A 144,179-nucleotide genomic window follows, 5' to 3' on the forward strand; every position below is an offset into this window, starting at 1 on the left:
AAATCAACTCAATGTAGGGACTGACATCTTTTGCAACAGATTTTTTTTTCTTTTCTTGTTCCCAACAGTAATATTCTAATAATATAGTGAATTGTTCTGACTTGATCTCCTGAGAGGTATAAAATGTTCTGTCAGAAAGTGTAGTGATATGGCATGGTTGGGCTTCCGTAACCGGGAGCAGGCTGACGTATATACAGTACACTGTAGGTCTTGTTATTGTTAAGTGAACATTGGCTAATAAAGCTGAGTTCAACAAGCTGCACAAGGGGAGTTTCTTCATAAAATATAGTCGTTCATGACAGAAAGAATCTGTTCTTGCCACAGATTTCTCTATAATTGAGGATGAGTTAAATTCCGATAAATGCATATGTACAAAAAAAATGCACTACTACATGCAAAAAGTATTAAACCTAGCCTTAAAAGTAGAAAGGGTTTAAGGGGTTTAGATTAAAACCTGAGGTTGGTTCCAAAAGCGAGAAGCCTGATAAATACTTGATTTGAACTGATATCTGTATCCCATTCTGTTAGAAAATCCTTGAAACCACCAATAAACCTGCAAATTGAGAATGAAATGTTATAGGAACATAAGGAAAAATCAGAGATATCATATAAAAAGAGATTTTTATGGCTTTATATGTGAGGAGTAGCATTTTATATTTTGGATTTAACAGGAAGCTAATATAACCATGTCAAAGCAGGAGAAACAATCTTTTATGAATTTTGGTCAGCAACTTTGCTGCAGGGTTTTAGATCAGCTAAAGGCTTTTAACCACAATTATGTGGACTTATAGTAAGCAACTACAATAGCCCAGCCATGAAGTAAAACATGCATGGGCTAGTTTTTAACCCAATTCCATGACAAGACATTTTTGAGTTTTGCAATATTCCTGAGATGAAACAATATCCTAGAAACCATCTTAATGTAGGATTTAAATGACAAGTCATGACCAATAAATTTCTTGTTTTCAATATATTTTAGCAAGGAAGTAAAACCTAACTGTATTGGTTCATGGCTATATTTTAGACCCAAGTGTTAAATTCATACACATGGTCAGAGATCTCCTTGGCCTGCATTTTTCTACCGTGTCGTTTCCTCGTTATCAAGGGTCTTCAATTTCAGTCCTCAAGGTCAGGTGATTCAGATGTGTCTCTGCTTCCACACACCTAGCCAAATTACCTCCTCACGATGGAGTCAAGTTCTTCAGTCCTGCTAAAGCCCCAGCTATTTGACTCAGGTGTGTTGAAGCAAATGCACATCTTAAATGTGCAGGGCATCGGATCTTGAGTGCTGGATGTTAAAGGACCCTGCTATACATGTTAGTGGCTCAGAGTGAGCAGGTCTTCCCCTCTATTAAGATGCACTTCTAGTTTTACTTCTTAGGACAACATCATGGGTTGTTTGACCACCCCAGAAATAAGAATGACTAGAAAATACTAACCTTTTAGAGATGGAAATAAATGTTGGTCTTAGTTCCTATGGTTCTTAAGATTTAATGAGAAATTCGAACAACCAGGGGAAAACATGCATTGAGAGACTAAGGGACAGGATCTTGTTGCATAAATAATTACACATTAAATACTAACATTTTATGGCTTTAAGGCCAAAAGCATCACTATATTGATACAACATGCAAAGAACATGTAATTATTAATTTTAAAAAACAACTTAAAACTATACTGATAATGATCGTCATTATGTTCAATAATCTGATAAAATACACTCATGCAAGAATAACTATTAGGTGTATTTTCTTTTTTTTTAAATGCAGTCTATAAACTAAAAGAAAAAAGAAAAAATTAAACACAAGTACAGTAATTTTAATTTCAATATTTCAACAGTTTAACAAGTCCTGTTAATCACATTGATGCAAGTGATAATGTTTAAAGTATAAGTATCCATTTTCTTCCTGAAAGATCCATCATTTCTTTTTGTAAACAAAGCAAAACAACATTATACACTGTTATAACAATGATTAGAGAATACTGTTTTTTCCATCAGAATTCCTGCGGAAGAATGGATTCATGTTGAGAATATTAGAGATGAACAGCAGATAATTAGACCGGTTTCATTCAAGCACCTTTTAAATAGTACAATTACAATCAGACATTTTGACAAAAAGCTGCTTCCTGCCTAAAATTGGATATATGTTGTTGAAAAATCCAAATTTAGTCAAGCACACTTCCCTCGAAGTAGGTACAAAAGTGAATGGCAGTTATTTCATTTCATACTTACTAAGAAAGCTACAAATAACCAAACCTACTCAGCTCTCCCATTGTGTCTTTGATGCACAAAATGGTTGCATTTGATAAATACAATGTTTTTCTGCATTAAAAAAACAATGAAATTAAAAGTCTCTATTAGAGAGAAATGCTATTCAAAAGTTATGACACCTCTGATGTTGCAGATAATCATTGACAGGGAAAACATAAACTTGATATTTGCATAAACTCAGATCAACCTCAATCAAACCTATAGTGCCTTGCAAAAGCAGTCAAAGCCTTAAAAGTACTATATTGAGATTAATGTAATCAATAAGGACAAAGTACCTGACGATTCCAAGAACAAAGACAAATGATACACCATCGTGTTAAGTTAATCATAGGGAATGAAAAAGAAAAAAAAAAGCATGATACTGTATGACTCTCAACCTAATCCGACAGAATGAGCAACGTAGGCATTAATCAGAGAAGCAGCCAGGAGGCCCACAGTAACCCTGGGGAAACTTCATAGATAGGTGGCAGATTTTGACAGGATAAATAATAGTTGCAGGCTACATGGTTGGTAATTTGGTTGCCTTGAAACAAGACTTTGGGCCTTTGAATCTTGTCCCAGGGTTCCCAGTGCTAGGTACTAAGTTTCCAACAGTCCTTTTAACTTCGTTGAAATTAAGCACAGAGTTTCACTAAATATTTTGCAAGAGTTAGAATGGGAGGATTTAGATAAAGGCATATTCATGTAGTGTGTCCTAGACAAAGTCCAGACCATTCAATTGAGAATATGTCAAATCCTGAAAACATGCTTATCAGTGCTTTTCATTCACTCACCCAGAATCAACATAAACGTTGGTCTATATATTTGCATACCTGGTAAAAGCACAGCAAAAGGCTTACAGCTGCAATTCCAGCAAAAAAGACACCGCCTTCTGTTTGTCTTGAAATTAATCTGCCAGGGATTTACAATAAGGCTACCCTGATAGATGGTTAATAGTTATAGATATGTTGCTTATTAACATCCCATTCTATGTTTAGTTTCCCTGTAAACATTTTAAAACTACATAGTGGTTAGTACAGTATACACTCAACAGTTAAAGCATACTAGAAAATCTAGTATTTAAATGCTTATTATGCATTTACATGTAATCTATATTGTAATGTTAAATGATTATATATGTATATATGGAATCACAACAATTATCAATGGAAATCAAATTTATTAACCAATGGAGGGCTGGATTCTAAGTCAAACTAAATTAAAGGGGAAAAACACACTACAGGCTGATCCAACTCTGATACGTCTTTAAAACTGGTCAAAAGGAGGTTCAATGTTGTGTGTGGCACTTGCCTATATTACATCCCTATGACTAGGCATGCTCTTGGGGAGGGGATGGATAGTCTCCCGAGTGATCTCCCCCCATGGACTAAAGCAGGCATGTCCAAAGTCAGTCCTTGAGGACCACTGTCCTCTTTCCTGATTTCCATTGATAGCTGATTAACAGGTTTTTGCTGAACTGCAATTACCTGTGTTGAAGCCAAGAAACATTGAAAACCTGTAGGACAACGGCCCTCAAGGACAGACTTTAGACATGTCTGGACTAAAGCATCCGCCAACTTCTGGACAGTCAGTGGTCCAACTGTGGTTAGTGGATGGATCGTAACACGATGTTCCAGATGTGCTCAGTCGGATTCGGGGTCTGGGGAGCTGGCAGTCCAGTCCATAGTTTCAATGCCCTCATCTTGCAGGAACGCAGACACACTCCAGCCACATGATGGCTAGCATTGTCCTGCATTGGGAGGAACCTAGGGCCAACCGCAGCAGCATAAGGTCTCACAAGGTGTCTGAGGGTCTCATCTCGGTACCTAATGGCACTCATGCTACCTCTGGCAAGCACATGGAAGCCTATGCAGCCCTCCAAAGAAATGTCACCCCACACCATTACTGACACACTGCCAATCCGGTCATGTTGAAGGATGTTGCAGGCAGCAGAACGTGGTCTGTCACATGCTCAGTGTGAACCAGCTTTCAGCTGTGAAGAGCACTCGGTGGCAGTGGCGAGTTTGCCAATCCTGGTGTTCTCTGGCAAATGCCAGGCATCCTGCACGGTATTGGGCTGTGAGCACAACCCCATTCTGTGGCAGTCAGGCCCTCATACCATCCTCATGGAGTCAGTTTCCAACCATTTTTGCTGACATGCACATTTGTGGCCTGCTGGAGGTCAGTTTTAAAGTCTCTTGCAGTGCTCCTCCTGTTCCTTTTTGCACAAGGGTGGAGGTAGCGGTCCTGCTGCTGGGTTGTTCGCCTCATACGGCCTTCTCCTGGTGTAAAGCCCTGTCTCCTGGTAGCGCCTCCAGCATATGGACACTATTGCTGACGGACACGGCAAACCTTCTTGCCACAGCTCGCATTGATGCGCCATCCTGGATGAGCTGCAATGCCTGAGCCCCTTGCGTGGGTTGTGAAACCCCCATCCACATTCAAAAGTGACCAAAACAATCGGCCAAAGCACAGGTACTGAAAAGTGGTCTGTGATCTCACCTGCAGAACCACTCCTTTATTGAGTGTGTCTTGCCAATTACCAATAATTTCCACCTGTTTTCTATACCATTTGCAGATCAGCATGTGACATTGATCATCAATCAGTGTTGCTTCATGAAGGGACAATTTCACAGAAGGTTGATTTATATTGTGTTGTTTACGTAACCTTTATTGTTTCGAGCAGTGTAAATATCTATATAAATATCTATATCTCTCTCTATATATAGATATATATACAGTTAAACAGCTCAAGCTCACAATTTGGCAAGAAACTGGTCAGCTTTTTTCTTGTTCTCTCCCTTAATAAATGCAAAAAACCCACTTTTGAATGAGTTATAAAATGTTTACAAATTAATTAACATCTGAAAAAACTATTTATTATCCATCTATTAAGGTGAGCCCTTTGTAAAGTAGTACCATTAATCCTTATAAAACACAATAAGGTTTGAGTCTGCAATGGACAAATAGAAGAAAAAGATATGAATGCTTGGCAAGGCACTGTCAACTGCAGGATGGCATGAAATTTAAAGAGGTAATGAATATTTAAAAAAGGAATACCTTCATTTCAACAGTGAATAACAAAAAAGTTTCTAGAAGGAAGAAACATGGAACCAATGTAAGGAAGGATTACAATCTCACCAAAATACAGTAGAAAAATAATGATTTTAGTGCATCTGGAATTCCTAATTATCACAAGTTAACCTCAAACTCTCAAGAAACAAACAGAATCCAAACCTTTGGCTTTGATTTTGTGTGTGTGTGTGTGTATATATATATAAACATACATACATACATACACAAACACACACACACATACATGAATAAAGTAACACAGCAGAAAACAATGATATGCTGATATGAGCCACAGCTGAATTAAGGTCTTATCTGTACTTTTCTGCACAACTTCACAGGTTTTATTCTTTAATCTCCTCCAAAGCAGCATTCTTGTTAAAGATTGCTGCTGCAGAAATGAGGATCTTTTAAAGGATGATCAAACTGTGAACCCAAAAACTTAATGCTGCACTTAAAGTTTTTATATCAAGCTTTACAGCATAAGCTTTAGTACAAGCACTGGTGTGCACATCGCATTACACTCAGCTTAACTTTTATTTGAACAGCACGACAGACTAGGAGCAGCAGCATTAAGCTATTCAAAGCTTGCCTATGGACCAGTGTACCTTGTGGTTTAAAGTCTTCTCCCTGCATTATACCATCAGCTTAATATACATTGATGTAATTTCCTTTTATTTAAATAATATTTGTTCCTATTTTGCAAAACATTAAGTCCATCACACCTTTTTTCACCAGTCCTCTCTCTGCTAACCATGCCTTTAATAAAATCTCCTCAACTATCTGGAATTGAATCTATTTAATTATTAAAAGTTTTGTAGCTCAGAAATGTTCTTGTAGAGGTCCAGAGAATCAGGGTTGGAGAAAGCTCCTCGCTGTGTAACCTCCCGACCTGCAATGATCTGCTTCACGGCGACCTCCACCTTCTTACCACTGATGGTGTACTGCGGAGAGATGAAACAAAGGCTCCAATTGGGATGTGGTATAGAATGATCAGGTTTATGCATATCTGAGTGATATTCACGCTTCTCTTACAGGAATGTCTTTTGTCTCCAGCAGCAAGGCAGGGACGTGTCGGGCAGACAAGGCTTTTCTGATGGCTCCTTTAATCCTTGTCACCAGCTCTGGACAGAACGGCTTCCCGGGAGCCATCTTTAAGAACAAAATAACCCTTTCCTCTCCATCTGCATTGTACTGTGGCACACAAAGACTGTCTGACACTTCCTCAAAAGCCTCCACTGCAAGAAAGGTAAACAAGGAAGATGAGAAGAGCAGATGAGAGGCTGAAGAGAAAAAGAGGTGGGAAGACTAAATAAAAAGCAACAAAAAAAGATTTTTTTTTTCCCTAAATGCCTTTCTGCTTTTTCTACTAACTGACAAAAAAGGCAGCATTTCAATTATTATCCAGACAATAATCTTGCCCTCCTCTTTAATTGATTTCCTTCATAGCACTCACCAATATTGTAGATCTCTGAGCTCCCAAAGCGAACTCCATTAGGGTTCAACGTCCCATCACTAGAGTTCAATCACAAGTTTAACATTTAAAACATGGGTGACCATCACTAGGAAACTTTCTTTCAAATAATCATATATAAAATAGAGAAAAGCAACAACAGTTCAAGACAGAGCAAAGAAAGCAAAACGTAAAGCTAAGAGGCAGTTTTTATCTTTCAGCTGGTCTATAGAATCAAAAAAAATGCATTCTACATTTGCATTTCTTTCCTAAAGAGCAATATTTCATCAATTCAGTCAGCAATGTGGACTACAAGGTTGTTTATCAGGGAAAACAATGATAAGAAGAATTGTGATCTATCAAGATTACAATACATTTAAATTACAGAATGTTTCCAACTTTTGCAGACTGATTTTTTTCTTTCACTTGTTCAATATTGATAAATTGTAATTGATTTGAAAATATGACTGAGTATCATTGGACAACTTAAGGTATAGTGGAGGATGTTAATTTTTCCTGGTGGATCATCTAAATTAGTGGTCCTCCTAATTGTCAATCATTCTGGTGATATATTTATGTAAGGCCGTCCTACATGCTCATCCACAGGTAGCTATCTTTTCAGATGTGGTGAACTACAGTTTCAGACAATCATTGAAGCTCGCCTTTTTCACTACCGTTCTTTGCAAAGGGCCGGATTAAGGTAAGAAGAAGAGAAAGGCCTCAGAAGAGAGAATTGCCTCGGTTGCAAAGTTTCTACTCGACAAGTAGAGTTTGGCTTGCTATTTGGAGAAATCTATTTAAAATCACTGCTAATAAACGTTATCTACCTCTAAATTGTAACATTCCAGGGTAGATAAGTTTATTTATTTTGTAATTTGCATCATTAGTAGTTATACAATGTCCACAAATCCTTATTTAACGCACAAACATGTCCAAATTTCCTCTGCAGCACACACAAACAAGCATGTCATGATTTTTGATTGTACCAGTAGTCTTATTTGCGGGGAAACTTTTTATATATAAATATGGGTGAGATGAGATCCATCTGAACGACCGTCTTATCATTGCCTCCCCACACCTTCGAGGAGAAATGGGCTTGTGCATGCTCTCGCACAAGCTCTCACGTTTAATACGTGTTCCCTTTCAGGGGCGGGTACAGGGTTGTGCATGTTATTTTTATTTTATTTTTTTAAGTGGAGAGGGTGGGTTTTATAAAAAAAAAAAATAGCTAAAATCCTCCACTATACCTTTAATTTAACATGTTTACATGATAATAGGTACGTTTATTTTAAGCAATAAGTTAAATACAAAGAGGGGTAATTATGTAACAGAAGCTTTGACCTCAATATATTTGAATATGTCCCAATTAGAATCCGCTTTTAGAATAATTACTAAAAATAAATCAGTTCAAACTCAAGTTATAGAAAATAAGTTTTTCAGTACTAATAATCTACAACATTCTGTGAGTAAAATGGTTAAATGACCGACCTTCTGCCAAGCATGATAATGCCGCCTGTCTTCGGATTTATTTTACAATAATCTCCATGGGCCCACACACCTAGAGCAGAAACAGGGCAAAAATTTTACTTTTTTTCCATCTAGATTCATAAAATGCAAACTGACTATCTGACGCTGCATTTTGGTTTGTATTTGTTCTTTGCTAGTTTATTGCGTATTTACCGGGAAACGTAGAGAAGTAAGCTTTGTGATATTTGCTCCCATTCTCATCATTCCAGAAGCGAGTTGGTTGGCAGGGGATCGGCTTCAGGCAGACAAGCTCTCCGCTCTCCCCCCAAACCGGCTTACCTGGTCATCACCAAGCACACAACCCACAATTACATTTTTAAGAACTAACAACATTTTAAAAGACGCACTATTGCATGAGCCAAATGTAAAATTAAATGAACACCAATGAACATTTCTCCAGAGCTACAGAATATACTAAACACTTTCAAAGAACACTGTGTGATTCTACACAGCCCTAGCCTCCCACAGGAAAGTGTTAAAGCCTTAAATACTGACTAAAATAATCCCAGGCTGAACTGCCTTCAAATGGTCCCTCAGTCCACTTTCCTTTGAGGTGGCAGAAACAGCCTGCAGAAGGGAGCAGGGGAATGATGGGCTAAAAATCAATGGAAAAATATATAAAGGGCTTTAAAAATTCTCAACAAACTAATAGTATTAAAAAAGCATCACTTTTTTAGCATTGCTATTAGAAATACAGTTTCCCAGTTGTTCTATTGTGGCAGAAAGTTGATTTCAAACTGATTATTTTATCTCTACTAATCAACTCTCACATTTTTTTTAATCCTCAGCATAAGCACATCATTTCTTCCCACAATAAACCCAGAATCACTTGGTTTCATCATGGGCCCCAGAAGCTGATTAAAAATTCAAGGGCATATCAGCTTTGGTAATAAATGTGTTTATAGTTCATTTTGATCATAATTGCAGCCTTCCTACAATTTAATAGCTCATAAACGGAGACTAAAGAGTAAAGATAGGGTAGAGAAAAAAAAGATTAAAAACCCTGAGAGATTCTCCAAAACAAAACACCCCGTCTCCCACATTGTCTTACCCTCAGTACTCCACGCTTCTATAGCCATGCCGAGGTTTCTGGACTGGATCTCCCCGCGATACACTGGAACTGTTGGATTTTGCCCCATGAAACACGAAACTATATCAGTGCCACCTGGGGATTTAGTGGAGATAGAGAAGCAAAGTTAGACAAGATGTTAATAAAGAGCAAACAAAAAAGCAACTTTTAAACAGAGCGTGCACATGGAGAAATTGGCTCCTGCATGCTCTCACACGTGTTGGTGTCCCCTCTCGGGAGCGGGTAAAGGTTTTGCATGTGCATTTTTTTTTATCTGGAGAGGGTGGGTCTCCACTAGGGGTGTAAATAATAATTGTTTTGTATCGATGCATCGATCTAACAGCCGACGATCCGATGCATCGATACGTCTGCAAGAGAATCGATTCATGTTTTTTTTTTTTCCTCCGGTCTATTTTATCCATTTGCTCCTGGATGTAATTCTCCCTCCCGTGCTGTGGTGGCGCTAAACCTATTTTGCCCTCCTACCTCGCTTCCTGGTTATACTCTTACAGCAGTGTGTTGCAGCAAGCTTGACACAGACCTTTTTAAATTATGCTCAATATTGAAGCGTGGTCTGTGCTAAACACTGTGGGTCTAGATACGGCCGAGGCAGCGAGGAAGTGGGGGCGAGTTTAGTCCGACGATGGAGGGACATGAGGGCCAAAAAGGGCGGAGATCCAGGTGGATTGCATTGCACTCATTGCACTGATTATGTGCAGTATTTTTGCAGTATTTTTTGATGCAACTTTTCTACTTCTGTTATTTGCTGTTGTTTCTTAAAAACAAAATGCATAACGATATTACAGCTTTCATTGATTTATTTCAAACTTGAAACTTTGTTTAGCCTGTAAGGTGTAAAAAAAAAAAAATAGATCAACCTATTAATCGAATCTAATCGTATCGTGGTGTATTCTTGAGTATCAAAAAATAATCAAATCGTTGGGTCAGGAAATCGATACTGTATCGAATCGCCATGATGGATGTGATTTACACCCCTAGTCTCCACTATACCTTTAAAAATACCGTATATGTCAGACACCCATATACATTCTGTCTGTTAATCATGAACTTTGCCTGTTGATTATTGTAGTAACTGCGTATTCTATCAATTATTCTCGTCATCACCCAGGTACATTAAACTGGATGATCTCAACATTTTATTTCATGAGTAATAGAAATAAGTGAAAAAGCCAATACATAAAATATAATATTCCTTTTTTTTTTAAATGGAACATGTCAACCCTTTTTGTTTGACCTGTTTCTATTCATGTCATGATTCCACAGACATGAAGATGTAGAAATACTTTGCGTTTTGCATGAGCCCTGTCATTTCTATGACATGTATAATACAGAAGTAATTATAACAAACTGATAGCAGCGGGTTAATTAAATGGGTTTACCATCATCAGCTGGTTTACAGATATTTTAACAGTTTTGAAACAGGTTTACATTAAAAAGAAAGGTGTTATTAAAGTTTTTCCAGTTTAAATTTTTCAGAAAATGTCAAAGAAAGCCAGATGGATTTTCCTTACAACCAGCTGACAATCAACATGCAACAGGAAGGGCAGTGCCCAGCCCAAAGCAGGTACACCAAAAACTGCGTACCCTCTCTAAACTGTACCAATATGGCACTTCATTTCAAGGACATTAGACCAAAGAAACAATATGAACTTAGTTTTGTTTGATTTGTACCACTCTAACTCAACTCTAACATTCATATTTTGGTATAACTTTGCACCACTGACCTCTCCACGCCACACATCAAGTTAGATAGGTCATGTTCTGTTTTTAAATTCTGCTCTTGTTTGCTGCTCTGCTGTACAAAGTCACTGTACCTATAATGTACAGTATGGCAGCTTCCAGCATTATCCCTGTATCTCCGGAGACCGCCGAACCGGGGACGTCACCTCAATTTGTCGCAGCATCTTTCTGAAACAGCTACCGCAAACTGGTGGTGTTAGTGCACTGCTCCACCTTCGCTGACCTATTTAGGAGTTCCCTTTTGCAAACACCTTCCTAAAACTGTCATGACGACGCACGAACCCACAGATATACACACACGTACCCATTTATCTTTTCACGCTCCGATCATCAACTATTCCTGACACATTCTATTCATCTCTCCTCTCATTGTTCACTCTCTACCTCCCCGTGTCGCTCCTCTCTGTATCACAGACTACACCCATCCATCTTGTACCCTCGCTTTCTGCCGTTCTACTGCTCATCCCTCTCTATCTCTTCCTTTTCTATCTATCTATCTATCTATCTATCTATTCTTTTCTGTGTCTGTCTGCCAGGTCCTTTATTGAGCTTTAATTGGCTCCCTGGAGAAAGAGGAAACATTGTCTTCTGATTACACACAAACACACTTATGGTGGGAAGATAGGCAATTATCTTATTGTTACTCTCATTTGCATAGATGGGCATACAGATACAGAGAAGTATATTTAAAATGAAAAGTTGCTCTGGCTTTCTTGGGATGCTTTCCATGCCACTCTGTGTGTATATAAACAAGAAGCTTACTCGTCACATTGATCTTCTGCTCCAAGCGGTGCTCTTCAGATGGTCTTTTTCACTATGGATGCAAGTGTGTGGAGGTGTAAAGGATTTGAACATCCTCCGGGACATTCTAGGGCCAGACAAAGCAGCCAACTTCCACAAACCTATCAACCGGCACATTTAATCTTTGGCTGCATTGATGTTACTATGTTACTATTTTTTTTTTTTTTTTTTTTTAATGGATTAAACCAAGGAGGCATATTGTAGAAGTCACACATTCAGGCACAAGTTGCAGAAACACAGTCCCAAAAGGAAATGGAGTAAAAAGGAGCAGAGAGGAGACATATGGGCAGTCAGACGGAGGCCCATTGGAATCGAGGAAATCCAGCAGTGACAGTGTTAAAACCACCTAGTGAGGAGAAGGCCAGATCCATGCTGGCAGGAATACAAACATCCAGACAAACTAAAAAAACCCTGCATCTTTTGGAAACCGCATCATCATGAAAGTTAAGAGTTCCCCATAAACGTAAACAACTGTCTAAAATATGTAACATATTCTTGAATGTATACATACACACACGCACACATAGTGGCCCAGGGTGAAATCCACACGGTGGCCCCTGGCATATGCCACTAGGCAGTGGTCACAGTGGCACATATGCTGCAAAAAATCTCACCACAAATGTGAAAACACGCACACACTAGAAGGGCTGTTGACCTCGGGGGTCAAGGTTATGGCGGTTTGCAGCCAACAGGGCTGAATCCTGCTGATGCCCTTGGCGGCAAGGGGACCGGCTCTTCTGATTAGCAAGCAGATTCACACACAGCAAATCTCACTCCAAATTATAAAAAATCCACCATAAAAAAATCCCAAATAAATCAACTTGATTCTGTAAAGACATAAAAACACATTGTCCACTCTGGTAAAAGTGGACGTTTAGTCAAGCAGATAATTTTTCTAAGAAATATTTATGTCTAAAGACTAAAATTCAGGCTATTTATTTCTTTTTCTCTGGTTTTCCCAAACAGACATTTCAGTAATAATAGTATACAGTACATAGCAACATTTCTTTTTCAATAGTATTATATGTTACAAGTTACATTTTTCTTTTGGATTTCAAGTAGTAGAGCAACAAAAAGCGGAAAGATCTTGGCGATTACAGATCCTAAAAATGAATGGATTCATCCTCCATTACTGCATTAACCCTACTACTATGCTATTTAACTATTAACAAAAAGAAAAAAAGACATGTCAGGATAAGAATCTGACATTTATATCAGTGTTAGTTATATCTTAAAACTACAAAAAATATCATGAGCTCTATACATATGTGAAAAGCCATGGAGAAACCATGGGCAATTCTAACCGGACTCGTTTTGAATTATTGTTATTGATGGCAAAGGTGTGGAAATCAAAATGAAGCTACATTGTGAACAAAGTTACATTCTTGGGTAAAAGCTTTGAACATCCCTCCATTTTCTATGGTTTACTGCAGGTGAAAGTGGATTGGTCGAGCTAGGACAAAAAAATGACGACCGATGGGGGCAAAGATTGTGATTACATTTTCCTTTATTTTTTTTTCTACTTTCTTTCTATAACCCAAATAAACTTTGTCAATGTTTTTAGGCAAGATCGTAACTTTGTTGAACTATAAAGATTTAATTCTTCTCAATTCAGTTTATTTATATAGCGGCAATTCACAGCACATGTCATCTCAAAGCACTTTACAGCTCACCAGATCATACAGTCAAATTGATTCAAAGTTTTCTATCAAAGGAAAACCAGTTGATTGCATCGACTCAGTGACTCAAATGCAATCCCTCACACTAAGCATGCTTGTAGCAACAGTGGAGAGGAAAAATTCCCTTTTAACAGGAAGAAATCTCCAGCAGAACCAAGCTGAATTTAACTGAATTTAGAAAAAGAGCTCATTTGTTTCCTAAGGCTAAGACCTAATGGGTTTATAACTACTGTAAGAGATGACATTTATTTTCTAATATAGAAGAATGTGACTCATGTCTTGTCAGTAAATATATTTGTAGAGGTATTATTGACATGACATGTTCACCAGTAGCAATCCATGCAATCCACACACAAAAAAATTAAACCATAGATGTCCAGAAATTACGTTATGTGTAATAATGTGGAATAGCAAAGGGAAAAAGTATTGAACACGTGAAGAAAGGGAGGTGCGAAAAGGAATGGAAAGCCAAGACGGCAGCCGAAATCTTTCAGTAATTAGAAAGCTATCCTGCCCCTTGTCAGTGCAAATTAATATCAGCTGGTTCAATCCCAAATCTCTCTTGTATCACAAGACACATCTCATAAAGGGTAAAAGCAAATAGCTTTCTCAAGACCTCTGCAACCTTATTGTTGCAACTCATAATGATGACAATGGTCACAGGAGACTTTCTAAACTTCTGAATGTTCCAGTGAACACTGATGGGGCCATAATCTGGAAGTGGAAAGAACATAACTTCAACATAAACCAACCAAGACCAGGTGCTCCTCACAAGATTACCGATTAAGATTGCTGAAGAAAAACCATGTTGAAGCTTTAGATAAGCCTGTGAAATACTGGGAGAATAAAGTCTGGTCACATGAGACCAAAATTTAACTCTTTGGATGCCATAACACACATTATGTTTGGGGGTCAAATGGCACTGACCCCACTCCCAAACACCATACCAACATACCAACAAAGGTTGGAGGGGGGAACATCATGGGGTGGGGCTGTGTTTCTGCCTATGGTAATGGCAGACTTCAAATAATTAAGGGAAGGATAATTGGAAAAATGTACAGACATTCTTGATAAAGATCAGCTGCCATCTACCAGTATGATGAAGATGAAATGTGGGTGGACATTTCAGTAAGACAATGACCCCAAACACAGCCAAGGAAACTCTCAATGGGTTTCAGGGAAAGAAAATAAAGCTGCTAGAATGGCCCAGCTATGGAAAGAACTAAAGATCAGAGTTCATTGAAGAGGTCCACAGAACTTTCAAGATTTAAAGATTGTCTGTGTGGAAGAATGGGCCAAAATCACACCTGAGCAAAGTATGTGACTAATTTCTTCATACAGGAGGCGCCTTGAAGCAGTCATTACCAACAAAGGCTTTTGGACAAAGTATTTAAAAAAATTCAGTAAGTGTATTCAATATTTTTTCCATTTTTCATTTCATTTATTACACATAACTTAATTTTTGGACATCTATGGTTTGATTTATTTGTATAAGTGGATTGCATGGATTGTTCCCAACGATGCAAGTTATCTGAAAAAATGTTAAGAGCACTGTTTCAAACCACTAAGAAATGGCTATTTACCTAAAATGAGAGCAACAAGAACTGTTAGCACAGAAAAGCAGATGAAAGATCGAGTGTAAATAGATGATCAGAAGCTGATCGCCTTATAAATCTGTACCTCAGTAAAGAGTGGTAAGATTACTTGGCAGCCTTTGAAATAGGCCATGTAGAGGATGGCAAACAAGGCTCTCTGTTAGATGAGAATAAAATGAGACTCTTTCCTTGCATGTCAAACAATAGGTGCTGCAGAAAAAGCCTTAACACAGAGTCCTGCAGGGATGCTTTTCTTTAAGCAGGACAGCACAGCTGTCCACTGAGACAAATGGGAACACATTTCAGCCTATAGCTGAGTTATGCTGGTACAGATACTAAATGCTCCAAAGGATGCACAGATGTTAATGCACGGAACCAGAGCTCTACAAAGTCTTGAGTAAGGTCAGGTGAATGCATGCACGCACCACACTTTTTAAAAACATATATTTTCCTGCTTCCCTTTCTCAAACATAAAGTACTTAAAAGGTGAGAAAATTTAGAATTAAGGAAATTTCTAACAATGCCTTTTAACATTACTATCACGAAAGAGAAAATTAGCAAAGAATATATAAATCTATACATTTTATTTTTTTGGCACAGTTAAAAATTTCTATTTATATTACTAACAGGGTGCTACAGACAGGATATAATGTTCTGCACAAGGGACAGCCATAAAACTCTGTGTTTTCCTAAAATACAATACAATACAATACATCAAAAAATAGCTAAGCACTCTTTGAACCACAAAATGCACAATAATCAAAGCATTTATACAGTTCCTGGATATTTTAAGGTATTTTTTTTTAAAGCGCTACAGAAACACGAAGAAAGCTATGCTAAATAAGTCAAGACATTCTTTTTGTACACAATGCTGCTCTGTCTTCCAACATCTCCGTTTAGTGATTGACATTCGGGACGACGCCCGTGTCCACTCTCTCGTCTTGCATGTCAACAGGGGCCTGTATGTTTATTTGGGTGTGTGTGTACTTCTGTGCGTAAGTGAGGGTGTATATGCATGGTGTGCATTAAACGTCAGTCACCCAGCCTCTGCTAAATGTTAAATGCTTCAGGGCTCACAGAAATAGACAGATAGCATTCTATTGACCTGTCAAAAATCACAAAAGAGGCTGAGAGGCCCTGTGTTTGAATTTTCTGTGCATGACTACGCTGTGACGAAAGCGGACAGTTATATATAAATTATCTTTCTGGAATTTTCTTTGTTTGTGCCAACCTTTTGTGTAGGTGTCACAAATGCTTTGTTGCTAATTCTGCATTACAAAAAGATTACTGAGCAGAGCTTCAAACCACCCTGTAGGTTTGAAACTGAGTTTATAATTGTGATTACTGAGCTTTTAAATATTTTGCAACTCAACTCGAAATAATAGGAAAAAGTGAAGAAGAGGTGTCTAGAGCTGGTATATAAATGTTGAGCCCGGATGGTTTGGATACCTCTATATTACTGCACATTAGAAATCTTACAATGGGAGGGTTTTATCTTATTAAGGATTTTTCTTATCTGAATATATCTACATTTCTATTTCTGATTAAATGTTGGCTTTAAGTCACTTCTTCTGTAAACTCTTCTCAGGCTCCTCATCTAAAGTCTGAATTCTTATTTTCTGCTCGACAAGACAATAAAAGAGGCGGAAAAGCAGTCAATTTGCGTAACATTTTCACCTGCACTAAATGTACTATATCTAAACCTTTGAATATTTGGATCTGGTTAATAAAACTTGATAACCATTTCTTTCGTAGACCTCCGAAAGCTAATTTCTCATTTTCTCTCTGAGTCTTACAAATTATTGCCTATTACTCTTGTCAAATTGTATTTCAATGCGTGTTTGTAATATAAATGACTGCTTAGAGATTCTGAAACAGCTGCAGATTTCATGAATATTTTTTCAACAAGTTTACATGTTGCTCATTATTAAGATCTACCCACATTCCTATATGGTATTTTACAGCTAAAATGTTTATAAACTTCATTATTTCTGGAATTTACTGCCATGTCACATGTTTCAGAATTTATTTGAGCTTCTTTGCAGGTCAGGTGATGTTTTTTGGACCCTTTTCATTTACCATGACCATGGAGAAGAAATAAAAAATAAAATAAAGGTCAGACCCAATCAGGGCAGAAATGAGAGAGATTTAGTGAGATGAGAGGTTAAAAAATAAAACAGATGAGAAAGAAAATACTTATTATTCTGTTTGTGAGGACCTTAAATGTCATTTATCTAATGAAAACAGTTTCTCTACCTGAGATTGAGCCCAGCAGCACGGTGCTCTTGATGCAGCGATACACGTAGTCGTAGCTCTGAGGTTTGAGTGGAGATCCAGTGGACAGGATGGTGTGTAGAGACTGAAGGTTGTGTGTTTCCGCTGGGAGAGAGAAGGAGGTTAAACAGAAAGTCAGACAACATAACAAAAGTCTCCAAAATAACAGACTCTTTGAAATTAACTTTAGATTTGAATAAGGTTTCTGAGTTTAACAGGATTCTGCTAAAAAAAAAAACATTTAGTTGCAAGGTTCAGAAATGGGCAAAACTTTTAAATAACACTTTATTTCCTTTGTACTTTTTTTCCAAAGATTCATACTTTTTTGTAACCTTTTAGAGCAGAGTTGATCAATAGATAGATACATTTCTAAAGGTCTTCTATAACTTTTTGAATTATCCTTCCACTCAGCCTTTGTACCTGCATTGTGCAGCATATACTCTGCCTCTCATTTTGCTGTTGATAAAGTGAAGTTTCTCCACTGTTTAAGAAAGTGTTCCATTGTATTGTATTCTATTAAAAAGTTAAGCAGACATCTGGGACATCAAGTACAAAAGAATGCACATGATGTTCAGAAGGAAAGAATTCGGAAATTTGCTGCAAATTCAGCTGTATGAAATCAGCCCAGTTTGCATGGGAATGACCGTAGCTGCATGTGGATTTCCCAGCCCTTTAATACCTAAACAAAACGGTTTAAAAACCGGGACGGTACACACCAAGAGTCCAAATAACCATGGCAATGGTGCTGTTTGGCTAGACCTTAACAACACATCTAAGGAATATTTGTTACAGCCAAAAAACTTTGAGTAACATCAATGAGCAGGCATTTAGAGAGGAATATTACATAGGTTGTATACCTAAGTGTATCACATCTTTAGGCTTTGTATGGCATAAGGGGTTCCTGGGATATCCTACCCTGGAAAATATTGAAATTTAGACTCTCTGAAATGCTATTTCCTGCCTTTTGAGGTGGAATGCGGCTAACTTTTTTTCTTGGTTACAACACTTCTATTGTCCTGATTATGGGAAGTATTTGCACTTGACTAGAGGTGGAAATTTCATAAGGAAGACATGAGATCATTTTTAGGTACATTATGTTTCATAGGTTGATAAAAAAAAAAATAATAATCAGAAAGTGTAATGCTACGTTCATGCCACGATTTGAGCCGCAAAAAAGCACCTGCTGCTTCATTTTTAGGCTTGTACACATTAAGGTCAGACGTAGCATCTTTGAGGCTCCTGAAGCGCGTCCAGTAAAATGTGAACAGATAGGTCTGATGTTTCTGCAGCTCCTGCTTTCAATGGCAGAGAGAGGCCTTGCTATATTTGCTGTCAAGTCGGTGAATAAGTAGGTTTTAATATTTAAATTTTAAGTGAGAAAGTCCACCTCAAAACATTGTCTGTGCAGTCAGTTTATTAAGATATGGGCTCAGATCCCCCACATACCGGCAGGGGGAAAATTAGGGCGTACCAAAGCTTTACATTCCTAAAACAAGGCGTACAATTTGTCATTTTATTAAAGAGCGTCCATACGCATTGCTAGCCTGTCAGCGACTCACTAAAAAAATTGTCTGGAAATAAAATCATAGACATAATAGAAGCTGAAAATATTTTTTTCTGCATTTATGATTTATATAATTCAGCTGTGTCTAACTGCAGCATTGAGCTCAGTTAAATCCATAACAACCATATCATTATAAATTACATGCATATTACCCCCATATTTCTACTAAGAATATGTCACCATACACACAATGTGAAGTAGAGTTAATGTTTAAAACCAGTCAGGGTGTCCCATAAAAACAAAGTAACAAAACAGAATCCAGCCATCATGCATGGAGCCTGCTTGAAGTCTGTTCTGTGACACATTTCAGGGGCACAGCTATTAGAATGTGTTCTATTCATGAGAGCAAATTCATTCACAGATGGTGTTCTTACAGCAGTATGATTACAGCCATAGCTCTGATTAGATTGGGAGCCGGCTCCTCATGTCATATTGCAATTTGATGTGTATCTATTCAGGCGTTGTTTAGGGAATCCATACCAATGAGGCTATTCCATATGGCTGCATAGAAGGGCTAAGGGATGACTGTGAAATATCGGACCTGCCAATCAGCTCCCTAAAACACTACGGCTGCAAAGAGCTGAGCACTTTAAGAACTTGAACCAGCACCCAGTGAGACAGAGGCTACGCTCATACTGCATCCTGAAGTGATGAGATTCAGTTGCAGCATTAAGATTTACCTCCTAAAAGCTGAAACATCAGGTTTAATGATCCTTTGATGTAAGAAAAACACTAAATCAATTCATTTTCAGTGTATTTAGGTGAGTTTTGTTATTCTATAGTATTCTATTTTCAGATTAAAGAGGTTTGGGTTGCTACCTCACATTTTCACAGCATGTCAAAAGTTGACATGAATTACTGCACATTCTGATGCCAAGTTGTGTGTAAAATAGTTACATTTTTTGTGTGCACAAACGTGCTTTGTACTTTGGGTCCCTGAAAGACAATAACAAAAAAGGTGAGACCTAAAAAAAAAAACTAATTTATCTACATCAGATAGAAATATCTTAGGTTCTTGACTGTGTCGGAAGGCTGACCTGAGAAATGCATCCCACTTCAGTTGGAAATCTTGTTGGAGATAAAACAATTGAACTGAAATGAAAATCTCTGTTTTTGCAGCTTTGCAGGCTTTGGTATTTATATAAATCTACCGAGTAACAAATTATTGAATAACAAACTTAGCTACAGAACTTAAACCCAACTACTAAAAGCATTTATACTTGTAAATCAGATCCAGGGAGAAAGAAAATCCTGATTCCATTGTTTTGACTATGATCAAACACCAAAGAAAATATATCAGCAACTAAAAAAGGACAAACTGCATTTATAAGATAATACTACAAATAATACTCCATTTCTGAAATACGCAAGTAAGGTTCTTATACCTTGTTAAGACCTGCTAACAATTACTTTATGCATTAAATCCTGGAATTTCCATCATTGAAGATATTCTCAAGCTAAAACAGAAAACACCGAAAAACAGTTATACACACAACAACTTTGTTCTAAATGGTCTAAAATCCAAACAGGTTTATGACAGATGCCAAATTCTATTAAAATGTCACTACAGCTTTTGTCTGTGTGCTGGTATTCCTGTATTCCTACAGGCAGCTCCATCAATTTTGTGAAAGATGGAAGGATTGGAAAGAAACAATTGTTCCATTAACATTTAAAAGCAGACTCTCCCACATGATTTTTTATTATGTCTCCATTTCAAGAAAGCAGAACATTAACAAGGTGTGTGAACACAAGAATGCAAAAAAGCTGGATGAAAGTTGCTTAATTGCATTATTAATTAAGGAATAAATTAGATTAAATACTTTGAAATATTATATTTATCTTTTCTGCAAAAAGTTGCAGTTTGTTTCTAACAAAGGGATTTATGTCTACTGAAAATGTGGGATCTCAACACCTGTTTTGATGATTTCACGTTTTCATTATTGTATAGACTCTCTTGATGCATTTAACATTAGTTACCACCTTTTCCTGAAATAACTCTTTGCTTTGTCCTGCTATCACTGCTAAAATGCACTTATCACAGTAGCAGCTGTATCAAAACCCAGATACAGTTGCAGGCAGCAATAATTTCAACCAAATTAGAAATCGACACACAAAAAAGCAGGCAAGCACCTGTGAACAGCTGTGGCTGCTGGCACTCTAACATGTTGTGTTATTGCAGTTTGCCACCCTGCTGTGACAAAGCCTACAACCCCCCATTTACTGTAACACACATACACACACACCCCCAAACACTTTAGGTGTCACTCCAGAGATCTATGCACATGCTCCATGTCACCCACAGATGCCCAAACCACATGCCAATAACACCCTGTGAACCGAGAGGCTTCCAGCAACCGACCCTCACCCTGGAAGCGCGCATACACACACACAGACGCAGTAGGAACTTCTGCAACCCCCCACCATGCCTCCAGGTGTCCAGCCCAATCCAGTCCAAATGTCAGCACTGAAAAAAGGGCTTCTCCACTGGGGCAGTCAGGGAAGAAGCTTCCTCTATCCTTCGCAGCCCGATCCCGCTTGCAAACACACACAATTTCTTAAAAGCACACAGCGAGAAACATCTCCTTTAGCCTCCCTAACAATGACAGATGGATGGGGTGGCATATAGACGGGCAGGTGACAAAAAAAAAACAACAACAAAAAACGGATAAGAAAATGGACAGATGTCTTGAGACTTTTACACTAAAGAGCAGTTCTGCTGCTCGTGACAAGAACTGATGCTCCCTGTGTTGTACTTCGATTTTCTTTGCTGGACTGAAGTGAAGGGAGACATTTTATTTACCCCCAATTATAGGCTGGGTCTCATTGATCAAAGAAAAACAAAGAAAAGGTCAGTAGCTCATGAATTTATTTCATTTACTGAACCAACTTATGTTGAATATACAGAAAAACATGAGCGTTAAACATCTGTATTTAAATGTTTATGCTAAATGCATATCAAGTTAAAGGGGAGATTGTGAATGCAATATAATAGTAGTCATCAACTAAATTACTGGTTTTATTAAAACACAGAGGAAATATTCTGTTTAATGAGCTCATAATCTTCTGTTGTTCTTTTAGATGTAAAACCTCCATGTTTTGGGAGGAATACATCCTACTCCTCATTAAAAGTGTTTCTTTTTTTGGTTAGTACTACCATAAAACTGGTAACTCAACATAATAACATTTCTAATTTAATATCGATATCCAGGAAAATATTCGATACAACTTACCTTTTCTAATCTCACAATAATTTCTCAACAGAATCATAGAAGGTAGCTATATACATGTGTAAAATAACCCAAAAGTCTCAAATTAATAACAGCAAAAATAGGCAGACAACACTTTAGTATCATTAGGATCAATAAAAAGCCAAATTAGTATTGTATCCAGATACAGCGTTTGAGTATTGATATTTTTGAGTGAGGTTTCTTCCTTTTAAGAAATTTAAAAATGTAATAAAATCACCTGCATTGTTATAAAGTCTCCTCTGTCTGCAATTACACTGCTCCCTGTTAAAAGAACAGCTCAGCTTCAGTAGGACTGGATTACAGGGTCTCAGAGGCATTACCACATGTTTCAAACTAGATTTAGATTTCAACTTGGGTTCATTCTAATACATGAACTAACTAGTTACTTGTCACATTTTTCAAAAACAAACTGAATTAGTAGCTTGGGTACTGCAAAATTAAATAGTTACTTGCAACTTAACCATGTATTTACTTTTTATGAACTAAAAATCCATAATTTGTATGACCTTCCTGATGTGGCTGAAGTCTTTGTTGGCAGATATAATGAGCAAATGACAGGAACAGTTAACCTTTGACCTGAAAAAACGCTAACCATATTCAATTCCAACAAGATACGCTGGAGTGTGTGGTTTTAATGAATGGCGAACTGCTTTAGTCCAACTGTTTTTAATGTTCTTTTTTGTTTCTGCATTTTTTATTCATTTTTTTCCCTACTTGATTTGTTTCTGTTTTTTTTCCTATATGTTAATCATGTAAAGCACTTTGTACTGAATTGTGCTTTACAAATAAATTTGCCTTGCCTTTGGTAGACAAAAATCTGAATTTTTATGTTTATTTTCAGCTGCGTTTACAAGATCAAGTGACGTTATGGGTAAAAACATTGCTCATTTTAGCAATCCAGATCTAATTTTCCAACAGTGCATTTTTCTAAGAAGCTCTTTGTTATATCCGATTTTACCCTTGAATGTTTTTGTATGTATGTGTGTGTTTGTTGTGAACTCTACCACAACTCACAAGGTTTGAGGTTCTTCTCCTGCAGCACAGACAGCCATTTAGCCCCAGTGCCAAAGATAGTGATTCTAGAAATGAGAAAAAATGAACACAGACATAAATTTTTATGGGGGGGGGATTAAATTAGTGGAAAATTCATCAATAAGTAAATTACAGTATAAGGTGAACACATTTGTGCCAGATCAAAAAAGTGCATTCGCCACAACTCAGACACAATCTAAACCTTATGTTAAGCTTCATTTAAACAAACACACAGTTGTTGTTGTTGTTTTTTTTTTTGGTTTTTTTAAATGAATAGATCTTAAAATTGCTCATCTCTGATGAAAACTCTTTGGTTACTAAAGGTTTGGTTGTACAAGGACTTCCTCTTTGTTCACCTCACTCCATGGTAATCTGGACAAAGAGCCTGGACCACTCAGTGTTTATGTCGTATAATGGATAATATGAAACAAAATTACAATGATGTTATAAAAAGCTTGAATCTATGATTTTAGATCACGCTCCCCTCCCTTCCTTCATCTCTACCTCCAATTGAACCCAATCACTACTGCCACTCACATCTTTGTGTTATCGTTATCCATTCTATCTAATTCTCTCTTATTTCAGTAACGAAGTTACTTCACCTAAAAATTAAAGCAGATCAATACTATAATTCAGTTATTCAAAGCACCTTTTCATGAGCTGCTTCCTGTTTTTAACACGGCAGGAGAGCAGGGGATGCTGAGGCAGAGGTATTTTAGATGCTAATTGGCTGAGGAAGAGTCAGGTGGGCTGGCGTTCACCATGTGTTAGGCACACAGGTCGAGACTAATACCCCAAGAGATGGAGGCTGATGGCAGCCAGCCCAGTAAAGGTAATGATAGCGTTGCTAAACTGAAAGCATAGACACCAAGTCAAAGACAAAATGTTAGCAGTGATGTGCACATTATCTGACAACAGAAACTGTTCCAAGCAATTTTAATATAATGAAGCACCCCGCATCCTTTCACTTTTCCACTACACTGACAAATGAATGACTCCGTTTTCCAAACCACTGCACTTTACTTCTTCAGGGTTATTGAAATCACTTGCAGGGTTTATGGTTATCGTTTACTTTACAAAGACAAAAATACTGTTCTGATTGTTCTCTGTAACCACTGTTTGATTCCAGAATTAAGATATAGATAGCATGGCAAGTCACACATTGAACCCCTTCACTCCCCCCTGAAACCCTATACCCTTATATACATATATGCATATATATCTGTATACATGTGCATAAACACATTCACCTTCAGACACACATGTATTCCTATACACACCTATATAAAAACAATAATAAGTATATAAAATAAAAAAAAATAAAAAATCAATAAATAAACTTGTAGCAAGTCAATCAAGACTTCTAAAGCATACGATTACCGGTAAATAAAATAAAATCCAATAAGGTAAATAAATGATTCTATATAATAAGTCCAAAGGTAGTATCCTAAATACATATTGTTCATCAGCACTTATGTTTTATTATGGTTCAACCATTTAATAGTCTATACGTGCTGTATTTAAATGCTCATTTAGACCACCCCCTATTCTGTCAAATTTGTCTGGTCTTTGATTTAGATTATTGATTATTTTCTCACTGGGGATAAAAGTGGTTAGTTCACTGAGCCAAAGAGAAGGTGGGGGCACGTTCTTATGTTTCCATTTGAAAGCTATGCATTTATTATGTTAACTTTAGAAAAGTAACTACCAAGTTACTAGCTAGTTTGATGGTGCAGTAGCTGAGTTACTAAGTCAGTCACTATTTCATGTAATATCCAACCTCTGACATATGAGGGTTAGAGGTGGAGTTAAAGCGATCGCCCATCCTTCTGTCAGAATCCCGTCTGGTATAATACAGCTGTCTGCTGTGTCTGCCTCTAAAAATGCATTTAATTCAGCAATACATATTTTTAGCCAAATAAATATATGTATTGTTTGCTATATTGTGAAGCAGACACCATCCTTTTGTGTCATGAAACATGCAGCTGGCCAAAAATCTTATTTCCCACCCTTACAATAATTACTAACCTGAACCCTTAAAATGGAGGAGGGAAAATGCTATTTATTTAGGATAATTAGTATGAAGAAGTTTTATCTGCATCATTCTGGTTATCACTTATTCAGTGCTCAAAAAATGTATATATCTAAATTTTTTCTGACAGCAAGGTGCTGTGAGAAGACCTGTTGTAAATTGGGGAAACATAAATAAACTAAACTGAAGTGAATTAAAAAAAAGGATGCTTATCCGCTGGAGTGACAGTGACATTGCTGCTTAGCAAGAACTGTGCTGTTGCTCCATTTATTGCTTCACTAAAATCTGAGCGGAATGTAAATAAAAGCCTAAAAGGGGCACAACTTACTGAGCAGCCTTTGCCCTTAATCCCATTTGCTCCAATGGAGCTGCTCCGTTGCCTGTTGTACTCGGAAGCTCCCATTGGAAAAGAATGAGTCACTGTGTAAATGTAAAGCAAGGTGATGCAGAAACACAGCCTGTGTGCTCAGTGTGCCTTCATGGAGGGATTAAAAAAAAATGAGGAAAAGGGTGACTGGGAATTGACTTTCACCTGAACAAACACAAAAAGACTCTCAGAGTATTGGGCAGACAAGGACGACAAAATGTCTCAATTTTAGATACAGGGCGAATAAAAGTATCGACAAAATGGTTGCAGTTAACAATCGTGAAATTGAATGATTTCAGAGGTTTCCTTTTCGGTGAATGAAAGTCACCCTGACAGCTGACAACAGTTGGACAACATGTGGAAGGCATGATGGGACATAACAACACTTTTTTCACTGCAGGCAAATGTAATTTAAAAATGGAGCAAAGGGCCTTTTAAACTCTCTCTCGCTGTGAATGCGAATATCTATGCACTCTCATCCTTTCATGTTTTTCCATGTTGACATCAAAATCAATCAATTCCCCTCTTATCATTGCAGTAGCCATTTCAATCAATCAACCCCCCCAAAAAAAACAAAAAAAAATATCTGTATGTGGAAGACACACAAACCTCTGGCGCCTTATTGATCAAATGGCCTTGATTCAGTTGGTGATGAAAGCTGTTATTTGTTCCATTTGTGGTAAAATACGTGGCTGATGGGGTGAATGACCAGGCTGGGGGTGAGGGGGTAGAGGTCCCAAGTAGAAACATGTAGGATGAAATGAAGCCAGTGATGCGTTCAGGGGATCCATTTAGCCCTTCTCCATGTTGCTTCAAACCCCAGAGTGTCATTAAGTGATAAGATGCAGTAAATATACGGTAAATAAAAACTGATGATGGCTCTGTATTCATAAAAGACTAATGTAGTAATTCTACATCTCAATTTGCATTTTAAACAATTTTTTTATTGTAGACATTTTATAGTGAAATATTCATTGTAAAAATAAACTAGCATGATATTTTTGCCATCTAAGCCACCCGTCTGACTAGCCATCTGATTCCACAGATGACCTCCAAATCTATTTATCATCTGCACACAAAGTCATTCTCCATTCTATCCATCATCCCTGACCCCCCATCTGCATCTGGATTTTGTCGTTGCTCGCTGTCATGGTAACGGCCTCTCCGCTCTGATTGGAGGCAGGTGGCCAGGTGTGGCTGCTAATTGGGTGTTTAGGATGGAGGGAGGAGGAGAAGCTGTGCGTCTTTGCCTGGGAGAGTTGTGTGACAGCATGACCGAAAGTGTGCGTTTCAAAGGGGACGTGTAACGGGAAGCTACTAAATCAATAAGAGATGCTCAAAAGCAATCAGACACAAGAGCACCTCAGAGCAATTATTGCATTATGCGTCTCCTCTCCATGTCGTGATGTGGCACCTAAGGCTCCACTTTTCATTGCATCTATTTTAGACAAGCCTTCTATTTGTTCTCCTGCAAGTACATTGCTGGGATGTAAATAAAAGCCTCTGCTCTCTTCTCAGGTGTCCCACAAAAGAAGGAAATGCTGCTCAAAAGAATACTTTCTAAAGATTTGCAAACATTTTTAAGCAGCTCTGTACTAAATGTGGACATTTTATTTATTTTAAGACATACTTTGCCAATAGGACTTTATGACGGATACATAAAAGAAATTGTAATGTTTGATTAAGAACTCATAATAAATTACAAGCCTCACTTCTAATTCTTATCCCTTTTTTCCGACAGGGGTATAACTGGTATCTAAAAATATGACACTATTTTAAATATACAGGTGCTGGTCATAAAATTAGAATATCATGAAAAAGTAGATTGATTTCAGTAATTCCATTTAAAAAGTGAAACTTGTATATTATATTCATACATTACATACAAACTCATATATTTCAGATGTTTATTTTGTTTAATTTTGATGATTACAAATGACAACAAATGAAAATCTCAAATTCATCATATCAGAAAATTAGAATATTGTGAAAAGGTTCAAAATTGATGGCCCCTGGTGCCACACTCTAATCAGCTAATTAACTCAAACCACCTGCAAAAGCCTTTAAATGGTCTTTCAGTCTAGTTCTATAGGCTACACAATCATGGGGAAGACTGCTGACTTGACAGTTGTCCAAAAGACGACCATCGACACCTTGCACAAGGAGGGCAAGACACAAAAGGTCATCGCTAAAGAGGCTGGCTGTTCACAGAGCTCAGTGTCCAAGCACATTAATAGAGAGGCGAAGGGAAGGAAAAGATGTGGTCGAAAAAAGTGTACAAGCAAGAGAGATAACCGCACCCTGGAGAGGATTGTGAAACAAAACCCATTCAAAAATGTGGGGGAGATTCACAAAGAGTGGACTGCAGCTGGAGTGAGTGCTTCAAGAACCACCACACACAGACGTATGAAAGACATGGGTTTCTGCTGTCGCATTCCTTGTGTCAAGCCACTCTTGAACCACAGACAGCGTCAGAAGCGTCTAAAGAGAAACAGGACTGGACTGCTGGTGAGTGGTCCAAAGTCATGTTCTCTGATGAAAGTAAATTTTGCATTTCCTTTGGAAATCAAGGTCCCAGAGTCTGGAGGAAAAGAAGAGAGGCACTTCATCCACGTTGCTTGAAGTCCAGTGTAAAGTTTCCACAGTCAGTGATGGTTTGGGGTGCCATGTCATCTGCTGGTGTTGGTCCATTGTGTTTTCTGAGGTCCAGGGTCAACGCAGCCACATACCAGGAAGTTTTAGAGCACTTCATGCTTCCTGCAGCTGACCAACTTTTTGGAGATGCAGATTTCATTTTCCAACAGGACTTGGCACCTGCACACAGTGCCAAAGCTACCAGTACCTGGTTGAAGGACCATGGTATCCCTGTTCTTAATTGGCCAGCAAACTCTCCTGACCTTAACCCCATAGAAAATCTATGGGGTATTGTGAAGAAGAAGATGCAATACACCAGACCCAACAATTCAGAAGAGCTAAAAGCCACTATTAGAGCAACCTGGGCTATCATAACACCTGAGCAGTGCCACAGACTGATCGACTCCATGCCACGCCGCATTGCTGCAGTAATACAGGCCAAAGGAGGCCCAACTAAATACTGAGTGCTGTACATGCTCATACTTTTCATGTTCATACTTTTCAGTTGGCCAACATTTCTATAAATCCTTTGTTTTTATTGGTCTTCAGTAATATTCTAATTTTCTGATATGATGAATTTGAGATTTTCATTTGTTGTCATTTGTAATCATCAAAATTAAACAAAATAAACATCTGAGATATATGAGTTTGTATGTAATGTATGAATATAATATACAAGTTTCACTTTTTAAATGGAATTACTGAAATCAATCTACTTTTTCATGATATTCTAATTTTATGACCAGCACCTGTAGTGCCTCACTTTGTTTTACAAAATTTGATACTGCATGAAAATGTATATATTTTAAACTAAAAGTAATCCTTAAACTGAGCTGTCATGATGCAACAAGTTGTGGGTACTGAAGAGCAATGTATACTGGGAACATATGAACAAAATAAAATTGCAGGTTTAATCTTGTTAAAAATAATCTCCTGAAACATCATGGCAGAACAAAATGGACCAGAGATTGAAAAGACAAGAAGATCCTCAGAGAACATGGGCGCATCAGAAGTCCCATTCACACATGGAGCCTGTCACAAATTGAATGTTGTAACCTTTTCCGTGCTCCACGCAGGAATACATTCAAATCTGTTTCTACTTTGTTCCTACGGGATTGGCTCCCTGAAATCTTTTATATGTACAGCTTCCTCATGGGAAGATGTCGGTGCATTCAGATGTTATGTGCTACACAGCTGATTACACTGCCTGAAGAGACTGCAGTCGCTGTCGGAGGATGCAGAGCTATTCAAAGATTTTTTAGCACAGGAGTGTAAACAACCATGAAAATACTTTTTCACTTAACTATTCCTAAAAATGTGAAAGACATGCTATTAAAGTGATGGCTTCTGATGTTCTTCAGGAAATGCTTCCAGCATCTTACCTGCTTATTTAAACCTCTCCCTATCTATGCGTAATTAAAGTGTAAAACAGCTGGATGTGACACAAGACTGAATGAAGCCCTGAATGTTGAGAGGAGGATGAGAGGGAAACGGCCAAAGCACGGCGTTAGAAAACTGCAGCACAGAGTGGTACCTTGGGTTATAGTCTCTATGACAACTGTTCAACATGGTAGATAGGATGCATGCCTCCTTTGTCCAACCAGAAACATGTGAACATAAGCAAAGCATTCACAGAACTTTTCTGGAGCCTTATGTTTTGGATATTTTTGTTTTGCCTTTTTTTTTTCTTTCAGCAACTGCGACCAACAAACAATGCGATTGGTTAAATTATGGACAATAAGGCCAATTAAAGATGCTTTGGCCATTAAAGGAGTCTGCAGGAATTTTTAACTGAAACACTTTGAGCATTTTCACAACCAAAACTCCAGGTGGTTGAGGAGAGTCATGGCAGAAGTGATGCTGTAGGGCCTTTTGGCATTATGAAACAATCAATTGGATTAATTGTGATTAAATGATTATTGAAATAATCATCAACTAATTTAGTAATCAATTAATCGGAATGTAGAGACTGTAAAACATGTTTTTAGCTGACAGAGCAACCCACCTTGAGCAGCAATTATACCAAAATTCCTCCCTCAATCACTATATAGAGCTTGGACTATATACCCTTGAAAAAGCGATCCATGCCGAGACTGGTCCGAGCTCGGATCAGTTAACCAGGCCGAGCTTGGTTCTGACGACCGTTTACACATCACGCTATCTCGGTTCCTCGACTCCTCGCCTCCTAGTGACGATCTGCGGTATTACTGCCAGTATTAAAGGAGGAAATCAAGCAGTTGGTGGTGGTAATGCACCAAATGTTGTTTGCCAACCGCCATAAAATAGAAGAAGAAGACGACGAAGGAGGGAATCAAGCAAATCAAAATGGTGGCGCCCGTCACATTCAGAAAGTTATGCTTGATTATTATTGCTGTACTTCGGTGTTATTATTTAAAATGCCTTTATTTAAAATGTTGCGTGGAGAAGATTTCGATTGTTATTTATAGTTGAAGAAGAAGTTGTTCTTCTTCTTCTGTTTCTGGAGGGGCATTACTGCCAACTACTGGAATGGAGTGTGAATCGGGATGTGCAGCCAGATGGAGATGACGTGTTCTGCTCATGCGCTCCTGTTATCAGAGAACCGAGCCAGGGAAAAACCGAGCCGAGCCCACCTCTGGAACTGGTCTGCAGTTAGCTCGGTTCGGTTGTGTCTAGCTCGGTTCAGTTCAGATTGCTTTTCATTTACACACGATAAGTTATCTTAGTTACTGAGCTCGGACCGGTCTCGGCACGGTTATCTCACCGTTTAAACAGATGATCACTGCTTTTTGCTACTAGATGCGTGTGCCATCTCTGTTATTAGTCGCTGCTGTCTGGTAGCGACAGCCTATGGTGACAGCGGGCCGCTGTGACAGAAAATCCCATAATGCTTTGCGAGGAGAGCTCTCTGCGTAAAGCATTCCATGATAGATCTGCCTCTTCTGAGGCCTTTCTTTTCTTGTCATGCGCTTCATAGACACTTCTCTTATGACACTCGGCCACTTTCAAAGAAGCGGGGTGAGAAAGGTTAGCTACAATGACTCTCTGAAACAGTATCTTACCACACATTTACGCCAGAAAGGGTGCATGCGCAGAATAAGATAGCTCACTGAACGAGCACGTAGGACGGCCTTACGTAAACATATCACCAGATTGATTGACAATTAGGAGGACCAGTTATTTAGATGATCCACCCGGAAATAAAAGAACGTCCTCTATACCTTTAATTTGACTTTATTATAAAGTAAAACTGTCCTAGAGACAGCACAGAAAAATCTAGAAAATACTAGAAACAATTCCTAATGATGATATGTCACTTTCATACAACCAACAACAACCAGAAGGACAGCAAATACACGTCTGTTTCGTTTTGTTAGTTTTTAAGACAAAGTTTTAAGCATACTGGTCTTAAAGTCTTTAGATATTATTCTTAGGCATAAAATCTCAAGAATGGCTAATTGATAAAGTCAATTTTTCATCTCAAATAATCTTTTACTAACACAAGTAAAACCCCAGGAATTATTTCCAGTTTTTACTTCAAAAATGTTACTCAAGTTCAGTTTAAAGCTCAACTAAATGAGGCAAGGGAGCAATGACATTATTACCATACATGGCGGACAAAATTGAAGGTGAAGAGCTAAGCCAAACAGTAGGTTTAACTTTTTCTAAGTCTCTGACAGCTTTGGATCTAATTAAAAAATCCAATAACACTTCAGAAGGACAAAAACTGTGAAAATTCATGGCTTTCCTCCCAGAGGGCTTTATTTTTCAGCCAGAAGCTTCAGGTCCTAAAGAATGCCTAAAGTGGCAATATCAGCATTTAATTGGTTCAGGTTTCTCACAGTTTAAGGTATTATTCATCTTTCTGTCATGAGTTGGATTTTTTTCAAACAAAGCTGCGTGGGAATTTCTGCTTACAATGTCTCAGTCCTGTTCTTCAAGTTTTCCATCACATGGAAATGTGAATGGCATGATATAATAAATGCTCAACTCACTAAGAACATTTAATCAGATCTCAGTAACTTTTGGGATCTACTCATAGTCCCTGTCAGACATTTCTGCAGGAGCAGTCTTTCTTTGCAGTTTTGCAACTTCCAGAGTGTCAAAATGTCTTCCCTATTATTCTCTTCCTTGCTGAAGGCAATGTGTCATCTGTAAAGAGGTTTCACACAGATATCACTGCGTTTAAGTCTCACTTTTGCTGACCCTGGTACTTTTTTGTAACATCTGCCTGACAGAGTGTGGAAAGTGATGCACCGTCACAGTCATGGGCTAAAATGGCCAAATTCTGAACCAATATATTTGCTGAAGGACACCACTAGTGCAGTAGGGAGTAATGGCTGACTAGGCTTCTCATAGGCCCCTACCAAATGTTTTTTATTCATTATTACAGATTTGATTTTGCTTCTATGTCTGCCAAGTTGTATTTTTAATCAATTTGTTGTAATGAATATTGAGTCCATATTAGTTATTTCACTCAGCTGAAGGAGCTGCTTTATATTGGGAATGTTTTCTCAGGTGGACTAGTTTAAACCACTTACAACTACTTTAAGTCATAATGGTTTCATTTCTTGACACCAAAAGCACTAGCTTGCTAAAATAAGGCACATTTATTGAACAGCTTTACTTTAACGTCACCTCAACATCAATTCTGATAAATCCTTGAACCTTTGCACATTAAAATTACAATCCTCAATGTTCTCTATTCTATCATGATTTATATATTTTCTGCATATATATATCTATATACATACTTGCAGTTGTAATGTGATGAGATGTAAGAACAGATCTAGGGGTATGGCCAGTTCTCTAAGGCACTTTACTCCAGCAGTTAACTGTGTTCCTAAGTAGCTTGAAGGGAAGGGATACAACATCATCAGGCAGACAATTTCACTAAATAAAAAAAACTACTTATAAAACTGCTTAGGGGCTTCATTTCACACAGACAATTAAGAACACTGCTGCTGAAAGTACAGGCATATTGTATTTTGGCAGCCTTCATCCACTTGTTTTATGCCTTACATAAACCTTTCTAAGGTTTTAATTGGAAATGCTCCGAATTTACTTCAACACCACAATTAAGAAAAAATTGAGGGCAAAAATACATCTATACCATTTTACTTAAATTAAACTCATTACAGCAGATTTGATTGCATGATCACAAACTTGAAACATCTCAGACGGATTAACAGGATTTAGAACATAGAGCGTTTATGGGATAGAAGGCGGGGCACTTCTATCTATTGCAAATACTGTACGAATAAAAATGGAAATGATAAGAAGGACAATAGAGTTTATAAAATGTTTTTGTACCAATTAGCAGCTGAAATTTAGAATCTAAACTCCGAGCCGAATTCAATCATTAGTCCAGTACATAAAGTACAGATTACATTAAGATGCATTTTTGATGTGACTGAAACGTTTCATGTGGAACAAGCAGCTTTTTAAAATAGATAAAAAGTGCATGAAATAAAATCAGCAACAAGTAACAACTGTTCTGTCCTGTTTTCAGATCATCCTGTTTTTTTTTTTGTTTTTTTTTAATCCTCTACATTTACAGCAGAATATGTATGATTCAGCATAGTGTAAACATCCACTTAAGTTGAAGTAATCCTTGCCTATTTTGCATACAAAAATGGAAAAGCGAATTACTGACGAACTGTAAGCAAAATTACATGCGATACATCATTTTAAGGCCATAACCTTCTAGTTCCTGAAAATATAAATGAAAATAGTGTGACTAAAACACAGCCTAAGCTACATCAGTTCAAACATGACTCAATGTTGTTTTTTCTATTCTCGAAAATAATAGGACTTTTTTGAAAAGCAGTAATAATGACATGCTTGAGAATAGGCACGTCTCATTGTATTACATTTGTTCTAAATCCTGTCAACCAAAAATGGAGAAAATTTCAGACCTCTAGCTGCAACACTTCCAGGGCTGTGGAGCTTTGAACTTTTGGTGTCACCAGCATCTCCAAACCTCTCCAAATGTGCCAGATTGTGCCATATGCTTTTACTCAACTATTTGACCCATGGAATAACACTGAAGCCTTTTTATGGTCACAAAACATTTATGAAGCAAGTATTTTTACACTTTTTTCCCGAATCAGTGTATATAACAAAATATAACATCTATAAACCTAAAATAACATAAAAATCTATTAAAAAAATTGTGAAACTGCTGCTTTTCGAGCTAAAATAAATCCCAGTGCCTTTTCTGAGCTGTATTTCATTTAATTTTTCAGCCTTAGGCATTGTAATAAAACAAAATCACCATCCAAACTTCAAAAATATCGGCGCGTTGTTAGTAATGTGCTTCGATCTGTGCGCACTGATCCAATCTTAGCAGTGTAATATGCAACCTAGCCATGTCTACCCTTGTTTGAAACCTTATTTCATTTGCTACAAAGCCAAACAGCCCATGTGGTCTTAACCAATAACAGCATGACTCTATGAGGTGTAATCTCGCTCTACTCTGTGTGTCATTGGCTGAAAGGCAAGGAGCACTTGTGGGACTTCTTCGGCTGTCCCTGACTCAAATAGCGTCATACAAAGATGCGGACAGTTTTGTCTTGCAGGTAAGAAAACGATGTAAGGAAACATACCAAACATCGCAGTCAAAGGTTTGAGGAAGCATTAGCTACCAGCTAACTTTTCTGATATTTAAAAAACGGATGTTGTGTGGCGATTTTCTCATCATAGAATATTTTTATTATGAATATTCTGGATTACTTTTAATCTGTGGACCCTTATGGACGAATGGTGTACAAATAATTGAAGACTGGGTTTATAAAACGGCTTCTAGATGCCTTCAAAGGTATGTTGTTGTGGCTGCTTTGTAATGTTTACATTTTGACATGCTGCTGTATCTGTGTTAGTTGTGCTTTGGTGCTCGCTGTGTGAAACTTGGTGGTAGAAATCCTTGGAAAGCTTAGATTCTCCACAATTCAAACATGTCTATATTGGTAAAAATGTTACTGTTGTAATTTTCACGCGTTCTGAGTTATTAGGTATAAACGGTTTGAAAACGGTCGCTCGAGATCGGGTGGGTTTTGAGGGTAGATATGCTTTGGTTACTCAAGTATAACTCCAGTTCAAAATTTTGTGGTTTCAAAATAAATTTATGAGACTGCAAATCGCATCACTGACATCCCACAGTTGTTTGCTGTTCAGCAATCTGAAAGACTGCTTTTAGATTTAACAGGAAAAAAATTAATTTGGCTTTTAGAAAGGATGAAGAGTTTGAAGTCTAAATACTAAAGGATCGACAGCGAGCATTGTAATAAAGGCACCTGTGGTTTAAAACTAGACTTAACAGGTGAAGTAGCAGACTGCCAGCTAGATTTCTCAGGATAAATAAATAAATCAAATAATATTTTCTTGCTATTGTGTCACTGTGGGAAAAACAAAAAGAACTGAAAAATGGGTTAAATATTTTGCACATTAAGCTCTAATAAAAACTACTACTAAATTTATCAGCTTTTTTGAAATTCTGAAATCCACAATTTTTAGTACATGTTTTTTTGTCTATCATTTTAGAAGTACATTTTACTCCTTAGTTTCAGATATAAAGAACTATAAAATCTGAAACCACTTTCTTTGTATTATTAGTGTCAAAATACATTTTCAACACTTTCTCTAGTTCCATGCTTTCCCTTTTAACTGTTGTGTAATAACCTTTTTTTTCTCCTCTTTCATCAATTTCAATACATAATAAATGAGTTAATGGAAAATATAAGCTTACTGAGAAATTTGGATCAGCCATCTAATTGCACATTAAACCCTGCACAAATCTTTATTCATGGCCATCCTCTTGCTTGCATGCATGTACAACTTCTCAATTAGAGAAGCGCTTAATTAATTCTGTTGGTTAAAGAAAAAACTAATCATTATTTAGATGTTTTTTTTTTTTCCTACAACCAAACCTAATTTGTATTTCCATCACTGTGCTGAACTTTCTCCGACATTGGGGAGAGGGGGGGGTTTAATTCATTCTAAGAAAATTTTATGATTACTTTTATTGGAAATGTGAAATCGAGCTTACAAATCATAATAATACATAAAGACTGAAATATGACCATATGATCATCGATGGAACATACAAGATTTTTGCTGCTGAATTACATTGATCTTAGAAATAGGTTATCAGAAGTTTTGCTTGGTTCACACACTGCCTGAATTAAATAGAAAAGGCTGTCATATACAATTAAAGAGCGGCCAAGTTGGAGAAATTAATCTCTGCTTAAAAGTACGTGGATAAAAAAAAAAAAAGATTTATTTCTGCTCTGATCAGATTAGGGAGGTGAAAAAGAAAGTCAGCTTCAAAATCTTTTAGTTTGATTCCTTTTTATACAAACTGGTGTTTAGGTTTAGTTCCAGTTATTTCATTTTAAAAATCTGTGTATTAATACTGTGTTTTGCAAACCTTTGAATAAATGTACTAAATTTAAAAGATGGATTTAATTGTCGTTTTTTTTTTTTTTTCTGTGACAGTTTCTTGAGGATATTTACACATTTTACCAGGGATGCTAATCATGTTCCCCAACAATTAATGGACAATTTCAAAGAAAACTTTCTTTCCTTCCAGCCTCATATTCCTCACTACCTCGGATGATCCTATTTGACCATACAGCAAAACAACATTCCTGCAACCTTGTTTTTCTTTGGCCCCAATCTTCAAGTTGTGTGTTTATTTTTGTGTATTTGTGTGCTGCTAACTCACCCCAGCTTGTCTGTCAGGTTCCACAGCACATTGGCTGTTGGCATTAGTGGTGAACCATCGTATAAAACCACTGAGGCCCCCACTGCCAGAGCAGACACCAGCCAGTTCCACATCATCCACCCGGTCTAAAAGAACACACATAGACAGAGATCCAACAACGGTGATAAGTTATCTGAAACAAACACTCCTTTTGTCATCATCATGGATAAAGCAGACGGTAGCAAAATGGACGGCTCCCGCAGACAGCGATTCACATGATTGCGTTTCTCATTTGGCAGCATGCTGCGGTAGGGTTTTGGCACTGTTCACCGTTGGTACTAATAATGCAAATATTGATTCCACTCCGTGAAAAGCATCTACTGGACTAAAACAGCAGCTTTAACAATACCAAGTGGTATATGAACTTTTGTTCAGACAGCTGATTACTTTGTTGAAAGAAGATCAATTGTCAACTGCAGCCAGAACCTCATATTTGCAGAGATTTGTGACGAGCAGCTGAACAGAATCGTTTCTTTAAAGCCTAAATATGCAGCATTTTAAATGAATAACTGGATTACATCACTTTTAATAGTAAAATAAAATGTTCAATTTAAAAAGTTAAAAGGAAGTGATATGTTTCTTTCACTATTAGTTGACCTGTTTGCCACATGTATATAAACATTTCTGCACATCAAATATTATTCCTTTTATTTGAACAAGCACCTTTCATTTTAAAGCTGCTGGTAATGATTTTCTGATGCTGCAGAGTCAGCTTCATATCGTCCGTCAGCAATGTACCTTTTTAATCAGGTTTCCTTGTGCAAAAAGAGGGGAAATAAAGAGGATTGATGTAGAAGGTAGAGTTTTAACAAGACATGGAGGTGAGCATAGTTGGGTTCTGAGTTTGATGAAAACCGGGTCAGATTTGTTCTCAGGGATTACGACTTGATTTTAAATGATCATAATAAAGCACTGTGTTATTACGTAGAAAAGCTTGTCAGCGTAATGAGTTTCATTTTATTGTTGGAATTTCTGCTGATGCAGGAAGAAAAACGTTATTTTCATAATTTCTAATAAACTACAGGTTTGGAAAAAAAAAAAAACTGGTTCAGCCAATGATGTAACTGTGCAAAAAAGCATGGCATAATTTATCTGCTGAAATTAAACCATGTTAAAAAAATTGTTTGTTTAAAAGTTTATTTAAAGCTGCAGTTTTAGTCATTAAATTCAATGGAAATCGTACATCTCTTTGATCATATTTTCTCCCTTGATATAAAAACCAGACTTTTTACATGTTCCATTTTAAACTTCCAGACTATTCAACACCGTTTCCTTGTTAACCACAAGCATCTTAATAGCAGTTCAGTCATCATCAGTCACCCCAGTCGGCCTCGGCAGATGGCCGCTCACACTGAGTCTGGTTCTGCTGGAGGTTTCTTCCTGTTAGAAGGGAGTTTTTCCTCTCCACTGTCGCTACAAGCACGATTAGTGTGAGGGATTGCATCAGAGTCAATGAGTCAATGCAATCAACTGGCTTTCCTTAGATAGAAAACTTTGAATCAATTTGACTGTGTGATCTGGTGAACTGTAAAGTGCCTTGAGATGACATGTGTTGTGAATTGCCGCTATATAAATAAACTGAATTGAATTATTCCTAATGACAGCTTCCATACTTTACAAAACAACTTGATACATTTTTTTTGCTCTTTTCGCACCACTTAAATCTTTTACTTCAAATAAAGACTTAAGATTATTGAACAATTGTGAATTTATTATAAGTTAGATTCTTTTATTCTGCTGGTATGATTTCTAAAAAAAAAAATCTGCTTTAGTGATTTTTTTTAGCGATCACTCACAATTTTCCAAAGTGTACAAATTTTACAGTATTTAAACAATACATAATAATTTGTTTTATATCATGGTTTATTTATTTTGAATATGCTTTAATCTAGAAGTTTGTAAGTAAATATTCAGCAACAAGTATTTTAACTCGCATATGTTCATAAGAGTAAGCATTTTAACCAATTCCAGTTTAAAATGTCACAGGTCCATTTCAACAAGATTTTAAAGCTTTCTTCATTCCAAACAGGGTTTAAATAGCTTTGCATTCAACGTTGAATTAATGCATGTAGTTACTACACCAAAAGCAGAACACTGAATGGTAAAATGTTAAAAGTGAGATGCTATCTGGCAGAGATAATGTAATGAAATATAACTTTTGTAAATATCATGACTATGTAAATGCAGTATTTATGCTGACCCATAGAAGATGGAGAGAAAGTCTAAAACAGACAAAACTTTTTGAACTTTCCCAGACCTGGAAAATATTACAAGCTAATTCCAAATTCTTTGACTTCTTCACACTTTAAGAACTCGCGGAGGCAAAGCTGACAATCACAGAAAAACGGATTGAACCATCAGCGTGTTTTCGTTTAACGCTCTCAGAGCCGGAGTTACCCTCAAAAACTAATTGACCCAGCTGTCGGACATTCTTCTATGAAAGTAGTCCAGTAAAACTGCTAGTGCTATCACGATACTATTATTGTGGTCCTCTGCCCATGAGCAATTCCACAGCTGTCTCCCTTGTCTTCGTCCTCATCGTCCCTTTATTTGAAGCAACAACATCCGCTTAGATCCCATTCACTGTTGAACAGATATCTGTCAGATTCTCCCGACATGATTCAGCTGTATGAAACAAATCGTGCAGTCTTGCATCTTCCATCACACGGTGTGACAGAAATATTTCATATCAAGACAGCACACTGGAGAAGATCCAGTACAATATTTTATTGAAGAGCAAACCAGGCGTTAGTTTTACGTTTTATCTCAGTTTGTAGGAGTGTTTGGATATTTAATGGTGTGTTTTCTGTTCCCTTTCTGTTGAAAACTGCAGTGAAGTTCCTTGTATATGAGAGAAAGAGATGAATGCACATTTGCTTTCAGAGCAGTGTGTCATCAATGACAGCTCACATCAGGATTCAAAGGCATGTACAGCATGAAAATAGGGTCATAAACCAGAGGAAATAACTTTCAGTCAATATCCAGTTATTTATGCTCATACTGTTTCTGTCTGTTTTATTCATTCAGCTGTTTCTATCTCATTGTTTTTGTGCTGATTTTTGTAGAGAATTTTAAACAAGCACGGTTAATTAACAATATCTGTGAGCGAAGTATTAAGCTGATGATATATATATATATATACACTATATTGCCAAAAGTATTTGCTCACCTGCCTTGACTCACATATGAGCTTAAGTGACATCCCGTTCCTAATCCATAGGGTTCAATATGACGTCGGTCCACCCTTTGCAGCTAGAACAGCTTCAACTCTTCTGGGAAGGCTGTCCACAAGGTTTAGGAGTGTGTTTATGGGAATTTTTGACCATTCTTCCAGAAGCGCATTTGTGAGGTCGCACACTGATGTTGGACGAGAAGGCCTGGCTCTCAGTCTCCGCTCTAATTCATCCCAAAGGTGTTCTATCGGGTTGAGGTCAGGACTCTGTGCAGGCCAGTCAAGTTCATCCACACCAGACTCTGTCATCCATGTCTTTATGGACCTTGCTTTGTGCACTGGTGCACAGTCATGTTGGAAGAGGAAGGGGCCAGCTCCAAACTGTTCCCACAAAGTTGGGAGCATGGAATTGTCCAAAATGTCTTGGGATGCTGAAGCATTCAGAGTTCCTTTCACTGGAACTAAGGGGCCAAGCCCAGCTCCTGAAAAACAACCCCACACCATAATCCCCCCTCCAACAAACTTTACACTTGGCACAATGCAGTCAGACAAGTACCGTTCTCCTGGCAACCGCCAAACCCAGACCCGTCCATCAGATTGCCAGATGGAGAAGCGCGATTCGTCACTCCAGAGAACGCGTCTCCACTGCTCTAGAGTCCAGTGGCGGCGTGCTTTACACCACCGCATCCGACGCTTTGCATTGCACTTGGTGATGTATGGCTTGGATGCAGCTGCTCGACCATGGAAACCCATTCCATGAAGCTCTCTGCGCACTGTTCTTGAGCTAATCTGAAGGCCACATGAAGTTTGGAGGTCTGTAGTGATTGACTCTGCAGAAAGTTGGCGACCTCTTCGCACTATGCGCGTCAGCATCCGCTGACCCCGCTCCGTCAGTTTACGTGGCCTACCACTTCGTGGCTGAGTTGCTGTCGTTCCCAAACACTTCCATTTTCTTATAATACAGCTGACAGTTGACTGTGGAATATTTAGGAGCGAGGAAATTTCACGACTGGATTTGTTGCACAGGTGGCATCCTATCACAGTTCCACGCTGGAATTCACTGAGCTCCTGAGAGCGACCCATTCTTTCACAAATGTTTGTAAAAACAGTCTGCATGCCTAGGTGCTTGAATTTATACACCTGTGGCCATGGAAGTGATTGGAACACCTGATTCCAATAATTTGGATGGGTGAGCAAATACTTTTGGCAATATAGTGTATATATATATATATATATATATATATATATATTTTTATTTTTTTTTATTTTTTTACCCATTTAAAAATAAGCTAAGAATTTAGCAACAACAACAAAACTTGGCCAACTCACTTATTTATCCTAGACAAATACATCAGTGCCTCCAAGTCTGCATTTTAGTTAATGTTGTGGCTCTTTTTACTATTAAATCAAACCAAAGGCAAATATTTTGCAGATAAAAGATAAATATTTGTCTAGTGCTTTATTTTTGTCCACTTTTAGAATATTTAATTTTATATTTATTGTTTTTTTAAGCTACAAATCAGAGAAAATTGCACCCTATCATTTTTTTTTAAATGTGCTCCAAAAAGCTGGTGAACCGAAATAAGTTATTCTTGAATTGTGATCAAGGGCCACTCAAAAACAAAGCTTTAATGATAAATCAGTTCTACATGTTTATTTTTTTAGACACAGCTGGATGTTTTCAGTCAAAATAAGGGGTAGATAAGGTCTTCCAGTGGAATTTGATGGCTCTCTACAGCATATCAAATCATCTGAACAACAGAGAAAAGAAATGTTTGCACATCATACCACAAAATCAATAGAAGAAGCTTTGCTCAACAACTAAATTTGATAAAGGAAACAAAAAAGCTCCAATTAGCAACAATTCTGGCAATAGAGTTTCTAGTTGTAGTTTTTTTTTTCCAGGCTTCATGTGAACACCTCTTTAAAAAAAAAAAAAAAAAAAAAAAAAAAAAAACGAAATGTGGAAATTACTGTGTGCTCTACCAGCATGAATCCTACTTCTGATCTGTTGCAGTGAAATGAAAAGGAAATGTGTTGAGATTGTGTAATAACATCAGCTTTTTATGGGCCACAAACTTTTAAAACCTTCAGAAAGAAACCGAAACAGAAAATTTGGTGCAACAAGCCTCAGAATAAATGTCTCCCAAGTTAAAATTTTGGGGGCTTCAAACACATTAATGGTAATGAAAAAAGAAGAGAACAATAACTCACGGTGGTGTAGTAAATGATGACATCGTTGGAGGTCATGTTGCCATGGAGAACGTGTTCCTTCAAGTGCTGGATGAGAGTGCCCTAAAGAGACGAGGAAGTGAGCGACTTCATTAGAGTGTATCGGCTTTTTTATGACCTTGATTTCCTGTTACCAGTTTATTTATAAGGCACTTTTGAACAATAAAGCTTGTTGCAGCAGCAAAGAGGAAACGATGCAGAAACACAGATCAGACTTAATGGCTTTACAAACACAAGTCTAAGATTAATATAAAGTAAGAGCATTGAAGGAATTTGCACTTTTTCACATAATGGCATCTTTAACAATACAGCTGATCTTATTTATGGTGAAGGTGGTTTTTTCAGTGTAATATTGTTATTTTCATGAAATTATGATCATTAATTTGGAAAGAAATAAGCAATGAAAGAATAAATTAAGTTCAATTGAATAAAACAGCTAAATATAGTTTTAACAATACCATCCGCCATTACTGGAACAAATTGCAAAGACGTGTAGATGAGCTTCTCTCAATAGCCAGAACAGAAACAGTGGGTCCTCTCCAGCCGTTTTGTCCATTTCACTTTAAATCAAACAATTGTGGTGAAACTTGTGACCGATTACATTTTTTTCTTAAGGTATACTGTTAGTCCAAACAGCACATCCTCTTTTCAAACCACAAAAATCCGTGCTCATAACCCCAGCCGACAGTCAATGCTTGTTAAACAAACCAAACTATTTTTGGAAAGGTTGGGGTCTGCAGCTCTTCACAGTTGGTAAGGTCATTATAGCTTGTGCAGAGTGAACTGTAGTAAGCATTTGTGTTCAGGTCTGCGCTCCCCTCGTTCTTTTTAAACAGGTGCTTCACCTGCATGTGTGTGAATACAATTTTGCACAGAAACTTAGTTGAGGCTCAGCTGCCACTCCCACCATAAGTTCTGTGCCATTTTGTCACTGGCAGGATGTTAACAGAGCTGTAACAAAGCAGAAGGCAGAACACTACTGCGGCTAATTGGCTGATGCACCTAGGACTGCCATTGTCACAATACGACATGTATTCCGGCAGTGCATTACGGCCCAATTATCGGCCGGATGCAAAGAGGGAGGAAGCACAAAGGAAAGAGATGGGAGAAGGGGACAAAGAGAGAGAGGAAAAATAGGAGGGAGAGAAGGTAAAATGTGTAGGTGGTAAAGGAGAAAAAAAAAACATCTCAAATTGAGGCAGTTTAGATTGAAAAACTCCAGCAAATGTTGAAAAATTGAGAATAAAATGATTTTTTTAACACTAAAATGTTTGAGTTGGAGTATTCAGAAGAAAATGTGGAAAGTGTTATTTTTCTACATATTAATTTTCTTCTAAACCACATTTATCTGACATGCCACCTCTAAGACTGAAATTTTAAATTCAAAAGGAACAAAAACCGCTGCTCCGATCATGGAGGTCTGCTGCCATCTTGTGGTGATGTAAGATACGACAGAAAAATGTTTCTGACTATAGCTGTTGTGTTGATACAAGGAGATATCATTGATTAAATATCGAGAAACTTAAAAGCTTATCTTGTGTAAATTTCTTCAAGAAACAGAAAGCTCTGTCTTAAAGACACAGATCCATTCTAGTATCATAAATACTAAAAGTCTTATGTTTAAACAAGTAACGCAGCCAATCAGTATGTGTTGTGCGTTCCGAGTTTTTCTCATTGTTAAAGCCTAATGCCAGATATCTCATATTTTCCTTAAGGGACTTTAAAGCATGTAACATCTTAATCTGTGTTGACACGTCTTGTGTAACCTATCTTAAAAAAAATAAAATTCAATAAGGTTAACAAAATAATTTATGCTTTGGTGGTTAAAAAAGTAGTATGAAGTGGTCTTAACATGTGTCCCCTTACAGATCTCTTTATTCCTTCTTCTGTTTTGTGTCACATGTATCAGATAAACCTAATTATCATGTCAGAAAAAACAGTCTGAGTGAATAAAAAAAACCTTTTAATTAAAATAAAATGGTGTTATCAAGCTTCCAAGCCAATTAGGCCCTATAGTAAAAAGTATGAAAACCTGAATGGTAATGGTTTTATATCAAGCTGAATGAATTTGGGTCCTCTCTTCTTCGCAGAATTACTTTTATTCATCAAATACTGAAGATTCCAGATCTGTGCCGAGACATTCAGTCCCTAAAATATGTTTTTTTTTTTCTCTCTTTTTTTTGAAAATGAAACAGATCTTTGTCCCACTGGATAGTTAACCTGAGCAAAAATGGGATTCTGGGAAGTTATTATCAGGAAGTATTTCTCCTATCTGTGTTAGAAAATTTAATTTAGCACCACAAGCTTGTGTTAAAAAAAAGTAAGCACATCACTGGAGTGGTGGAAGCTAGCCATAACTAAAAGGCTAGTCTGATGTACATCATCTTTTTTACCAGTTATTAAAAGGGAGATCTTTATAATTATGGGACTTTTTTTTAAATATTTAATGTCATTTTATCCGTCTTAAACCATCCCTGTGATTCTACCCAGTTAAATTTAATCGGGTCTGTATCAATTAGCCAGATCAGAGGCCCCTCACTAGTTCCCTCATGAGGAATCACAAAAAGCCCTGTCCTGCACTTTCCAGATTCCACACTTTAAAAATGATCCTTTAGGACCAACTGTTGATGATTTTTACCGTGACATGCTTTTTATTATCTAATGAGGCAGGATTTATCAAACCTGTATGTTAGCTTCAATGATTTATGTACTTTTCTAAAAAACTCAAAGTGCTCACATCTTCTAGCTACATCTAAGGCTGGACAATAATTCAATATCCATACATACTATAACATAATTTAATTCAATAAAAAGTGATGTAACATTTTGGATATTTCAATACACATTATAACCTGATATTACAGCATGTCTCAGTGACTGACGTTCTTGGTTTGTACAGTTTTTTTTAAACCTTACATCGGAGCAGCTTTATAAGTGTGCAGGCACTTGTTATTTCATTGTTGCCAATTGAAATGAAGAACTATACTGTGATATAAATGTATCATCTAGCTCTGAGTACAGGTAATGGAATCATTACAGAGAGAAACTTCAAACAAATTAACTTTAGATTCTAAAATTTAGGCCTTGAAAATCACTGATGGGATTTAGATGCAACTAAAAAAAACAAAAGCAGAGGAAATCTCTAAATGAACCATTTACTGAAGAGACACAGCTGTGAAGTAGCAATTTTAACAAACTTTTCTAAGTCCTTTTTTTTTTTTTTGTTGTTTGTTTTTGCTGTCAGGAGGCTTGTTGTCACCTGACCATAGGTAACGAAAATGAGGCACCATGCAAAGCCTTTTGCTAATTTCCCATCTCCAAGGGAGGTCGCTTGTCACTTGCATTAAAATTGGCTCAGGCGCTCAGTCTTTTGCATCACTGAATGCTGGTTTGTTTGCAAGATTAAGTCCGACCTTTAAAAAAAATAAATAAATAAACTCTACTGCAATTACAAGCAGCAGTAGATCAGTCGATGCATCGACGTGACAACAGTGAGTCGCTTCAGGGTCAGCGCTCGGCCATATTTGGTCAAGTTAAGGTAAGCAAACAAAGGGTTAATTAGAAAATTGGATCTGATGCTTGTAGATAAGAGCTGCTGGGATTTCACTCAAAACATGAGAATCTGCTGGTTATAAAACAAACTTCATTAAGTTAGTGAAACTGACAGATACAGCAACTGTAAAAGAGAAAACATTCAATTTTTTCAGGATTTCTGCAGCCATTATTAACATCATTGCATAAAGATAGAAAATCATGTTCAAACAAGTGAAATAAAATAAAAACAAATAAAAAATAAATAAAAAAAAGAGCCTTCAGGGGTTTCAACTGATACTCCGATGGCACATAAGGGTTTTCCCCCAGGAGAGCTCAGTCGCAGATGTGAATACAAGCTGCTTAATTCAGTCTGCGGAACAGCTGGGTCTAACTCTTCTAAAATATTCAAAATTATGAACTCCAAAGCACAACAGTTAGGCGGCACAAAAAGCAAATAATCGCACAGCATGAGACACCGACAGGTCAGGCACTGGAAAAGAAATGTTTTTTTCTTACCCCGGCTGAATGGACCATGCATTTAGGAGCTCCTGTCGTTCCCGACGAGTACATGATGAACAGAGGATGGTTGAACGGAAGCTGCTCAAACTCCAGCTGAGGGAACTGGTCTCCTTCGCCTCTTCCAGATGCCAAAAAGTCATCAAGAAACTCGCTGCATATAAAGAATAAAACATATTATATCAGAGATGAAAATTATACCAAACATATTGATTTACATGTGTTTTGTGACATTTGAAACTTAAACAACAAAACCCTATTAGCACAAACCTGTTGGGAATTTTGGAGAGGTTGGTCTCTTCCTTGGACAAAACGTAGGGAATCACGACTACTTTATTCAGGTCGGGTAAACCTGGAGGGAGGGGAAGAAACAGATTGTTTCTATTATCCATGTGCATTCATCTAGAAGCCAAAAAAATCTGACAGGATTAACAGAATGTAACTGATAATTGTTCCTCTTTCATATATTTTTAAAATCTTACTGTTGGAAGAACTCAATTACATAAATTAGCTATTCAGATCTGTTGGCAGTGTTTTGAATGCCAACAAAAAAAGAGAAATTCTAGTAGGTTTAACTCAAACTTAAAAAAATAAAAATTAGATCACATTAAAACTTATTTAACAACCCAACCTTTAACAACGTTTATCAGTTTTTCCATGTGGTCGTGCGTTTTCCCGTTGTAAACCACAGCAGCTACTGAGAAGATCAGTTTGGGCTGAATTTGAGAAAATCTGTCTAGAACACCCTGGAAGGAAGAAAAGAAAAAAAACTTTAATTAAGACCAGTCTGTGGGTAAAGACAAGTAATGCACTAAAATCCTTCAGGAAACAGGATGACACATTGGGCTGACAGATCACCTTAATGGTACATGGGCTCGTTTCATAAAACACCCTCCTAAAGTAAACCAAGAAAAACTGCATCATGAATCATGATCTCGCTACAACGGCTTGTTTACTGACTTTCTGGGTATTGTGATGAATCACAGTCTAGTTCAACTTTAAACAGAATAAATATGCAGAAAATGAAAACAAAATATATGTTTGACCAACGTTTTTAAGCCATACTATCGATATCAACACGGTAAACCAAAATCCCAGCTAAGGGCATGAAAGCAGCAGTTCTCATTAGGCTACTAGGATGCAATTCTCTACAGAGCCCCTCTGATGACATGGTCAAAAAAAATGTTTAATTGTGGCCACGAAGTAGTATTTCGAAGTACTACTTCGTGGCCACAATTAAAATTTTTTTTAGACCATGTCATCAGAGGGGCTCCGTAATTCTCAGATCATCCAGAGGGGGCAGTAACAACCTGATACAGAGAGTAGAAACTTCTTGACAGCAAAGTCTTAACATAAGAAGCTTTTGGGTAAAGTTTTTAAAAAAATGCAGACATCTTCTCAGTACCAAGAATTACTTTTGTGAAAAGAAAGAATAACAATATTTAAAAAATAATAAAACTAACTACTAAATTCCTCCAGCACTAATTATAGGACGGTATACCCAAAAGACTATTTTAACCTGATTTAGCACATTTTTGATTAAAATACATTAGAGATCAAAAGTCATAGTTTAGAAACAGACTCCAAGATATAGTTACTTACATTAACCCCAAAGTCGACCGATGTGGAGCTCCAAATGGCCCCGATGCTGGCTGCCGCCAACATGGCTTCTACTGCATGGATGCCATTGGGCAGGTAACCTGAGGGGCGAAAAAGAAGAAGAACAAAACTTAAAGACGTAAAAGAATTCCTTGCATCCAACATATTTTTAGTAGTGAATAAACAAAGGGGTGACGAATAAGTGTGATCCATCAATATTAATAAGATCAATATATAGAACATGTAAATACTCATTTTAATGACAAAAAGTAAATAAAATTAGTTATAATTAAAGAAGTATATCTGAAGAAAAAAAAAAGACCCTTTAATCAAGATCATACTGGAATATTTCTCATGCGTCAGTAACTGCAGAATATTGTCTTAGGATTACCAGAAACTACTGTAGAAATTAACCTATTTGTTAAATTTTGAACTTAAAGATGGTAAAAATGTAGTTTTTAATGGAGTATTGACTTGGAAAATGTTGCAGTAGCCTAAACTTCCTCTAAAAACAGAAGTTGTTCTGCAACGCCCTCATGCATCTCGATAATCCAGGTAGAAAGAGAATAAAAACTTTTGGATGGGCTCTTAATTGATGTAATGCTTCATCTCTAATAAACTTCTTCAGGCTGATGAGCTGCAGGTAAACTCAGCCGTATAAAGTGGTGAAAGGTGAAAAGGAGGAACCCAAACCCAGAACCAGATCAGTGGTCATTCCGAACGTTGCGGGAGTCTCATGGAAAGTCAAGCGTTTATTTTCCAAACATGACTCTCAAATAGTTGTTCAACCCCAAAAAAAACTTTACAGCCAAGAGTAGAGCCGCTTCTCTCCCCCATCAGGAGGAGTCAGCTGGGGAATCTGGAACATCTGTTTCAGATGCCCCCCTGGACGCCTCCCATGGAAGCTGTTCATGGCCTGTCCCACCAGGAGGAGGCGTTCAGGGGAAGACCCAGGACAAGCTGGAGAAATGATTTTTCTCGGCCGGCCCTGGAAGCAGTCAGGCTTCCTCTAAACCAGCTGGAGTAGCAGTCTAGGGAAAGGAAGGTCTGAGCGTCTCAGCAGAGACGGCGGCCCCACAACGCCGTTCCAGAGAACCCGCACGAGTATTAATGATCACTGATGATCAGAGAGCAGAAATATGGACGTTATGTGCAATAGCTTTCTTTCCTTTAGCCATTCCACACATATATACTCTAGATAAACACATCTTGTAATTAGTTGCATGTTTCATTTTGTTTTGTTTTTACCTTCTTGAAAAAAAAAGACTAAAATGATTTCCATCTTAAAAGGTATACTTTCACTTCATTAAAAAGGTTGATTGCCTCATATTATTACCTTTTGCAGTAAAAATATGGAAACACTGTCAACAAAGGTTGGAAATCTTTGTACCTTTCACTGTGAGATTATTTTTATTTACTCTGTAGCATCAGCAGCTCAAGACTTGTAGACAAACACAAGAAAAAATAAGAGGTAAAACAGATTAAAATATTACAACAAGTGGCTTCAAGGATGAGTACAGAGAAAATATGTCAAATTCATGTAATTTGTAATAATAGGGTTTATACAGGAATGAATAACTCTAATTTAATGCTTTTTAATGCTCTTAGAAATACTTTTAATGCAACCAACAGGTATCCATCAACAGGCTGCAGCCATGCCCCGAATTCCTCGTTTTCCAACCACTTTTCTTGAAATTGGCATTCTTCCCCATTCTCTAGCTTTTTCTCCGACTCAAGCTTCTTTTCCGAACATACATCTTTGCAATTAACCGGAAGCAGTTCCACGTAAATATATCATGATTTAATATGTCTGACGAAATTGTTTTTTTTAAATGCAACAATAAACACATTTAATGAATTTTAATGCCAATTAAGGCCTTAATAAAAAAAAAAACTATGTAATACCTTTAATGATTTTTAATGACCCGCAGAAACTCTGAATAAATTAAGTCAGAATCTCGATTAGAGAAAAAAAGAGATCGGTTTAGTTTTTTTATTTCAAACATATTTTAAAATAAAACTCAATAGCTTGTTCCTTTGATTAAAAAAGAGAAATAATGACCAGAGGAAATATTCAAATCGTTTCCTTGTTTATACAAGCAATAAGTTAACCGACAGCTGCCTAATGGAAAACAAAGACGACACTCAATCAAACATTCTTGCCATAATAAAAACCTGTGCAATTAAAGTTTATCTTTATCTCCCTACAGTTGGACCAAGTCTCTCCTAAATACTCTCCAACATTACATGTTTATCCAGGCTTTCACATTCTGATCTGCTTGAGGTTTTATTTCAGTGAATCCAAACCTTATCGCCTAATAAATGAGATTACTCATGCTCAACATGGAAGCTCTCACGCTACCTTTACACAGAGGGCTGTCTCACTGATAACAGACCTCTAATCTGATCAACTAAGAGTACAACACAGCCAGTAGTTCCAACCAAGTGATCCGAACGGTCAAAGGCAAACAGCAAATGAACGGCGACTTGTGATGAATCATGACTTATCAGCGCCGTCTGGTTGCTGCTGTAACCAGGAAGCTCATTACGGTAGGGATGACACGTTGGGCTGACGGATCACCGCCCTGCAACACCGGCTCCTGTCATATATTACCAGCATACAATAGACCAGGAAAAATTGCATCATGAATCATGATCTCGCTACAACAACTTATTTGATGGCTTCGTGGCTTTTTGTGATGAATCACCGTTTTGCTATGCTGCACGGGCGAGGCTTAATGGTTTAGCCACGCACACTTATTTAAAACATAAACACTTTAGATAACTATTAATATCTGTATTTATAGATGTAATATTATGGTGAGGGGGTTCTTAAAACAAACAAATATTTAATGTAGGGATGAAATCTGATCCAAACATAAAGTAAGGAAACTAAACTCTGTATGAATGAAAAATGCTCGCGGTCGGACGTGTTCTGTTGTAAAGCAAAGCTGATTTCATCAGCTAAGTGCTTATACAGCTTTTAGACTGCGGACATTGACAAAACATTTTAGATGCAATCTGAGGACAAGGACATCTCTGCGTCCAACATGCATTAAAGGGAGGACAATTATTGAGATGGAGGAAAACAAAGCATAAGCCAGGGTTTCTTTTCCTTTTTGGTCTGTTTTTTTTTTTCAGACCCTCTTTTCACACAAAGCTTCCCGTTTTATCTAATGAAATCTTTAGTGCTTTAGCTCTTGAATTCCCTTCGATGTCCATCTTAAAACTAAGCATAAAGTAAGAAGCTTTCATCCACTAAGCCGAACAAATGATTTGATAATAGCAGCTTGTTTTCAGCAGATTTTAAAGGACTACAACATCCACCATCACCTAAGAAGGCACATGAGTCAGCTAACTTCAGTAGAAAGGCATTTTTAAACCAGTATTACTAAAGCTCCAAACAAAACTCCTAAGACATGCTGCTGGTGTGTTTATTATCGGCTCCACCAAGGTTTGAAAACAGCTTTTGGAAAAAATATCTTGTTTTAGCTCTCTGCACAAGCTTGCAAAACGGTTCTTTGGGAACTCTGTGCGCATTAATTAGCAACATTACGAAAACCAGAGGGCAAAACATTAATAATAATGAAATTATTATTAATGTTTGGCCATTCATCCATGTTTTGTAATTGATAACTGGATATTCCTGGTTGACAGAGGTGCAATTATTTAACGTATACTCATGTCTGTAAAGTATATATATATAAAAAAAGAACTTTTTAAAATATTTTATTACTAGAGAAAAATGAGCACAAAAGAAAATGTGCAGACAGAAATAACTTTTACACATTTAAACATTTTAAAATTTGATGCAAAAAACCCCAAATCAATTGAAACTGCTGTTAATGGCCGGTTAGACAGGTTAAAGCACTAACTCTAACCCTATCCATCTCCAACATATGAAGGATCTCTGCAGACTCTTACATCTTACATCTCTTACATTATTACAAGTTGTGTAAAGTGTATTATTAGTGCAGACTTGTTAAACACTTCTTTAAATGGCTTATTTGTGAATCCATGAATAACTCTGTAATAATAAAACAGATTTCAGGAAAAAATTTTAGTCGGCTGGAGAACTGCATGCGAGAAATCAAGCTGAACTTCAGCTTTATGTAAAAGTTTGTACCACAGTGAGAGCAGACGCACCAGGGACTCACTATTAGGACTGAAAACCCCTGAAATGTAGCAAACTTTTTGCAACTGAAAGCTTCGACATCCATTTTAATCCTGAGGCATGCTGAAGTGTTCGACGTCCCTTTTATAAATGATTGGATCGGTATGAATATAAAACAACATGAGGTGCTGAGGAAAAATATGCAGCCTCAGCCGCCCCTCCTTATACAAATATCAACTTTGAATAAATAAACGGTGACATTCATGGAGAGCTGAAACTTGCGCCAAAAAACCTTCCCTCATTACCAGGGAATACACACAACCAACTCCTGCTGCAGCGTGCTGCAGAGAGAAAGGATATGAGAAGAGGTCAGAGTTGGTATAGAGGTATATCTAATTTAATTAGTAAAAGAAAACTAAAGAGTGATTGCAAGTTTGAATTTAACCCCCTGCTAATTGAATACTTTCCAAATCAATATTTTGCTGCAATTTCATCACGTCTTTGAAGGTATTTCTCCACCAGCTTTGCGCATCTAGGCATTAAAATGTCCAAATCTGTTGAGGGTTTTCTTTTGTACTAAAGCTCCGCCCCTCATTCCATCAACGCAGAAAAGCTTTATAATATGAATCTATGACGCAAAGCATGGAGAGGATGTACCCTTCTGTCTGCTGTGCAGAATATGTCTTCCACATGTTGCTGGGGTTCCTGTTCCACTAAAACTTACCTACAACCCTGTCTCCAGTCCGAATACCCATCTTCCTCATGGCTGCAGCAAACAACGCCACATCACGCCTCAGTTCCCCGAATGTCACCTTCCTGATCTCCTCGTTCCCTTCTCCTGGTGCACAGAGACACAAGGCAGAATCAGTACGGGAAACAGAACAGTGCACACATTTTTATTACAAATTTAATTGGAGTTTGTGAATAATTTACTGTTGAATATTGCTCCCCCGTAGGTCACATCTAAACTAACATCGACACGTGAAAACATGACAAACAAACTGCAGGCGACTGTTTAAGTTGTAAGAACATCAGAGCAGACAGTAGTCTGAGTGACACCTCCCTGACTTTCACAGAGGCTCCACAGCTTTCTGATCAATGGCTACTTCTACAATTACATTACAGTTCCCCAGGGATGCTGGCCTTAGGCAAGACACTCTCCAGAGAGCACACACACAAACAGACGCCAATAAAGGGCCTATCTATTAGTATATGACATTGACTAGCAGAGAAGGGAGCAGCAGATAATTCAATTACCAAGTGACGTCAGACACTCCCCACCCCATGACCCAAGTCTTCCTCTACACTCTCAATCTTTTTCCTGCTCATACGAGCAGCGTTCAGGAGTCCACTGGAAAAACGATCTAGAAATAAGCAAATTAAGTGTATTTACCCTTAATTCAGTGGTTCCCAAAGATTTTCTTCTGGGCCCCCCTTTGGATTACAATAAGATGTCCACGCCCCCCCCCCCCCCCCCCCCCCCCCCCCATAACCCCCCGACCCCAAAAAAAAAAAAAAAAAAGAATCAACTGGGCACACACATCGTTCAACCAGATATAATAAATCTATACACATATTTTGTTTTCAAACTCCACTGAAGTTTATTTCACACTTCAGGTTGCAACAAAACAAACTACACCATCTTTACAGTGGAACACTTTTGTGTAACTGTATTTTTTTCATAGTTCTATACTGTAGATTAGAAGAGGATTCTTTGTTGTCTGTGTTATTTTAAACATATATATTTTTTTTATTTGTAACAATATTTAACTTTGCTATAATCTATACATAAAAAAGCCTCTGTGCAAAATGGAGTGAAAACATTGAACAGCTCCCTGAGAGTTTTTTCTTTGTACTTTAATCCTCCCATCTTTTCAGTGGCTGTAATGAGCCTGCTTTTTGCTGTAGATCTTCTCAAATCTGGGTTGCAGTGTCACAACTGTCCATTATGCTCAGTCAAGCAAGCGCTGTTTTTTTTTTTTTTTTTTTTTTTTTTTCTTCACTCATACCGCTTCCCGCGCCCCCCCTGCAATGGCATTGCGCCCCCCCTAGGGGGCGCGCCCCACACTTTGGGAACCACTGCCTTAATTTGAGAAGGTAAATGAGATAGTTTGCCAATGAAATTAGTATTTTTAGTCTTAAAATAAGATAATTAGAAAATATGCACTACGACCATAAAGTCGTAGTGCATATTTATATCCATATAGATTTAAGTGGAATAATACAGCTCTGTACTAATTGTGGTTTCTGATTTACGGGTGTTTGAACCGAGCTAAAATGGAACCTGCTGAGTTTCGAACAGCGATCAGGATTTTGCATTCGAAAAGACGCACACCAAAAAACTTATGGTGATCGCCATAAGTTACTTTCGTTTTATTAAAAGTCTCCCGTGGTGTGCGTCCTTTGAAAGACAAAAACTCCACTCAGTTGAAACACCTGTAAATTAGAAACCACAATTAATTCAAAGCTGTAATTTGCCACTTAATCGACATAGATATAAATGATTGCACATCCACAATTTCAGCTAGATAAGACAACTGGAAGTGGGTCAGGGGTTACTTATTGAACACCCCTCGTATCATGTGACTAAAATAACCATCTACCATGAAACAGCATTTTCCATCTACCTACTTGCACAGTAAAGAGCCACTTTGTCCTGATCAGCGTGCTTAAGCAGGTTCTCGGCGTAGTTGAGTCGAGCTCCTTTAAACCACTCTGGAACATCTGAGATCCGCTTGGAAACGTCCACCACCTGGAAACCCCCCCAACGTGAAAGACACAAAGGAAAAGGAATCAAAAAGCGAATCATTTCAGTCTGTTCAGTTTTTCGTACTCAACAACTCCCCTTAAAATACAATATGTGGTTTGGCACGTTTAATATTTACCTATAAAACAGCTCAGTTTTTTAAAAGTCCAAACAAGCCGCCAGCGAGGAAGTAGCCCCGCCCACAGCGCACTACTGCTGGCCTGACTTAATCACTGTGTCCCACACACGTCTACGTGGTCAAGAAGACAGTGATAGACACGTGTATAAAAGAGGTGTGTCGATCAACACCTCATTTATTGCCTTAAGGAAGGGCATGCATCCTGAAACTTAGTTACACTAAAATCATTGGCAGCAATGGTGAAAAGAAGAATACTTTAAAATAAATTAGCTCTACCCTTAATTCATTTCAATGTTTTTATATAGTGTCAATTCAAAACATGTCATCTCAAGGCACTTTATAGTTCACCAGATCATACAGTCAAATTGATTCAAAGATTTCTACTCGAATGCAATCCCTCACTTGTAGCGACAGTGGAGAGGAAAAACTCCCTTTTAACAGGAAGAAACCTCCAGCAGAACCAGGCTCAGTGTGAGCAGCCATCTGCCGAGGCCGACTGGAGTTCAAGGAGACAGAAGCAGAGATACAAAAAGCAGCTGTAAAAGGCGTCCCCGTCCAGGAAACACAATGTCATTCTAGCTTGTCCATTTTTACAGGCTAGAATGAGTTAATACAGACAAAAATCTTTCCTTAAATCCAGGAATAAATGAATTGAAATTTATTACAGGAAAAAGATAAACTAACCTAACCCGATCGGTCAGCTAAAGGCATGTTTTAGAGTCTCTCTACCAAAGTTAACGATTAAGCGATTACTAAATTAATTTATTAATCACCATTTATCTTATTAAATGCTTCAGCCCTACAGAATATAGAAATGTTTAGCGCCCTAATACATGGATGGTACAAACCATCCACAGCTAGATTCCATCTGAATTACATTTTACGACAAAAAAATCTGTTAAATCTTGTTTTAAAGTATTGCAACAGATATTTTAGGGCAAAGCTTTATGACATGTTGTTTTTTCTGAACAAGGTAGAATCTGAAACATCTTGGATCGACTTCATATTTGATCGTCTTTTTCTGCTGCACTGACCTCCTCATATGGTTTGGAACTGACGAATCCACAGAAGCGCCACACCTCTGCCCAGAACTCTGGATAACAGTCCACAGACCACTGGTAAAGATCATTGTAGTTCGCTGAAAGAGAGAAAATGTTTACATATTAATATAAACCTGTCCTTTAGGGGTCAGCCTAGTTCAGCTCACACACTTTAAATAAACAGATTAAAGAATACTCTAATACTGTTTGTTTAGTACAATCCCCTGTATGACACGGATGGTAGGATCTGTGTTTACCTGGTGAAGTAATGGCGCAAGAATATAGCAAAGAAACCTTGCTGCTGCAATTCCTACTGATCCTTTTTAGATACATACAACTTACATATGTTATTTATTTACTGAAAACCTTTCCTGAAACAGTCCTCACTGACGTCACGTTTGAAACTCAAGGTTTAACAACAAATACATATCGATATATACCAATTAGATCAAGAATTTAATCACATTTATTCCCCCAAAACCCGCAAAATAAAAGGAACAATAAAAAAAATCTGATTTCCTTATTGTATTTCTATAATTTGATCAATGCAATAAAACCTAACACAATAATAATGTAATGGAGTTTAAACTTAAAGCACCAAATACCATACAGCCGAGTAGTCACATGATGTGACATTTGCTCCATGATAAACATTTAATCATTAATGCTTATTTAAGCCTTTATAGTCCTTTTTTATAGTGGGCTAACACACTCAGAGCGCATGTTGCAATACAAAGCTTATATAAGACTTTTACATTTTTGCAGCTCCAGACAGATTTGGATTTGTTGGTCCAATATGGCTCTTTGAAAAGCTAGGGTTCCTTATTTACATATAGACTTTTGGTACTCAATCTGTTGCTGGTTAAAGCATTTAGTAGGTAATTTATGTGTCTAATAGAAGTACATATTTTGTGATAAATATTTGTAAGGAAAATAAATCTCACTTACATCTGATCTACACTAACAGGAGAAAAAAAGAAGTTCCAAAGCCCCTTAAAAAGAAATATGATGACCAAAATTGAGAACTGCCTCCACAAACTGAAGCAAATGAACAGGAACCTTCTGACATCATGTCTCCTCTCATTGTAATGAGCATGAAAAAAACATTATTAAAACAAACTATCCAGGTTTCTCTCTGCATTTTCAACTTTAAAAAGCAACATGTTAACTAAAGGAAGCTGTGGATGTTTGTGTTTGCAGCTAAAACTTGAAGAGATGCAAATCTTTAGCAGTTCAATTAAAGAGTCAACAGGACCTAGCTTTATAGTGTGGTGCAGTTTTCAGCACTGCTGCCTTGTAGCAGAAGATCCTGGGTTCACATTCAAGTCGCAAGTTAATCTAAATGTAGTTTACACTGTCTCCGTGATCATGAGTGGGTTCTCTCTGGGTACTCTGCCCTCCTCACACAGTCAGAAATAGATTTTGCTTTAATCAGGTGCCTGCCTCTGTGTTGACCTGCACCCAATGTCCCTAAGGAGGTGGCCACTAGCAAACAGACAATCAATAGATGGATGGATGGATATATATATATATATATATATATATATATATATATACACTCACCGGCCACTTTATTAGGTACACCTGTCCAACTGCACGTTAACACTTAATTTCTAAGCAGCCAATCACATGGCAGCAACTCAGTGCATTTAAGCATGTAGACATGGTCAAGACAATCTCCTGCAGTTCAAACCGAGCATCAGTATGGGGAAGAAAGGTGATTTGAGTGACTTTGAACGTGGCATGATTGTTGGTGCCAGAAGGGCTGGTCTGAGTATTTCAGAAACTGCTGATCTACTGGGATTTTCACGCACAACCATCTCTAGGGTTTACAGAGAATGGTCCGAAAAAGAAAAACCATCCAGTGAGTGGCAGTTCTGTGGGCAGAAATGCCTTGTTGATGCCAGAGGTCAGAGGAGAATGGCCAGACTGGTTCGAGCTGATAGAAGGGCAACAGTGACTCCAATAACCACTCGTTACAACCAAGGTGGGCAGAAGAGCATCTCTGAATGCACAGTACATCGAACTTTGAGGCAGATGGGCTACAGCAGCAGAAGACCACACCGGGTGCCACTCCTTTCAGCTAAGAACAGGAAACTGAGGCTACAATTTGCACAAGCTCATGGAAATTGGACAATAGAAGATTGGGAAAACGTTGCCGGTCTGATGAGTCGATTTCTGCTGCGACATTCGGATGGTAGGGTCAGAATTTGGCGCCTACAACATGAAAGCATGGATCCATCCTGCCTTGTATCAACGGTTCAGGCTGGTGGTGGTGGTGTCATGGTGTGGGGAATATTTTCTTGGCACTCTTTGGGCCCCTTGGTACCAATTGAGCATCGTTGCAACGCCACAGCCTACCTGAGTATTGTTGCTGACCATGTCCATCCCTTTATGACCACAATGTACCCAACTTCTGATGGCTACTTTCAGCAGGATAATGCGCCATGTCATAAAGCTGGAATCATCTCAGACTGGCTTCTTGAACAAGATAATGAGTTCACTGTACTCAAATGGCCTCCACAGTCACCAGATCTCAATCCAGTAGAGCATCTTTGGGATGTGGTGGAATGGGAGATTCGCATCATGGATGTGCAGCCGACAAATCTGCGGCAACTGTGTGATGCCATCATGTCAATATGGACAAAACTCCCTGAGGAATGCTTCCAGCACCTTGTTGAATCTATGCCACGAAGAATTGAGGAAGTTCTGAAGGCAAAAGGGGGTCCAACCCGTTACTAGCATGGGGTACCTAATAAAGTGGCCGGTGAGTGTATATATATATATATATATATATATATATATATATATATATATGGTTATTTGATTTGATCACAAGGCTGGTAGGAAACATTTGAATTACCCCAATTTGAAACCAACTTCAGGCACATTTGCATGATTGACTGCTTCAAGCAAACATCCAGTGCCAATAGATAGGATTTAGTTTAGTCAATTCTTATATTTCACTAATGTATTTCTTATAAGTGGTTCTTAGAAATCATTAGGGAACTATTGGGTGTTTTCCATCCCCTTTGTACTCCACAGATGCAAACTTGGTGCAAAAGAACACAATAGAAAACCTAAATACCTATTTATAAAGTACAAAGCATTACCAATAACTGTGTCATGATTAGGTGCAGAGGCGGAGCTAGATGGGGGGCCAGGGCCACCCTTAGCCAATCATTGGCCACCCCTGTAGCCACCCCTACCATTTTTTTTCCCTCTAATACAGACGGTGGCAGCAGTAATACTCTCAAGTGGAATATTCCAAACATTTTAAATTTTCATACATTAGCAATTACTTGACAACAAAAACACTGTGGTTAATTATGCACATCAAAATACTAACATTAAAGATGAGAAATACAGATTTCATGCTCTTTTCAGAAATAGATTTTGTGTTATATGGGGTAAGAAGAAAATGATGTGTCATCTAAGAGTCTTCAGAGAAATCATAGATAAATAACTATTTAATAAAAACTTAGCAAATAATCAATTTATGTAGATATTAGTTGTTACTGCTCTCGAGATAATCAAGGCTCAATTTCGTTCTTTTGGTTTTTACAGCCATTTATTGTGGACACGTCTTATAAAGCCCCAAAAAATGCCGTCAAGGGAAACAGAAACCCAAATTAGCTCAAAACAAATATAAAGGTTTACACAAATAAATACAAGTTAAAAAAAAGTTGCACCTCATTGGCCGCATAAACTCCAAAGGAATAAAGATAACTTTTAAAGTTTTTCTCACAAAAACAGTCTTAATTGTGTGCATCAATCTTTCCCATGGTGAACAACACGACATGCGGAACAAAAAACATAGGTTCCTCCTTACATTTTAATATGCTTTTTAACCAATGTACATAAACGACATAAATAAACTGAAAGTTATTTATTTATTTATGAATGAACATTTAATTGTAATACTAGTAGGTGCTAACTCTTGTTTTAACTAAATATTAAAATATTTAAATGAGTTGACTCTGATGGCAGCTACATTATTACTTGTAAATATACATTTAATCCAGAATGATTATTGATAAAAGTAAAGACAATGGAAAAGACGTTGGCCCCAGAACTCAAACCTAAAAGAAGTTATCCACCATACCTTTTATCTAGAAAGCATGGATGTTTAAATATATGCATCTTATTTTTTTGTTAAGGCTGTAGGAAAGTATAGGTTGTCTTTATTTAGAAAATATGGATGTTTTTCTCATTAATTTTCCTGTTGGAAGAGTGTAGATTGACCCTGAGGTTCCTGTGCCACCCCTCAGTGTACACTAGTCATTACCTGGCCACCCTAATAAACATTTTCTGGCTACGCCTTTGGTTAGGTGTTTAAATCTGTATCAGTTGTTCCTGGATGACATGTTTCCATTTAATCTAGTTTTACTGCATTCCTCAGTCATTTTAAACAGGATCGACTGAAACAGGCCATCTCTCTCTAATGGGTTTGACAATCAGGCCAAGCTGCTGATCCAGACTGGAGGACATGCTTAGCAACATTCATCCGATGCTGCTAATTTAGTCACGTCTCCATGACAAGCAGCTTTAGATGCTGGATGAAATTAAATCATCAAAGCTAACAAGTAGCAGACGGAGGAACTGGTATTATTTCCTGCAGCTCAGTTGCAGCTTCACAGGCTCAATGAAATCCGACACACCTGCTATGATGAGTGTGGATCTTTAATCTCACCCAGATTAAGTCCGTAGTCTGAGTTGACCTGTATCCTGAACGTGTCCATCTGTGTGTTCCTCTTGGAGTCCGGGTACCACAGCACCTTGCTCTCCGTATCCATTATTTTCTCGCTCTTTCCTTCCGTGTCTTCTGACATCATTGTAGCGCTCAGCTTCACAGCAGCAGCAGCAGTCAAAGTCCCTGGAAGCTACCAGCCAGCCGCTCCTGGAGGTTTTCACCGCTCTGAATGGCTGCAGGCGGATGGGGATAGCTAGATAACATCCAGCGCAAGGCAATGCGTAAGGGGTGTGGTTGAAAGATACAAGACCATCCCCCGGCGTCATGACGTCACATGGTGCGTTGGGTGTTCAAGATCCAAAGTGTTGAAAAGTGTTTAGTAATATCTTGATTAAGGATAGAATTCTGAAATGTTTAAAGCAACTATTTCTCTACAGTAGAAAAATGTGAAATTGACATATTACAAAAGATATGAGGAGTTTGAATCTGATTATATCAAAATATCTTGCAAAGGTCTGCCTACTTATACGTATATCCATATTTGCATGTCAACTTTGGCTTGTTTAATAAAAGAAAAACAAAGAAAAAGTAATAAATAAAAGGCGTGTGTCTATATACTTCATTTTAGTTTCATTTATATTTATTCGTACAGCTCTCAAATATCTTCACAAATCATACAGGATTTTGATAGATTAATATATAATATATAGAAATATGTATTTCAAGGTCATATGAAAAGTGCTATCAATAAAAATTTAGTCCAGTACAGACAAATATTATATTTCAGTTTAGGTTAGATAATGTCCTAATTGCTTGGACCAATATAAGAAAAAAAAAACTTCTCTTTCAAATCATGCATGACCCAGTCATACATTCAGATTTAAGCATACAGTTGTTAAAGTGATAAACTGTGTATTTTATAAAAACAATACAGAAAATGAATGGCAATATCAATCAGTATAAATAGTACTGAGGTATGTATTTTATATATATACATAGTAACAGTATAATAGGTTAGCAATTGCGTGGTTAAAGTTCAATACCCTAAACTCATTTACCTTTTCTATGTTAAGATGCTGTTTCCTTTTGATATAGAAAATAATCTTATAATAAACTATATCTATTGGATAGCAGATAAATATGTACTTCTTGCTTTCTTGACAAACAAAAATAGTATATAAATGTTTTAGTTATAACTGTGATATATATTTACCTATTTTTAGGTATCAAATGATTTTTGTATGGTATTTCAGACTATTTTTCTTTCTTATTGTTATTTTTTATCAACTTTTCAATCACAAGTTATGAATTAATTGTGTTTAAAAAGTGTTGCACTATGGGAATTAGTTTCTGGTTTTATATCTCTTAATTATATCATCTTTTAATGTTTTTTTTATCAATTAAGCAGCATGCAAGCGTCATATTGCTTCTTTAAGATTTCAACATATTATTAAAACTCTGTTTTAAGTGTGACTGTAAATTTATTATTATTATTATTCGATATTTGGTAAGGTGCTTTTGCTCACTTTTCAAAGAATATTGGTTTCGTTTTAAAAAATATTTCTGTAACTAACCCTCAATGGCTGGAGTAGAGATGTTGAATGTCACTCACACGTGAACGTGGAAGAGGATCCACGCTGGTGCGCGCGAGGGAAACTTCCCCCGGACTATTTGATTGGTCCTTACTGAACTGGTCCCACATCAGCAGACAGATCACTCTATGCAGGAGGCGTACCTCAAACACTGGACTGTTGCCTCTTTACTCTTTAACATGGGAAGCTGCAAGAGGCGCTTGAACTGCACCTGTCAATCAAAAACCTGGGTAGAGGGGTGATGTTAGGGGTGTGACCAATCAGAGAGCAGAAAAATACCTAGGTCTATTGATTTGAGTCATTAAAGCCTGCTGCTATAGTTAATTTCTTATCTAGTTATAAAGAAATGCAAAACCAAACACACATAAATGGTAAATTGTTCATTTATCTGCAACACAAGCCTTAATAATAAATTAAAAATGAAATTACCGAGCTACAATGGAAATTTTTGCCTCTTTGAAAAAACAAAAAAAAGAATGTTATGGTTTGTTGGCCTAACAGGTTACGTTTACATCTGGGAGGGTTTGCAGGAATGTGGCAATTGTGCCACATTAGTGGAATATTGTTTAATTCCAATACTCCATTTGCAGACAAACTACAGACAAAATCCCTTTAACTTGTTTTCTTATTGTTAAACTTGATTAACTAGATCAAAAAGAAATTGCTCCAGAGCACCATCAGACATTTTTACAAAATGTCTGATGGTGCTCTGATCAGTCAGATGGGAAAAAGTAGAAAGATTACCGTATATGCTGCAACAGTTTAAAAAAACTGGATTTGACTTAGTGGTTTGAAGGTACAAGCCACGTAGGACACTAATACTATATGGTTACTAAAAAGTAAATAAAATGACAATTGGATATTACCTTGGACACAGCATCCCCAACATTAAACATTTTGATGGCAGCATGATGCTGGGGGGATTGCTTTCTTCAGGACAGTAAAATAAACTGATCAGAACTAAAGTGAAGATTCAGAGAAATATGACATTTTTAGAAAAATAGCTTACATATATACATATGGCAAATCATATTTCAGGAGTATATTATCTTGAGAACACTATGGCTAATGAGAGAAATCGCTTCCAGTATTTATAACAACTATGCTTAGATTCAGAGACTAAAGCTGTTTATGTTTTCCCTTTGAAGGCAAGAACCTGGCTTAACCTGAAGGACCAGATAGAACAAACTGCTGTTTCACAATGACAAACTGTTTCCAATTCTTTTCTCTCTTTATATATGTGTTGCAAAAAGGAGTGATAGCCTTCCTTATTCAGAATCCCCTTTACCCTGTACAAATCTCCCACCTTACCAGCACCAAAGCAACCCCAGACCATCACATTACCTCCACCATGCTTAACAGATGGCGTCAGGCATTCTTCCAGCATCTTTTCATTTGTTCTGCGTCTCACAAACGTTCTTCTTTGTGATCCAAACACCTCAAATTTGGATTCATCCGTCCAAAACACTTTTTTCCAGTCTTCCTCTGTCTAATGTCTATGTTCTTTTGCCCATCTTAATCTTTTTCTTTTATTGGCCAGTCTCAGATATGACTTTTTCTTTGCCACTCTGCCCTGAAGCCCAGAATCCCGCAGCCCCCTCTTCACTGTAGATGTTGACACTGGTGTTTAGCGGGTGCTATTTAATGAAGATGCCAGTTGGGGACCTGTGAGGCGTCTGTTTCTCAAACTAGAGACTCTAATGTACTTATCTTCTTGCTCAGTTGTACAACGCGGCCTCCCACTTCTTTTTCTACTCTGGTTAGAGCCTGTTTGTGCTGTCCTCTGAAGGGAGTAGTACACACCGTTGTAGGAAATTTTAATTTCTTAGCAATTTCTCACATGGAAAAGCTTTCATTTCTAAGAACAAGAATAGACTGTCGAATTTTAGATGTAAGCTCTCTTTTTCTGGCAATTTTGAGCTTTTAATTATTAAATTAAATTATCATATTATTTTACACTGTTTTAATTTGATAATTAAGTAAAGAGCCCTTCCAGCTTCCAAGATATGTTCCTTTAATTGACCCCACAAATGTGATGCTCCAGAAACTCAATCTGCTCAAAGGAAGGTCAGTTTTGTAGCTTCTATAACGAGCTAAACTGTTTTCAGATGTGTGAACATGATTGCACAAGGGTTTTCTAATCATCAATTAGCCATCTGAGTCAATGAGCAAACACATCCTACCATTAGAACACTGGATTGATAGTTCCTGGAAATGGGCCTTTATACACCTATGTCGATATTGCACCAAAAACCAGACATTTGCAGCTAGAATAGTCATTTACCACCTTAGCAATGTATAGAGTGTATTTCTTTAAAGTTAAGACTAGTTTAAAGTTATCTTCATTGAAAAGTACAGTGCTTTTCCTTAAAAAATAAGAAAATTTCAATGTGACCCTAAACTTTTGAACGGTAGTGTATATATATATACATCTCTCTCTCTATATATATATATCTATATATATATATCTCTATATATATATACATATATATATATATATATATCTATATATATATATATATATATATATATATATATATATACATATATATATGGTGGTCACAGACACACACTACTGTGTTCTTCAGTCATGCGTGTTCACCATAGACACACATTAATGTGAAGAAAAACTGCCTTTACTTAAGTTTTTTTCTACAACCCAAGGGTGCCTGGGTACATTAAACTGACTGAAACTCTCTGCCTCGATTGTTGTAGTTCAGCTTTTGTCTCTTTGTGTAAAGTACTTAATGTAAAGCCCCAATGCTACTAACCACAGTGTATCTTTTGCTGCAGCCGCATTATCTTTTGGTTCTAGATCTCTATCATATCTACTCAGCAGATGTTGCTAATTTTTAACAACTTCAACAATGTATTTGTTTTTTTGTGTCATTGAATAAAAACATTTATACACATGTGAAATATGGTGTTAATCCTGCTTCAATTATTAAATTCAATTATCAGATTATTTTACACTGTTTTAATTTGATAATTAAGTAAAGAGCCCTTCCAGCTTCCAAGATATGTTCCTTTTAAAATGCTTGATGCTTGTGTTTTCTTCTACCAACCATTTAATCAGCTTTTAACACATTCCATTATTTATGGTCATCTGATCAGGCATCCATTTGTTTTACAGGGTTGGGTGAACTATATGCAAAGCAGAATGGGTTTTATTGACCTTTTTGGCCCAAACACATCTCATGATAAATTGGATTGGTCACGCTTGATTGTGTTTCACACTCAGTTTCAGGAGGCCACAACTAAAGCAACAAAGTACACTCTGAGAGGACATCCATCCATGCTCTGACTAACAAATAGTTAGTTAAGGTTTTACTGTCATTTATCCTTTAGATGGCAGTATAATTCAACGTTATCTTTACTATTAAAATTAATCCAAATGTGTCCTATTTAAGTTTGATATACCAGTATTTCCATTTGAACGTTCCGGTTTATATTCAAACAAGTTAAGACTACCTTTTTAAATTTTAGGTTTTTAATTTGGAATGATTTAAAACGATTGTTAGGATTTTTACAGCATTTTGGCATTGACTAATGTTTTGATTCATACAGTCCCAGTATCTTTTTGTATATCTGACAGAACAGATTGTGACCAGTATAAAATAAATAATTTTGAGAAAAAATTTTATTAGATCAAATAACAACTACGTCTAACACATTAATTGATGCATTTGCTCAGTTCATCGTAAGTTTAAATACTCTTAGTATACACATAAATACATTAATGCGAAATAATGTCATGAAATATGTTTTATTTCATGAGAGTTTATATATATATATATATATATATATATATATTGTAGCACAGCAGTATAGTACTATTATACAGACTTTTGTCTCTTGTACTTTAAAGCCAGTGTATGGTATACAGACCCAAGAGTTTGTTTTGAAGTAAACTGTTACGGATAGGAGCTGTAACTGAATATCACATGAAAGAATGAAGCCTTCTTTGTGATGGTTTATGAGGTCTAAAGATACAACTATATGAATTAAGAGTTTTCTTTCAAAAAATAAAGAGACTCCTGATCAGTAATGTACATCTGGAAAAGAAGGGTGAAAAACATGAACATTTTGGCCCTCTGAGTGTTTTACAACCACCTGTGGTGCTAAACAGAGGCCAACAGAGGAACTGGCCTCTATGGTGCCTATCTCCAGCTCTCAATGGACAAGAGGCGGGGTACATCCTGGTCAGGTTGCCGGTCCATCACAGGGCAACACAGAGACAATGCACACACTCGCACCTAAGGACAATTTAGAGAAGCCACTTAACAGTCATGTTTTTGGACTGTGGGAGGAAGCCAGAGTACCCGGAGAGAACCCATGCATGCTCAGGGAGAACATGCAAACTAAACTCCATGCAAAAAGACCCCAGGCCGGGAATCAATCCCAGAACCTCCTTGCTGCAAGGAAGCAGTGCCACCCACTGCGCCACTGAGCACTCCCATCACAACTTAATATGTGTAAAAAAAAAAAAAAGACATTGAGATATTTTTAATCAAGTGATTGATTGAGAAAGATATATCCAAGTTCATTTTATTCACTGATTTTAAGTGCCAAACATTTTTTAATTTCTATTTTTAAGATAGCAGTTTTTATTTATCTTATTATTTAGGTTTTCAACTTTTATTAGGGAAAGACTGACTAATAAGTAGTTTTTTTGTGTTGAGTTTAGTTCAATTAAAAAAAAATATTTATATGTATGTTGCTCAATTCTATTTTAGTGTTTTTTTTTTGTGCTATGCTTTATATGGGTCACGTGACTACGTCATGTCTGACGTCATATTTACTCTTCACGGAAGCAGTCGGTGCCGCTGATGGCTGCCTAGTCAGTTTAGCAGCAGGAAGAGGGTGTCAGCTTAGAATGAAGGGATAACATTATATGAATAGAATACATTTTATCAACCGAAAAGGTTGCTGGAGAGTAATTTCGTCGGACCAGCGGGGAGTTTGGCTCCTAATTTACTGGATAAGAGGCGGACTGAAAACTGACGCCGGATAGTAAAAAAAAAAATGTCCCTGTTTCAGTCAGCACTGGATTTCTTAGCCGGGCCCGGCTCGTCCGGAGGGGCCAGCCGGGACCAGAATGACTTCGTTGGACAAGTTGTTGAACTCGGTGACATGAAACTGAGAATCAAACGGGTGATCGCTGAAGGTGAGAAAGTGTTCCGCAGCCACAGAACAGACTGTCACGGCTTGTAAACATGGATGCTAGGTAGCTGAGCTAGCTAACAACGTCCGTTGCGTTGGCTAGCAAACGGCTAGCCTAGCTAACAGCAGGTGATGATCTGGTTTCTACTAATCTTATCATCTGAAAATGTTATTGAAATCACGTCTGATGACATAATTTATCTATTTAGAAAAAAACTAAATCAGCTGCTGATATTTACTGGATAGACACTCATATGACCTCAGATTAAGAGAGAGATGTTTGCGTTGCATCTGCATCAGGACAAACGCAAAGATAGAATAAATGAATAAAACTAAGAATAAATGCTTTTCATTCAGGCCTTGCATTGGTCTGCTTATCCCTGTCTACTTCAGATAGAGGCATGTCTGATGTAAAAATATGTATTTTATGTAAAGTTAGTAAAAAGTGTACGTATATAAATAATTTTCTGATCTACAAAGGAGCAGTGCTGTCTATACTACTAAAAAATGAAAACTAATTTAAATTGTAATTCAGTTAAAAAAGAAAAAAGTTGCCTGTAGCACCTGCTGAATGCTGTCATTTCCTGTATGGAATGAACATAGTAAATTAATTATATTCATAGAGACAATTATTTGTTATTTGTAATTTAACAGTAGTCCCTGTTAAATTATAGTAGAAAAGGAAAAATAAAGATTCTCGTTGCTTTGTAAAATGAAACATAAAAAATCCACTGAATGAAATAATTTTACTTTGATATGGAAAAAAAAGACATGAAATGTAGATGGAAGAGAAATGACAACAATATTGTTAGAAAGTCATCTTTCTCTTCTGTACTATCGGCTTGCTCACCAGTATTAACCCATCTTAGATGTCCCTTCAGAGGTTAAAAGAAGACTAACTAAACCAAAGGAAGAGGATCATTTTACATTTACCCCATCTTGCTCTTTGAAAGGTTTCTTTGTTATTTTTGTACTGTGCTTTTTGATTTGCTTATATAATAAACTACTCATACCTTCTCACTTTTCTTTCTCACCTGCAAGTTTGTTTATTGTATTTTTGTCAGGAACCTAAATATATTTTATTACATTTCAACCAGGCAGATTCAAAAGATAAGTTCAAATTTCAGGTTTCTTTCTCACTCTCTTCTACAAAGTATCATGTTTATAGCTTCATGCTTTAAACCCACTACTAAAAAATGATTTAATAATGGACTGGTTTAATGCTCTTCATGCTACATTAAACTGCAATTTTTTTAGTCTTGGGTTCAGAAATCAACTGAGGCTGGAATGTCCCCCACATGCGGATGAAAGGTGTGTGTCTGTGTGTGACTATCAGGTTACTCAGTTGAATCCCAAACATGGTCAGGAATGGGATAATTAATCCATCTTAAACACACCTGAGCAGCCATCCTTTGGTAAATAAATCGTTAACAATTAGAGAACGGGAGCAGATGCTTTTGGTTTTTGCCGAGCAAGGCAGGTAGTTGATTTACTCATCACTATGGTGATTGTGCTTTTACTGTGTTCGGACTGGATTGTTGGGGGTGTCTTTGTTGAAGCTTACTGTCGGCCTTCTAACGCACACTAGGCTGAATTCAAATCACAAAAAATTTTCTCTAGAGTATGTTGCACAAACTCGTTCTATGCATCACATTGCAACATGTCCAAATAATTTCATTTTGTGAGAGATTATACTGATTTTAAAATGGTTCTGCCACCGTCTTGGAACCAACCATTCTATAAGAGAAAATGTATATTTCCATTTTAGACTCTTAAGGTTTAAGACTAAAGCTGGAGTCAGAAAGTTTGCTGAATTTGGTTTTAGTTTCATAAGCTCAAACTACTCTTTTAGGTGGCTCAGCAATCTGCAGATAAGAACGTGGTTGTTGTGTCACTTGCAGAGTGTATCTGAAGCTCTGAGTGCTTCCTCTGGTTATATGCTAGAATTTTAACTCAGCCCTCTGTGAACTTAGTTTTATTTTTTCTTATTCAATAATCAATATTTTAACACTGAAAATATGTCATGAGGAAATGAATCCTGAACACCCAAAGTTTATTTTAGACAGTAGTTATATAGGATTGCATATAACAATACCCTATTTGTCATGCCTTTTAGTTGCCATTTAGAATATTGTTTACATGTAAAAACTTTTGCCTAATTACCTGTTTCTTTTAGGTGGATTTGCTTTTGTGTATGAAGCCCAGGACATGAGCAGTGGGAAAGACTATGCTCTGAAGGTAAGAGGAGCCTTCTGTAAGGCTTTGTGTTTTAAACTGATTTGGTGTTTGATTTACCTTGTAGAAAGAAAGAGACTCCTGATCAGTATGTGAAGTGTACACCTGGAAAAGAAGAGGAAAAATATCAACATTTTGGCCCACTGAGTGTTTTTAACCACCTGTGGTGCTAGACAGGGGTCAACAGTGGAACTGGCCCCTGTGATGGCTGATAATTTTCTAAATCATCTTTCTAAATCAATTTCATTTGATGATATGCGCTGGTGAACAAATTTAACTGGTTTTTGCTCTGGATCATTATAATTTCTTTCAGTTTAACAATGGTTTATTAAGGGTTAGTCATGTTTAGCTTTAGCCCTGCTGAGATAGGATCACATTTTCATCTGATTAATCAGGGGTCTGAAACCTTCAGCCCTGGAGGGAATCGGTTTACTTAATGTATTAAACAATGGATGATTGCCTGAATGTTTTGTTTTTGTTTTTGTTTTCTGCCCCTTGAACAAACACCGGCCCCACATTACCCCCCAGCCCCCGCCCTCCCCTGCTACATTTAGTCTTTCTTGAACCTCCTCTCTTTGCCACACACTTGTAATTTCACTAAATGTTGCAATACTGGTTGAGGATGCAATGAATTTCTGCTTTTGTAAGTTCTAGCCAGTGGATCCAGGCCTCCTTAAACTTAGCAATCTAGAGAATAGGTGACTTTACACTAGGTGGGGTAGGATCTTACATATATCTGTAGTTAAAGAGGTTTTTATTATTTTTAAAAAGCAATTGCAAAGCTGATGTTTAAAACTTGTTGATACATTTTAGCTTGTAGTAATCAGGCATTTTTATAATAATAATTTTTTTATTTTTTTGGACTTTTTAAACCCATTGCTCACCATGTTTAGATCTGTTGCCAATATTTCTAAACTTGTTCCTCTGTGGGCAGACTTTGACATTTTAAAATGATCAAACCAAACACCTTGGGTGTGATACTTTCAGCCTTCCTGCTGCCATTTGCTCCCCATGTTGGGCGACACATACTGCTTTAAAACACTTTTTTGGCTTCTTTTGTATTATTTTCTCTAACATCTCTTAATACAATAAAAAAAACTACTATGTCATAATTCCTCAAACCTCTATGCTGATGAGTCTTAACAGAATTATCAAAGATCATCATTTTAACTTCCACTCATCCTATGAATGATCAGTGCCTGCAATGTGTAATGTCAGATTATTTTCTCCAATGGTTTTCTCAGTATATGTGATGCCTGCAAATGTTTTCAGCTGTAATGTGACTTTATGCTTTAAGATGCAGCTCTTAATGCAGAATGAATGAATGAATCCCTGATCATTATAGTGACAAGTCATTTCTTAAATGTTTATTTTTATTTTGTTTTAGAGGCTCCTGTCCAATGAGGAGGAGAAGAACAAGGAGATTATACAGGAAGTTTGCTTCATGGTATGATTGAACATCCTTTGCTTTCTTGTTTTTTTTCTCTGATCATATATATTATTTACTCTTTGGTTTAGAGCAGATGTCGTCACGTGAAACAAGTTAAAAAGAACTTGTGTGTACTAATCTGTTTATGCTGAGTCAGCAGTTTATTTGATAGGCAAACATTAGTCAATACACACTATTAGTAGTTAGTGTGAATTCTTCAGGCTAGTGTTCTTCGGTGTGTTAGAAAAACTGCCTAACAGAATATCTATGATGGTTCTCAGTCATCCAGGCCATGGTCAAGCTTGAAAAGTTCAGTTTAGGCATCTGGGTTCAAAGTTTTCCAGAAGACATTTTGCTTCTCATTCAAGAGGCTTCCACAGTTCTTACTATACTGCAGGTGGCACAAAAGAATTATGGGAAAACAAAAGGCGGCTGTGATCCCTCCTACTGGATTGGCCATGGAAGTCACCTGATGGGTGTTAATGGTTGATAGGTGGTTCTGATGGGTCGTAACCTCCCTTGTCAGATTGGTTTTGGTCACATGCATCATTGAAGTGTGAGTCAGGTGAGGGCAGGTGAGAGGTGAATCTTCTGGTTATTGTTCCTTAAAGTGATTTGTAGGTGGGCGACAGGTTATGCCTAAGACCATCTCCTCCCCAACACTAAACAGAGTATTGACCAAAAAGCAAGTTATTAGAAAATTCTAGATTGGGTTTCTGTATAAATGGATCAGATCCAATGGGGTGGATATATTTGATTTTAACCCTTAAAGTTGCAAACATTACAGAGGCACCTTGGATAGATAAAAATAATAATAGTAATCAGGAATATATCTCTGGACCTCCTCAGATGAGCCTTGTCCTGCCTGAGTTTATGTTTATTTTTTCAAACGGTGGCAAACAAGCACTAACAACATGTGAAATATCTGCCAGAATACTGATCATTAGATGAATGTGTTTTGGGTTGAAATATGAGCATTGACTTCAAAGAAAAAAGTAGAAAGACAGACAGAAGATTCTGGCAGAGGAATAAGGTCATTATCCATTGTGAAACAAGTGAAGTTAAATTTTAAAGCTGTTTCCTGTGGTGTCATGAAACGGCCATACTGACCATAGTTGCATTTGCAGAAAGAAGAGCGAAGCTTAGAAGCCTATCCAAAGTGGGAATTATGGCGGGTAGCGCCATCATTATGTCTTTCCTTGTGGTAGAAGCTACATTTTAAGCCATCAGCCAGGAGTTTAAAGCTTGGCTGATGATATTAAGTATGCCAAATGGGTGTGAATTGTCTTAGACAGGACATAATAAATCCCTGATTTAAGTTGCACAGGAATTTTTTTTTTCAGAGCTGAAAGGGAATGTTAGCAGGTGAGCCTACAAACCTGACGGACAGTCCTGTTGATACTCAAAACATTTGACCCAAGGCATAACTTTAAGAAGTCTACCTAACACTAAGGAAACAACGTTTTGCATTTATTTGAAGAATGTTTCAATAGAATAGATGGAAAGTTTTCTCCTCATTTGTCTGACATTCAACAAATCGTAAGTTAAGTGATCCTAGCTGACCTTAAATGGGGGAAGTTGAGTCTGCATGTGCTTTTTTTTTACAGTGAGGTCAAAGATTTCAGTTTAAAGTGTATCAAATGTCCAGTCTTAGACGAACCCTGACGTCACACCAGTGTTTATTTTCTTTCCCCCCTGCTTCCTAGAAAAAGCTCTCAGGCCATCCAAACATGGTTCAGTTCTGCTCGGCTGCATCCATCAGCAAGGAAGAGTCAGACACCGGGCAGGCAGAGTTTTTGATCCTCACCGAGTTGTGTAAAGGTAAAAACTGACTCCCACTTCTGCACACAGACAACTTCCTAAGTTCTAGTGAATCTCCTCTCTGTGCCTAATCGTAACAGACTTTGGGCTTACTCATTCATCAAATGTATTAACCCCAGTTCAGGTGACGTTGCAGTTTCTCAGGAACTCAGAAACCACAAAGATTTTGTGATGCAAGTCTCTCTTTTTGTGGCCTTTCGTTTCCTGCCTTCTTCCTTTTTTTTCCATTACAAAAGGTCTACAAAGACCAAAATCAGTTTCTTAAATATAAGAAGTTTTAACAGTTTTTTTTATTTCTCATTAAAATATAATTTACATCTCATATAAGTTGGTTGGGAATGTTTAAAATGGTTGATATGGATGACATTCAATTAAGTTATTTTATATCAAACCTGATTTTTCTTTTTGTCATTGGATTATATATAGATGGGTGGACTTCTTCATTAGCATAAAAAACAGGAACAAATTCCTGTTTTTTTCTATATAAAGAAGAAAAAAAAATGGGGCCCTTATTTTTAAAACATTTTTTCACAAGATAAACTCTTAATATAATGCTTATTTTTTGTAAAATAATCATAATCTTTGAATATAAAACATTTACATTAATATAAGAAAGGTAAAATGTTTTTCTCAGGTGCCATTGTGTGTTGTATAAAATGATCTGATCTGAAAATCTATTTTAAAAAAGCATGGTTCATTGACTGATCTTGGAGGTTTGCTTTGCTTCAGGTCAGCTGGTGGACTTCATCAGGCGTGTGGAGCAGAGAGCTCCTATGTCATGTGACACCGTGCTGAAGATCTTCTACCAGGCTTGCCGTGCTGTGCAGCACATGCACAAGCAGAAACCTCCCGTCATCCATCGAGACCTAAAGGTTGGTCAGTTAATAGCTGAAGGAGAGACTGATGCCTTAGAAAGCGGCTAAATGATGAGCCTGTTTATAAGCAGTTGTGCTGAATAAGACTGCCTGTTATGTGTTTCAGATTGAGAACCTGTTGATTAGTAACCAGGGCACCATCAAGCTGTGCGACTTTGGCAGCGCCACCACAGTGTCACATTATCCCGACTACAGCTGGTCTGCACAGAAGAGGTCAATGGTGGAGGATGAGGTACACACACCGACATACACAGACTTCCCTAAATTTAAATGAGAAATGAGGCCTATGCATCAGCCAGTGTCTTTTGACTGAACCAGAGTTTATAGACAGGATTATCAGTGTTTTGTTTCTCCTCATGTCACCACCGGTTCCCTCGTGAACCCAGTGCTGCCCCCTGACAGTCTTTTACCCCATTTACACTACCCTTGAAAAACCGATCCATGCCAAGACCGGTCCAAGGTCGGATCAGTTAACCAGGCCGAGCTTGGTTCTGACGACCATTTACACATCACGCTATCTCTGTTCCTCGACTCCTCGCCTCCTAGTGACGATCTGCGGTATTACTGCCAGTATTGAAGGAGGAAATCAAGCAGTTGGTGGCGGTAATGCACCAAAAGTTGTTTGCCAACTGCCATAAAACACAAGAAGAAGAAGACGAAGAAGGAGGGAATCAAGCAAATCAAAATGGCAGCGCCCGTCACATTCAGAAAGTTATGCATGATTATTATTGCTGTACTTCGGTGTTTGCGGAGGGTCAGGCGAAGACAGCAACCTTTCGTGGATGTATATAGTTGTTTATAGTTGTTCTTCTTCTTCTGTTTTGTGTTGGTTGGCAAGCAACTTCCGGAGGGGCATTACCGCCAACTACTGGAATGGAGTGTGAATCGGGATGTGCAGCTAGACGGAGATGACGTGTTCTGCTCATGCACTCTTGTTATCAGAGAACCGAGTCAGGGAAAAACCGAGCTGAGCCCACCTCTGGAACTGGTCTGCAGTTAGCTCGGTTCGGTTGTGTCTAGCTCGGTTTAGTTCCGTTTGCTTTCCATTTACACACGATAAGTTATCTCAGTTACTGAGCTTGCACCGGTCTTTGCACGGTTTTTCAAGGGTACTGTAAATGGGGTATTAGATTCCTCACTTGCTTTATGTTTACCAGATATTATTCTGTAACCAGGGCTATTATGGTTCCTTTCTGAACTATTAAAGGTTTTATAATGGCAAGATTTACAGGGGATTTTGTTAATTTATTTTATTTTATTTTTTTATAAAATGAATTAACATGATGGCCAAAATTTCCTTTACATTGGGTTGCTCTACTATAGCCCCCAGACTAAACGCAGCTTTATGTCTATTTATTTTTGCCCTTTGATGCAGCATTATTTCTTAAATAAAAAAATTACAGTTATAAAACAAGTTATATCTAGGCATGCAGTGTCTAATCTTTTGATAATTTAAAAGCAGCCATATTAAAATGGACATTTTTAAATCCTAAAAAAATAAAAAAAGAGGGAGAAACAGTTAGATGTTAAATGAACAATCTTCCTTGATATTCTGAGAATATTAAGCAGTTTAAAAATTTACCTGAAATATATTTAATAAGGTGGAGAAGCTTTATTCTTTGTTCCTAATAACAGAAAATAAATAAATTAGTTAATGTCTCATTTTTCATTGAATCCAAACCAAATATTTAATCTTGGTGTTTGAATGAAATCTTTGATTTAAACATCCAGAGAAAACACTAATTGATAATAATACCATAACTAAACAGAGACATGAATTACTGAGAGCTTTGCCTAAAATGAGTAAACTGTGCTGAACACAATAAATTATTGATCTAATAATGTCTGCTAATGTTTTCATAGCAGCAGCGCTACATTAACTCTCAAACAGCTTGCATGATAGAATTTTGTTTTTGAGAAAGTCTTCATTTTATACTATACAAGGATAAAAAAAATACATTTTTTCATTTTTAAATGGAAGTTTTTTTTCCTTTAATTTACTAGAAAACAATTTAACTACCAAGTTGAGACCTAAACATGGGGCCTCATCTGAGTTTTGTTTTGTTTGTGCTGCTCTTTGCAGATTACAAGAAACACTACCCCAGCATACAGAACACCAGAGATGATCGATCTTTACTCTAACTTCCCGATCAACGACAAACAAGACATTTGGGTCAGAGCCTGGAAACGTCCTTGCTTTTCTCATTTTTCAGTTTCACTGTCAATCCTAAAATAAAATCTGTGTGAGTTAACAGTTCAGACATCTTCTCCTCCATACAGGCTCTCGGATGCATCCTCTACCTGTTGTGTTTTAAACAGCATCCATTTGAGGAAGGAGCCAAACTGCAGATAGTCAATGGAAAATACTCCATCCCTCAGAACGATGTCAAATACGCCGTGTTTCACGACCTCATACGTACGGATTGCATTTTTCATTTACCTTTATTGTGCTTCTTCCTTCTCTTCTTTTATTCCTGCCTGCTCTGTTTTCTGCATCGCTTTAATGAGTTTTATATCAGTTTTAAAGATGATTGTATTGTCATACACCAGTTGGTAATCAAATTGCCCCTGGTTATGTTTTTTGGTCAAAGAGACTCATCATGAAAGAGAACAAAAAAAGAACAAAAAAAAATCAATATTTGAAGTCTTTCACAAAGTACAGCAGTAATTTGGAAAATAGAACATGGAAAATAATTAATATGTATCCTATCATTTAAGGCTGCGTTTCTATAAAGTGACTTTTACGTTTGAGTTTTCAGAAATGTGCTGTTGCTGTTTAAACTAAGAAGTTGTTAACTTCCTGATTAGTTCTGTAATTTTAAAGTATAAACATGAGGATTTTAGAGGAAAAATATATTAAATAATTTTAGGGTTTTAAAGGGATTATTTGAAATCACTTTGTGTGCTTGTTTACGGATAACATTAATGGCTGCCATTAATAGAAAGCTTCTTGCCTAATGCTGGCTGGATAATTTGAGCATTTAAGTAGGAAAAACATCAAATTGTTTTAGCACCGCAATTTGATTTCTGTGCTTAATTCACACCAAAAAGGATGAAGCTGATTGAAAACTTTTCATTCTCTTCAAACTGACCCGACATTCCAGGAGTTCTCAGTATAAATACAGATTTCTTCTCATCTGAGGCTCACAATTTGGTTCCTATCTTTGAAACTTGGGCACCATTTTATCTTGCATCAGGACAGTGATCTCAGACATACTACACAGTACTTCTATACAGATTGGTTTGTTTTTTGAAACCTTTAGTTTTATTTAGGATGATATTCTGCTGAAATATGACATTTAAGATTAGATTACGGCAGATCTGAAAAAAGCTAATTGTATTACAACAATAATATTTTTGATACCCGTTTAAAGATTATTTTCAAAAGGTACTTTTGAGCCTCATTGTATAAATAACCAAGTTTATAGATTATATTATAATTATATATTATATAATATATATATCATTTTTTTTTTTTTTACTCAAGTCAAAGTGTAATAGTAGCATTCTTTAAAAATAATTGAAGTATAAAAGTAAAAGTAATGCAGGAAAAAATGTTAAGGACAGAACTTTTAAACCTTATAATGCATTACCCTATGAAAGGAACATTTTTCTATAATTCTGGATGATAACTTCCTTATACTTAGTTTTACAACTAATGTTTACAGCGTCAACTTTAACTTTGAATCATCTTGCAAATTATTTTTTGGTATGTGGTGAACAATAAGTTGGTGCAGCACCGAGTCCAGCCACAAAGAAATTAATTGTCTCGATGAAAGAAATTTAGGTGAAATTCAATCATTTATTTAGGTGTTTTTTTTTTATTTATTTATTTTTTATAAATGCCAGCAGGCCGTAACAAAAATTTGCTTAAATGAAACACAACTAACGAGTCGATTTTTAAAATGTAAGGAGTAGAAGTAAAAATTTGTCTTAAGAATAATGAGTCTAGTGAGGTATAGATATCCAAAACTTCTACTCAAGTGAGGTAACAAAGTATTTCTACTTGACATCTAAGTTTATGTATAATGTAACCCAGGATTAATTACAAAAACTTAGTAGTAAATTCAAACATTTGCATCCAGTAATTATTTTTGAAAACTTGACTTTTTGATGTTTTGTTTTTTTCCCCTACAATTCCAGCAAATGAATTGTATTATTACAGAATTAAAAGCCCGAACTTAGTGGCTTTTCTTCCTGTGATTAGTCATTGTAGACCTCTAACTGAATCTGTAGGCTTTCTTTTTAACAGCAGTATAATTTTGCAGACTCCTTTAAAATCTTTTTCCTCAAACTCCTTCTCTTTAACGTATAAAACTGTCTTCCATTCCCTCTTTGTTAGGCTCCATGTTGAAGGTGAATCCCGATGAGAGGCTGTCTATTACAGAGTTGGTCAACCAGCTGCAGGAGATTGCAGCTGCTCGCAACGTCAACCCCAAGTCTCCAGTAACAGAAGTGAGTGGCCAAACCTGTACAAACTGGGAGAACAAAAGCAAGATAAACTGCTTATATTTTATTTCTTTGGTAGATTGACTTTTTGGCGTCTTGTTAATAAGTCATTTTTGTTGGCTAAGATGGCTCATCTGTCTGTAAGCGTGTGAGAGGCACACAGCGGAAGGAGCTCTGTGCCTCTCAAATTGCTGATGCAGTTCCTTTACTCTTGTAACACATGCACTCGGTGGCGGCACAAAGGAGACGGTTTTCTCCTTTTCTGGCTCCTTTACTTGGTTACTATGTGCTTATAGCAGCAAACAGGCAGAATTTTGAGGTTTGTGGACTTAATGAAATCAGAAACATGACAGAGTAGTAATGGAGTGGGGGTGTTATTGTTTAGTCAAAAACATTTCTAAGACTCTCTTAGAGTCTTAGAAATGTTTAAATCAGATTTAGGATTTTAGGCTAAGATGATAATTTTCTGACCGAAATCCCTGTACTTACAGTTAAATCTGATTTTTTAGTTTGAAATTGGCAGTTTTACAAAGACTCATTGCTTCAACTTTTTGATCTGCAGTAATTCTCTGATAGAAGGATCTGAATCAGTGTTTAGTATCCTTTAAATCTCTCTACAACTAAACTAATTTTTGTTCTTGTTTTTATTTTTTGGCTAGAAGTGAAGAAGTTAAACAAAAATGTGTGTGTGTGTGTGTGGTGGTGGTGGTGGTGGGGGTAGATTTGGCAATTGCTGATCTGATTAGGATAGGAAAGGGCTTCCCTGCTGGACGTAAGGAGATTACAATCCTCCTCTTCCACTCTCCGCTGCAGTTCAGCTAAGCTGGACGCAGCAGCAGACTGTGCGACGTAGCAAAGAGACAAAGACTTAAGGAAGGGAGTAGAAATGGAAGCGAAGAACTGCCTGGGGGATACGATAGATGGCTTTATGAAGAAAGGCACAGACGCTCCCTGGCTGCCTTTTGCAAACCTGGGAAACCTTTATTTCTTAACATCTTTATGTTGATACTTTAAAAGGATTGCTCTTTTTAAACTTCTTTTTATTTTTATTATCAGCTTTATATTTTTCGTCCTGCTAAGCATTTTTTGCTGTAAATTTTACCATAATTTTCTCACCCACTTGATTATTTGCTCATAATTCTTGCAACAATGTTGAGTATGTATCACTGCTGGCGTCCACTGTATGATGGATATGAATGTCTACAGCTGATGGAGCAGAACGGAGGATTCGGAAACAATGGAGCACAGCCACCCATGCAGATCCAGGGTGTCCATAACAGTGCAGGTAAGGATGCATAATAACGAGAGGATCTCTGAAGATTGCAGGTTATTGCATGCTTTAACAGCCCTGTAGAATATCTCTAAATCTCTGGCTTAGCAGGCAAACAAATGTGCTGCTGTATGTTCCAAGTAACCTAAACAACTTTGCCCTTCTGAACAAGAAGGAAGATGTTTATAAGACATAAATCTTTTGGCAAATAATAAACTACATTTTTTTTTCATTATTTTCCTCTTATGCTTTTGAGTATAGAAGTAGAACAAGTAGAAATTTTAGTCGGTCTTTCATAAGCCATAACTATACTATATTTAAAACGTTTAGTATAAATACATTAGTGGTTTAAATTTTGTTTTTTTTACTGTGGGGATTTTTAGCTTTACCATGGCCTGTGTAGAACAGTGATGCTTTATATACCATACTTTAAAAGTGTACTGAGCATCAATACTAGGAATTTATTCTTGCAATTAAGGCAGTTCACCAGTAGAAAAAGAATTGATCATTGCATTTTAAATATTGAATGAAAAATAAGCAAAATAACAGCACTGAATTGACCTGTTACTGAAATGTGCTTTACAAATAAAACTGCCTTACCCTTATAATCCCTATAGCAAACACAGACTTCCCATTTCTGTTTCTGGATTGGAGTAAACTTTATTAAAAGACGTTCCTTTTATTGTGTTGTTCCTTTTGTACATTTGCCAAAACTACCGTAATGAGCTTATCTTTCTTCCTCAAACACAGCCTGATGCCTAATAAGAGGATTTCTGTGCTGCTCGTCAGCCATCTGTTGAAAAGCAGAGCGTGTTTTGTTCTTTGCTTTGTTGATCCCTTCTAACTGCCTCTAATATGAACACATAAAGAATCTTGCTCACTGGGTGCTGTTATGATTGAACTTTATTGATCTCACATTGGAGAAATTCACTCTCTGGATTTAACCCATCCCCTTGGGGGAGCAGTGGGCTGCCATTGTGCAGCACCCGGGGAGCAGTGTGGGGTTAAGGATCTTTGCTCAGAGACCCAGAGAGGCAGTTTGTGGGAGTGGGGCTCGAACTCAGAACCTCAGGACTCCAAGCTCTATGCCCTAACCCAGGGGTCGGCAACCCAAACTGCTCAAAGAGCCATATTGGACCAAAAAAAACAGGAGCCGCAAAAATGTAAAAGTCTTATATATGCCTCTTATGGTAACACGGGCTCTAAGTGTATTATTCCACTATAGAAAAGGACTATGTGGGCTTAAAATATAATAAGCATTGATGATTAAATGTTTATCCTGGAGCAAATGTCACATAGCAGCATGAGGTGATGGGCGAGCAGTGAATGCTCCCATCGCGCGCCACTTCACTGCGCCCGGTGCATTGATGAAATTGTAGAAACAGGATAAAGGAATCTTTCTATGGTGGATGTGTTTCTGTTGGGATGAGTCATGAGGAACCAAGCAGGAACTGACATCCATCAGTGCAGAGCTCTCTAACCCTGAAATCCCACATCCTCTGTCACAGCGTTCCTTGGTGTGATTGATATTTTTAGGATTTGGGGAAAAAATGGAAGAAAATACACATACCTGCATCAGAGTTCTACCTGTTTGAAATGTGGATGATTTTCCATCCTTGCAACCAAACTAGCAGCAGTAGTGGAGTTTGGAGATGCAATCCACTTCTTAAATCTATCTTTATTAATTTATCCAGAAGTTCTGCAATCGCACTTTTTCTCTCACTTCCAGCTTGGTGGTCGGCTGCATATTTAGCCTTCCCTGGAAATGCCTTTCCTAATTTTTATTTTTATTTTTTCACAACTTCTCATTACAAAGCAAAAATGCAGGCAACCCTCCTGCATTGATAATGAAAGCAAATGATTCAGTCCATTTTCTTTGAATCCTCTGTTCTCATTAGCTATCTTCCTTTTTTCCCTTTGGAATCCATGGTGCGAGACACACCTGCAGCTTTGTTTGCCTGGCACCGCTCCATGCTGGTCGCAAGTTATGACCACTGATCTCTATGGCTATGACGCAAATTATTGTTTACATTTATTTAGTATACAAATGTTTACAGCATTGAAAAAATAAATAATTTTAGTTTGACCTCCTGCACACCATATAAAAAAAAATGAATACATTTTCATAAATTTTTCAAAAAGCTCCAGGGGGACGCTAAAGAGCCGCATGTGGCTCACCGACCCCCGCGCTAACCACTAGGCCACCTCTCCCCAAACATGGGGACAGCATATTTACTCTGGTGTGTTTTCTGTCTTGGTAGGACCAGGAGTGTTTGATCCTGATCAGGCAGGAAGTGGATTCCTGGACCTCTTGAGGGGAGGAACAGAGCGCTTCTTGACCAACATTAAAGATACATCATCTAAAGTGATCCAGTCTGTAGCCAGGTAAGGGGCTCCAATGTTTCATGCTGTGAGGATCTTTTTTTTTTTTTTTTTTTTTATGCTTTATTTTAATTATTTTTCAGGACAAGATATAAAAAAACAAAAAAAACAAAACCTGCAGTGTGTGTGTGTGTGTGTGTGTGTATATATATATATATATATATATATTTATATATTTATTTATTTTTATTTTTTATTTTTTGGGGGGTCTGGATTAGGGATGGGGATCGTTAATATTTATTGATATCGATACCTTTATCGATACTCCTTATCGATCCGAGTCTTTATCGATACCACTATCGATACTTTTCTGTTATTTGGTGGAAAGACGATGCAACAAAATTTTTTTAACAGAACTGGTATTGCTTTTATTGCTTAACAAGTGAGCATAACAAAAACGTTTCTAGCCTTCAATAAACATGGCTAATGTAATAGGCCACTTCGAAATGACATAAAACTAACTAGAATATATTTTTACAATTGTTGGTTAATGTATTGTCTACTGTCACTTTTCATCATGTTTTTAGTGATTAGGAAAATATTTAACAAATAAATAATTGTATTTTAAATTAAATGTAATTTTAATAAATGTTGGCATCAGTAGTTTAATTATATATAGAGCAATATACAACTGTATTACTCATGTTTCTCGCCAAAAACAAAATTTCCCGTTTTCTTTACGTTACACTTGAACGCATCATGATAACCTAATTGTCGTTTTACTGAGCCAATCTGAACACATCATCACGCAGCACGTCTGAAACTTTATTTACTTTTCAAGCTAACTAGCTTGTATGCTGCCGATTACAACACGGATTTCACAATTACTATTTTTTAACTGACCGGACAAGCTACAAAGTCTGTGTGCGCGCTTACCAGTGGTACTCTGAGTGGATGATGAAGACGGACAGACTGTGGTGCGGCGGGGCAGCGGCAGGAGGAGGAGTCTTTTCCGTTCAGCCATTCTCGAGTCGCGAGCAAAGTTAAGTGCCAGACTTGTTTTACTTTAAATATCTGTTTGCTTACAATTTCATTCCAAAACATTGGTGGACATGCTGCAGTGATTGGATTGATTAGATTTAAATGCTGTGAAGGCGACTCGAGGGACACACAATTATGTTACAGGACCTCCGGGAGAAAAAAAAAAAAACGACCAGACTCGATAGTGGTATCGATAAGCCCAAACGTTATTGATTTTCGGGTTTTGAAAAAAGTGGAACCGGGTCCTTGATGGAACCGGGTTTCGATCCCCATCCCTAGTCTGGATTGGAATTAAAATAAGAAAAGGGAACATTATTCTCTATCCCATTGTTTAAAAATGTAACCATTCATCCATCCATGTATCAACATTCATCTATCTCTCTAGTATCCATACTTGTATATCTTTTTTCTGCCATATACTTGATCTCCTGAAACTAGATTTTTTTTATTCTTTTTGCCTTAAAATTGCTTAAGTTTTATTGGAGCACAGTTAAATTCTTCAAAGATCAAAGCATTGGTCTAAGTATACCTTTATAAAATGTAATTTGGCTTTTTAGGGTTTGAGTTGAATTAAATCCTGGTCCTCAGGGTCAACTGCTTTAGGGTTTTTCCTGCCTACAGAAACCTGACTTAAAGAAATGGCTGATAAATGGATGTCTCCATCACTCTGAGACTGCGGAGGTTGAAATTCAATCATTTTCAATTCTCTGAAGCTGATAATAATCTAAAACATGCAGGCAGGACAGTGGACCCTGAGGACCAGGGCTGAAGACCTCTGTCCTAGAAGACACTCTAAACTATCACACCACCATATTATCGCAGTCTGATAGGGCTGATTAGCATATTATTAGCACCACGTTCATCTCTAGGACACACTAAATTTCTTATTGTGCAATTTGATGACAGGACATTCCCACGGTGTTTATACCTGCATTAACTGTGTGAACAAGATGATATGACACCTTTAAGTGTCTGTTGTTTGTGTCAAAGCATGGCCCAGACTTCTGGAAGTCCACAGTTAAGTTATTGTGTTGTAAGAGGGCAGGGTGTTTAGAGCTCACAGAGAGTCAATGGGGATGAAAACAGCCAACAAGATTTTCTGTAGGGGGCTTGCATAGCTCCGACCGAGATGGACCCAGGTCCATTTTAGCCGAACTACTCAGCAATTTAGAGGACATTTCATTGGTCTGACAGGAAGAGAGACAAAGTAAACATTGCAAAGTAAAATACGAAATAAAATCTCTCAGGGAAAGCAGCCAGGTTTGGAGTCGCGCAGCCTATATATGGACCATCAATAAAACATTTTAAAAAGGAATACTTTACCATTGATAGGAGTTCAGAGGACAGAAAAAGGATAAAGTAACATTATGATCCTCTGTGAGCAGCACAAAAACGTGGAACAGACAGTGCAGCTTATCACTCTCCCCTCTTTATTGAAAAAGAACTAATTTGACAAACTTAACAGATCGCTACATTATAACCACCTTCCCTACCTCACCATTGTTGTTGCATTTTCCATTTCTTGACATGTTTCTATTATTCTATTATTCTTATTCTATATATTTGTAATGCTATAGAGCGAACCGTACTATAAGCCGTGCCCACTAAATAAAAAAAAAAAAAACAGAAATCTACATTAATAAGCCACACCGGGCTATACGCCACTGATATCCACTGAACTTTCTCCCACCAACCCTATAGGGGGAGCTCTACACATCACCCTTAGAGTAGGACAAAGAAAATGCTAGCTTCTGTTAGCTTGTGGGTGGTGGCAACAAGAGTTTGTGATGAAGGACGGGGCTTTGTCAGTTCCTTGTTTCAGCTCTGCAGGAGTTGAGCCCAGTTTCTTCATTGGTTAAACAGATTTAATGGGGCAAATAAATGACAATGTGTGAATTCAGTATATTTTTTCTCAGTCGTAGCTGCTGCTAGCATGTTCTTGTGCTAAATGAAAACCCTTATTCTGTCTTTTCCAACTTTGACTTCCCCCTCTGGCGGTTAGGAAAAACTCCACAGAAAAGCCGCACCTTCTCAATAGGCAGCATGGTTCAAAGCTTACGAAGAGAGTAGTGGCTTATAGTCTTGAAAATACGGTGTGTGTGTGTGTGTGTGTGTATATATATATATATATATATGCACACTTGGTGGCTGCGCCGACAGGTTTTTAAAAAAATATTTTTTATTGTCTGTCCCAGTCAAATGTGGGACATTGTTTACGTTTTTGAGCCGCAGAGACAGAAGTGAAAAAATCTGCATGGATCAGGATCTATTCATCCTGCTTATCAGGATCCTCTACACTCACTGCAGTCAGTGTGACAGAAAAAAAAATTGACGCAACCCCTGTGACCAGGACTTTACGCTCCTAGATGTAAGATGGAGACAAAATTTTTTATTTTATTCAGTGTATGTAAATATTTGGTATCAGTGTCTCTTGATTCGCTAAATCTTAAAATATATATCCCATTATTTTTCTAAGAAACCTGTATATCTGTGGTTTAAAATGGGCATAAAAGATAATAATGACTCTGATCCAATATTTGATTCTCTTTGTTGCAGATTTTGTTGGTAATAAGTCAGTCTTTACAGTCACTCCTATTATTTGACCCAAATGTATTTTTAAAGGACATTTTGTTTCTAGTCATCTATTTTTGATTTTTGATATACAGCATTGTGGCAGTAGCAGATGACCATGCTAATGCTTAGATTTAAAAAAAAAAAAGCACTTTCTTCAATGCAGCATCATGTACGTTTTGGAGGGGACTGTTGAATTTTGCGGTAGAGCAGTGCTGCCTGCGGCCTTGTACCCATTAGTGGCTAAAAGTTACACAGTGCTGCTTTACCAGCTGATCCCCACACTTTTTATACCGTTGTTTCTTTCAGTTTCTCACATCTGTTTGCTCCATTCATGTGGTTGTTTTTGTTTATTATTATTTTGTGTTGTTTCTTTTCTCTATCCCAATCCCTCATGGTTCCACTTTGTGTACATCTCCTAGCAACCCGAGGTAAATATGGGCTCTGGTGAAGTTTGCCATCTCATGCATTGCTGTTTGTGTCCTAAAGCATGTTGTTTGACGTATAGATTAAAAGCTTGACTAAAGCTTCAGCTGTTCTGTGGTCATCTCAGCTTTGTGATTCTAACATAACACGCTCAATAATTCAGCTGAATGAATGCATGAGTGAGATGTTGCTGGCCAGGTGGGGTTAAATAATTGGAAAACAAAAATGTGGTTTTAATTAACAACCTGTGTGATAAGATATTTTTTATCAAAAAATTACTTATTTTCTCCAAATTAAAAGGGCAATTACTAAAATAACTTTTACTTTTAAATTAGCAATGTATTTTAATTCTTTAAATTAATTATAAATATTAATATTTGGATCTGCGGTGATATCTTATCAAAACACAATCTTGGGCTTTAGCATAATTATCTCCAAAAGCCTACTGTTTTCAAATCCTGCTTGTTTTGTGGATTTAAAAGTTCAAATGGTTAAAACATAAAACACGTATTTAAGTGTGTTCATATGTTGGGAAAAAGATTTGGGGATTATTTCCTGAACAATTATTCAACTGCTGCATGTGGAGATATAATATCTGGTTTTCATCACTCTGTAATTCGAAGAGTGAAATCCAGAGCTGTTATTAGTTTATAATCATCATGAATATGGATTTTTTTTCACAATATTATAGTAAAGATATAATATGACTTACCTTTGGACTAATTGGGAAATTAAAAGGAGAAATGAAGAAGGATTTTAGAGTTTGCATTAATTTAAAGGCACACCGTTTAAAGGAATAGTACACCCAAAAGATGATTAGCCTTCATTTTCTACTCACCCCCATGCTGAACAACACTCTGGAGTACTTTTTTGATATCTCAAATGCATCTGGAGATCTGGGAGGCTTCTTGCTGTCTGCTGACATTCAAATAACGGAGGTCTATGGTGCCCGAGTCAGAAAGGTCCATAAAAGTCTACACAAACGTGTCAATATTCCTCCATACTGCTCGTCCAATGTATTACAAGTGTCCTGAGTGGGTAGCATCCAGAATTTACTCGAAACGAAGTCATTTAGAATGTTTTTAGAGCATAAACAGTAGTGTATAGGATTTCCTGAAAGCGCGCGCCGGCGCGTTCATGACGCTACGGAAGCCGGCAGACCAAACCAGATGAAAGTGCGCATTCAGCGTCTGCTCTGACGATAATGCAAGCGTAGAAGAAGAAATGTGCTGTTTACCTGTGCAAAAAAAGAAACAACGAAAGAAAAATGTCTGAGGACTTCAGTGTTGAGGAAGAGCATGAGTTCTTTGCCGAGCTGAATGCGCACTTTCATCTGGCTTGGTCTGCCGCGGTTTCCGTAGCGTCATGAACGCGCCGGCGCGCGCTTTCAGGAAATCCTATACACTACTGTTTATGCTCTAAAAACATTCTAAATGACTTCGTTTCGAGTAAATTCTGGATGCTACCCACTCAGGACACTTGGAATACATTGGACGAGCAGTATGGAGGAATATTGACACGTTTTTTGTGGACTTTTATGGACCTTTCTGTCTCGGGCACAATAGACCTCCATTATTTGAATGTCAGCAGACAGCAAGAAGCCTCCCAGATCTCCAGATGCATTTGAGATATCAAAAAAGTACTCCAGAGTGTTGTTCAGCATGGGGATGAGTAGAAAATGAAGGCTTATCATGTTTTGAGTGTACTATTCCTTTAACTTTTGACCACTAGGGGCATTAGACCTATAACTGCCCGTATTTTGTTTCTACTAAACATCAAAAATAATAATAAAGATCTATGACTGTATACTAGGAGCAAAGTGTTAACTCACCAGTCTAATAATACAGTTGAAAAAACAGAAATGGTTTTTCATCTGGCTCCTTCTTTAAGCCTTAGCCAACAAGCAAACTCTTTTCCATGATTGTCTTTTGTTTTTCCTCTGTTCAATCCCTTTCATGTTTTCTCTTTTTAGCCTCCTCAGAAGTTTTAAACTTATTCCTTGTGTCAGCCATGACCAGTAGTCAAGCAGGCAGAAAAATGATAGAGCAGAAGCCTTAGTTCTATAAGGCTGACTATATAAGAGCCTGTGACCTTACAGTGATACGTTCTTCCAAGTCACATGACCTGGTCGGTGACGGTCTGTTTTCTCCCAACTCCAATGGTTGGTATTTCAAGAGGGGAGCCCCACTCCTAGCATTGGCAGTGTCGAGCGCTGCATATATATATATATATATATATATATATATATATATATATATATATATATATATATATATATATGGAGTTAGATCTGTCTCAATTTTCAAAAATACACATATGTGACTTATACATGCACAGGGCAAGATCCACACACACACACAGAACAAGATCTTATCTGGGCGTAAGTCGTCCCTCGTGGAGTACTTTCTTGCTTATACAAGGGAGCTTTATGCTTGGTGGCAAACCATTCCGTATTTAAAATAATTAATTTGTGTATCAAGGCACGTCAGGGCTAGCCTGGGTGCCATTCCGAACTTAGTCCCGCCCACAACGTTTGAGGTCAGGAAGTTCGGTCTGGCATTGCTCAGTAGTAGCACGAGTATGCTGGCACAATATCTGGCGGGCCAATCAAATTGTCAGGGCGGGCTTTATACGATGATGGACGGATGATCAACAGTAACGTAATCAACCACGGGACCAAAGCGCGCTTGGGTGACAACAATAATGGCTGCCGCTGGAGAGTTTGGGTGAGTAGATTCTGCCATTAGGTCTGTTCTAGAAGATATCGACAGCAAATTAATTTTAAAAGAGCAACAGAGAAACGCGATCAAGGCTCATCTTCTTATTCTAGGCGTGCAACTGCACGCTTTGATTTTTGTTGACAACAACTATGCCTGGCTTAACATACGTCACGCACTCCGTTGCTCTTATTGGTTGTAGGTCTATCCAATTGAGTGCAGAGGCATTTTTTTTTCCTGGTTCGTTCGAAACACGCCCCTATAATCACAGCTCTATGGAGCAGTATCAGACTCATATTCTGACTAGAATTGAGTAGGACTACGTCAGGCTACGTCAGGGCAGCCTAAAAAATCCACACACAAATTTAGTAAAGTTTAAAGACCACCGGTACTTAGTCAATTAATTTATAACTCTTTATGGACCAGAAATACCTTGGCGAATCTTGTTCTCTGCATGTGTGGATCTTATGTGCCTGCGTGACTCCAGCTGTGTGTGTGGATTTTTTTTGTGGTTGTGTGAATCGTGCTGTGCATGTGTGGATCATGTCCTGTGCATATATGAATCACATATGTGTATTTGTGAAAATTGAGACCGATCAACCTCCATAAATATTGACCGGGGGAATCATTTAAAATAACTTGTATGCATCAGCTCTTTAGGTCACAAAGTCTGCACTGTGTCTTTAAGAAGAAAGTATAAAGAGGTATTGATAAACATGGGAATTCAAAGATGTAGAAATTAGTAATTGGGAGGAATGTCTGTCATTGATAGATCTTTTATCAAATTTAACAAGATTGTTAAATTTACTTTCCACCCAAGTGCAAAATCGGGATGTAACTCAGTGTCCATAGATCATGAATGTTTTCTGGTTGAATGAGCAAATGGAGAAACTGCAACTAAAGGTTTCTTTGACTCCTTTGCTAACTAAGCAAACGTTTCATGTCCATGTGTCCTTTAACCGGCATCCCCTCTGTGTCCTCGTAGCGTCATATTCATTCTAGCCGGAATAGACAACTCCATTACCTTTTATTTCCAAATCATTAAGCTTTTATTGTGTTGCTGTGTTTTTGTAAAACTGTCTTTTAGTCTGGTGTTTTATGTAATAGAAAACGCTTTTCTCTGTTTGTTTGGTATATAAATTCTCAGGAAAATAATGACAGAGCCCTGAAAATTTTCTATAAACATGAAGGAGAAATTGTACAAATCAAAGCTGCTTTAATTTGTTGGGAGGGCTTAAAAACTGGGGTAATGTTTTGTTTTTTGCAAAACAGTTGATTTTGCTTCTGGCTTTGGATAAATTTTTGTTTGTCATTGGTTAGGTGAGCTGCTAAATGATTGATTTCATTATTGTTGGCATCAGTCAAGCAATTTGGCTTTAATATCAGAAATCATTTCCCTATACAGACCAGTCCTCTCTTATGTACTCTTCATTTTTGTAAGTCAAATTTTTTGTCTTTGCAGCTATGCGAAAGGAGACTTGGACATTTCTTACATCACCTCCAGAATAGCAGGTAGATAATTGCTATTTAACTTTTTGATGTGTTTTACAAAAGCGATTGTGTTCTGTTATCATACCGTTTATAACCTCAGCTGGATGCCATTTAGTTAAAGTGTTTTACATTAAGACAGAGCAGTATTTCTTTATTCAAAATTTTAATGAGTTTTTTTGTGTTTGCAGTGATGTCTTTCCCAGCAGAAGGGGTGGAATCTGCAATCAAGAACAACATTGAGGAAGTCCGTCTTTTCCTGGATTCACGGCATGCCGGCCATTACGCTGTTTACAACCTCTCCAGACGATCATACAGGCCTTCTCGTTTCCACAACAGGGTAAGAAACCTGCATAATTGGTTCAGGGGTGTTTTAATGTGACCTGATGGTCCTAAATGATTGTAGATGTTTGATCGGACAATTACGGCTGTATTTGTAGGGTTTGTTTTTCCATTTGTCTGCTCATTTCACTCTTTGTCTCCTCTTTCCAGGTTTCAGAGTGTAACTGGCAGGTGCGCCGTGCCCCCAACCTTCGCAGTCTCTACAGCGTATGCAGGAACATGCATCAGTGGCTCAAACAGGACCAGAGGAACATCTGTATAGTACACTGTCTGGTAAGTAGGCGAGTCCAACATTTACCCTCACAAATTAGGGGAAAGATTGACGTTTTATTCTTTAAATCAGATCTGAGCTTCTGCTGTATCCAAATATGTTTCACTATTGTTCTGTCTTTTAATTATAGCAACTAAGACATCGAGAAAGAATTTTAAGAAAATTGTGTAAACAAAAAAAAAAAAAAAAACAGCAACCTTAAAATCACTTAAATCTATGTACATTTGGAGCCGTTTTAACAAAAATAAGAACATGGTGTAACCCATGTCAGCGGTTTAATTACAGACCTGATAAAACAATCTGATAAATCATTACTGGAAATTATACCTATTAAAACTGAGTTGAGATAAAATACCCTAGTTTAACTCAGCTGGTTTTAAATAACACAATTTATAAGATAACATGTGTTTTCATTAGTGTGTGTATAACTGCAATTATCTTAACTTTATAGTCCTATAATTATCAGATAAATCTAAAATTTGATGTTGTAGCTTTAGTGTTAATGTTTTTTTTTTTTCATGTTCTTATACAGATCAAGACTTGCTAAAACATTAGTCTCTATCAGATTTGCACAATAAAGATCACAGCAGCTTGTATGTTTCTCAACCTTGAATGCAAAACAAAAGGCGTAAGTAATTAGGGATGTAATGATATTGACATTATCGCGCTATCGCGGTGGTAAACGTGTCTCGATATCGTCGTGGTTGGGTTACAATAATAAAAGGACAGGTCTCCGTTAAAAAGCAAGAGGATTAAACACAGTCCCGCGGAACAAATCATTGTTAACTTCATATAACATGATCCTTTGCGCTGCGTCGTTATACCAACCGCTCTTAAGCCAATAAGATTGCAACCGGATTGCACGCTGTCCACACAAGCTCAAAGCAAGCTAGCATGGCCGACAGCGATAGTTGTTAGGATGAAAACAACAACCCCGAAGTTGAGATTGTGCCAGCCCCTGCAGCTTTTAAGTCAGATGTCTGGAAACATTTCGGTTTCGCCGTGTCAAAAAACGCAAAAGGAGAGAAGGTGGTGGACAGACAATGGACTATATGCAAGCACTGCCACAGCAAACTGCGATAGGTCAGTGTTTTTTTTTTTTTTAAGGCTTTTTGACTGACTATTTTATTTAAGTTGAAGTTCTGTTCCTATATACCAGTTTTAAAAGGCTGCTTTTACTTGCCTTGCACATTTAAACCTGACTTAACTTGATATTTTGTTTGCACTTAAAGGGAATTCCCTATTGTTTACAATTGTTCTGGTTGCTTCTTAACTTGAACATTGCACAGAAGAATCAATAGAATATTGATGTTCCTGACTACAACTTGCACTTCAAAAGCACTATGTGATCAGCGTTTTATGTTGTAATGAGCCATAAATACAACAATAAATTGCCTGTTGACTGGCAAAAGCAGAAAAAAATATTTTTAAAAGTATTTTTTTTGCTATAATCACAAACACTATCGTGAGCTATTTAACAGTACTGTGAGCTTTTCCACAATATCGCAATAAATATTTTACCGTGAGGTCAATATCGAAATTGTATTGTACTGTGAGATTTTGTTATCGTTACATCCCTATAAGTAATATCATGTTTAATGGGAATTTGCCTTAGCATGTTAATGAATCAGGTTGTAGTCACATCTCCATCTTCCTTTAATCCACTGAGATCCACATCCCTAATTATCCACGTGACTAAACTCATCAAAGATTTGATTTCTGTATATTATATGTAACAATGCTGAGCCAGCTGCAGGTTTTTTTTTAATTTATGTTAATTTTATTTGTTTTTGTTTTTTTTCTCTGTAGGATGGTCGTGCTGCATCAGCAGTGGCAGTTTGCTCCTTCCTATGTTTCTGTCGCCTTTTCACCACAGCTGAGGCTGCAGTCTACATGTTCTCCATGAAGCGCTGCCCTCCAGGAATTTCTCCTTCACACAAGAGGTAGAAACCCAGTTTGAGCGAAATGTTGACTTCGATTTGTGGGTTTGCTCTTAAATTGTTTAGTTTTATAGAATGAAATATGCCATTTCACAGGAAAATGCTGTCCTCTAAGTGTTGCTTTTCATTCTCAGGTACATTGAGTATATGTGCGACATGATGGCAGAAGAGCCCATAATCCCCCATTGCAAACCAGTAGTCATTCATTCCATCATCATGACTCCAGTGCCACTGTTCAACAAGCAGCGCAACGGGTGTAGGCCGTTCTGTGAGGTCTATGTCGGAGACGAGAGGGTCCTCACCACCTCGCAGGAGTATGACCGGATGAAGTATGTTTGTCCTGGAAGGTTTTTGTCCTGTTTAACCACTGATCTGCATTTATTGACTAGATTGTTGATAGGCCGAAGAAACTAAAGTCACCTGCCGCTATATTGGTACTCCTTATTCTCACTGAGTCGTGCCATAAAAAAAATTCTGTAATGTAATTACCATAAAAATGTAATCAATACATATATATTACATGTACATCATTAATTTAGCATTTTTGGCACATCATCAGAGAGTGTGTGTAATATTATTAAAATCTGACTACAGTATTATGCTCCATTAAGACTCTAGTTTTGTTGTGATAAGTTGTATAATATGTTATATTACATGATTTACAGACTTCATACTGATTACGCAATGTGATGTGCCTATTTTTTACCATAAATTACAGTAATCTACTGATGCTATGAAACAGCAAGTGTGTGTCAAAGTGATGACTTTATCTTTATTTTAAAAGTCTTAAGCCCCCCTGAAAATGAGAACATCATTGTTGTTCGATGCTGTAGCGCAAATATTGTTTACATTCCGACAGGTCTAACTAGGGAGTACCAATATGGCGGCTGGTGACTTCACAGCACCATGTACTACCATAGGCCTATCAGCAATCCAGTGAATAAACAGTGATCAGTGGGTTTAGCAGTGTTAAAAACATATCTTTAATATGCAGATACTTTATCTCTCTTTATTTTCAGGGATTTTAAGATGGAAGATGGCAGAGCAGAGATTCCCCTCAATGTTACAGTTCAGGGAGATGTACTGGTGGTGATCTATCACGCAAGGTCTACACTGGGTGGCCGTCTCCAGGCAAAGGTACAGAAACTACCACATGTTCCTCCGTCTTTGTTTTTATTTTATTTGAGGAACAGTAACTGTGCTCTTTAATTTAGACAGCGCTTTGATATCTAGGTGAAAATTCCTTTGCAAAAGGATTTCAGAGACTCTCATTTCTCCTTTTTTTTTCAGATGGCTTCAATGAAAATGTTCCAGATCCAGTTTCATACAGGTTTTATCCCAAGAAATGCAACTACTGTCAAGTTTGCAAAGTAGGTATACTGTCAGCCAACAAATACAATGGCAAACTGGAATAATAATGATGCTTAAATAATAAATACTAGATATTTGCAGGAGAGACTTTAAGATGTTTTTCTATTATCTTTCCTTTTTTCTCTCTTATGTATCTGGGTTTTTTTTTCCTGTCAGGTATGATTTGGACGCCTGTGACATTCAGGAAAAATACCCAGACTTGTTCCAGGTTAATTTGGACATTGAGGTGGAACCTAGAGACAGACCCATCACCAAGACCCCACCATGGGAGGGCTTCCAAACCAAGGGGCTAAACCCAAAAATACTCTTCTCGTCTCGCGATGAGCAGCAGGAAATCCTGAGCAAATTTGGTAGGTTTATTGAATTTGATTAGCTTATGGTGTTTGAGGTGACTTGCAAATTAATTCAGTTTATTCATAAGAGTCTATTGTTGAGTGGTTAAGTGCCAACTTTTTTCCCATGTATTGATCTACATTCTAGCTGCAGCTATTTTCCATTCTGTGCGGTGAGAAACCCTTTTTTAGTGTATTACTGACACCTAAAGGGCTATTGTACTCTTTTTAAATGTAATCTGATCAAAACTGAGCACCTCTGGGATTTGAAAATTGCATTTGGTCAAGTAATGATTACATTACAGCTAATATCCCAGGTCTAATCCAAAGGCTGCTCTGTAAACCCTTTGAACATCCCAGAGTTGAATCTGTGATCAAACAAGTAAGTTACAGCTGCAAGCCTACAAAGACATGGCTGTCCACCTAAACAGAGAGAGCACGCAAGAGAAGCCTTAACCTGAGCAGCAGCCAATAGGGCTCTGGTACTCCTGAGGAAGTGGGTGTGAGTCACTATTCCGGTGGTAGAACCAGTTAAAAGGACAACCATTACTCACCCTTATCAAATATCCTGTATCCCCCCCAAAAAAAGGAAATTGTTGAAAGACGGTGTTTTATACTTCCTTTAATTTAGCCATAAGTAACGATTGGAGAAATCGTCAACATGTGGAAGAAGCTTCTCTGGACAGATTAAACAAACTTTCTGATCTAGATGCAAAATGCTTCGTTTATGGTTGAAGCTGAATAAGGAGTGCTAATAGAATGATGTTCATTTTATGCACTTTAACTTTGATGAGCCTCTTTTTGCATAAATGGCTGCATGATTGCAGTGTGGCATGGATGGGATTAGTCTGTGGCTCTGCTGAGGGGTAATAAGAGCCCAGATTGCTTTGCTAGCCAGTCGAGCACAGTAACATCACGGTCCTTGAACCAGATGATGGAACCTATGGGCAGCCAGTGCTAAGTCCTACTAGGCAATGAAATCAGCATCTTCATAAAACTTGCCAGTAACAGGAGGCATGCATGCTCTAAAATTGCCTGGTAGATTGCTGCGTTAGCTGGACTTCAGCAGATAACACGGCATCTTGATTTCCAAATGAAATGCAGACTTTACTTTGATCTGGAAATAGGACTTTTGATCATTGGGTAACAGTTTTGTTCTTTTCTTCCTTAGGTCAGGCTAGATGTATATAGACCATGCCTAGTATCCGTCTGTGTCTACTGGTTCTTGGTGTGTTGACTCCAGCCTTACAGTCCCCAAACACTTTACCGGATTTTGCTCATGAATACTCTCAGCACATTTTCCTTTTACACTTCTCTTCTGAATGTGCTTGGATACTAAACGCTCAGCTTCTTAAATCACGCTCTTCAGTGACAAAAGTCCCTTTATGTAATGAATGCATTCTGTATGAGTTAAATGACAATTTTTTTTACATTTAATATAATAAAAATAATTGAACTTTATTGATCTCACACCGGAGAAATTTACCTCTGCATTAACCCATCCCCTTGGAGAGCAGTAGGCTGCCATTGTGCAGCGCACAGGGAGCAGTGTTGGGTTTAGGGTCTTACTCAGGGACCCAGAGTGGCAGTCTCTGGGAGTTGAACTCAGAACCACCGGGACCTAAGTGCTGTTTTTCGCGTATCTGTATCTTCAAAGTAAAAAAAAAAACCAGCTTCTTTAATTCTCTCTGTGTTCATATAGTGCCAATGTATATATTTTTTTTCATTTTCAAACAAATATTGTCAAAAAAAATTTTGCGAGATGAAATGAAATCAGACTTTCACAGAGAGAAGCACCAAATTGCACATGTAAAACCAGTTTCATTTCTTTGTCTAATAACCACAGGTAAACCTGAGCTCCCTCGCCAGCCTGGATCTTCTGCTTTTTATGAGTCAGAGTCGCTTCCACCAGCTCAGACACCAGATGGCCCCAACACAACTGAATCGGAAACCCCTGACAGCAGCGATGGTAACCCTAGCAACTTCTTTCAGACTCTAGATTGGGAAGGTACATTTTCTTTATTATATTCTCTTTAAAATTATCTAAAGTTGTAGCCAATGTTAATATTATGTCTTATTTTTGTTTTAAAGAAGAACTTTAAGCTTTTCATGTCTTTGTCTAAATGATTACACATTTCAAATGTTATATAACCAAACCTTTTCCTTGAATTCAATGTACTTTGACACTTAAAGCTTATTACATTTGCTATGATTTTCCCCTTGTAAAAATAGATGCTCAGAGTCCTCGGGATGCTACAGACAGCATAGGAGGAGGATCCCTGAATGATCAGGAAGATTTTAGTGATCAATCAGAGGGAGAGTCTTACTCTGCTCCCAGTGGGGAAGCTTTATCCCTCGACCACAGTGAACAACTGTTAGATGCTGATTTTCAGGTGGGTCAAATATAATAATTATGTCCTTATGCTGAAGTAGACTATTTTGACTATTTTATCTTATTTTTCCCACCAGACACCCTCCCCTGCACCCCAGGAATCTACTCGTAGCGACACAGCTGACCTCCTTGGCTTGAATTCGGACCCTCAACCTCCTGACATGTCTTCAGTCTCCTCTGGTGCCTCTAATCAAGGGGGGCAGGCAGGATTGAAAGCTGCCTCCAGCAACAGTGATCTTCTCAACGACTTGTTTGCACCCCCTGCTGGTCAGACCAGAGTAGTGCAGGAAGACCTGTTCTTCAGTGAGGCCACCAGTGGAGCCACACCTGATTCAAAACGTGAGGACTGGGAGTTACACATGCTCTCAAAGCGTTTACGTATGATATAAATGTTATGTGATTCTTAATGTACTGTAGCCATGGGCGACCTGTTTGACCCATTCGGGATGGGACCCGGCTCCGGTGTTGGTTCCAGCATCGGCTCTTCACGCCAGGCTTCAGGGGCCGACCTGTTTGGAGACTTGTTGGGCTCTGATAGTTCAGCAACCAGCGGATTCAGCTCAGCTAATAGTACCACCACGCCTGCATCAAACACCAGCCTTTTTAACCTTAGTAAGTCTCCTATCAGCTGTCTACCCCCTTTTCTTTGTTTGGTCCCATGTTGTCGCATTGCATAGTCAATCCATTAATTATCCATAAATTGGTGCAAAACTGTGAAACAGAAGGATTTGTATTTGTTCATAAGTTAAGCAATGTTTTGTTTTCTTTTTATCACATAAGATCGCACTGGGATAAACTGGTGTTTGTGAAGTGTACATGTCAAAATGTGAAATCTGTTCTACTTAGATGCAGACTCAAATAAATAGGCAACTGCATCTTGCTAAGTTGCTGAACCGGAGTCACTTTGTCTTCACAGACAGGATAGCAAAAGATGTCCCTAAGATGACGTCCTCGGCCAGCCAGCCGGACCTGCTGAGTGGGTGGGACAGCTGGGCTGCTCGTACCACAGCCGGCCTCAGTAACACCACCAACAAACCCAGTTTTACAAACACAGGTGGGTCAGAAACCTCCCATTAATTAATTTGTATTTTTTCCAACATGTCATCTTTGACCTGCTGTATTTTCTTTGCTTTTGCAGCCACTGGTACGTCGTCCATGTCGAAGGCCAAGTCTCAGACATTCGATCCTTTTGCAGACCTTGGAACCCTGAGCTCCAACTTACCAGGTATATTTCCTCCTACTACCTTGCAGCATGCTGATTTATAAGAACTGACCTTATCATTTAAAAAATATCCACTTGAACTGTTTAAATTAATAGAGAAAATGTATTTTTTTTTCTTGTAGGCTCTTCAAGCTGTAACTTTTCAGGGGCTTCTTTTAGCACAAAGACTCCATCTTCCACCACCCCTTCCTCCGCGAAGCCTCAAACCCAGGCCTGGAAGTCTGGACGTCCTGCATCTGCTCAGACCAAACCTTGGATGTCTGGACCTGGATCAACCCCTAAAGGAGCTTCAGCATCTCAGCCTGCAGCCACTCAGCCCTCTAAACCCAACTACAACCTTAATTTCTCTAGTGTCATCGGTGGGAGGGAGGAGAGGGGAGTCCGCGGGCCTGGATTTGGTAAGATGATCTTAATGTAGAGAACGGATTTGAGTATTTTTATTTCAAACATACTTTGTTTAAGTTGATTTTAGATCTAAACTTTGTCATTGTTTTACCCTAGGCCCCAAACCAAAGGTGAAAGAGGATGATTTTGAGGAACTCCTGTCCACTCAGGGTTTTGCATCCAAGCCTGATAAAAGGGGACCAAGGACCATCGCTGAAATGAGGAAGCAGGAGATTGCAAAGGACATGGATCCCCTTAAATTGCAGGTACCTCAGACATGACCCACAAAAACCCACATGGTGTTAATTTTTATGAAAAATGAAAAGCATACAGCTCACATCAAAAGCTTACAGTATCTTGCAAGAGCCAAATCTTAAACATGTTCATGGATGTGGAGGGATTAGTAATGAATCTTTACTTTCCCTCATTTTTGTTGATGGTAAATCTCTACCAGCTTCACACATCTACAGAAATGAGTCTTTGCCCCAAGATTCTCAGCTCAGCCAGATAACAGTAACATAACAGGATTTTTTTATTTTTATGTTCACTAAAGCTTTAAAAAAAAAAGAAAACTGGCTTTGCCAGAGCAGCAAAATTTACACTTGGATGCACTTTTAATAATTTGGCGACTTCTGGTGTTCATTGGTTTCATGAAATGTTAAAGGAGAAGTTCGGTTTTTAACACTTTTAGCCCATTTTCTGTAGTGTCCAGGATGAAATCGAATGATCGACACCAAAATTTTGACAATTGGTCCTGTCTCTGCTTTTTGGCTCATTTAGAATCCACCCCTGGCTGCTTTAGAATGGCTTCCACAGAGCATGTCCGATAATGTCCTTAAAACAACCTTAAACGTTCTTTTTTTTAAATATGCTACTCACCGGGTCGTCAGCGCTGTTCAATGATGTTCCAAAAAAAGTTTCGTAAAGAAAAAACGTTCCTGTAGTGTTTTATTTAGCATTTTGTAAATCCCATTGAGTTCTGTAGGAATAGTCAATATTCCGCTGCCACCGGAAACGGAAATGGGGCCTGTTTAAACAGTTGTAGTCTTTTCGCTTCACTCTGTGTACTCCGACGTCGAGAATCAAGAATCCACCTTTCGTATTCCATTTTCAGAGTTTTTTAAAGTGTTTAACAGAGACGTTAGCACCTCGACGTCGGAGTACACAGAGTGAAGCGAAAAGACTACAACTGTGTAAACAGGCCCCATTTCCGTTTCCGGTGGCAGGGGAATATTGACTATTCCAACAGAACTCAATGGGATTTACAAAATGCTAAATAAAACACTACAGGAACGTTTTTTCTTCACGTAACTTTTTTTGGAACATCATTGAACAGCGCTGACGACCCGGTGAGTAGCATATTTAAAAAAAAGAACGTTTAAGGTTGTTTTAAGTACATTATCGGACATGCTCTATGGAAGCCATTCTAAAGCAGCCAGGGGTGGATTCTAAATGAGCCAAAAAGCAGAGACAGGACCAATTGTCAAAATTTTGGTGTTGATCATTCGATTTCATCCTGGACACTACAGAAAATGGGCTAAAAGTGTTAAAAACCGAACTTCTCCTTTAAATCCAGAGGAGTATGAGGACATTTAGACCACACTGACCGTACACATTCTACATTTTGTTTCCTCATTACTACTTAGCTTCTTGAGTGGATCGAGGGGAAGGAGCGGAACATAAGAGCACTGCTTTCAACTCTGCATACAGTTCTGTGGGAGGGGGAAACTCGCTGGAAGCCTGTGGGCATGGCTGACCTTGTGACACCTGACCAGGTGAAGAAATACTACAGAAAGGCTGCGTTGGTCGTCCATCCAGATAAGGTACAGCTTCACAATCCTGCATGTCTTAGAGTCCAGTGCTGAGATTATCAGTTGTTAATATTGTGTTTGACCATGCAGGCTACAGGTCAGCCTTACGAACAGTACGCTAAGATGATCTTCATGGAGCTGAACGACGCCTGGTCAGAGTTTGAAAACCAAGGATCCAAAGCTCTCTTCTAAAACCCTGGCCTTGACCACTACCAAACCAGACCGGACCGCACTGGACTGGATTTGGCCCAACCAAACAAGTGTTTGAGCGGGCCAGAATAGACAGGGCAGAGCCCACATTGGGCCATTAAGGCCACTGAGCCTCTGAGAGGTGTCCTCTCTACAACTTCCTTCTTTACTCGCTGGTGTTTCCCCAGCTTTAGAAAAGACCTCACCTCTCACTGTAATGAAAAAATATTCCGACTCTTGTTCTTGCAGAGAGTTTAATAAACATTGCAGGGGGGGTTTTAAGCTCCGCCTACCTGTGTGACTGCCTGAGTGGTGCTGCAAACATTCGGATGGAGGAGTAGATAAAAATTAGGCTAAAAGCCTTATAAAAAATTGATTTGAGGGATTAACACTTGAGGGGGGGAAAAAAAGTTTGGTTTATATCTGTCAGAAAAAAAAGTGCTTTGCACATTTGCAGCCAGTCTTATAATTCACTGGCAAATGAAAGCGATCATGTCTGGTAACTGTTTAGCTTTGCAGCCGAAGTGAAAGTTTACAGTTTAGACTTGTTGCCTCAGATAATGGAAAATATGCCAAACACAGACATTGATTGAGAAAACTGAAAAAGATTAAATAAAACTTTAAATATTTCCTTTTTTTTATTATTTTTTCCTTGCTGCTGTTTTGGGTGAATTTTCTCAAGCTGCAAAGTCAGACAATTGACCTGCTGAACACTACCCGTGCTGCTTTACACCTAATAGAGAGAATATTAAAACATGTGCTGCATTCAAACATGTTTTGGGAGTTTCTGCACATAAATTCAGTCAGACAGTCTGATTTATTTGAAGTGCTCTTTGAATTCTACCTTTTCAGTGTACACTGTGTAGCATAATGCATGCCCTTCTGAACCAAACCTCTCAGCAACAAGAACAACAGGCGGGTGAGTGTGATTCCAAACCAGTGACGCCTGAATGAGCTGTTTTTTTTTTTTTTTTTTATTGAAGTGCTTTTTTGTTGTAGCAAGAAAAGGAAAGATGGTGCCAGTATGATTGTACTCAGTGACAGATTTTAAGCTTCTCTATCATCATCCTCCATGTTGTTTTGATCCAGGCTTTTTTATCCTTTAAGCTCCACCCACCTTTAGCACAAAGTTAGTAAAGGATTAAGAGTTAAAAGTGTTGATCTGTTTTGCTTTGATGAGGGGGGTCTTACTCTGTATTGAACTGTTGGAATATAACTTCTGTGTAAATTTTTGAATATCATCCATCAACCGGCTTTGTAAAGATTCCAGTTTGGGGGATTATTTTGTTATCAAACCTCAAGCTGGACTGTGTGATTTTTGTCTGTATGGTAACAAATAATGCAGCTTTATTGGCCTTCTGGCTCTGTTGCTGATTATCATTCGTTTGTTATATCTTTCCAACTCTGCTTCCATTTACATTTTACCTCATGGACCAATCAGATATATTTTTTTTCTTATTTATTATAGCATTTTATGAAAGCAGTCAGGTGAGGTGAAAGTCACTTTTCTTATTGGAAGGTTTGGGGCACAAATGGGACTTTTGTTAATTGATCACAGTGAGCCGCCACTATTTTCATTCCAAAGCATCACATGTTGATATGAATGTGCTTTTATAAATGTATATTCTGTCGCTTCTCTGGGTGTTCAGTCCTTTTATGTCACAAATTGCATTTTTGTTTTTTTTTGTTTTTGCTCCCTTTCAGTTAACAGGTGACAATGTTGCTTCCGTTTTAGTTTTGAATGTTCTGTAAAAAATCTTAAATAAAATCCATACAGAAGGATTCAGCAAACCTAAATAAAACTGAAGCTAGATTTTTTTTTTGCAGTCTGACAATATAAAGTATAAGAATGGCAAACAAAAAAAAGACACTTGACAGTGTTTACTTTACCAAATTACATCATGCTAATATGAATGTAAATTTATAAATGTAAAAAGTCATTAAAAAATCTTTTGATCTGGGATATTTCTGTGTTTTTATTTCAGTCATAAAGATGCTTTAAAATTAACATCCCAAAAGTTTAAGATGAAATCAGTAAATAACCATGATGTAAAGTTGAAACCAGACGTTTTCTATACTGCATAAAAAGAAATACCCTCTATTTCATGCATATATTTGTTGGAACAGATGAACATAGAACTTTCAGGCATTTGGAAATTGCACCTGAGGATGAACCAGACTTGTGCAAGTCAATAAATCTGATATCTTGTCTGATTTTATTGGACCTTCTGTATTATATTTAAGGTTTCTGTAAAACATCTAAATGTTATCATTAAACCTATTGGATTCTTCCTATTTATGTAAACCTGAATATAAAGAAAGTAAAATGGTCAAACTTTAATCTTTCTCCTTATAATAACTGGAAGAGGTTTTGTAACTAATGACCTAACTAATGAAAAATTGTCTTTTTATATTGTCTATGTCTATTTCCAGTATCGGCTGTAAGCTGCATTTCTTAGCAATGCATTATTTTTGGTCTCCAGTTGTAAAAGTAACCATCATCTATCGGCGTCATTATTTAAAATAGTAAAATATTTTGGGTTTGCATCATTTTTATTTTATTTTAAATAAGATTATTTCCATTTTTTTTATACAGCTTGGGGATAAACAGAGGAGCAATATTTCCCATGTTTGTATCAGCCATGTTGTGGTGACCCCTGTTTGAAGCAATTATTTTATTTCAGGAGTATGGAGCTAGCAGCAACTCATGGCGAAACCAAATACTATTTCACAAGTAGTTATACTACAGTTAGTTTATCAGCATTACATTTTCAACACAGGTAATTCATCAGGATACTAACTGAGAAAGATCTACTCATAAAGACTTCCATATAACTAAACAACTGCTGTAACTGGTTTTTATGTACACGTAATGAAGACAAGTTTTCTGGAGTTCATACTGAGCATCTAAAATGGGGAAGACAGTGGCTTAAAACATGATGTGGTTGTATTAGACAGCTTAGGTATGTAGATTTTACATCATCTTGATGAACTAGGATCCTATTCACATACAACCATCGCCTGGTTAAGTTGGCTGAAATCAAGAAACAGGCCAGATTTCCCGCAGGCTCCCAGAAACTCAAACATGGATTAGAAAAACCTCAGCTTGATTGACCAGTCTTTTTTTTCGAGTGCAATTTTTAATTGATTAAGTCAAACTGTAGCGTTGGCATGAATTCACTCAGTATCGGCATAATGGTTTTGCATTAGATTTAGGAATTTTATAATATGGGGGAGTTTTTCTTTGGGGGCTTAAGTCCCAAAGGAGGATATATTTTTTATGCCATAATCTACCTATTGTTGTATAATAGAGCATAATAGAGAATTAGAGCATTTCTGAAGGCAGGGCTACAGCTTTGCATGTGTCTACCTAAAAAGATATGTTTGGTAAGTATATTTTTCTTTTCTAAACTATATTACACACTGTAAACTAATACTATTTAAAGTTGCACCTATAAGGACACTTAAAACCATTTAAACTTTCAAATTTTTCTAAAAATCACACACTCCAATCAAAATCAGTGTATCTCTGCAACCAAAAGGTCTATTTTAATAAATTTGGTAAAACAGCAAAGATAAGAATATATTTAAAACTCGTTTTTGGCTCAGACACGAGTTTTAATTAGTTTAATCTGTTGGTTTTGTTTTACTGTTGTTGTTTCTCTGCAATGCTTTGGTTCAGAGGAAAGTGAAGCACAGTCCCTGTTTTCATTTGGTATGTATTTTGTGCTGGTTTGATGTGGGGTTGTGGCTGTGGAGACAGAAATGTTATTCATAGGTCGCTTATGTTGCTTTTACGTTTTACTTCTTATTTAATTTGGATATAACCTTAGTTGCAGAAAAAAAGAAAAAGGTTTTTACTGGCTTGTAGCCTGGATTATGCAATTTAATTTGATAAAACCCATTCCTACATTCTCTGTCCTTTAATCATCCTTTGTTACAGTTTTAGTTAAGTAACTATGACGAGGTACCTTAAAAGTTACCTCTCGGGTTCAAAGAGAGTTGCTAGCATTGCTGAAGGTCTATTCTAGCCTGAAGTATGTCTGGATAGTTTGCTTAACACTTTAACGTCCTTGTCCAACTCCAGCCTGCATTTTCCTATGAAAATGATCAACCGTTTGGTTGACCAGGCTGTTAAAAGGGTTAATCTTCTTGTGCATATGTGAAATCTGAATGTGCATTCTGGCTTTTTCTCATAGTCCAAAAACATAACCTTTAGGCTAATTGATGCCTCCCGGTGGAAGTTAGGAAGTAGTGTGTGGGTATAATTATTTGTCCAGTATTTTATTGCTTTATTAATGAGCTCCCTGTTCAGGCTAACCTATATCCTGCCTTTTAACAAATGACAGCTGGAAATGTGCATCATCCATGTGCAGAGACAGATGGAAGGACAAATTAATAATCTAGTGCTGGGGTCACCAACATGATGCCCACGGGCACCGAGGGGCCCTCAAGGAGCTCATAGGGTGCCTTCAGTGTCTTCTTGAAAACAGGACAAATCACCAATGGGCTAAGATCCAAACTTTATATGATTTTGCTGCTCTTCTTGTTTAATTATTGAAAGAGCATTTCATTATAGTAAGCATGTATAGCAGGGGTCTTCAACGTTTTCCAGGCCAAGGACAAAACTGAGGGCGAGATTGAGTGGGGGACCCCCTAATAATATATATTGTATGAAATTGTGTTATATCAAACTGGTCCTACACTCAAAGAAATGATTCACAGGCTTAGTAAATATCATAGTAATAAATAGCTATACTAACTTCATAAAATCTCTGAAAATCACTTAAGTGATTATTTGAGTTGTACATACCAAAATTAATGTCTAAAAATTCAACTGTTATTTTTGTGTCCATTTTACAACTATGATTTAGGTTTATTTCACAAAATGAAATTAGTATTTGCTTAACAAATAATTTTTTTTTAGATATTTTTATTATTTTTGGTAAATTTCAAACAAAATATTTGGGAATGGATTAATTCTACTGATTAGTTTCAAGAGCTACAAGTATTACTCATTCTAACTTATTATTTTACCTTAATCATCTACTTAAAGGAATAGTACACCCAAAACATGATTAGCCTTCATTTTCTACTCACCCCCATGCTGAACAACACTCTGGAGTACTTTTTTGATATCTCAAATGCATCTGGAGATCTGGGAGGCTTCTTGCTGTCTGCTGACATTCAAATAATGGAGGTCTATGGTGACCGAGACAGAAAGGTCCATGAAAGTCCACAAAAAACGTGTCAATATTCCTCCATACTGCTCGTCCAATGTATTCCAAGTGTCCTGAGTGGGTAGCATCCAGAATTTACTCGAAACGAAGTCCTTTAGAATGTTTTTAGAGCATAAACAGTAGTGTATAGGATTTCCTGAAAGCGCGCACTAGCGCGCTCACGACGCTACGGAAGCCGGCAGATCAAACCAGATGAAAGTGCGCATTCAGCGTCTGCTCTTCCAATAATGCAAGCGTATAAGAAGAAATGTGCTGTTTACCTGTGCAAAGAAAGAAACAACGAAAGAAAAATATCTGAGGACTTCAGTGATGAGGAAGAGCATGAGTTCTTTGCCGAGCTGAATGCGCTGGTTTGGTCTGCCGGCTTCCGTAGCGTCGTGTGCGCGCTTTCAGGAAATCCTATACACTACTGTTTATGCTCTAAAAACATTCTAAATGACTTCGTTTCGAGTAAATTCTGGATGCTACCCACTCAGGACACTTGGAATACGTTGGACGAGCAGTATGGAGGAATATTGACACGTTTTTTGTGGACTTTTATGGACCTTTCTGTCTCGGTCACCATAGACCTCCATTATTTGAATGTCAGCAGACAGCAAGAAGCCTCCCAGATCTCCAGATGCATTTGAGATATCAAAAAAGTACTCCAGAGTGTTGTTCAGCATGGGGGTGAGTAGAAAATGAAGGCTAATCATGTTTTGGGTGTACTATTCCTTTAAGAAGTTGAGTAATTTACGCGCTAAATTGATGCTAATCGTGCAGCCTCATGGGAAATCTGTGGCAGCCTGCAGGTGAAAGGAGAAACGCCGACGCAATCAGCACCTGGGAGATTACTGTGGTAAGTATCCAGCTAGTAAGAGTGAATTAAATATTAAAGGAATAGTACACCCAAAACATGATTAGCCTTCATTTTCTACTCACCCCCATGCTGAACAACACTCTGGAGTACTTTTTTGATATTTCAAATGCATCTGGAGATCTGGGAGGCTTCTTGTTGTCTGCTGACATTCAAATAATGGAGGTCTATGGCGCCCGAGGCAGAAAGGTCCATAAAAGTCCACAAAAAACGTGTCAATATTCCTCCATACTGCTCGTCCAATGTATTCCAAGTGTCCTGAGTGGGTAGCGTCCATAATTTACTCGAAACAAAGTCATTTAGAATGTTTTTAGAGCATAAACAGTAGTATAGGATTTCCTAAAAGCGCGTTCACGAGTCTACGGAAACCGCGGCAGACCAAACCAGATGAAAGTGCGCATTCAGCGTCTGCTCTGCCGATAATGCAAGCGTAGAAGAAGAAATGCACTGTTTACCTGTGCAAAGAAAGAAACAACGAAAGAAAAATGTCTGAGGACTTCAGTGTTGAGGAAGAGCATGAGTTCTTTGCCAAGCTGAATGCGCACTTTCATCTGGTTTGGTCTGCCGCGGTTTCCGTAGACTCGTGAACGCGAGATATTTGCTACATATAAATAAGTCTCTGTATTTGGATTGCTGGATGGAGAAGGAAATTTGGTCTATACAACATTTTCTAAACCATAACGGAGGTTGGCAGTGCTATAAGGATTTTTGCTTACTGTATCATTTAAACTGCTCGTATCCTCAGTTTAACAATGTCATGAACTCTAATCCGGCAGCAAATATGTGCTGTGCAATATTCCTGAGGGCTTTGCATACAACTTCCGGAATAAACCTCCGGTCCTGACAGTGCAGGAGACCCCATTTTGCAGGTCTGCAACAAAGGGTCCTGACAGTGCAGATCTGCAGCCAGACTCTCATCAGACTTCTACCTGTATACTGCTTTAACATTGTAAGAAAGCAAGTCTAAAAAGGAATTTAAAGTGTGGGTTGTAGTGCAGTCATAGGTGAAAAAGGTTTAGAAAGATGGACTGAGAAAACAACCTTGAGGGAAACCAGTGCGGAGGATGGCATTTCGTAAGGTATGTGTTTACCCAGGCTAACATGCTTAAGGCTAGATGTTTGGGAATCCTTAACCCAAAGACATACCAGGCTATTCATATTTCACTTTACAGGAGCTGTTATCTAGATATCCTCAAATATTACAACCACCTTTCCTACAAATGCTATTCAATACTTTTTCCACAACCTCACTGAGTGACTTCAAGGAAACATTATAGTCCTTAAATGGTTCTTGAGCTTCTTGAAAATTCATGCCAAGATTTTTATACTATCCTTTTATCACTTATTTAAAACTTGCATCTCGCAGTCGACTTTTTCTGTAGCCTGTTAATTTGCCCATATCTTCAAATCTGCCGAATGTCTCAAACTATCAACTAACCTTAATTCTTCGAATTCTTTTAATTTTCGCAAAAGTAACTGAATTTTTCAATAGGCAAATTTTCCAAAAATGAGCTTAAACATTTTGCTCAACACCTGCAACTAGGCTAATGTATGTTAATTTTTCTCCTGTTTGTCTTGAGTAATTTCATTTTAAGTAATTATCAAAATTAGGGTTGGGCCGATAGACGATGCTAACGTCCATCGGCGATGGAGGCATTGTGGTTGTAAAACATTGGGAAACAGATAATGATAGCTAGTAGCCTCGTGAGACCATCCTGATCTTGCGAGCTTTCAAGGTTTCACTCGCAGATCAGTCTGGAGACTCTCCGTTAAAGAAAATTTGGAGCTGTTCACCAAACGAACGTCCAATCAGCATTGGCTTTGAGGCGGGTTGAGGTGTGACGCAACGAGAAGCGCGACAGTTCAGTCTAAAGAACATGGCGGCTTCAGCCGATGAAACTAGCGTTAGTGTGGCTATCGAGCAAGTTTTATCGGAATTACAGAGTATTTCTTCACTGAAAGAAGAGCAAAACACTGCTCTGGAGGCTTTTCTCAGAGGAAAAGATGTTTTTGCTCTTCTCCCGACTGGTTTCGGCAAGAGCTTGATCTATCAATTGGCTCCTCTTCGTCATATGCTTCGTTGATCTGATTAGTTTATTTGGCCCGTCTATCAGCAACATAGGCCAATCAGCTAACCAGTATTTTCGCCCATTCCCAAAATTACTTCAACGGAAGGTTTCCACATGGATATGCAGAGCAAATCCATCTGGCGGAGTCAGGTTAGATAGCTAGAGCAAGAGAAGGTGAATTTTATTGATCAAAATTCATTTATTTCACAACACCAACACAACTGAGGATAAGAAGCTGAACAAAGATCACAGAACGGTAAGTACATTTAATCTATTTATTACAAAGTTCCAGGAGAATTAAATGTGTAGCCTTAGGGTCGAGGATCCCAACATATTTATGTGGTTTACACAAGTATAGAAAGACAGAAAATAAGAAGACTGAGTTGTAGGGGTGGGTGGTAAGACCAAAATTCTGTTTCACGATTTGACTAATTTTATTTCATGGTAACAATATATTTCACAATATAGTTGTCTAAGTATAGTTAGTCTCCAAAATTCTACAAAAAAGGATTTGTATAATAAATAAACCCAAATTCTTTAGAAATTAATAATAGCTATTGTATTCTGCCAATGTTTAAAGTATTTAATCTTTATTTGATTGACATTTTTATGTCTTTTTAGTTATTTAAAAAAATTCTGTTCTGCAGGGTGGGGTATCCATTCAGCAAAAACGAGAGGTCATCATCCGATGTCTTATTGATCATCTAGGAGAAGATGCATGTTCCTTGATGAAGAACTTTGAGGTTAGTAAAATACTTTTTAGGATTTTTAAGTGCTGCTTTGTAAGTTTTAAGTAATTTATTAATTGATGTGAGATAGGGTTGTCAAACGTATCGATACTCAAAAAGTATCGATACTGAAACGTTGTATCCGGATAAAATACTCATTTTCAAAAGTATCGATACAGTGCCACCACCATTGGCACCTAAACAGTCATTCATCTAAAGTGCAGAATAGAGGAAAATGCACTTTCTGAACACTGTGTGATTGAATAATTCTTTGCACTTTTCAGTTTCACACTTTTTTTGAAACAGGTGCAGCTGCTGAGAATTATTTTTGTTTCTTAACCGGTTTGGCAAGTGTCATTATGTGTGCAAAGCATAGCCAAGAAAGGACAACTTAATTTTAATTTTGTTTTTTATCAAGCTTGCTTAATATTGTGCATAGCATACAACCTCAAAATATCGTTCTTATTGTTTATTGTATTTATTTATTGTATTTTATTTTTAATGAAAATATTTCAGTTGAATTTTGGAGTCTTTGTTTTTATCCTTGTATCGAAAATGGTATCGAGTATTGAATATTTTCCTTAGTATCGGTATCGAGTTGAAAAGTTTAGCATCGTGACAACCCTAATGTGAGATAAGGTCAGGCGCTCTATTGATAGTAAACATGGCAATGGCTTCACCTGTAGCCCATTTAACTTAAGTTAAAATTGTATGCAAGATAACTTTACTTGATGGGCCTTCATCTAATTTTATGTGTAACTCCACAGTGACAACACTGGCACGGCTTCCTTTAGACGGGCTCTTTATTAAAGGCCGTGAAAACTACAGAAATAGAGGACAAAGTTTTAGATATCAATACATTTACAATCAGGTGATAGTGTTAATTTTACCAGCCATTTTAAATTGAGTTTCAGTTTTAGTCCAGTTTCAGCATCGTTTTTATCACATTTAGTTTTTATCACATTTAGTCGACATCATCCCATTTTTATTTAGTCTAGTTTTAGTCGACTATAAATCAAGCATTTTAGTCTTTATTTTAGTCCAAGAAAACATAATTTTATTCGTTTAGTTTTAGTCAACAAAAAAACGTCAACATTTTAGTCTAGTTTTATTCAGGACATAATTTTAGCCGTTTACTTTTTTGTCAGCAGATAATATTTAACATTTCCTAAAAGTATTTCACATTTCAAAATTTTCTTTCATCTTTTTGATAAAAGCCCCCCACAATTTTAAGGAACACATGCAGACATGGAAGATGTTCTGGCAATATTTGCATATTTATTTTGAACATTGTTAAGGTTCAAAGACACGAACATAAATGCTAAAACAAATAAAACACACCTGACAAAGGAAACAAATAAATAAAATAAAGTGTCTTATGAACTTTACACAAGTGCTGGCTGTTTAAAGCTAGTGCACATAGAATAATAAAATAAATAGATTTGAGATCAATGTTGTGAAAAAAAACAAAACTCCAACTGATACAACAAAAGTGCTTTCCTGCCAGCTAGTTCACATGGTACTGTACAGTATATAAAGGTACAGTGTTTAAGGAGGTGAAAGAAGGCATAGCTTGCTAGTCCTGAGTGTCAGCTTTGTATTTGGTGTGGGCAATTAAGGAAGCTTGTATAGCTGGCCTGTCATTGTTTCTGGGTGGCTGGTAGGTTGTTGTTGGTGGTGTATCTTCAATCTGGAACAGAAATTAATACAATGTCAGGATAGATGCACAGCATAACAGAAATTCCAACTGCATATACAGTAGGTCTGTTTTTTTCCTTAACAAAAACTAAGTCTCTGTAAAAACTACATTTGACAATCCATTTCAAACTCATACAAACAACCTAACTATCATTTTATGCAGGAATAAATTGCAAACATTTTTATGTGTGCATGCATTTTGGTTGTATTAATATCGATGCCAATTTAAATCAAATGTCCTTGTAATAGTAATGTGCAGATAAACATAGCAGCATTTTATGTCACCAAATAAAGACATTGGGAGTTTGCATCCCAATCCCTGCAGTGGTCACCTAGCAATGGCTATTTTGTGTATGAAAATCTAGGTTAAAGTTGTTCTGAATTATGTGTGGTATATTATTTTTATTTTGTCTTATCTTGATAAATTGTTTCAGTTCGTTTTAGCATTTAGCATTCATGTGTAGATGCCTAGGTGTTTTGTGTTAACTGTAGTTCACTTGCAGCTTCTAGATTACCTAAAGCGTCTGCTTTAGGCCCCGTCCACACGAAGACGAACCCTGGCCTAAACGCACAAATTTTTCACCAAACCAGCCTCTCATCCACACGAAGCCGGCGTTTCGGGGGTCTGTAAACGATCTTTTTTTTATTCAGCCTTCAGAGTGGGAAGATTTCGAAACGCTGTTTTCGCGTTTCCATCTTTACGCTCTAACCGCATTTTTGTTTTTACACGCATGCGTCATAGCGTCACCTCTAAACACGCATGCGCGACACATCACAACAACAATGGCGCCGTTGCTGCTAATGCTACTCACCCTGCTGTCGGGCTTACAACAGAATCTTCTTCTTCTGGAATATCTCCAGGAAGAACAGAGCAATATCGACGACATAGTTCAGCACCTGAATTTGACTTAACCACGAAAATGGACCCGCAGGGCAACCATGTATAAATATTAGTGCCATGCCCAACATTTCGTCGCTTATTTTTGCTTTGGCACCACAGCGCCACTTACAGGCCTGGCATACATTTTGCAGCGTTTTCATGCATTCGTGTGGACGCTCACATTTATTTTACGTCTCCGTCTTTACGGCAAACGTTTTGGAAAATATCAGCGTTTTGTGTTCGTTTTGACTTCGTGTGGACGGGGCCTTAATCAAACTTGCAATTTAACTGAAACTAGAAAAAGCTGTTTCAGAGAAACAGCAAGTGGGAATGCTTCTGCTGAATGAAAAAAATTGAAATTACACGAAGAACATATGAAAATGTGATAGGAAGTCATCAGAAACTTCAAACTGCAGAAAACAATTGAATCATCTGAAGATTTTGTAGGGTAGAATCATTTGGCAATCAAATGGCAGAAACAGACTCATCTTAAAAGCTGCACAGCCAAACCATACATGATATCAAAAAATGTCTTTAATGTGGGCACTAGAAGGGTTTTAATATAATGTTATAATATAATAATTTTAAATGATTTAAAATGTGTCGGTTGATCAGCATAAAGAAAACAGTGTCATCCTTAGAGGATTAAAAATCTATAAACCTATGTGCAAGACTGACCATGAGAAGCAGAGGAAGGAGAGAGAGAAGCTTATAGAAAGAGAGCTAATACCACTTAAGGAGCTGAATTTATCAAAAAAACTAAAAAAAAAAACCTGCATGTCACCTCATGACATGCAGGTTAGTTTTTGTGGTGATGAAAGCACAGTTGGCAGGCTTAGGCTGCATGTTACGAGCTTAGCAGATGCTTTATTACAGTGTAAATCTTAGAGCCTTATTAAGAAATGTGCACTGAGGTGTGTGGTCAACAGGCCTTGGTAGTGTAATTTGAAGAAATTGGTTGAGTTTGGGTCATAGCTACGAGCCATACGGCACAATGAATGAGTATGCGTAAGGAAGAGGCTTTTATTTTGTAGAGTCCCTTTAGTCTTATTTCGAAAGTCTATCATGGATGTGTGTCAAGGGAAGGGTCATGCCCAGCAGTGATATAGAATCCATTTCTAAATGTGAAATCACTGGTTTTCCATGTTATTGGGTGAATAGATGCTGTATTAGAGCGTAAATGGGAGACTTTTATTGTGAAATTCGCTCTGGGGTATGTTTTGAAAAGGTCCCTAGAGTCTAATAGAAACAAGCTGGTAGAGTTTGGGTTATAATGCTGAGCCATTTGCATCAATTAATACGCAAGTATAATATAGAGGCTTTTATTGCGTAAGGTCACTGGAGTCTTATTTTGAAAATCCAGCAGGGTTGTGTGTTGAGAAAAGAGTCAGACCCAGCAGTGATACTTGATGACTTTCCAATCGTTAAATAACTCTTTTCCCCTGTTATTAGGGCAGTAGATGAAGTGGCAATGGGAGGCTTTTATTTTGAAATTTGCTGTGGGGTGTGTTTTGAAAAGCCCCCTTGAGTCTAATTTTAAAAAAGTGGCCTTGTGATAGTTACTTTGACTGCTCTGAGCATGCGCAAATATACGTCACACAGCGTATATATTTAAATTTGTTTAAATATTTGATTTACTCTGTACTTAACTATGCACTCCAGCAGTACTGATCCCACAATGGATTCATTTGCTACCTTTCGTGACCTGCAGTTTTTAATTGATAAGGGAACATTTCCCGAAAATTTGGATTTTTATTCCAGAAAAATGACGTCAAGCAATACAATGGATTGAATTTAAAAAGCATCCATTTCTTCCAGAAAAGTCTTCAATATTGTCTTTACGATGTAGTTTAGTATTTTTTAATTATTTAAGGATATAAATAAAGTTTTTTCAGTACCGTAATTACATTATTTTTTGGCGACCCGGAAGTTATTCTGTTCGCGCAGGCGCAAATGAGCTGATGGTACGGATCGTGCTACCGGTATGGATCGGGTAGCGACAGTCTCCCTCCATTAGATTAAAATGTGCTGTATAAAGTGGCAGAGATAAAATCCCTTTTAAGCTCGGTTACCTTGACAACGCTTAACGAGCCTGTCAGTGACAGAGAGACATGCGCAGCACTTTCGTTCCTTTGTTCTCAGACTTTTTTGAATGGGAAAAACAGCTCCAAAAAAGCAAGTGCTGAAGACAGGCCATAAATGATATCTAAAAGATTCTTTCAGTCTAAGCATTAGCTATCCTTTGTCTCCGATTGGGGTAACTTTCATGGCTCTACCTCATTCAGAACTTTAATGGGAAGGAGAAATAAAAAGGTTTGTCACACCTGCTGGTCTCATTAAATACCATGCAGCTCCATGGTAGAGCAGAGCTCTCAAAAGCAAAACTTCCCCTCCAACCAAACAAGCGGTGAGCCAAAACCGTAAAAGGTATTCAAAAAATTATTTCACTGTTGGCGTCCTTCGGCTTCGACTGTGCCAACTTTTATGTTTCTACTAGAAACTATTTGGCCACGGTGATGATGTAAAAATGTGTTTTCTCTGAGTATGAGGATTTTTCTCAGAATCAACGTTTTCCTATGCCCGAACAAGTCAGCTAAACAGCTAAACCATAAATGATATTGAAAAAATTTCGTCAATGTGAGTGGTAGAAGGATCTGAAGATGTTCTATACCAAGTTTCATGGTAGTACATCGAATGGTTAAGAAATGGGAGCAATACGAAAATATGTATCGTTTTGGATTTTGTCTGTGATTTTTGGAAAGTCATTGGATTTCTTTTGGGGAAGTGTGGACTTCTTCGTGGTCTGGGCCAAACTGCAGGAAAAGCGTAAATCCCACACAAATGAGGGTTACATTTCCTGAATCCTGACAAAATTTTTTATGTATAATTCATTTCAATTGAGTGAAAAATAAGCGAGTGAGAACAATTTGTTCGGAAAAACCAGAACAGCTCAAAAGCTAGAGCACGCACTCTAGCAGTTGAAGAATTCCGTCTATAGACTTCCATTATAAATCTGAAAATCTTAAAAAAAAATTTCTTTTAAAGTTTGAAGCTTCACTGAAGCAAAACTGTAAAAGTTAGCAAAAAGCAGAGTTAAACAGTAATAGCAGACAGATACGGAAATATTTTAAAAGTTGAATGGTGTTTCTAGCTGAAAGTATGCTGAAGTAGTTAAAGGTCAAAGGTGATGAAGTTTTAGCTGAATTTTGCTGAAATCTAAGAATTCTACATGCATTTCAATGGGACAAAAAAAACGCAGAAAAAGCTGAATACCGCGAAAACTACAAAAAATATCTTTACCAAAAGACATGGCAGAATTCTCCTGAACAAGCTGAACGTTTTGATACCAAAATTTTGAAATTGGTTGAAAACTGCGGGACTAGTTAGAGTCAGAAAAATAAAAAGTGATGCATAAGCATTCCCACCAGTGGCGGCCGGCCCATAGGGGGCGCTGGGGCACCGCCCTCCCTGATAATAAGAGAGAAACGTAAAATATATTTTTAGAAATTAACTCATAAATGTCAGTTTTACTCTCTAGAGTGTTTACATATAAGCAAAACAAATTATATAAACTACATTTCCCTATCTACTGTCATTAATTTGTGGATTTCCACAGACAGACTCCTACCGTCTCTGTTCTGGGGGCGCTGATCAGACAGACCCACATTTGCAGAGAATCTGTCAATCATGTACTATCGCTAGGTGAATTTAATGGCCAATCAGCGTCTCAGAACTTTATGGTCTTGGGGCGCTGAAAATACTGCGATTTAACAGGTTTCTGAACCCAAGCGCAGGTGCAGACATTAGAGGGACGATGGCGAACGTAACGAGCGAGATGCAGCTTCCACCAAATTCGGTGAGATCCTTATTTATCTACCCGTTTTCCAGAAGAACATCCCTGTTGTAGGATATGAAAATTTCTTGTCATGGTTATTGTGACTGTGAGGAATCCACATCCTCTAACTTTGCGCGCCACACACACATTCCTGTTATACTGTGTTTGTGAGGACCAATCCGCTCGCGCTGAGCCCAGTAGCTCCATTAACTTAAAACACACAAGCTGTTCCTGGTTACCTGCTGGCGTATTGAGGGTGCACACTTAATATTTCAGTGGGGTTAGCTGTGTTTGTGTGTGTGTGTGTGTGTGGGGGGGGGGGGGGGGGGGGGGGGGGGGCTTGTGGGTGTGTACGTGTTTATGCTATGGGGACTTGTCATCTTCAGTCCGGCTGCGTCTTTGGTGTCATTGAATAAGTCAATGAATCTGTGTAAAAGAATTAAGTTGTAAAAATTATTTGTTTTTGTACATCAATTGTTTGTGGAGGTAATATATGGACAAAACTGATTTCTGAGAAGAAATCAGAAATAAGAGAGCCTGAGGTGAGGGGCTTAAACTATTTAATGAGGGCTGTGGGAAGAAAAGCGGCAATTTTTGTTTTCTGTTTCTTTGTTACATTGCTGGTAACTGGAGGGAGGCTGAGGCCCAGAGTATCTTGTACATGTTTAGTTTCTTTTGCACCCTGGTTTGAGTTTTTGAGCACAATAAATCCCCAACACCGGTAACCCGACTGAGCCTGGATTCTTGGAGGCCAAAGAACCCCGTCACAGTGACCAAAATCATCACTGTTACTGTTATTATATAGTAAATTAAATCATTACTGTTAAATTGTATGTATTGTCCAATTGTTTATTTGAATTCTTATTCCGGATTAGTTGGAGACATACACTAGGCTATATCAGCCCCACCAAAAATATTTTTCACCAGCCGCCACTGATTCCCACTTGATAATCTTGTACATATAAGCACAATTATGTGCATATTAGTCAGTGTTTGTGCAGAACAGAAATTTGTAAACTCATAATAATTAAAATCTTCTGCAAAACATACAAATAAAGGTGAAATATGTATAACTTTATTAATTAATAGACAGAAATTTCTAGTTTAAATTTGTGCTTTATTCTTTACGAAACAAAATAGCAGCAGGTGTTTGAGAATATGGACTTTATCTTTGAGAATAAAAATTCACAACAGTGGCCTTGCATTTCAGGTTTCCCAGGCTGGTTACCGGAGCAGAGAGTGCGACGATTTGATCCTCTCATGCCGACTATATGTTCAACTTTGGAGCACCGAGATGACGCACTGGGAAGCTACGGAGCAAAGCCATGTAAAATGTTTCATAAAGGTAACTTGTACTGTGGGTCCCTGTACTTTTGTCATTTGATTTTCATTTTAAACACAGTTTTTTGATAAAGTGATAATATGCTGGTGAAGATTCTCAGTCATCCAGGCCATAGTCATTCCAAAACAGTAAAAAAAAACATCCACTGGACTTTATTTCCAAGTTCGAAGAAGTTTTGCTTCCCATCCAGGAAGCTTTTTTGAATGGAAAAAGCTTACTGGATGGAAAGCAAAACGTCTTCAAATTTGGACACAAAGTACAGTGGATTGTTTTTTTTTTTACTTTTCTGGAATATAATAGACCAGAATACAAAATCCCTTTATTCTCCCACAACGGGGAAATTGTGGTGTTGCAGCAGCAAATGGTTATAGCAAAAGTGGTTACACAATGTGGACCTTAGAAAAGTGTATTAAAATAACATAATAAGTTACAGAGTTAAGAAAATAAACAAATATAATACTCAATTGTAAAGTGTTTTACAATATAAATTCTGTGTATCTGGAGAATAAATAATCAATATACAGCTGTGGACATTTTTACAGTAATGGACTTCAGAAACAATATTTTTAACACGATGTAGCTCCTTGATGTCCACTAAGTGTTGGCATGTACCGGTATGTAGAAAGATCTAAGTGGGCTGATAGTTTCAAGGCTCTTAAGCCTGCAGTTGGTCTGTATTTATATCAATCATGCGATGCATGTTGTAAAACTACCAGCAGAACAGGTTCATAAAACCTGGATGACATTTGAACAATTATGTCGAAAGCCTGGAATCTCCGATTTTATTTTATTTTTTTAATAGTTTATGTTGGGATCCAGAGGTTTGTCAACTTTTCTCCACCAGAGGGAGCCTGAGACCTTCCTCCTGAGGGCATGAGTCGACTTCTGCACACCTGTTCTCTATCTTCTCATTTGGAGGCGTATAAATGGAGGAGGATGCGGACACTTCTCTGCCAGAATGTTGCCAGTAACGGTACCGGCTAACTTTGAGCTGCTTTAACCCTGATCTGTTTCCTGATTCTGAATCCCCTTGTCTGTGTTTTCTGCTACTCAGATCCTGAATAATCTGGAGATCAACCAACCTACAAGACAGAACCCTCGCTGCCTGGAGCCTTACCTATCTGCCCTCCACCACCGCCTCTGACCTCAGCCCTCCACCTGCCGACCGGCCTCTAGACCAGGGGTTTTCAAAGTGGGTTCCGCGGCACCTGGAGGTACCGCAGGGTCACTACAGGGGTGCCCCAGGATTTTTTTCATAGATTGATGAGAGTTTTATATTGAATGTACATTTTTACATTTTAACAATTTTGTTAATTTATTTTGATGTAAGCAAATATATTCTAAGACGAGGGGCTTCATTTTATGTTTTCTTTACTACTTTGAAAAAATGACAGAAAAATAATTATTATCAAATAATGTCAAATAATCATCAGTTTAGGGGTACCACGGCTGAGTGGAAAAATGTGTAGGGGTACCTTGATCCAAAACAGTTTTTTTTTTTTTTTTTCTTATTTCTGCTATTTAGAATTAGTCTCACATTATTTAACATACACAGCCTCAAGCAGACATAATTTGTATTTAGGAAACATTGCTTAAATCTCATCTAGATTTTATTTTGAAAGAATGTAAGAAGAGATTGAGAAGAGGGTAGGGAAGGAGGACTTATTATATTTATAAAAGAAGGAATCAAATATAGTTTGTTAACAAAAGGGTCAGATTTGGAATTAATATTCCTAGAAATCTGGGTTGGAAATAACAACATTAAACTTATATTTTTTTATAACCAAGGGAAAAGACGGTTTGCTGTATCATTGGACAACCTCTTAGTGCATTTAGAAGAAACGTTAATTTGCTGTGGTGATTTGAATTGACATATTATTGATAGTTATAATGGTCACAATGGAATAATAATTAAAGAAGTTATGGATGACAAAAATTGAGTGTGTATTAATGATGGGAATAGCACAAGGATTGATGTAAATAAAGATCAGTAGATATTACACTAGTTTCAAGTTATTTAGCAAGTTTCTAGTTCATGACATGTCATTAATAAAAAACAAACAAACAAACAAGCAGTGATCATTATCCAATAACAATACATCAGGATTTAGGAACACAATTTTACAATCATGTAGGTTAACAAAAATGCTTAGAATTCATCTTCAAAAACACCTTTAGAAACCTTAAACACCATTCATTATCAAGCAATTAGAATTATTACTGGAGATATTAAAACAACATCTACAGCACACACACACACACACACACAAGAGTCAGAAGATGTATTGTCTTAATGTTTACAGAGAAGAATTTGTTGATGTGTTGTTTTACTCTTTACACACACGAGTTAACTGATGTATTGTCTTTAAAGGAGAACTCCGGCACAAAACGGACATGGGGTTTAATAACATTGGTACTGAGACGACCGTTCTCTGGTATTTATTTTCATGATAATCGAATGTAAAGAGTTTTATCTCTAAATTGTTTAGCTCATAACGCGAGAAGACAGTACCATCACGTATACAGGCAGGAGCAATCTTTGGAAAACAGTCTAGGCCAATCGAACCACGAACGCCATACTACAAGCTGAGCCATGAGATTCCAAATCACATGTGTTATTACACCCCAGGTTTATTTTGCACCGGAGTTCTCCTTTTAATGTTTACAAAGAAGAGTTTGCTGATGTGTTTTACTGTTTACACACACAAATCAGCTGATGTATTGTCTTATTGTTTACTTGAGTATTGCAATTGTGACTGGTTCTGTTGTGTAAGAGTTGTGGATATCTTTACACATTTAAACATTTGACAAATAAATGTCTAACAGGGTTTCCGCGGGTCCTTAAAAAGTCTTAAAAGGCATTGAATTCCTTAAAATAAAACTAAGGCCTTAATTGGTATTAAAATGTCTTAAATCAGTCTTTCGTAGGTCTTAATTTTTAAAACATCATAAATAGGATAATTTTTATTATGATTTATTTTTGTAATCTAAATAAAACATTAAAATTGATCTTTTTTTTTTTATTTAAAAAAAATAATGGCTCGCCATTATTGGTTCCGTCCCAATGGGCTCTATGCACAGCTCCACTACTTCCTGAATTTAAGGCAGCTCCTTTGTTTCCTGTCTTTCATTACTGGACGAACTGATTAATCCAGGTGTGTCTGGCCAGTTACTTAGGTCATACACACCTGGATTAATTAGTGCATCCAATCATGAAAGACAGGAAGCAAAGGAGCCTCCTGAAGTTCAGGAAGTGGTGGAGTTGTGCATAGAGCCTATTGCGGAACCAATAAAAGCATTGTTGCGGCCGGGACATTTGGGAAATGCGCCATTAACTTTTTGTTTGGAAAATATGAGCAAGTGTACATGTAACGAAAATTGAAAAATCCAGCCAAGAGTTTTCTCCAGTACCAGAGAACATAGATGAGGCACAGTGTATTTTGTGCAAGAAGTCATTCAAGCTCGGAACGATGGGAATTAAGGCAGTGGAGTCGCACATGCGAAGCAAGAAACACAAAGCTTCAAAAACGAGTTACCGAGAAACAGCCGGTATTTCTCAGTTTTGTTCCACCCTTGTCTCTGCAATGCCTCCACTTATCACCAAATCAAACATACGGTACTAAGAAAACGATACAAAGAAAAATAGCTGCAAAAAAGACTTAGCACTGGTTATGTTGTGGCTTTAAAACTGATTTGTTTTGTTCCCTGCTAAAACACAGTTTGTGAATTCGGTTAAATAATTGTTAAAATATATCTGTCATTTGTGTGTTTTTAGCTTTCTTCCTGTATGGGAAGCTTTTCAAAATTTGAAACATTCGTGCAGTGGTTTATGTTATAATAAACCTTTCGGTTAAGTTGTCGCAGGCAGGTTTTTCTTGTGTTTCTTGTGAATTTGGTCTTAAATTTTTATTTCAAGTGGCATTAAAAAGTCTTAAAAAGACTTGAATTTAACTTGCCTTATGCTGTAGGAACCCTGGTCTAACTAAAATGTCATATTTTATGCAGTTGCTTCATTTAGGGTATTGATGTGAAGTGTATTGTAGTCTTGAACATAATAAAGGATAAATATAGTTAAAATATTAAGTACATGTAACATATTTATTTTGACAATTGATAGTTAAATATAAATTAAATTCAGGTAAAGCATTAAGTAAATGTAACACCTTTCTTTTGTTAAATTATACTTTTTCTTCCAGTTATATCTACTTAACATTTTTGGTCATATCGACACAACTTTATTATTGGTTTTCACCAAGGGTTACTATTATATTGACTTAAGATTTTAATTAAATCTACTCAATTTTATCTGTCAGGATACTACATTTAGTTATTCAGATGTACTTAATTTTTTTAACTTACATTTACTAAATTCATAAGTTATATCTACTTGATTTTACAGCTTTTAAATTTACTCAATGTTTTTAAGTGTAAAAAAGCTGCACTGATTTAATTAAGTACTGTGCAGTATTATTTATTTGAGTGTATAGTCACTCTGTTGCATATGGAGTAATGTAACGAAGGTACTTTTGAATTGGGATTATTAAAATATCTGATTCTGATTCCTCTTTGTGAATGAAACGGTGCCCACCTTGAAAGAGCTCCTGAATGTGTGCATTGTAAAAAATTGCAGAGGGGAATAAAAAAAAGTCTAACTAACCAAAACTCAACCCCCTGTTGAAGACCTCTGATATATAGCATTTAATCGTTTATAGAAATTTCAAAATTAAAAATATCTAAAAGAAAATTAGAAATTGAAATAAATAATTAAAATATATTTATCATGTATTAGGTTTAGGTGAACCCACCAGTTCATAGGTCATAATTGGTAGCCCTTCCTATGACTCAGCAACAATGAAGTAGCGTTCCACCTTAAAAACGTTGGTGACCCCTGATCTAGTGTCTGTTAACCAGAAAACAGCCCAATGCATTTTAGTTGTTAAATGCTGAGACCCATTTTGTTTAGGTCAGTGGTTTCCAAACTTTTCTTACTGGGCAGCCCTTTACTTATCAGGAAAGTTTTTGTGCCCCTAATAGCCGCCACCGCAATGACTGACCAACCTTTTTAGTAGTTGAACTCCAACTACAGTAAATTGATATTGCAATAAAATAAACTACAATCTCAATTAAATCACAAAACTGCCACCTTTAAAGTGTAACTACCTTAACTGCTGACTTTGTAATAGAATATAACATAGTTATCAACACATTAAAGACAGAAACCCCCCAAAAAAGTCTTATAATCCCCCCACGTCCTCCACTTTGGGAATAAAAGGGTTAGGTTAAGCTAGCAAGCCAACATTCGTCATTGAATTATGATTTTATTTCACATGTCAAGACAACCCATCAATAACTCATAACTTTTACTTTGAAAACACAATAAATTTTGAATAAAGGTGGGAACAGAAACAGAAAAAAATGGGCTTTTCAAGGCTTGTGTTGTCAAAGTTCTCTTCACAGATTAGCTTTAGCATCATGCTAACTTTACCATTGTGCTAATGGTAAAGTTAGCATGATGCTAAAGCTAATCATGATGCTAAAGCTAATCTTTGGACAGTGAACATTGGGGTTTTGTTTTGTTATTAAGGGAAGTTCTCTTAAATGTTGTAGACAGCTGCTGAGGTATGTTACTTTTGGCATCTTCATTTAGCATAAATCTAGATTTTCTATTTCCAGAGTTTAGCCTGATAGTGGCGAAGGGGCAGGGAGAGCTACCGCAGCTTGGTAATTAATCTAAACATTATTCTATGAACCTTTAAATCATCAACATATTTAGCATTAATATTTCATCCTAACTGGGTGATTATTATTTGCAGGAAATTGAGGTGGAGAGCACTGTGTCGAAAAGGATTTATTTATGCGTATTTTAACTGCTGTAGTTTTATCAGCAACATTATTTTCTTGCTATCTTAATCTTATGATGAAATCATGACTGAGAACAAAATGTTAAACATTCCAGTCAAAGTAAAACCTCTAAAAATGAAGTGGCACTAAACGAATGATCAGCTTTGATTTTAAACTCTATCAGGACGTTACCCTGCTTTAAAAGTTTTATTTATTCTATTGGACAATAATACAATCCTTTACTATCTGAAAAGTGGGGAAGTTTAGATGCTTCAGTAGAAAGAAAGGGAAAGGCTTTTACAATACGGTGACCAGACATCCCTGATTTTCAGGGACAGAACCAGTTTTTGACCACCTGTCCCCGGCTAAAGCTGTCCCCAAATTAACCTTGTAATGAATGACAGGGGAAATGATGTGTGTAGACAATTAATACGGTAGAAAGAGAGTACAAGCATGCAGAAACTGATGTTTCTGTTTTAGATCAGTGTAAGATTGATAGAAGAGGAGAGGAAGAAGACAGAAGATTAAATGAAAGCGGAGGAAAAAGGGAAGCAGATGGAAAGAACAGTTGAAGAGAAGGGAGAAAAATCTACTTAGAATAGTATAAAGGAAAGCAGGTAGAAGTCAGCTAGAAAGAAAAGAAGGAGAGGGAAGAAGACGGAATGAGCAGGTGGAACTAATAAACACTATTGATTGGTTAATCTTATTAACCTTAGGAAATAGGAGATACATATTCCTGGATTTTACACTTGATTTTTGTTGTTTAAATATTAATATGCAAAAATGGATGAAAGCATCACTGTCCTCCGTTTCCTATTTCAATTTTCATGATATGCATTTATTGTTAGCTGGAAATGTCCCTGGATTGGATTTCAAAAAATCTGGTCACCTTATTTTACAACAGCAGCGGTGCTGTCCAGTTATCATAAAAAGTGTTTGAAGATAAAATTAAATGCACAGCAGCAAAATAATATCTACGATAAAAAAAAAAAATAAAATTAAATCCCTTTATTGCCCCACAATGGGGAAATTCACACTCTGCATTTAACCCATCCTCTTGGGGAGCAGTGGGCTGCCATAGTGCGGCGCCCGGCGATCAGTGTGGGGTTAAAGGTTATACAGTACTGGGTGAGAGAGATTTTTTTTTCATTAGTCCTTTGACAATAATGCATGACAGTTATGTTTTTAATTAACCTCTATATTTTCAAGAGGGGATCATTTTAAGATAATAAAAGTCAGCTTTGGTTTTACAATATTAGTTTTAGGCCTGAAGACCAGATTTCCTGGATGCCAAAATCAACACCTAGCCCACAGCATTTAAATTATTAGCTAGTTACAACCTTTTAGATAGTACTTCACTCCAAAACAGAACCCCTGAACTGCCTTTGAAAAGTTATCTGAGGTTTGTACCTTTTCTAAAAAGAGTGGCGAGCTAAATATGTTACGCTTAAACAAATGCCGAAAAACAACACAAGACCTTGCTGTCTAACAGACAAAAATCTAATTTAAAATACAGACCCATTTTCCAGAGTTATGTCTACTAAAAAAAGATTTGTGTGTGCACTTTGGAGACAGATATTCTAGGAAGATAAAAGAAGATTTGTGTTGTTGCTGAATCGTCGTGTCTTTAGCACCTTTTCCTGAACTACTTTAGTCAAACTTATTGAACATGGGGTTTATTGTGTAGGAAAATATTAAAAAGAGCCAAAAAAAAGGCTTGTTTTAAAGTCTTAGCCGCTGTCGTGAGAGCAGCCGTTTCTCCATAGTCACATCTGGTTTAATGTTCCAGCAGAGCAGAGGACAGGAAAAGGCACTTCAAAGTGTGGATGCCCACTTCGATTTCCTGTCGTTTTGCCCTAAGCCTTGAAAAATGAAAAGGTCTGGTAAATTCCCTGGGAAGCTTTGAGTTCTTCAACAGGAACCTGAAAGACACAAATATTACATGCGCATCATTTTTAGTGAATACCTGCAAATAAAAAAGACAATAAAATGTTTGAAAAGACTTATTTCATACTTTGAGTGTCTTACACATAGAAAAGGGTCTTCTGAGCTGTGGTTCTAGGCTCTAACCCTCAATGGGGACCTCAGGAACAACGTTTCCATTCTGTGCTATTTCCACAGAAAGTTCCTGAAACACAGAAATAAGATCAGTTAAGTATGCAGTAAACACAACTGTAAATATAGCAATTCCCTTGAATTAAACATACTATTATATTAGTTTATATATTACCTTGCTCTGACAACTTTTTTTTTCATTTATTATTTTGGCTGTTTTGATTTACCTTAAGTTGTTCATTCGAGTCATAGTTTTTACTTTCAATTTTTGCAAACAGGTAGGTTTGAAGAACATTTTAGAATTTTCTTTTAACACAAATTCATTTACCACTGCATTGAGTTGTTTAGCCTCCACAGGAATCTGTATCTGACATGGGAAATCTCCTGATTTCACTTCGTCTGTCAACACATCTAAACACGACTGGTTTGCGGCATTCTGGAAAAGAAAGGAAATATCAGGTCGGAAAACGGTTAAAACTGGACTGGTTTTCTGTATGCAAAGTGTTTACCCCTCTAGAAGTGTGTTCCTGTCACTATTAAATGTTTTCCGATCTTAAAATATATATTTCATGCAAAGGCAAACTGATGTATAAAAAGCATTTCCTAAATAATGAAAAAAAGGCTATCCAAACCAACCTGACCCAATGCAAAACAGTAACTGTTTCCTAAATCTATGGGCACAAAACACATAGTAAGAGTTTCACAGGCATTGACAACACTGTGAAGAAATTGTCTCTAACTCCTCTTTGCAAATAGATTCAGCTCATTCTCAAAGGATGGTCTCATCATTTTAGAGGCATTGAGGTCTTGACTTTGACCAGTCCATTGCCAATACCTTCTTATTGCTTTTAGAGCTAGACTCTCTGGTAAAATTTAGATCTTTTTTTTTTTGTTTGTTTGTTTTTTTCCTTTCTGTGATTTTCACTTTGGAAATGTGCCATTGAAGCACTTAGCCCTAACCTCTTTGTTATGATCACATTGACTCTAACTGAGGCGAGCTTGGCTCTTTATGTTCTTAAGAGGATGTTCTGAGCCCTTTTATGACGTTCTCGATCACTCACTGATAAACAGCTATTTGGGTCAATGAATTACTCTTGGGAAGATTCATGACTGCTCCATGTAGGGCGGGGTGATTCACTGATAAAATCTGTTACTCTATTTTTTGCTGTTGTTTATGAAGATTAAATTTAGGAAAATCGGGATTATTTCAAACTAATCCAATCCATATGCTTCCATAAATCAGAGTGAAATCAGTTTATAACTTTTTGGTCTCAGGCGAGTACTAGTGATAGAATATTTCTCAGTGTGATAACCCTAGCTGCAAACATTTTGTCAGGTTGGTTTGTAGGTTTATGACCCACATACAGAATCATACAGAGAACCAGTGAATTTTAAAGTTTTATTTACAAAAGCAGCAACAATCTGGAAGCAGAGAACTACAGGGAGTGAGTTGAACTTTCTGGTTGGTCTGAGGGCAGAAAGCAGACTGATCAGGAAGGAGCTTGTTGATGAAAACTGATGATTGACTGATTTGAGGAAGTGGAGGCTCTATAGGGGTTTGATTCAGTGGGTTTTTAAGACTGTACCCCAGAGGTCTAGAAGAATGTGAGTGAGTATGGAGAGTGTTGGTGCATGCAAGAGACGTGGTGCTGGACGAAGACGAAGACTGAGAGCTGTCTTAGAAATGTTCTTGGGTGTGCAGCAACACGAGTCGGCTCAGCCACCAGCAAAGATCCTCTCTGTGACAGGAAGCTCACTCATGCCAGGAAAACAGAAAATCTCAAGAGGTCCTAAGAAGTTTTTTTTGTATTTTCTTTGTTTCTTGTGGAAAAACTATTTTTTTTTTTGTCATTGTTGAAAAATTTTTTTTTGCTTGTTCAAACCAGAAATACACACAAAAGCAACCTAATTTTGGTCACACTTGGTTTCCACCAAAAGGGCAAAGGAACAATTGAAGAAATTAGGGGTGCTTATATGAAGTATAAATTCAACCGCTTTTTACTCAAGATAACACAAATGTTAAAACTAGATAGAATTTAAGGTTCTCACCTCCTCTGTAGGAGCAGCAGGAGCCTCAGCATGTGCAGCAGCAGCAGTAGCAGAATCAGAGGACTCTATTTGGGTGGTAAATGTGTCCCCTGTTCTCTCAGTTTCCTGAATGTTAATAAAAGGGAAAAACAACTTCTAAATGAATAAAACAGCTTAATGACAGATTTTTTAAAAACTTTTATTTTTTATTTTTGTTTGTTTCTTTGAACAATTTTTAATTCAACCATGAATTAAAAGCATACACATCCCCATAAACTAGACTATGAATTGCTGCGATGCATGGACTCTACAAAACAAAAAAATTATAACCCACTAAAAGTAGTGCTGTAAATGTTTCACTGCAGGTTATGCCAACATATTGGTATAAAATAGTGTGGCGCTGATGCCAATTTTTGGCCCCGATACCTGGCTGTGCAGTATCGGCCGATACCATACCGATCTGTGTGTGTATACATGAAGAACTGCATACTACTTGGATGTAAAATAATTACCATGATGGCTTTGTCAAGCTGCTGCCTACCTTTGTGAAACAGAAAAAAGACAAAGTGAATCCAGTAGATATTTTTATTGCCTACCTGGAATGGGTGACAATAATTGGATTGTTGCCCTATTTGTCTGTACTTGCCGATACCGATACCACCATTTTAGTGCTGTATCGCGGCCCTACCTGATACTGGTATCAGTGCAACACTAGTATAAAACCTTAATACAGCAGCACTATAATGACTGCAGACATATTTCGGAGAATATAAAAAAAAATATAACAAAAGAGCAAAGAAAAAAAACAGTTTTGATTGTTTTTACTGTCACTACCACTTCACAGTGATAATTGAATGTGTCTGTTAATTTGATATGGTTTGTGCCTGATACTTTTTTGTCTATTTTAGCTGGAAAGCATGTTTTCTTTTGAATTTATTAAAAAAGAGAGAACACAATGGATATTATGGATGATATTATTCCTTATAAAGCATAACATTGAAATCGCTTCGTAGAAATCTCACCAGCTGGACAATTGGAGAGGATGAAACAGCATCATTCACTGCAGAGACAGATTCAGTGACAACAGATTCATGGACCGGCAGGTCAGCAGCTTCCTAAGAGGTAGAAAAAGAGTTTCAGAAGAGAAAGTTTCTCATCTTCGGGACTGTGACTAATTAAAGTAATCAAATCAAACCAGTTCACTGTTGTGGCATTGTATATCAAAAAGCATACAGCAAAATAAGATGGCAACAGCACAAAAAAAATGACAAAAACAAAACTATCAGTCTCCTTGTTGTACTTTCACTGCCAGGGTGCAGTTTCTCTGACCAGCATAGAGCTCAGAAATCTCTGATGAAATTTCCTACATCATGAACAGAACTTTGACACAACAGCTTATTTTCGCTTTGGTCATGTTACTTTGATCCAAAATTTTAAATTATTGTTTTTGTAGTGAAATCAACTAACATAATATAAAGTCCATCAGACAGCAACAGCTGATCCAAAACACTGCTGCCTGTGTTCTCACTAGAACTAAGAAAGTAAAGCACATCAGCCCAGTTCTGAAGTCCTTCCATTGCCTCCCTGTAGCTCAGAGAATAGACTTTAAAATCCTTCTGTTAGTTTATAAATCATTGAATGGATCAGTACCTAAATAAATAACAGATTTGTTGTCAGTGTATCAGACCACTCAGGTCTTCTATTTCAAGCCCACTCTGTACATCCAGAACTAGAAGCAAACATTGAGAAGAAGCATTTAGTTCCTATGATCCATTTCTCTGGAAAAAACTCCCAGAAGGCTGTAAAAGTGCTGAAATCCTGAATTCTTTTAAGTCAAATTTAAAAACCTATTTTGATTCGACTTGCCTTTGACTGTTGAAGTTAAACTGTTAAATGAGGTATCATTAGTTTAAGTTTGTGGTCCACCTGTTTTATTTATTTATTCTTTACTACCTGCTTTTATCATGTTTTTTATATTCACTTGCTTTTATTCTGTTTTTAATTTTCGCTCTGTTTTATTGTGTAGTAAAGAAAGTATGTGAAAAAGAATTCTTTGCAATACCTCTTTGGCTTCAACAAAAGGGAGATCAGCTTCATCCATTGGACTTTCAGTTATAGCATTCAGCACCTGTGGAGATAAAAGGCTGCCATGTCACAGTCTAATAAAGCAAGCAAGAAAGAGAAAATCTGAATTTATCTGTTTTCCTTTCATTATATTTTTGGTAATAATTACAATGGAATGGAATGGAAAGGTTCTTACTGTTGGGATTTCCAATGATGATACGGGAACATCCTAAGGACATAAAAAGAAGTCTGTTGTTGGCTTTGATAGCAATAGAAGCTATGGAAACTACAACAAACACTAGAAAATTTGCAAATTATGTATTTAAAGAGAATTGTGGATATAGATTTCTGTGGTGGCACCTCTGCTGCTGTAACAGGCTCAACACTGAGTGCAGCCAAGTCTTCTTCAGCCACATCTTCCACTTTCTCCTCTCCCTCCTCAGGCAGCTCCAACGGACCAACCTCTACCCCATTTTCAGCCTCCACTGTTTCTATGACCGCCTCCTCCACTGATCCAGTATCTTCAGCAGGAGATTTGTCACTGGTAAGATCTTCTACCTCTCTATCTTCAGCTGCTTCTTTTGCAGACTCTGATATGCTGACTTCTTCAGTGATGGCCCCCTCCAGTTCCAGCTTAGCCTCAGCGTCTTCTTCTGCCAGGGTTTCAGCCTTTTCACTGTCTGCCTCACAGATTTCATATGTCTGCAAAGGCAACAAGATAAAATATGTTCAATTAATCAAGATCACCTAAGGAGTCCAGCTAAATACTGACTGTGAGAAGCTCTTAGAAATAATAGAATTACAGTAACACTGAATTACTTTATATTGCAGGACCAGCTAATCTGAGGCTATAAACCAAAGAACTTACATGATCTGTCTCTTTTTGTATTATTTCATTGCATTCTGTCTGATTCTGGAAAAAAGACAAACATTTGTTAAATTTCTATAAAAAGATGGTTGAATATATAAACTGATCTGTTAATGGATTACTGAATAGTGATGAACAAACATTATTACTTAAAGGTATTTAATCAAGAAGAGCTAATGGAACAGACCTGGTCTATAAATACTGGTGACTTAATGCTGATTTTACACCACCTTCTCAGCTTTTAGTAATAATAAAGAGGTTTAGCCCCATTTCTGAGCTAACAGCTTTCTATTTATGCGTGTTGGTTGCCTTGCAAAAGAAAGTATCCAGATTTCTGCTCTAAGGTCCTATTATGACAATTTTTAAACAAGGTAAATGTTTTTTACTGGATTTTTTTATGCAGCACATTGTCATGTTTTTTTTTTATTTTTTTACCAGTTTTAATGTAGATTTGCTGATGGATTTGTTAGGTTTTATAACCCAGTTTTGGTCACGTCTAAACTGATGTGATTATTGTTGGGAGCTGGAGAAGTTCCATCACTCTCCAGCAGAGTCCGCCATGGATCCTCCTGAGCTGAGCCTTCGACACACCTGAGGCGCATCTCATCATCAGAGGATCCACAGTATATAAGCTGTCTTCAGACCTTGCCTCGACGCCGCAGTGTTAAATCCAGTTGGTTAGCACCTAAGCCTAGTATCTTCTGAGAACCTTTGTTGCCATTGAATCCAGACTGGATTCTAACCCTTTGTCTCTGCTTTCATGAAACCTGTCTTTCTCCTGTGAAGCTCTGGAAGAGCTTAACCTGCCGAGCCTGCCCTCTGAGCCAAACCTGAAGACTCTTCTCTGGATTCCCATGCAGCTCTGGACTAAGAGCTGGAAACTCAGAACCAAGGTCTGCCTTCACGCTAGAAGTCAGACGCTGAAGCAGTTATCGGACTCTGCTGAACGAAACAATCTCTGGACCCCAACAGTTCCTCCCTCAAGGCTTTATCAGGACTCCTCAAGGTACAAACCAGAAAACCTTAAAACTCAACCTCAACGGAGCCTACGCTAACTGAACTGTCTCCCACACAGACTCCAGTGAACCAGCCCCCCAGGCCTGAACCAGTACCAGTGTTATTTCCATGTGCTTGTGAAACAATAAACCTGTTAAACTTTTATTCTGTCTCCGTGGTGTTCTGCATCTTGGGCCTCTCAGTAACCCATCATGACAATTATGACCTCACAGTTAACACTAGTTTACTCTTTGATAAGCAGAGAAGTTTATGACTGACTCATACTACATGTTGTCCAGGTTCACAATTAAGCCCATACCATAACCTACCTCCACTGTGCTTGATCATTGTGATGTATGTTTCCAGATGATGATGAATTGTTTGGGTGCAACTTTGTACACCTGCCAATTGTTTTCTTTTCTTTTTTTTTCTTTTTTTTTAGGAATAAATGTTTGAAAATTCATCAGGAAAAAAATCAGTCCCCTTTAAGGAGCAAAGAGAATTTCCCATGACCTTATTGGTTACTAGATTGGTATACTTTAAAGTTTTCTTTAGACACAAGCACTGATTTGACTTCAAATAAAAATAAATATATCAAATTTAGACCTTAGAAAAACCTGATCTACTATACTCTCACTTGCCTTATCCACATTTGGCTTATTACAAAATATGTGTGGTTGATTTGTGTCATCAGACAGTAAAACTAGTGTTTTATGTGACAATTAAATATCTATCTTAGATTTACTTCAGCTTCAGAAGCAACCTCTGCTGGAGCTTCTTCTGGGGCTGCAACCTGTGAAGAAGAAAGGGCAGCAAATTTATTCTCTATTGTCAACAAATAAAATAGCCTCAAAATTAATATGCATATGTATCCATCACAACCAATTTTCATAAACAAAAGCAGATCCTGTTTGCAAAGGCCACTCTTATATAGGCTAACAAGCACTTCAAGCTGTTCAACAACATTACCTCAAACACTGAAGCTCAGCTCCTTTCTGACATCTTAAAGGTCAGGCTTCAGGAGTGACGCAAACCGGACTTTCTAAAATTGTGCGAAACAAGTTTCCACACATTTTTTTCAGCCTTACTTTAGCTGTGATGGATGACCTAAAGGCATTTAACAGCAAATAAAAAATCCCAGTGAGATTCTTGGCAGGTTTTCTGTGTCCCTATGCAGAAATGCATGCCAGATTTAGCTCTCTAACTTGAGCTCACAGTTTTGCACAAACACAAAAAGCCAATGAACTTTTCCTTGAAATGTTTTGCTTGCTACATTTTGGAAAAAGGGGAAGAACAACCAACGTTTCTTATGAAATCTTGCAACCAATTGAATTCTGGGAAAGGGTTACTCCCTCTCTTTACTTCTTTGTATGTCTTTTAATGTCAGATTTTTGAATCTGCCTTTTAAATGAACTAATTTTCTCCAGGTTAATTTCCAGATGGAATATTTAATCAGTATTTATTCACAAATGCACATTCTTAAAAAGCACCCAAAATGCAAAACTGTATTAATATTCTTTTTTTTAAGCCATGAAAAGTATTCTTATACCACTAGGTTTTCCTGGCTTAATCTTGAAACTAAATCTAATTTATCAATGTCTTAATTCTAAACCCTTGTTCATTAATTGCCTGAATAACAGCAGCATTGCAAAAAAAAATTGATCAGTTCATCATTTCAAAATCTGAAAAAACTGCTTACAAATTCAAATACATTAGAATTAGCCAAAAAATGAAATAAGTCCATATAAAATCTAATAATTTTACTCACCTTTCAAATATTTATTTAGAGCATTTATTTTTATAAAATAGACTGTTTATCAGAAAATCAGTATTACTTCTATTGGCTAATTTAAACTAAGCCAGGCTACATGCTGGCAATGAATGAGTTAAAACTATTTAACAGGTCTGTCACTTATTTACCATTAACTGGACAACAGGCATTCTGCAGATCACACGAGGGACCTTGCAGTCAGATGTCAATATTAAATTCTTTTATGAACATTGGCCAGATATTAACATCATATTTGGCAGTTTTTTCAAGATATTAATCTTAACAAGTGTCTTAAATTGCTTAATTAAAATGCATTTTTCTTCCATTCTCTCCTGATCTGTTGTGCCGAGAATTATCTGCCTGGCGAGAATTACCTCCCCTGTTGCTGGAGCGAACATCACCCTAAACTCACACCCATTGATGAGAAAACGGATTAAAATATAAACGAAAAGGGAGAAAGGGAGATCTTAAACATATTCTTATTGTTTTCATATTTCTTATACATGGATGCCTTAAAATTGATAGTTTGGGTAGACAGATAAATTCGAATTAATAGGTTGTATGGAGACAAGTTTGAGTCGATGAGCTACAGTCAGTGTGCGATGAATAAAGTCTCTACTCAGTGGATGCCAAATCCTGATTTTTCTATCAACACCATTCTAGATCATTTCTGACACTTTATTTGTTTACTTAGAACCTGGAACCTGATGAAGAATCCCTCTCCTCCTTATTTTCACATTTATTGTCCCAGACTTATGAAATTCATACCACAATCACAGAGAACAGGTATGATTATGTGGAGAAACTTGCATAATTGTAAACATTATTTCTCAAACTAAGCAGGGGAGGGAGATCTCACCAACTTAGAAACCGGAACCTGCGGAAGATTCCCTCCCCTCCTTATTCTCACATTCCCTCAAATCGTGTTGTCTTTGCCGGTCAGCCGTGATGCTGTTCAGAACACCTTCACCTGCTCCGCTGGCTGCGCCACTGAGGTTGAAATCGAAATCGCATGAACCCTCTGGGCCACCATAATTTGCTCAGGCTACTCGTAAGCGGACAGCCTGCCAAATGTTGAAAGGGCAATATTATTGCAATTACTGTTGATATATGATATATAAATTTACATATTTAGTAAAAAAAAGTGTCACAGAGGATGGTATGGGGGAATGTTCATTTAATAAGGTGGATGATTTTTAAGATTTTTTTAGGAAGAGGGATGCCATCCCCCACTCATTCCCCTCAACTCGAGTACTAATTATCCTGTGTGGAGACTGTGACCTACAGTAATGCATGGTGTTTTCAGCCAACCCTTTTGATTTCCTGCAAGCAGTTAAATGACCAGCGATGCCGAAAACAAAGTGCAGCCAAGTGTGTTGAGCCATACTGGCAATCACAGAGAAGCTCATGAATATTAGAAACTTTCAGTGTCTAATCATAAATAATTTAACTTTGACTTGTGCCAATCCCCTTCTAAATGTCTAAATGTAGGACAAATCTACTTTATGCAATATCCTTCCACTTCTCATTTTTAGTCCTGCTTAAGTGTGATGATAAAAGCATTCAAATCTGTATCTATCCTGCAAGTAAAGGCAGCCTAAAGAAAAAGAGCAAAGTAAGCAGAAATAGCTACTTTAAGATATAAACCTCATGTTACATGTGGTTTAATAGACAAAATGATTGGGTGAGATTTAAAGCTGTTTATATGCTGTTAAACGTACACACATGTAAAGGTAGCCACACAGAAACTTCATCCTCTCTCCAGAAAGCACAAGGGGAACTGAATGTGCAGAACTGTGCATGCATAAAGCCTCAGTTAAATTCAGCTACACCTATAACTGTAACAGCAGCAGCTTTAAAATTTATTTAATAAGGGGGAAGGAGGTAAAGGTGTTTCTTATTATTGTAACTTGTGAAAAGAAAGCCGTCAAAGATGCTATAACAAAGGCAAGAGTTTGACACCTGCTACTTAGATTTCTGCGGAGGTATAGGCTTGATCAATCCTCTGGGATTCCCTGGACAGACCATCAATCAGAGTTGGGTCCTAATAGTCCTGTTGGAGTTTTTACTCATAACAACAACAAAATCAATGAAAAATTAAAAAGCAGCTAGCTTTGTCAGGATTTTGGCGTTGATGTCTGGTCTTATTATTCATTTAAATCACCTGCCAAGCTCTGACCTGTTCTCATTACTGCCCATCTGATCAACCTTCTTCAGTCTTTATTTAACCAGCCTTCAGACCAGTCATCAGTGCCAGATTATTTCAAGCCAGTGGTATCAAAATTTTAGAGCATTCCTGTGTTTCTGATTTCCTGATCCTCAGAGATGGGAAGTAACGAAGTACAAATACTTCGTTACTGTACTCAAGTAGATTTTTCTGATATTTTTACTTTACTTTACTACTTATTTTTATGATGACTTTTTACTTCTACTCCTTACATTTTTACACAAATATCTGAACTTTCTACTCCTTACATTTTAAAAAATTGGCTCGTTACTTTAGTTTTGAATCATTTCAATGGAGTTACCGTTAGTATTTTTCACGTCATCAATACCAAATTCAATCTAATTGGATGGGAATCTACGTTGCATTTGACGCACCACTACAAGATGAATCGACAGATTCGGCGGTATTAATTAGCGGCAAATCATTGCAGCTTGGTGGCGGTGGCGTTTGCATAGTAGTATGGACGACGAGATGATTGAAAATGAACACAACGGAGATCTAGTCCTATTGGCAGACATCCATTTAAAATGTAGGCAACGGCATGAAAAAAGTGGTTTCTACTTTTACTTTTATACTTTAAGTAAATTTACAAGCCTGTACTTTGTTACTTTACTTGAGTAAAGAAGTTTAATCAGTACTTCCACTTTTACCAGAGTATTTTTTAACACAAGTATCTGTACTTTTACTCAAGTACGGAAAGTGAGTACTTTTGCCATCTCTGCTGATCCTGACTTATTCTGCCTGTGGACCTCCTAGTCTGCCTGTCCCGGTTCTGATCGGTTTGCCTCACCTGTCCTCAGTGTGTACCAAACCTGGAACTCTTTTCCTGACTCCATTCTAGATTCTCTCTTTTATTTGGGTCTCTATCTCCTGGCTCTAACTACTGAGCATGTCACTGACATTGGCTTTGGTTTCGTCCTCTGGATTATCCTGCCTATCTTTGTCTGGCTGGTTCTGATCTCCTGCCTGTCTTCCGACCATGGATACATTAGCATCTGGGACTCTCTGGACGGCGCCCGCTGTGTCGTGTTGACAGCCGACCGGCTGGAAGCAGCCTCGCCCTCTGGGCTTGGACTGAACTATAAGACCAGGTTAGTGACTCACACATTCATTATCATCCAGAAAGACGTGGTCACTAACCTGTTATCTCCTCCTACCTTAGACGCTGCTCATTGTGGTTCTGTTTCCAATAAATGTTTTGAGAAATCTGTTTATCCCCATTTTATACTGGATCCTATTGTTCTAAACCTGACAAGCTTCTGTCGAAAAACTTTGAAAGACTTTTTAGTCTTGCGTTGTTGATAAGTATAAAAAAATTATAAGTATAAAAAGTTGTGCTTCTTTGCAAGCAAAATACCAAAATAAACAACAAAAAAGTAAAAATGTATCAACGCATCCAGATAAAATGTAAATTTGGTGATGCAAACAAATGCAATTGCCATTGAGCCAATTCAAAGGGAACCAGTCTAACCAGGAATGCACAATCAGTGGTATAATAGCATGCCTGGATATGTGTTCAGACAGTTACCAAGGCATCTGACGGTCATTACAGTAAATATAATAAAGGTCATCTGAAAGAAAAAGCAACAAGGAAGAATTAGGATGACAAATGTGTGAGATCACCTCTGTCCCCAATGGTTCCAACGTGGGGCAACTGTTATATCTTTTTGTCCCTTATGTTAACTACAGGGCTCACATCACACTCAGAATGCTTTCCTACCAGACTCCTTTAGGTGCTGTTAATGTAATGTATAAGTAAGGCATCCTCTATGTCTGTTAATCTTCACTCACCATTTTGACTACAAATTTGATGCAAACACCTGGATTTCCTTTGATGGAAATGACTCGATTAAATTGTCTCTGTAAATTGCCTTGAGATGATGTGTTATGAATTGACACCATATAAATAAACTGAATTGAATTGCATTTTCTAGAAACTGCTTGTTGCACGTCAATTCACTCTTTTCCTCTTGTAACAGTTTCCTGCATGTTGATTGCCTAAAAGATACCCATCACTGGTCTGCAAGTGAGCCAGGTTTTTGTGCTGGTATTAAGAATGAGCAGGTGAAAAATAACCTATTTTATTACCTCAAAGACAGCTTCTGATTCAGAAACAGAAGATTCAGCTTCCTGTGCCAGATCATCTTCAACTGTAGAGGGCTTCACTGGAGGACTACTTTCAACTGGGCCATCTTTACTGACATGTGCTGAATCTACAACTTCATCCCCCACTCTGGATTCCACATCCAACTCACAGGAAGCTTGTTCCAACAGCACACCACCAGACTCTACTGTAGCTATCTCATCATGGACCTCTGCGGCATCTTCTTTCTCAACAGGCTCTGGTTCCTCTTTTTGAGGTTCCACTAAGGGGATAGAGATGGGAACAGCCTGTGGAAGGTTTTCACGATTGGGCGGTGCAGTTTTAGCTGTGGGTTTAGCTGCTTTTTTGAGATTTGTTATAGGAGGTGGCCTAACTGCAGTCCCTGAGCTGGTTTTGATTGGTGGATTTGCTGCATGCTGCTCCTCCAGTGCTCTCCTTTGGGCTTGCTGAAACAAGAAAAAACAGAAATATACTGTAGATGAGGTCGACTAATAATGCAATGCTAAACAGAACCACTAAAGCTAGTTTTAGGTGTTTGATGAAGTATTTTGTTTTGATAATCATTAGATTTATATATGTTTTAATTTATACCCCTTTTTACATGTTGTCATGTAGCAACCGCACACTTAGATGTATTTATACAGATTTTAGTCAATGCATCAACCCAAATATCAAGCCTGTGGAAAGGAAGAGAAACTTTAAAAAGCATAGTGCGTCCTTTCAGGTAAAACTCCCTTTGCTCTGACTCCGCAAATTAAATTCCAGGGGCAGTAATTCTCCTCAATGTTGCCTATTGATCCTACTACCGGCCACCTGTGCGAATTTTATTATCACAATTAATGTGTCTAAACTATGAATGACTGGGAGGTTCATTAGACAAAATCAGCTTTCAAAAGGGACCATGAAGACTAAGGAGCAGACAAGTCAACAGGAGCGGTGCTCCTTGTTTGGGTGCTCTAAGTGCGAATGCCCACATAGTACAGGAAAGTATATTCTTTTTTTAAGAACAAAATATATCAAGAAGGTTCATCCTGCTTCTGTCCTTTCAGGTGAGCTTTCAGATGTGGAAAGCATCGGCTGGTCTGACTTTGCAGGAGAGGCGGACAGGAGGCAGACAGATTAGACCTCAATTCTAGAATTCTTAAGAAAGCCACATTGCAGATGAGTTCCAGAAAGTATGGAAGCACGTGGATTAATCATCCATTAAAAGAAATCGATGATGTTAGAAGGAAATGTCTGATTTTTCAGGAATTATGACACAGGAGGCCTGTGTCAATGTTTCCCAATGAAATCAAAGAATTGTACTGAATGTCCCTCCCTTTGTGAACGCTTTCCTGATACATAAGTGAAGTTCAATTTGAACTCTTCACAGTATTCATCTTTCTTATGCCAGGTTATTGTACCTGTGTAGAAGCTAAAAAAAGGCCAAAAAATTATTACTAATATTTAACAGTTATTTGGTTCCAGTATCAAATGATCAAGGATAATGGAACAAGTTCCCCAGCAAACATACCAAGACATTGACTTTCACCTAAACCTAAACTCGGGAGTGGTGGCCTTGTGGTTAGGGCATTACGGTTGGATCCCAGAGGTTCTGAGTTCAATCCCCACTCCTATGGACTGCCACTCTGGGTCCCTGAGCAAGACCCATAAACCCCAAACACTGTTCCCCAGGCGCCGCAGAGTGGCAGCCCACTGCTCCTCAAAGGGATGGGTTAAATGCACAATGCTGAATTTCATTGCTTTGTACTTATGACAGTGTAATCACAATTAAGTTGATTCTTCTTCTTCTCTTCTTCTTCTAAACTTGTTAAAGTCAGTAGCATCAAAACATGAATTAACAAGAGGTGAACAGTGGAAATTGAAAACCTGCAGACATCTACAGCACAGGTGAGATAATCCGTTAACTGTATTACTATCAATCTGAAGCAAAAATTCCCATTAAAACCTGCTGAAGGTAATTGTTGAAATAAAATGTCAATAAGGTCCAAGCAGCATTGATAATTTTGGAAGGTAATCTTTTTAATGAGTATAATATAGGAGTAAAAGCCTAAAACTGATTGTACTTTCTAAATGCCCTCATAGAGCACAGCTACTAATACTACTAGTGAAATTCAGCTCATTCTAGCTCTTGCAGGAATACAAGGTAGGCCATATTTGTCAGTTCCAACATATTTTTCAGCTTTGGACAAAACCCCCTCAGGCCTCAATGGAGATTTTAGAAGAGCAGACCACTGGAGGGTGGGGCCAACTGGGATTGGGCCCAGCAAAGCTAGTTAGATAATGGGAGCTAATTAGTTGAATCAAAATGGTCCTGACAGGTCTGGTGAAGCGGGAAGAGAAACCGTGCGAGTCAGCAGCACTCATGGGTGCCCTGCGGGCCAGACAGGGAGTCTAATCACTTCATAATCAGGTTATAATCACTCCCAAAAAATGCTTTTGTTAGGCCGAAAGCCAGCTCGGCATTGCTAGACCTGTCGTGCAGGCCAAGAGTGCCTGTGTGTGTGTGCGTGTCTTTTCCAGCCAAGCACCGTCAAAACACTCCCTGTGTTAGTGATGTCCACATAACTGAACTTGATATTTAGCAACCAACTGGACTCTGAACAAGACATGAACAAATGATTAAGACCTAAAGTTAGCTCTATAAACCCTGAACCATTGAATAATTATCAGAACATTTTTATCTCCATTTAACAATCTGCCAAATGAACAAAGTAGCAATTTTAATAACTTTTATTGAATATTTGATACATTAAGCTTCATCGTGCTATTTATTATACAGTTTCTGTTCACTGCATTATTCTTTTTGTTTACATCATGTTTTTTTAAGAAATAAAGCATCACAGTAGCTGTGCAAACAACAGGCTGAGCACAGAAAACATCTAAAGATCCCACAAATCTACTTTACTGTAAATTTGGGTGGCTGCCCTTCAAACGGCAACATCAATGCCCAGGCTGCCACTTTTGTTCCTAAAGCTGCATTTCTTCTTAACTCCTAACGAACCTTCATCTGTCCCACTCACCAACATGCAAAGATGTAAGCTTTACGTATGTATGCATGTGAATATGTTATGTAAGCAGGAGATATGTTTGGCGGTATGTAGATAGATGGACTATGTGGTTGTGTGGATATGTTTCAATACATAACACAAATATTCCGTTCCATAGCATAATTTAAATAATTTTTTATTAATTTTTAATTGCCTCTATGAACGTCTTTACTTCACTGTGCCATGGAATTGCTCTTGAATTGAAACTCATGTTTTAAATATGGTACACATGGCATTACAGGGGTTAGAGAACAGTAAAATATAGTTATGAAAAGGTAACTGCTGTCAGCACAAAGCCGGACATGACTTAAGGAGCCATTTTGAACTTAGAGCCATTTGTTGACTGTGAAAACCAGAAAAATTGTATGCATTCCAAAGCCCTAGCAGTTTATTTCATCAATGAAGACATGTTTAAAAAAAGCACTGATGTGGTAATAAGAAGGACAGACTCTGACATTAAGAGGGGCATAAAAGCTCTAAAAATAAATCCTGTTGCCTGCAAACACTCATAATTTGATTGGTTTGTTATTTTACCTAATAAAGAATGTAAATGCTAATAGACAATTAAAAGGCATGTATTTATTACTTAAGGTTATTTTTGATTTGTTATCCATGGACAGGTGTCAGAGTAATCCCAATACAAAATGTATACAAGCAAAGCTAAGGCATTAGAGATGTTTCTATTCCATGATAATTTGGTCAAATTATAAAAAAAAATCTAAAAGATTTCTTTCTAATCAGTGGTTGTTTGAATATGGAGAACTGTTGCTCCAACGTATCGAGAACAGAATGTATATTAATTCAATGTTTTTCCTGGCCTTCATCAGAAAGGACAACTTCTTTAATACATACTTGGGAATGGTCCTTTAATGGCTTCTTTCCAAGCTGAATTTCAAACTACTTCCACCATTTTGGAACCTGCAGTACATTTCTGCCTCGCCTAAGTTTAATAGTGCTCAGCAAAAATGATGAACAATAATATTAGCCAAAAAAAACCCCAATGATGTATCTCTAGTGATTAAAATATTTTTTAAAAATGAAAAAGATCTGATAAAATCCTAAATGATAACAAACGAAGTACAGAATCAGAAATACTTTAATAATCCCACAGGGAAATTACTTTTGTTAAGGTTTTTCCTCTACATTAAAAAGGGTAACCCATACAAACTGAGTGAAAAAGTTTCTATAATACTATGTACTGTAATTGTAAATGAGTTGGTATTGACAATGCTTGTTGGGTTTGAGTGCATTCCATGCCATTACTATATCAAATGACTCAAAAAACTTTTCCTAAAAAGAATAACAGCCTATTTTCTATCTATCTTCTAATTCAATCATAGAAACATTACCTTATGCCAACATAAATTGAGGAGAACCATGATTATGGACAATAAGACAAACATTTACAAATTACATAAAATTTTCTTTGGCCATCGAAATGCATACTTTTTTAATAATGAAAAATAGTACAGCAAGAGAGATTTTTAGGTATTTGCATGGAAAAAAAATATCTTATCATGAGTTCTGCCCATGACAGGAATGAGAGTCATTGAAACATATATACATATTGAGCTAAATATTAGTAATTAGGTTTTATATTTGCTCATATTTTGCCCTTTTTTTTCTTAAAGATCTGCAAAACACTTTAATATGACTGGCTTGGTGGATGTAAAGAACAAGGTGTAGAGAAATTGATATTTTTGCTAAAAAAAAACTACCGGTAATGATTTTGCTGTGTGAGGACTGGAGGAAATCTTTGCTCTGGGAGTAAACATAGCTTCTGTGTTACTTTCTCACTCATACAGATCTCCCCTCTGCCACACCCACTATGTTTCCTTTAAGCACTCAATATTCAAAAGCTCCTCTTTCCTACCGAGGCAATAGGAAGGAACCTGGAATCTTATAAATTAGTTTCTACAGACATAATATAGGGTTCTGCTTTTGTTAATTGTAGATTTTCTTAGTCTTTGCACAGGTTTAAAAAACCCTGTTTAAGTTAGAAGAAAAAACAAGCAAAGTACAATTTTTTTTGCAGTCTCTTCATGACTCAAAGGGCAGGCAAAATCTCTCCATCTTAAACAGAAAAAGCGATTTCCTCTTTGAAAAATAGAATATATTATGGGGAATGTTGTGATTATCATCTAGTTCGGTTACATTTAAAAAAAGATAATGTTAGAACTGTAAATATACAGTCATATATTTATATTACTATCTTTTTTAAATGTCTTTATTACTGTTTTCAAGGCAGCACTTTAAAAAAGAATTAATTGTCTGAGCTTTTTTAAATGAAATATTTTTTTTTGTTTACACTCTATGTATACAAAATGACAAAATAAAATTGTCTTGAGTCTAAATTTAAAAACAAGCCTTAACATTTTGTTTTACCTCTACCTTCTACATAAAGAAGGTGCTTTTTTTCACCTCAAAAAGGAAAGTTTGAGTTTTTCAACCACAAGTGACTCATTATTTCAGGAGAAAACTAAATAATTAAGAATAAAAAAAAAACACACATGATTTATCTTGCTGATAAATCATTTTAGTTGATAAAAAGTACACCTGTCTCTACTCACCACCCTCCTCATGCGACGCTTGTTCTTCTTCCTCTTGCTTGGCATTTTGGGTGCGCTGTTGGGAAAAAAAGAAGAACCAAACAGAATAAGTAAATCCGACAAAAAGGCAGAACGGGTAATGTAGATGTTTATAAAGCTTTCTATGTTTCACTCCCATTTTACCTTCAGGCAGAACCTATAGGAGGACTGGGGTGGAAGATGGGGGGAGGGAAAAGACGCGCGCATGCGCTGTGACGCGCGCTGGTTACATGTTTTCAAGGGACGACCTACCTACGTTTGGGACGATGCATGGTGTTATGTAAGCCCTCAATCAAAACACTGAGAAAGTCAGATGGTTTTGTCGCATTTGGACCCTTTTTTTTTTTTAGCAGAAATAGATTTTCTGCACAATCATAAACTTCAGTTAACATCATGTATAAAAGTGTAACAACTGATGCTTCCTCCACTACATTCATGACAGTGTTTTGAATAAATTTAAATTATGAAACTAAATAACAGATGTCTTTGTTTGAATTTTATGCTGGGCACACAGAGAGTGAAAACTCGCCCCCTGGACTGCTGCAGCTGTAAGGCTCCATTGTTTACAGCTTCTTCTGCAGTAGGGTATGAATATTTAATATAAAAAACAAATATCCCTTTGTGTTTGACAGATTTATCAGCTTTTGCTTGAAACATTTAAAATAAGTAAATAAGTAAAATACATATGCTTTCAATTTCAGTATGATCCAACTATTTTGATCCAATTTTTAATCTGAGCACATTTATTTAGATGGGGAAATGTGTTGGGGTCTTGGAGTTTCCTCCTTCTTACAGGTCCTTCTAAAAATATTAGCATATTGTGATAAACTTAATTATTTTCCATAATGTAATGATAAAACTTGAACATTCATATAGTTTAGATTCATTGCACACTAACTGAAATATTTCAGGTCTTTCATTGCCAAAATCATCCATATTACCGTAATACAATAAAATACCTAAAATATATCAGTTAGTGTGCAATGAATCTAAAATATATGAATGTTTTATCATTACATTATGGAAAATAAAGAACTTTATCACAATATGCTCATATTTTGAGAAGGACCTGTATAACCAGTTTTCAGATTCTCCCCCAGAGGTCCTCCTCAAGCACTTTCCCCCTGAGTAGAAGACTGATTGGTTTCACCTGTTCTCCATCAAACAGTGGACAATTTAAGGAGCCTGCTGCCAGCTCTCCAGTGCATGAGTGTTAAAAGCCTTTGGTTACTGCAAAGGTTAAGGTTGCTGTAATTAAACTTTTACTTAAAGGGGAAGACTGTTTTTTTTTTTTTTTTACATTAGGCCCCTTGATTTTACATTATGACATCATGTTCTACTCACCCATATTAGTTTTGTGTCATTTGGAGCTGTTCTGAAGATATTCCATTAGGTAATA

At 37.4% G+C, this 144,179-nt stretch overlaps 3 protein-coding genes across 6 annotated transcripts; 1 reads left to right on the forward strand and 2 right to left on the reverse strand.

Annotated features, from left to right (window-relative positions):
- Positions 1-6,098: 6,098 nt before the first annotated feature.
- aacs (acetoacetyl-CoA synthetase) lies at positions 6,099-61,174 on the reverse strand. Its single transcript, XM_038305833.1, has 18 exons — positions 60,888-61,174; positions 56,189-56,292; positions 54,901-55,021; positions 52,994-53,107; positions 48,159-48,256; positions 47,188-47,302; positions 46,827-46,908; positions 46,557-46,710; positions 42,489-42,569; positions 37,064-37,188; positions 23,309-23,373; positions 17,465-17,587; positions 9,355-9,468; positions 8,457-8,582; positions 8,265-8,334; positions 6,780-6,838; positions 6,359-6,561; positions 6,099-6,267 (listed from the first exon to the last, which is right to left on the reverse strand). The coding sequence occupies exons 1-18, from the start codon at positions 61,027-61,029 to the stop codon at positions 6,130-6,132; spliced, it is 2,034 nt and encodes a 677-aa protein (XP_038161761.1). The 5' UTR covers positions 61,030-61,174; the 3' UTR covers positions 6,099-6,129.
- Positions 61,175-67,282: 6,108 nt separating this feature from the next.
- On the forward strand, positions 67,283-100,608 carry gak (cyclin G associated kinase). 2 transcript variants are annotated; one of them, XM_038305834.1, is made up of 30 exons: positions 67,283-67,646; positions 69,819-69,880; positions 71,265-71,324; positions 73,013-73,127; positions 73,857-73,999; positions 74,109-74,234; positions 76,086-76,175; positions 76,283-76,418; positions 78,345-78,457; positions 79,658-79,736; positions 81,983-82,106; positions 86,078-86,086; positions 90,261-90,310; positions 90,478-90,626; positions 90,779-90,901; positions 92,709-92,842; positions 92,974-93,168; positions 93,859-93,976; positions 94,130-94,209; positions 94,367-94,560; positions 96,389-96,550; positions 96,775-96,935; positions 97,012-97,273; positions 97,352-97,546; positions 97,851-97,988; positions 98,073-98,159; positions 98,279-98,554; positions 98,658-98,806; positions 100,187-100,363; positions 100,442-100,608. In XM_038305834.1, exons 1-30 carry the CDS (start codon positions 67,505-67,507, stop codon positions 100,541-100,543), a joined length of 3,951 nt encoding a protein of 1,316 aa, XP_038161762.1. In that variant the 5' UTR covers positions 67,283-67,504; the 3' UTR covers positions 100,544-100,608. The 2 variants fall into 2 exon arrangements, with proteins under 2 accessions (XP_038161762.1, XP_038161763.1); XM_038305835.1 differs by lacking the exon at positions 86,078-86,086.
- Positions 100,609-122,486: 21,878 nt separating this feature from the next.
- On the reverse strand, positions 122,487-142,912 carry si:dkey-164f24.2 (fibrous sheath CABYR-binding protein). Of its 3 annotated transcripts, none has more exons than XR_005282541.1 (12): positions 142,763-142,912; positions 137,127-137,588; positions 131,786-131,833; positions 130,045-130,089; positions 129,537-129,878; positions 129,373-129,405; positions 129,175-129,240; positions 128,135-128,227; positions 127,134-127,238; positions 125,413-125,520; positions 125,044-125,157; positions 122,487-124,951 (listed from the first exon to the last, which is right to left on the reverse strand). XR_005282541.1 is itself a non-coding variant. In XM_038305836.1 (12 exons), exons 1-11 carry the CDS (start codon positions 142,805-142,807, stop codon positions 125,095-125,097), a joined length of 1,410 nt encoding a protein of 469 aa, XP_038161764.1. In that variant the 5' UTR covers positions 142,808-142,912; the 3' UTR covers positions 122,487-124,951; positions 125,058-125,094. The 3 variants fall into 3 exon arrangements, 2 of the variants coding, with proteins under 2 accessions (XP_038161764.1, XP_038161765.1); XM_038305836.1 differs by having other exon boundaries at positions 125,058-125,157; XM_038305837.1 differs by lacking the exon at positions 130,045-130,089 and having other exon boundaries at positions 125,058-125,157.
- Between the last annotated feature and the right edge of the window lie 1,267 nt (positions 142,913-144,179).

Source organism: Cyprinodon tularosa, unplaced genomic scaffold, assembly GCF_016077235.1.
Source record: "Cyprinodon tularosa strain WSP-4 unplaced genomic scaffold, ASM1607723v1 ctg567, whole genome shotgun sequence".
NCBI classification, from domain to species: Eukaryota; Metazoa; Chordata; class Actinopteri; order Cyprinodontiformes; family Cyprinodontidae; genus Cyprinodon; species Cyprinodon tularosa.

What these genes read in the sequence shown, in the direction of transcription:
- aacs (XM_038305833.1), bottom strand. Translation starts at nt 61,029, where the DNA reads ATGATGTCAGAAGACACGGAAGGAAAGAGCGAGAAAATAATGGATACG. An exon ending in AGACTACGGACTTAATCTGG is followed by an intron (nt 56,293 to 60,887) that starts GTGAGATTAAAG and finishes TCTCTCTTTCAG; the next exon opens with CGAACTACAATGATCTTTAC. An exon ending in CGGTCGACTTTGGGGTTAAT is followed by an intron (nt 47,303 to 48,158) that starts GTAAGTAACTAT and finishes TCTTCCTTCCAG; the next exon opens with GGTGTTCTAGACAGATTTTC.
- gak (XM_038305834.1), top strand. Translation starts at nt 67,505, where the DNA reads ATGTCCCTGTTTCAGTCAGCACTGGATTTCTTAGCCGGGCCCGGCTCG. An exon ending in TACAGGAAGTTTGCTTCATG is followed by an intron (nt 71,325 to 73,012) that starts GTATGATTGAAC and finishes CCTGCTTCCTAG; the next exon opens with AAAAAGCTCTCAGGCCATCC. An exon ending in ATTTCTCCTTCACACAAGAG is followed by an intron (nt 92,843 to 92,973) that starts GTAGAAACCCAG and finishes TTTCATTCTCAG; the next exon opens with GTACATTGAGTATATGTGCG.
- si:dkey-164f24.2 (XM_038305836.1), bottom strand. Translation starts at nt 142,807, where the DNA reads ATGCCAAGCAAGAGGAAGAAGAACAAGCGTCGCATGAGGAGGGTG. An exon ending in AGCGTCGCATGAGGAGGGTG is followed by an intron (nt 137,589 to 142,762) that starts GTGAGTAGAGAC and finishes TTCTTGTTTCAG; the next exon opens with CAAGCCCAAAGGAGAGCACT. An exon ending in CCTCTCCAATTGTCCAGCTG is followed by an intron (nt 127,239 to 128,134) that starts GTGAGATTTCTA and finishes ATTAACATTCAG; the next exon opens with GAAACTGAGAGAACAGGGGA.